Source organism: Streptopelia decaocto, assembly GCF_964273445.1.
Source record: "Streptopelia decaocto genome assembly, chromosome: 21".
NCBI lineage: Eukaryota > Metazoa > Chordata > Aves > Columbiformes > Columbidae > Streptopelia > Streptopelia decaocto.
The window spans coordinates 2,474,059-2,617,169 of NC_138676.1; the positions used below are offsets into that span (position 1 = coordinate 2,474,059).

The window sequence follows — 143,111 nt, forward strand, 5'->3', positions numbered from 1 at the left end:
ATTCACCACCAGCGTTTCTGTGACGGGCTTTGCTTTTCCCAGCGGAGATCTACTGGCTTCCTCACGGGCTGGTTTTCCAAGGGATGTTCCCAAAAATGCATCTGCTGGTGGCTGGGATTTCATCCGCAGGAGGACATCATGGGTCTCCTCATCGGGCCTGGAATCCTCCAAGCTCCATCAGCTCCTACTCATCGCACCATGCCCTAAATTTCGGGACCCCGCTTTGGGTGGCTTTAACCAGCCCTACTTTTCTCAGACAACACCGTCGGAGCTCTCTGAAAAGCTGCCCTCTTCGAAGCATCTGGAAACCGAGTGTGCAGAAGCTGGTCGGTCAAAAAAAAACCCACAAGTCATTATTTTATGCACCATCAGAAACTTCTGTGTTTATTTCTGGCCATTACGGCAACCCCCAAAACAAAGAACTCTTAAAAATAATGTCTGAGAGAACTATCATTGAGTCTGAAAGATCAGTTGGGTACAGGAGAGATGTGCTGAGCAAAGAGAAAAGGATGCTGGTCATGCAGGGCTGGGGGACCATCGCCACCTCTGGGCTTGTTTTGGTCATGGCCAAGGCAAGATTTGGGGCTAAATGCTTCAAATTCTTCTTTTATCCACTTTCCTAAATGAATCCAGCCCTTATCTGTGATGGGTCGTCTCCACACATGCACACGGGGAGCAAGGACCGGCTTGCAGATTCATGCAAACCCGGCCATTGAGCGCATACCAGCCCACAACTGATTTCTATCAGTTTTGCTTGTGTGGTTAAGCAAGTCTGAATCAGAAACCAAACTGTTTATTAAACTAATTTAGCTAAAATGTGCAACTTCTGGAAGCAGCCCACGCTCTGCTTTTTTCCCTCTTTCCCCCAAGCCCGATGCTCACGGTGGGGGAACCGAACACTCCAGCTGCCGAGATTTCTAGATCCACACGTAAAACTTTATTTACTCTGTTTCTTGTTTATCGTTTCCATAAGCCATCCCAGTAGGAATTGCACATTCCTCATTGCTAATTTTAACAGGGGAGGATTGCACAGAGCCCCAGGAATGCTCCTATGGAAACTGCAGCGCGCTGTGTGTGCATCGGGTCGCTCTGCCCGAGACTATTTGCAAATGGCTTTTTGTTGAGTTTTGGGGCTCATTTTGTTGTTTTTTTTCTCTTTTGGGTGAGCAAACAATTGGCATCTCAGGGTGCAGCTTCATTCTAGGGATGCAGCATCTTGAGGAACCTCCCTACCCAAGGATGCTGTATCTGGGGGAGCATCCTCCCCCTTGAGGGATGCAGCATTTTGGGGGGCATCCCTACCCCAAGGATGCAGCCTCTCAGGGAGCATCCCTGGCGCTGGGCTCCCCAGGAGGCAGCAGGGTGCTGGCAGACACACGGTTTCCCCCGGCAGTCGAGTTTTGGCCCGCGGTTGCTTCTTTCCCTCCAGAGCAGCCTGGCACAATAGCACATTGTCGTGCCGCCTTTGTAGCGAGGCCAGGGAACGGCACCGCGCTCCAGCGCAGGGGAAAAGCTGCCGTAGCGGCCGGGAAGTTGCTGTTGGATGGTGTTCAGAGGCCTCAGCGCAGCAGGAGAGCAGCCCGCCCACGGAAAGCAAACAGTGTGTGGGGCAGAAAGTGCTGAGTCCAAAAGGTGGCCCTGGCACCAGCAGCAACCTGGGTGTGGGGGCGTAAATAGGACACAAGTGGTTAAATACCTTCCAGCAGCCCCAAATCTCCAGTTATGCTGGTGTAAGGGACTTGATGGCACCAGCAAGGATGTGGCCACGCGTCTGCATGTGTGTCCATGTGTGTGCAATCGTGTGCGTGCATCTGCATGTGTGTGCAAGAGTGTGCATGTATGTGTAAGGGTGCACATGTATCAGCATGCATGTGCAAGGGCGTGCATGCATCTGCATGTGTGTGCAAGAGTGTGCATGTGTGTGTAAGGATGCACACGCATCAGCATGCATGTGCAAGGGTGTGCAAGGGCATGCATGCATCTGCGTATGTGTGCAATGGTGTACATGCATCTGCACGCCTGTGCAAGCCCGGTATCACCAAGGGAAGGGGCAAAGCTCATCACCTTGCCTCTACAGCACCCCAGTCCACCTCCTCACACCCCTCCCTCTCCATCCTTCTGCTGCCTTCCCTATAATCTCACTTTTCCTTCTTCACCGCCTCCTTGCACCTCTCTCGCCCTATCTCAAAGATTTCTAGAGTCCTTCCCTTAGTTTAGGCTTCAGAAATGTTGGTTCCTGTTTCAATCTCGCTTTATTTCCCTCAAGCACATGTTTAAGGCGTCTCACTTCAAGACACCAACCTGCAAAAAAGACCCCGTGGCCTGTATTGCCAACAGCAGCTCTCAGTGTGTGCAGCTGCTTTTGAGGGTGCAAAACCCCCTCGATCCCCCCGTCCCTGGGGAAACGCTGTGCTGCTGGGTGCATACATCCCTAGACACGTATATCTATAACCTGGAAAAACCCCGCTCGCCACCCTTTGTTTAAATCACACGCCTGAGCAGCCACACAACAGCACCTGGGCTCAAGAAGCCGTGCAAAATCCTCCTAAAAGTGCAATTCCCAGGTTTCTCCTTCCCCACCCCCCCCAACCCTTTCCTCTTAAGCTCGTTTGCGATGTGCTTTAATGAATATTTTGCTGGCAGGATGTGTCGCTGCAACATCCAGGGATAGCTTCATCCCAGAGCTTCCCTTGGGGATGCTCGGGGGCCGGTACCCGCCGGTCCTCGCATCCCTGGGGGCACCCCAGGTGCTTCCCCTGCTCCATATATTTAGTGCAAGTGTTAAAACCATCGTCTGCAATTGCTGCCAATGGGGACGGTGAAAGACACCGGGTGCCCGTGGCTCAGTTTTTAATTCTTCACCTTCTTTCTCAGTTTTCAAGGACCAGCAACATCTGGTTCGGTGCAGGTTTGCAGAGCGCTGGGTGCAAAATGGGCGCTAAACCCCCTCGAAATGCTGGGACACACCGCATTGTTTTTTAGCCCAGAGACCTATAAAATCCATACCATAAATGGAGTTATTCTGAATATTCCTTACGCTGGATTCATCTGCTGCATCATCTTTAGGCCAATGACTCTTCCACCCGCTTCAGGATTCAAAATCAAGCAAAGGAGCGTTCAAGGATTTGTCCGCTGGGAATTCCCCGTCGTGCAAACTCACCAGCGCCATGAACAAGCGTGAGCTCCTGGGCCGCGAACCTCACTGGGAAAAAAACATAATATATATAAAAATACATGTATTTTTCAAAGATCTGAAGCACAAGGGTCTGATTTGATGCATTAGGAGCTCAGTGGCGACTTCTCATCTTGCTGGAGCACAGCCCGAGATCTCAAGTAGCAAATCAGCATCTTCACGTTTTGTGAGTTGGATCCACCTACTTCACAAGAAAAGAAATACGATAAAATTCACTTTTTAAAGCCTGGAATTGCCTTTGCGACAGCAACAAGGAGTGCTGAGGATCCACAAGGAGCCGGAGAGGGTGAAGAAGTGATGCCAGCCAGAAATTAAAGGGGGAGTGTCAGGAGGATGGAGCCAGGCTCTTCTTGGTGACAACCAGTGATAGGACAAGGGGTAATGGGTTCAAACTGGAACACAAGAGGTTCCACTTAAATTTGAGAAGAAACTTCTCAGTGAGGGTGGCAGAGCCTGGCCCAGGCTGCCCAGGGGGGTTGTGGAGTCTCCTTCTCTGCAGACATTCCAACCCCCTGGACACCTTCCTGTGTAACCTCAGCTGGGTGTTCCTGCTCCATGGGGGGATTGCACTGGATGAGCTTTCCAGGGCCCTTCAACCCCTGACATCCTGGGATTCTGTGATAACCACAATTTTTTTTCATTTAATAATGACGAAATACATACAAGTCGCCGAGATTTCAAGTTTTCATTATTTTCCCACGTTGCTCCCCAATTGTTGAGTGGAAAGGCCACCAATGAGCACAGCGACACGCGGGGTTATGAATTATTCCTCTTTTAATTTCACAGGGTTTAAAATACGATATGAAATAAGGCTACAGTATATAAAAAACTCTCCAGCAAAATGATGTGCCAGCATCAGCAATTAAAACAAAACCCAATCCCCTCCTTCTTTCAGAATTCAATGCAGGAGGGACTTTGTTATTTTTGTATCTTTATAAAAACGAAACGAGACGACCCACAGCACACGGACACACACACACGTCGCTACATCTCTAAGCTACCTCAGCTCAGGTTTATTTGTAAAAAGCACCTGCTTTTTCCTTTGTTTTTCCTTTAATTAATCTCGCTTTTAAAATGTTTTTTTTTTCCCACTTTTAAAAAATATAAATTATACGAAAATACACGTTGGAAAATAGTCGAACAGCACAATATAACAATCTCTTTTTTTTGTTTTTCTTCTATGCTTATCAGCTTAAAAAAAAATCCCATGTGTAAAAACAGAACAAAACAAAACACCATTTGTTTTTAACTAAGGCAGTTAATTCCTGGAGATATTCCATTATAACATATATGTATACATAGATTTATCATTTCTTTAAACCTCTTTGGAATGTAGATGTTATATAGACCCTACCAGGGAGCAGAGCACGCCAAGGCACCCAAATTTTGCGACCTTAATGAGGAATTAAACAACCGAGCCCTAAAATCTCACAGAAAACCCCTCCAGAAAAGCAAAAAGCAGAAGATTGAGATATTTCCCACAAAATCTGAATTTATCGGTGCTTATAGGGACCTTTATTCTTGGAGGGGTTGGTTTGGGAAGACGTGAGGTTAGATTTTATAGTATCTTTGATTTCTTGCCCTGTTTGGTTGGTTTTCCACCAGAATGATCGCGGATGGTGGTAGATTGGAAATAAATGGGATTTATATTTGCACTTACATGAGTGTCCACGGGTTCTGGTCACCCTATACACCAAATTTCTGTGATTTTGAGAACAAGGAGGTGGGAGGGTTTGGGTTCCAGCACATCCCTCGCCATAGAAAACACGCCATTAAAAAGCAGAAAGAAAGAAAAGAAGAAGTCTAAACAAATCTGCACATTTCCAGTGTATAAACAGCACAGGATGGCCTCTAGATTGGGAATAAAATATAGAAAGGAAAATAGAATATCATGAACTTGATGTTCCCAGGACTGAACTGCCCTTTTCCTCGGATGGCAAATGGCCGGAGAAACGATGGAGAAGCTCCAGCTTCAGAACAAAATTATTCTCCATTATTTGCCCTTTTTAACCTTCAAACCATCTTCCCAAAATCCCAGGGGACGCACAGGTTCGGCTTGGAAACCTGGAAAAAACACGCGGGACGGAGCGGAGAAGGGATTTCGGCCAGCGATGGATGGGGTTGGTACCCAAACCTGAGGTTCCTGCTGTCCCGGGGGAATTTTATCCCTGTTTTTTGCTGGAAAAAAGGCACTTGAACTGCGGTGGAGCATCCCAGCAAAGCAGGACCCTTCGGATTAGAGCTCTGCCCCGTGCCTCATCTACAATATCTGTATTTTCCATTCTCCAGCTCGGCCAAGCTGCCTGAGACCAGCTGGAGTTTTATTCCCCAGCCGGCAGCATCTTTTTCCTCCTTCCTCTCACCCCCTTTTCCTCCATCCCACCTTTTTCCTCCCATCACTAATCACCTCCTTATTTAAACCACCACCCTCTTGGCCAGAGCTCCCTCTTCTCTCACCCATTTTCCTTCCACCATCACGTTTTTTTTAAGCACGCAGCAATTTTGAGGCTGATTTGCCCCAAAATGACCAAGAGATGCTGCATCGCCCCAGCTCCGGGGGATGCGGAGGAGAGTCCAGCATCACTTTGCCATGGGGGAGATCCCCCCATCCCTGCGCATTGGGGTTACACTCCCCAATATTTCAGCTTTTTGCACAAAAACCTTGTCCTGCCAACTCGATATATTGAATTTTACCAAGCAGGGATCGCATGGTGAGCATCTCCCCATCTCGCGCCCCAAAATCACCTTTGTGACGAACACAACTACCTAAAAGACACGACGAACGATACAAAAAAAAAAGGTATTTTTGGTTCGAACACGTAATACTGTTGTTAAAAACAAAACACCCGCAGCTCCTGGAGTGAAAAACCCCATTTTGGCCGTCGGGGTCGTGTCTGGATGGGGAAATACTCACATCTGATCCTCAACCTCAGCCCATCCGGCACCGTGGGCTTCATGTTCCTCACACCCTGGCAAGGTTTGCAGGACCAGGCTTAAAAAAGGGAGCACAAACCCATTTGCAAGGATGATTTCCTTTCCGCATGTGCCCGGGTCAGTGAAGACATAGAGCAATAAAGACGGAGCTGGTCAAAGCAGGAAGGAAACCACATTTCCATTTGGTTTTTCAATTTTTTCCTGATTTTTCTTCCCCTCCAATTGACTTGGAAATTTCCCATTCAACCCACTCAAAACACGGGATTTTCTCCTCTTTCCTCTCCAAATAAAACCCAACTCGAATGTTCTGAAAGCACCATTTCTTGGTGCAAAAAATAGCGATTGGGAAGATGCAAAAAAGGCGTTTTCCCAGCAAATCTTGATAGGTTTTGTGCACAAAACGCAGCTCTTTTGAAAACAACACCCAAAAAAGCAGACATTTCAAGCAGCTTTAGCAATGAAGTAGGTGGGACCGGCAGCAAGAGCGGCTCTATCAGGTAATTTGGAATTCAATCTTCCTTCACGTACAATTTGGAGTCTCGTGCTCCATTTCTCCAGTGGGGTCTACATAAAGTCATTTCATATTTTTTATCTTTTTCTCTCTTTTTTCCCCTCACTATGATAAAACTCTCTGCTGGCATAACAGAAACAAACACACACAATATTGCAATACTGAGACCATCTTAGAGCTTAAGACTATTTAAACAAAAAAATACTGGCACAAAATTTAATAAAATAAAACTTCAACTTTTTTTTTTTTTAAAAAAAAGAGTCTTGATCCCTCCTTAGCAAAAATTCTGTCATTGTAGAAAACAAGACAACTGACAGAAAGGCAACGTAACAAGAACAAGCGGTTCTTGTGTTGTTCTTTTCCTATATTGCCCCTCCCCGGAGCAGGAATGTTCCCCCACTTTGGTTTTCCCTCCTCATCCCAAAAAATAAGTTTAAAATCCTCTGGAATACAGTAATTTGCTAAATTGCCAAAATAACCCAAAACCGAAGGGATCTGTTTGATATTTCTTCTAGACACCAAGGGATGGGGAGGGTTGGGTTGTGGGTTCTTTTAAAGTGAGCTACATTTTTCTGGCTTTCTTAAAACTCAGAATTTCACCCCCCGAAAAAGCCCATCTTGGAGCTTTCAGGAAAGATAAAGGCTCATCCTTCCTCCGAACCAAACTCTTTAGGTTTCAACCAAAAGTTTGCCTCTTCCACCGCCCTCTCTCCCAACCTCCGCAAAGCAACAAATCCAAAGTCGCTCTTTGAAAATTCAAAACAAATCACGCACGATGAGAAACAACGGCAACAAATTTCAAAAAGACCAACGGGAAAAAGTCCAAATGACTCTGGGAAGTGATTTTTTGGTGGTTTACTCGTCGGCGTCGGGCTTGACGTCCAGCATGGCGTGGAGCTCCTCGGGCGCGTAGCCCAGCAGGCTCTGCAGGTCGCACACGAAGCGGTAGACGTAGCGTTTCCCCGCCGTCTTGTGGATGATGTTCTTGTCGTAATAGTAGCGCAAGCCGCGGCTCAGCTTCTCGTAGTTCATCTTGGGCTTGTTTTTCCGCTTGCCCCATCGCCGGGCGACCTGGGAGAGGGGTGAGGATGAGGAGAATGCGGGGGGATGAAGGTGGTGGGGATGCGAAGGGCAAAGGCGGGAGGCAAAATTGCAATAAGCTACCTGAATAATTTCGCTTTTCGTTTAAATATTTTATAGCCTGCTACGTTTTCAAAGCAGAATTTTGAAGGTTTATTTTTAATTTTTGTTTTTTCCATCCGCATTTTAGAATCTCAACCTTAAAACGAACCAACCCAAAAAAGTCCTTCCAGGCCTCCTCGAGTCTCGTAGCAAATATTAAAGGAGAAGAATAGCGCAAACTGACTTTCCCTAATTGCTTTGGGAAACTTCCCATTTTGGCAGTTGATGATTTTAAAGGTCTTTACCAACCTAAAGGATTCTAGGATTAAAATTTGGAAAAAGGAACCTCCATGCAATGGCAGAACATTGCAGAGGGCTCTATGAGGATAGAGAAGTCAAGGAAGGGAACAAACGTCCTATGTGTCCCCAAAAATCAGGGGCAAGTCCCCCCCTCTCACCTGTACACAGCCTATTTTAAGAGCTTTGGCCTCTTTCTGTGATTTTTCAGCTACTTTTCACCACCTTTGGCCACAAATTAACGCTTTCTAAGTATTAACGCAGCCCCATTTTCAATAAGCTTTTAGCTAGGCTCTAATTCCTTATTTTCCCCTACACATTCCCAAGAGCAGAACAACATGCCTGCCCAAACCTCAGCCCTGAAGGGCGGAGGGGAGGGTTTATCCCCATTTCAGAGGGATCTGGGCTGTGTGTTCAGCTCTTACCTCATCTGGGTCGGAAAGTTTGAACTCCCAGCCGTCGCCCGTCCAGCTGATGAAGGACTGGCAGGACTTGTCGGTGAGCAGTTCCAGCAGGAATTGCCACAGCTGGATGGGTCCACTGCCTACAATGACAAAAAGAAACATAAGATATTAATGTCAGGGAAAGCACAGCCCCTAGGGAGAAAAACAATCCACATACTGAAAGAAAATAAAACCTTCTACTGTAAAATAAAACCATCAGCAGCCACAGGGCAAGACGTGGGCCGAAGTGACAGCTTGCGAGTCAAATCCTGCAGGTAAAATATCTCCCCATTTGCAGCAAGAGCTGGGTATTCATGCACTGGAATGTTTCGCTTTGAGTTACATAAATAGGATTATTTTTCTGGCATCCGAACGACGAGGAGTCGTTGTCTTGGCGCACGAGCATCGGTGTGTCCGCCGTGCCAAAAAGCTCCTGGCCATGGCGTGAACCCCGGCAGCCTCCGCTTCCTGACCTCGGCTCTTCGCTCCGTCGCTGTTTATCGAGATAAGGCCGGGGGGGGACACCCAGGTATGAAAATTCTTTGGCCTCTTTCCAGGGCGTGTTGCTGCTGGATTCACCGTCTCCGTGGGGTGATTTCGAAATACTTCTCTCTTCTCGGCGCTTGTGTCCCAATCGAAGGTAGAGGAGAAGCCCTCAAGCCAAAACCTCTTCGATGAGCAACTTCCAAACGCGGCCGCACCCCAAATGTTGCCCTTGGCTCTGGGCGACGTGTTGCAGGAGAGGTTTTGCCGTGTTTTAAACACAGCTTAGGATATATCACTACTAATGAGGCTGACAATAATCATAATAAACGCAGCTAGAGGTGAGAGGAAATGATTTATCGCACATAAGAATTGCGCGGGGTAAACCCTCCTGCTGACAGCAATGAGCACAAGCGTCAAGAACTGAAAAAAATATTTATTTAGAGATGCTCACAGCATCTCTCTGCTTGTAAATGGGAAGACAATGCTCCATGGGGAAAGGCTCCAGCCCCTCATCCTTGCCAACTGTTGAGTCCATGACTGCGTTCTCCGGTAGAGATGGAGCCGAGTTATCCGCGCCAAAAAGAGGGAGGAAATTCAGATGATGAAAAGCCAAAACCATGGCCTGAAATGCCACCAAATCTCAAGGCTTAGCCCTATTTATAGCAGCAAGCAGTGATTTCGCTCCCGGCCAATCAAAGAACAAGGATATTGGTCTTAATTTTTTAACCCTTCCCCAAAATAAGATGGATGGAAACCCATCACCTGGGTTCTTGGGTAAGAAACTGCCCTCAAAATCCCCCGGGGCCACCCAGGCTCTGCGGGAGCCTTTCAAAGCTCAGGTTCAACCCTGAGCCAAGCTTAGTGCCAGCTGGCACGGGGAGGTGTCGGGAAACCCAGTAATTTCTCTCTCCAGCACGCGAGGTAGCGCTCCTGCCGCTGCCGATTTGCTGGGTATTTTGGGTTTTTGAAGAAAGCGCCGTCACCCTTGGAAAAGGGATTCCCAAGGTCTATTCCGAGCTGCTCGCAGGACGCACGTAAAAACCCTGAATTCCTCTGCCTTGGACAAGCAATTATGGCAAGAATGTGTTTACTGCCGTGTTGGCGGGCATGTCTGAGCTCCTATAAACACAGCCCAGCCGGAGGGGAAGGCACGGAGGCCTTGCAGATGCTCTGAAATGTCAGCGAAGGCGGGTGATGCGTGAGGTGGCAGGGACCAAACCCTGGCACATGCATCCCCGAAAAGAGTTTTGGAGAGGTCGCAGGGCAGGAAGGTGAGGCCCGTGCGTCAGCTGGTGGGTTAGTAAAGCTGTAATTAGTGTTATCTTCAGAAATGAGCTGCTTTCGCCTGTTCTGCAGACCAGCAGGGAGTTATTTTTCTTGATGCCTACAAGGATTTCAGGGTGATGCTCATGCTGAGGAGTCACCCTCCCCACGTCACGTCCCCAAAGCCACCAGGGCAAGCACGGAGCTGCTGGGCTCGTCTCTGCACCCCAAACCTCCACCCACGCAAGAGCTGGGACCAGCGCCCATTTTCCATCCTTTCGGCTTCAACCCTTTTACTGGTCCCCAGCCGGGGCTGGAAAATCCCCATCATGACATCTGGTCCCCATCACTTCATGGTACAAGCATGCACGGCCACACCAACTGCCCCAAGGCTGGGCACCCCAAAACCAACCGTCTCCATAAACAACCGTCTCCAAAACCAACCATCACTGGGGTGTTCTTGCAGCTCTTTCTTTTCAGATGCTGCCCCAAACGTGGGGTGGAAGGACACAAGCCACCCCTTGTGGTCCTGCCACACACATCTAGGGTCTTCTCAGAGAAAAGCCCATATTTTGAAACCAAAACCTGCCCAACAGCCGCTTTCACTGGGGCGGTGACGGTGGCACCACCCGGCTGGGGCAGACGAGCATTGTCCCGAAATGCATTATCTCTCAATAACAGTTTCGCACCCCCACCCTTCTCAACGGCCTCTGTTTTGTTTTCCTTCTTTCAAACAACAAGAGGAGGAAAAAAAAACCCTACTGAGAAAAAAAAAAAAGCAGCACACCTATGCTTTTCAGTCTGTGGTTTGTGGTTCCAACCCAACCAAACAACTGGGCACAGCAACATCTCCAAAACAGCCCTCGCCTCGCTCGTGTGCCCGCCCTCCCCGCAGCCCCTTTGATGGCACCATGGTGCTGGAGGTCCCCAATCCCCCCCTGCTGCCTTGGGGTTGGGGACGGCAAAGCTCGTGCCCATCACTTTCTTGTTAGACCAAGCCTTCCTTGTTAGACCAAGCCTTCCTCACTAGACCAAGCCCAACCACCTCCTCCTCAGCTCTTGCCCAGACTGACACAGGTTGTCACGCCACCGCAAAGTCCCGGCTTTGCGATGGTGGGAGGGCAGTGGTGCAGCTTGGATGGAAGCATCTCCAAGGCACAAAGAAAGTGAGGAAGGACCCAAAAAGCACCTTCCAAAAGTGCCATGGGCTTTTGGCCAGACTCACAGACCCTCTGGGGCAGTTTGGCTTTCCCGATACTTCTCCTTGAGGAAGAACGTGATGGGAGGGCTGGTCTCACTCCCCAGGCATCTGGCAAAGGATAAGGGGATTTGTGAGCTTCACATCTGCCCCTGAACATGGTCCTGCAGGCCAGGAGCTCCAGGGCTAAGCCACAGCTGCTTTGCCATTGTCCCCGGGCTGCTGAGAAGCTGCTGCAGCAGCTGAGCTGCCGTCACGGTTGGGCAGCGTTGCGTGGGGTCATTTGCACATGTCTGGCAGGTGGAACCGGAGCCACCAAACCAGCCCCAAGCTCCACGCTCGAGTTCCCCACCTTATGGAAGAGAAAAAAAGCTGCTGAGCCCATGCAGGCTCTGCACTGGGGGCAGAAAGGAAGGATGCTCGTGTTTCTAGAAAAGCCACTGCGCAGAGTCTGGATGTCGAGGGGTTGGAAACAGTGAATTTTTGGATGCCGAGGATCAGAGCACACCCAGGGAAATCACTGGTGGAAGCTTCAGGCCAGCAGCAGAGGCAGCGAGAAGCAGCAGCACACAAGCCCTGTTGACAGAGCCACACTTTCTTTGGTACCGACCTGGCTTTCTTGCAAAACAGCAGCTGCGTGCTTTCACTTCTGTCTTGCAGATAAGCATCGCTCAGAAACGGAGGCTTGTCAAAGGCTCTGGGCTCTGCATGGCAGGTGATTTGGACGGTGCAGATGGGTTTAGCAGGCAAATTTGGGCCCTGTCAACGTGGCACTGTGGATTCTGATAGTGAAGGTCAGGGCAAAACAAAGCGCTCCTGGGTGCTGGGGTGAGATAAGATCTGCGAGACTCAGCTACTCCTGCTCTACTTTCTGTCCTCTTGAAGGGCAGTGTGATAATGAAGGTAGCATCAATTTGTCCCTAAGAGAGATGCTCAGGGTGGGGAATTAACTCTATAGGTGCTGTTACTGTCTGGAAAGGCATCAGCAATCTCCTAAGCAGGTCAGCATTAAAAATGCAAATGCAGCCTTGCAGAGGAGCGATCGAGGTCTCTCAAACACTAGGGGAATCGCTCTGCTCTGTCTGTTCAGCTCTGTGGAGAACACCACGAGATGGAAAGCCCCGACGCCGATGTCCTGCGTGCCACGAAGCGAACAAGCATCGCATCTCGGTTATAAACCCACGCAAGGTGCTTTGGGGCGCTCAAGAAAAGCCAAAAACGCTTCTAGCCCTGAGCGGTTCTCACCAACCACAGGGACAGAGGGAGGGTCGGAAGCGCCGCTGGAACCTGCGTCCCCAAGAGGGCAGCAGCTCAAGTAGGTCAGAGTGGTGGAAAAACTAAATATAGGGCAAAAAGGCCAAAGAGCATTGCGGTTAGAGCCACACTTGCCCTCTGTGTGCTTCTCTGCTACAGAGCGGCCGCGTTTATCCATGTGATGCCAGGTCTCCTGAAGGATGCGGGTGGCTGTGGTACCCAGCAGAGTTGGGATGCAGCAATGGCACAGCCGCAGGCAAAGCTGAGCTTGGTTTAGCCCAGTTAGGCTGAGGTACGGAGCGTGCATCTAGCACAAGCTGCCCACCCGCTGCTGCGCGAATGAGGGAGCTTAAGCTGAGCTCAGCTAAGACAACATGAGGTTTAGCACATCTGCTTGCAGAGAAGATGCATCCTGATACGCCGCTTGCTTAATTTTAATAGATGCATTCTGCCTCCATTTCCTAGGTCATGTCAAAAAAATAAATTAAAAAAAAAAACCCTGGCTTAACATCAGACTCAAGCGGGCCAGGCTTTGCAAGATCTGGCCCCAAAAGCAGAGGTGTCCAGAGACGGCCCTCCCTGCAGCTATGGAAACCAAAGTTTGCCAACTCCTGAGCAGTTACGTTTCTCCTTCAAAAAAAAAAAAAAAAAGATAAGAAAATCGCATCAACTTCTATCTGAGCAACCATGGCAACTTGTTAAATTAGGTCAAGATGTGGGGGCAGATAAGGCGGCTTTGAAAAGCTGCTCGCGAGCTGGGTGAAGAAACACATCAAACGCAAGCAGAGCTTCCGCCAAAATGCACCTTCTCGCCAAAGCACGCGGCTCCCGAGGCAGATACCATCAGAGATAAAGCGCTGGGCCACCTCCAAAACGGGCCTTTTGCTGACAAAACCCGAACAATATTGTCAGGTTCTTCAAGAAAACTCAAAGAGCCTTTGAGATGGAGGATGTGATGTCTCAGGCTTCACCCTTCCAGCCCTAAAAGGTGGACATGATGCTGTTGGGTGCTCCATGGGCTGGTGGTGGGTGTTGGAGGCATCACCTGAGTGACAAAGGGGTCCCAGAGCTTTGGGACCCTGGGTTCGTCACCTGCTCTGCTCGTTTGGAGGCTCCACCTCCTCAATTGAGCTGCAAACACAGCCCAGACTTCATGTTCCTCTGCTCCAGCTGCCAGACAGCACTTCCTCCCCCGAGTAAAGTCAATGTAACATAAAGCAAAGGCAAAATAACTAAAAAAAAAGGACCTTGGAGTTGTGCCCAAGAGCCCCCACACTCCTTTCCAGCTGGTTCCAGCACTTCTTTCAGTGGCCAGCCTGGATTTCTAGTTTTTTGCAGAAATACACAAACACAAAGCAGATCAGTAGGCTTGAAAAAGTGACAGAGGACACCTCTGGAGTCACATCCCTGACAAGTTCATCTTTCTCAATGGTAAATGCAAGCTTGTGGGCGTTTGAGGACTGAATTATTTATCACTTTGCAGGCTCTACAGCAAGCAAGCAGCGCTGCAGCCCAAGGATTTCCAAGCAAATGCTGATTCTGGAAACCCTCTCCCCATTTAAGTGATGCAAAAAAAATATCAGGCGCTCCCAGTTATTGATCACAGTGAAAATCCCAGGCCAAGGGATTATCTTCCCGGCTCAAAACAGGGTTTGAAATGAGGCAAGGGAAAATGTTATGCATTTGGAAGCGTGCTCTGGCATTGCATTAACCGAAGTCTCCCCTTCTTGGTGGCACCAGTCCAGGGACACGCTTTGGGGTGCTAATACTCCTTGGCAAAACACGGGGTCCAGCCACCGGCTTGGGAGGGAGCTGGGAATGCTGCTCTTTTCCATCAGCTACAGCAAATGTGGCGGGAAACACCCAGCTTGGAAAAATAAAGCTCCTAGTTATGTCAGTGCCTCCGTGTCTCAGTTTCCCCAGCCGTTAAAACGCAACCAACGCTCTTGCCCGGGCACTGGGCACCCAAAACACTTCCACGAGCTGCAGTGAAAGGTGTGATCAGGAGAAAACAGATATAAAATTTGCAAGTTGCGCTCGCTGCTCTGTTTTAGGACCATCAACTTCCGTGGCACGGCGGAGGACGGTGCCCCTCCTACCGCTCACATCTCTCCTCGCCGCATCCCCTGGCCGAAAACCATTCAGGAATAGCAGAACACACTTTATTTTGCATAGACTTGGTCGAAAGAGGCTCATTCAGCAGGCAGGGCTGAGCTTTCTTTCTAACTAAAGCTATAGCAACAAACCACTTCCTTTTTTACACAGAGCTCCTAAAATTATCTCTCCACCTTCTCCTCCCCTCCGCACCTCTCCCCCTCTTGCAAAAAACACTCGATATCGGCCCTGAGACAAGCCGTGCGTGGGAGGAGATTTCAGGGACTGTCGCACCCCAGGATCTGCTCTGAAGCTTTTGATGATCTTTATCTGCACAAACTTTATTTCCACCGCTTGGCTCCTCCAGGTCCCAGCTGCTACCAGCTGGGACAGGAGAGATCAGTTTGTACAAGGGAAAAGGAGGCTACCCTGCAAATTCAGCTTGTCCTACAGGGAACAGACACGGCATAGAAGGACTGGGAAGGATTATCTCAGTTTTAGCTGGAAGGCCCATCCCACCAGGTTTCTCTCCAGGGAGATGCCAAATTGCTGGAGGGCTGTCACATAAAAAGCCGGAGTTTCCACGGCCTATCGCTTTCTCATCTCTCCCGAGCGCAGGGAACGGAAAATGTTTGGGTTTGCTTTGGCACCATCCCACCTCTGCCCCACACCGAGGTAAAGAGCAAAACCAAGACCAAAAAAGGGGAGAAGATCATTTCACATCACGCACGGCGATGCCAAAAATGTGGCCGCTGCTGCCCGAGGCAGGAAACTGCGAGCAAGTGTAAAAGCGTCAGAGGGGGTATCGAGGGCTCTCTACCACCTTGTGTTCTCAGCAATACAAACCAGACCCCAGTTCCTATCAAAGCCGAGCAGCAGATAGATGAAAACACAAGGCCTTGCACTCAGCCGGGTCCTACATCCTCCATGAGGTTTGGGGTGCACACACTTGAAGGATATATAACCTCAGATGTGCCCACATGCCCCCAAAACCTCTAATTCACAGACCACCGAGCCAGCAATGAAGATACTGAGCAACCCAGAGACCTCGGAGGCTCTACCCAAGGTTCTACACTCAGCAAAGAGGTGGTTTTTGAGGAGCGTGACCCTACCTGTGTAGCCAGCAAGGGCGGCAGCAGGAATGACGGGCTTGTCCTTGTTCATATCGGCCCGATCTCGAACATAGTCCTTGAAGGTGCCCTTGGGTTTGTGGTTGGGCAGGGCGGCGGGGTAGTCCTCCGAGTCGAAGCTGTCGTAGGAGGGGACGCGCTGCAGGCTCTGGAAGGAGGACTGGCTGCTCCAGGACTGCGTCAGCCGGTCGCAGCTGTCGTAGCTCTCGATGCTCTCAAACGAGTCCTGGCCGCCCAGTTTACCTGGCGAAAAAGGAAGAAAATATAAGATGTGAGTGGGCAGCACGAGGATGCTCTGGCTTGCCATGGCCAGGAGAAGGATGCTCCTCCTGCCCGCTGCGCAGACAGAAGGTAACAGGCAAATGATGCTGTCCCACTACACCTCACCTCCAAACCCCTCAAAAATACAGCCTGAAACTAGAATGCTTCTATTCATAATTGAGGGCAGAGCTATCCAAGCCCTGGAGATGCTCAAGCAGCAAAGCAGAGAGACTCAGGAAAAACAACCAAAATCCTGACTTTCTACCCAAGCCTGATGCCTGGGGCTCACTGGAAACTGTCCTATGTTTCAAAAAGCCAGTGGCAGAGAAATAATCGCATTTTTGACAGATATTCAAGGCTTAGTCCAGGTGCCAGGATCTCTTGCTGCTGAAAGATACGGGTCTCTAATAAGTCCCCTGTTATGTCTTCCAGCCCTATATAAATTGTGCTCAGGCGTTTTCCAGGGCACTGGACACCCAGCTTCTTTGCTTTTGATGTTTCCTGCAAAACTACCCAGCAGCCTCTTACTGCCGTATGTTACAAACCAGCTTCCACCCCCAAATCCCCGAACAGCAGCAGATTTGATGGAGGAGGAGAGCAAAAGGCTGAGAGCTCAAACAGCTATATATACATATATATATATATATATTTATTTATTTATTTTTTCTTTCCAGTTCTGGTAAGGTGAGCACAGCTGGGTTGTATCAAGGCTACTCTCTGGGGTAGTTTTAGTAAAAACCAGAACATGAGAGGTCGGATCCTCAGCAGCGTTAAGCTGATTTACACCCTCTAGAGACGGCAGAACTATACCCTCTGTACTTAAACCAGGGAGCTAAAAAAAGGATCCAAAGAACAAACTGAAATTGCTCCCTCTGATCTCCCGTACACCACCGATTGCTCAACATCTTTACTGACAAACTAAGAACGTAACAGGATCATTTAAGTTCACTAATTTCCCAAACCGGGCTAAAAACAGCTGCTGGGATTGTGCAAGAACTCCTGGAGAAATTTCCATTGGCAGAAATACCCGCAGCTTGGGCCCAGATAGTAAATCACAGGGGAAGCAGAACGTGGAAGGACGTTGGCACGTTCCCCCAACAATATTTGTTGTGTTGTAGTTTGAAGAGCACTTGCTGCAAAAAGATTCAACTACCATGATTGCTGGCCCAGAATCATGTGAAATTTGGATCCATTGGCTTGATTCTGCTGGTAATATCCATGCTTCAAACTCTTTGTTTCTTTTTTGAGAATTTCACAGAATACACTTCAAGCACTTCCTGAATCATGCAAGGGGAAAATTAACACCGCTTTGGGCATGGTCATTAATTGGCATAACCACTTCCCTGAGAAGTCCTGCAGCACAAGCTCGTTTAGAAATGGAATTAAAAATCCACCAGATGAACAGCCGTGGTGTCAGAGATGTGACTTTGGTCATTTCATTGAAAATTCCCCTAAATTTGACCTAAACCTGAGCCTTTGGGAAAATCACGCCTTGCGCTTCCTTAGGAGAAACTCATGAAGAGTTTGGCAGCTCCACTTTACAACCAGATGTCCTCACCGGTAAGACAGAGTGAAACAACGCCCATGGGACCTCAAAATTAACTCCTAAAGCCCAAAATTAACTCCTAAAGCCCAAAATTAACTCCTAAAGCCCACACCAAGAACGACGGAAGGCGACTGTCTGCAAAACCTTCATCCTGAATTTCCCACTGCCGAAGCGCTTGACTTTGCGACAGCCTAATACAGCGGAAGGTAAAGACGTATATAAATATAAATTAGCTGGACTCTGCTTTATGTTAAGGTTTCTTTATACCATTTTAAGAGGATTGATGCCACCCAAAGGACCTTCTATATGGATGAAATGTGGCGCTAGTGTAAGCACAGCCATAGCTTGTTGCATTTTTTTGGTTGCAATCGGTATTTTAAAGTGTTTGCTAACACCAGGGGCCCTTGGTCTGAGCTAAGGGCTCTTTCTTCCCTCCCCTGGAGCTTTTTGAGGCTTGCAGAGAGAACAGGCTGAAGGTACAATTGCAAAAGCATGCCTGGATCGTTGCATTTCAGTGAGAATTATGGTGAAATCATCCATGTTCAAGAAAAGGTCAAGAAAAGGGAAAGACACTGATAAAAGAGACAAAACAACCCCAGAAAGAGTAGCGTCCCTAAAATTCTAATGCTGCTGCTCTTTTGGTTCTCCGTATTGCCCAAGTCACCTCTCACATATTAATGTAATTACAAAGTAGTGGGGCATCTGGGCCCCATGTGTTCCAAATTTAATAATATTAATTGAAAAGGCATTTGGGATCAGATCCTCAGAAGTGTTTAGGTGTTTAAAGCCCATCATCTCAAATAGGAATCATGTCTCTTTAACTCTTTGGAGACGTGGGGTTGTAGCAGAAGGATTTGGGGGGTCATGACTTACGACACCTGCATCTCTTAACAAAGCGCAGGGCTTGGGTTCAGCAGAACAGATTATCAGTTCAAAATCAATGGAGAGAATGGAAAAAGACTTTGGATCGTCATGCATAAAATCCTTCACAGCCTTGAACAATAGTTCCTGATGAGAACTTGTGAAGAATTTGGGGGATTTTGCCCGATATTCTAGGAAAATGAGATTTATAGAAGCACACAGCAGTCTGTCCTCCAGAAGAACCTTAAAGCCTATTTCAACTTGACTCAGTTTGACATCAAAATGCTACGTTTTTGCAGATGTTGTAAAAACAGACAGTAGAGTGGAGAAAATAAACCTCTTCTTCATGTTTTCCCTGGAAAGAAAGACAGGGAGGGCTCAAAGCCATCAGGGAGTTCAACCTCATGAGATATATGGCATTACACGGTGCCCTGATGGCTTTGGTCCCCCCAAAATACACCTCCTACGGAAAGCAAGGAAAGGAGCACTTATTTTGATAGAGGAAGAGGTGGAAGAACCCAAACAAAACCTGGGAGATACCCAATTTTACCTCGACTGGCACGTCCCATGCACATGTTATCTGGCGTTACGACCTCTTGCTTGATGGTGAAGTAGTCTGTCTGCAGGGAATCCGTCTGGACCGGGTCACGCAGGAGGACCGAGGGATAGTCGGTCTCGTACTTGAGGGACAGGAGCTCTTCCGAGCTGATGGGATGGAGGGTCTGGTAGGACTCGGTGATGAAGCTGGGCTCGGAGAACTCAGAGGGGGGCACGCACTGCGCGTGCTCGATGCCATAACCTGCCGGCGGAATGCGAATGTCAGAAAGGAACCCAAAAATAACACAGCTCGAAGAAATCAGAGCGCTGAGCGTGAGATTGGGGGTCTGCAGAGCAAGAGGAGACTGTCTGTGGATATAAAAGGCTTGCCACGATTGCGCGCTGATTTCTAAAAACTACGGAGAGGTGGTGTCTTATAATTGCAGTGATTTAAAAAAATAAGGTATCTTCAACTGTCATCAATACACATTATGCCAAACTCCTTCGAGTAAGCTCTAGTGGGAAAAAGCTGGAAAACCATGAAGAGCAGAGTCTCAGCAAAGGAGAAACCTCATTGTAACAGATGAGTCGCTTCCACAGCCACCTGCGGCCAGAGCCTGGAGTCCCAATTCAGGTGAGTTGTTGGGTTTTTTTTCCAAAAAAAGGACAAAATTACACACTCTGCACACTCTGCCGTGGCAGAGAGGCAACTGCACAGTGCACGCACCAGAATGATACTGATAATTAAGACTTACTAATGAAGTAATCTGAAGTATAGCGGGATTCTGGATACGTGGTATTCGCTCCGTTTGCTGGGTACGGTTTTACCTCTTCTGCAAAGAGAAAAGGAAGGAAATGTCACATGTCCCTTGGCATATCGTGCTTCGCAAGACTTGGTGTAACACAAAGAGAGGTCTCAAGTTCCTAAAATGCTCCTCTCTGGGTTAAACTGGGACATTCAAAGGAACAGAAATGAGTGAGGAGCTGAAATCGCACCGAAACAAGCGCTTGATGTACTTGGGTTCCTTTGGGAATTCCTGCTGCAGGCATGGCCAGATTTCAACAAAACACAACAAAACAGCAACAACTTTCTCAATCAGAGGCTCCAGGTGGTTCTGAAATACTAATCGCATCATTTCCTTGCTTGCCTCAGTTTTTGTCGTCTTTCATTGTCTTGAGGATTGCTAATCACGCTTACATGTATGAGCTCGTGAAAAAAAAACACCATAAAAGGATAGTTGTTTTCCTGAAAAAAACGCGACTTTTAGACCAGTGTGCGAGTGGGTAATACACACCCAAACCAGCTCCTACGAACCTCAAACTAATGCTAATTCTCATTTTATGCAGCACCGTTTCCCTTACATCTGTTGCAAGCTTTGTCGCACTGTCCATCACCCACCTCCTGATACAGAATACATATAGGCAGCACACAAACTTTTACCCTTTCTATCGGCGTAATTCCCTGAGAAATAACGCATATCACATCACAGTGTTAATTCTCCGCTTTCCATTGCTTTTTCCGAGCGCTTTGCTACTCCTGGGCTTGGCGCTGAATTTGCTTTCCCGTGTAAAAGCCACATTGCTCCTCCCCTGACCAGTTTTTCCATTCACACCTCACTCATTCCAGCTCAGCGTGTGGGCAGAGATGCTGGCATGGCAGGCTTTATTTTCTTTGCAAGCCAAAATTTAAAAAAAAAGAATGAAACAAAAACACACAGACAGCTCTGGGTTTTATTTATTCCTGCCAAGACCCAAGAGAAGCGAACTGAAGATAAGGCACGTTTGCTTGCGAAGGAGCCTAATTTTGGCCCTCTCTCCTGGGGACTGCAGGGTGGAAAATATTCTCTAACAAAAGGAGGTTTTGTGCAAACAGAGACCTAATGAGAAACGCTCTTTTTCTCTCCCCTGCCAAGGGACAGGGTGGGTGACCACAGAGCAACTTTCAGCTACGCTTACAGTCAAGTGGAGGGCACTGCTGGCTGCTGGTAACCGGAGAGGTTATTTTAAGAAGAAATTTGGGAAAAATATGCTTGAAAATAGTCAAATCCACGCAGGGAAAAGTCGCCCATCTGCTGCCGTTTTTAAACCTCGTCACACTCAGAAAGTGCTCACAAGGGACACATGGTGAAGGGACAGCAAGGTCACCACCCGTCCCGGTGTGACCCGATGCTGACGGTCACACCGCAATAGGTAACGCCAAACATTTTGGGGTTAACCAGCATCAACAGCCCCAAGGGATGATGGTGGGTGGCTGGGGAAGATGGAAGAGACGGGGACTGGCTAGCTGGGGAAACCTTTGAATCACAGAATCATTCTGGTCGGAGGAGAACCTCAAGATCATCGAGTCCAACCATAAAGCTTGAGGTCCAACCTTGATCTCTTCAGGTTTCACATCGCCAGCTGCAAAGTAGATGAGTCCCACGACTTACAAGGTAAAGAAATTCGTCCTTGGGGTGAGGCTGGTTATTTCTTGGAAGCTCTTCTTAGTTACTCTCCAAACACTTCACAGACATTGCCCTTCTGGGAAATGTGCTAAGAACCTACCACAGAAGCTCAGGCTCAGCTTATGCAAGAAGCGACAAAGTCACCAGTAAAACTAAACACAGAACGGAGCTTCCTTGGTTCCCAGTGCTGGGACAAAGAAATTCAGCTTTATTCCTTTTCATCCTGCAAGATGCACCAAAATTTCCAGCTTCTTTGTAAAAAGTCTCTGTCTCAGACCTTTTTATCCTCCTGACTGCAGCATCTGAACCCCTGCGTGTGTCAATGCTATAAAACACAATCCTTACTTTACCATGAAACTACGGCACCGATTTCATCTCCACGCCTTGGAGAATCTGCAGGAAGGAGATGTAAACCCAGCTCTGATGCCTCTGACACCTGCAGCAAATCCCACCCCTCTCCAGTGGGTCACAGCCCAAAGAAATGGTGAAATATTGCGGGAAGGTAGAGCTGAGTTACAAGCAACAGTTCATGGCAAGGAGAAATCGGACTGACCGCAACGTTTTGCTTTGTTTGGTTAAACCGCTTGCTGTTGATATAAGCACTCAATAAAAATTATGCAAAACGAGAAGAACAGAACAGATATAGAGGCAAAGAGCAGAAAAACAGCCTGTCACGCACAGACCCTGGGAAGAGCCGTGTTTACCTTTTGTAAACCACAGGTAGCAGTAAAATTAGTAATCGGCAATTAGCATCCATTTGTCAAAGGTTTCCTGGAAGGCATAATTTTGCTCCCCTCCCCTTCCTGCCACCAGCACAAGCACGCAGGCTCCGTATGACAGTGCGAGGGATATTCCAGGAAAGCAAACAGCAAAAACGAGCTAAAGTCCTGATTTCTTGCTGCTCCTTGTGGTTTAATTAAAGGCGTTAAGCTCTTTAGAAACCATCCTGGTTGCTTGAGCATCCAGACGCTATAAAAATCAACACCCAAAATCAATATGTGTGTCCCAAATCAATAAAAATGAATGCCTTGAATGCTGGCATGCAGGGACTGGCAGAGACACTCTCAACAAAATATCATCACACCTTTCGGGATGTGAAACAAAGAAAAGCCGGTTCCAAGCACAACTGGGAAATCAGGGCGGGATTTTGGTGGAGTTGTTGTACCCGCTTCTACCGGAGGAAGCAGTAAAATTCACGACGGGATCTGAACAAGCCAAGGAAGAATGCTTTGGAAAATCCTATTGCCGTTTCCAGGCAGGCAGAGCAGCCCTGCCCGCTGCACATTCCTGCACAACCACCCTTCCTTTGCAAGAAGTGCCGGGATTCGCATTGCCTACAATTGTTTGGGATGCCTGTTTGAAATCCCACTGGAAAACTGGGCTTTGAAAGCTGCTTTTCTTGGGATTAAAGCCCAAGGTGAACAGCTCATTGCACAGTGAGGCTGACGGCCAAGGTTCTTTGGAAAACCACTCACCCTGGCGACTCCAGGACTCACCTTTCTGCAGAATCTCCAGGTGTTCCCACAGGATATCTCCCACAAAGTCAGGCGCTAGCTCTAGGAAGCATTCCTTGCCCAGGGCACAGAGGGCGGCTCCGTTCATGCAAAACTTCTGGAAATCCACTCCTTTCAGGCTGAATTCGTTCACCGCCCACATCACCCAGTCCCGCACGTGCGTCTCCGTCCACTGCTGGGGATCTGCACCAAAAGGGGTGGAGAAGAGATCCATGAATGCACAACCACGAGACGTTTCCCCAGGAAAACAGGACAAAAGCAGCGCTACAGCATGGCCCTTGCACGACTTCATCCCACAGAGACGGATCAGTCACCTTTGTAGACAAATTTCACCCAAGGAAAAAAGTTTTGATTTGTCTGGGACTTTTAACAATTCCACCAGCCCTCTGAGCCTTTCTTCCACCCTTTTCTTCATTTTGCTTGGTTTCTCCCCATCATCAGCATCCTGTAAAGCATCCCTGCTACTTCCCTATAGAGTGGAGTTGATTTGCAAACAGAAGTCGTGGAGACGGCTCCAAAAGGAGCAGCTCCCCAAAGCTCCAGGAGAGGAATTTAGCAGGACAGACAGGCACAATCTGTCAGACAATTTGCAAGGGGTACTGAAAGGCTTTGCCTGTAAATCCAGAGCTTTCCAGCTCAATTTGCCAAGAAACAAGGTAATACAACCCAAAGAGACCCAAAAGAGGTGGCAGATGTGGAGAAGGGCATCCTCACAGGTGGACACGGTATCTTCTCCTTGGGAAGCCACGTCTTACCTTTGGGGATTCCCAGCCGCTGCTGCTCTTTGGCGAAGCCGCTGAAGGTGGCTTTCAACGCCTGAGACATCATTTCTTTGCTGCTGGGCGTTAATAAAGGCACATCCGCACATTCCATATCTGAAAGAAGGAGGAGAGAAAAATGGCCATAAGGACGTGGGGCTAGGCAAGATGACAGACAAACAGAGCAAGCATTTTCACTTTTTTAAGGCTGAAATTTTCACACTCAGACCTACAAATCTCTGCCCTGCAAGTGTTCTTAATTACAAGAAAAATAAGTCTGCTTCTAGCAAGTCTGTGCTTAAAGAGCATAGACAAGCCATGTCTGGTAAGCGAGCTTACATGGCGCACGTGGTCTCCATCATTAAAAAATGTGAACGTGCGACTGGAAATTTGATGGTGATATCAAAAAGCATTCCAGACATTGGCTTTAAAGAGTCCTACAGCAAAGTGAACAAGAAAACGGGGAGAAAAGCACCTCTGAATTAGACTCCATCTCTGGGCATCCCAGCCCAAAGAAAAGCAAAAAGGAAAAAGCTCATTTTAAAGAATACTGGAAAGAATAAAAAAGAAGTTGACAGAAGCGGCACAAAAACCCATCAGAGGAGGGAGGGAGGGAAAACAAAGAGCTGGAAAATCCCACATTAGCGCAGAGTTACATCATGTGCAGGGAGCGACGCGATTTGGGGTGAGTCACCAAACAATGCACAGCCGCCCCCATGGGACAGCGCCAGGTCCAGCCTAAAGCCAGGCCTTGGACTAAGTCCTGAGGAGAAGCAAAGCTCTCCCTTTCTTTTTTTGTTTTTCTAATTTATTTGGAAGGAGACAGATATTTGTAGCCAATGAGTTTCATAAACAAAAGCAACCGTTTAAAAAAGGAAACTGGATATAGGTTTGGCTCTTTTTCATGTGTTTTCAGCATTCCTGAAAAACATCTTTCAGGGGGAAGGAAAGCATCACACAACCAGTCTCAAATGACTAAACTTCATCGGCCTCATATGCAAATCTTCAATCCGGGGGCTGGTTTTGCACTGCAGCCTATTGAAAATCTTTCAATGAAAACTCCTCTCAGTGGAAAAATGACAATGTGTTGTTGGGTGTTTTTGTGAATGTTTGGATGGAGACATCAAAATCAAAGAAATTCTCTGGTTTGTGGCAACCCTACCCACCTCGGCTTACCATCATTGAAGTTAATTTAAGCTCTGATTTAATAATTATACCCGAAAAACACTTTGCGTGACTCTTCGCTCAGGTAGGAATAGTAAAATCCCCAACACCAAGCCCCTCGGGAGCCAATTCCTCCCCAAATCCCCATCAAATAAATGAAGGATTCCCTGCCACAGTGCAAGTATTGGGACCTTGGAAAGCAAATAATCCATTCAAAGGCTCTTTGGCAAATTACACTTCATTATTTCCTGGATTTGGCAAAAGGAGCGGGCAGCCTCGTTATCTCCGCTCCCCATCTGCTGCTCTGAGATAACAGAGGGAGAAAGTGGTTCGGTGCCCCCTTTCCCTTCATCCTCATGTTACATTTTAATGCTTCGCTCTCTGTGGTTCCAGGGACCACCCAGGAACGCGCTCCCCTCGGCCGCCGGGTTAAACGGCGGGGGAGATGAGTCAGATCTCGGCGATCCCCTCTGTTTTCTCCCCCAGGATTCGCGGGGTTGGGTTTTGCACATACCCACAGAATCAATTTGCAGTAGCGGGGGGACAGGTTTTCGGTTCAGTAAGGTGAACGCCAAGCTCTGCGCAAACAACACGTCAAAACAGGGAAGACTTAAAAGCGAATCCCGGGGAGAGGTCATCAGAGAAGCAAACAGTGTATTCTCAAATTAAATTAAAAAACTAAAAGCAAAGTGCCAGGGAAGGGTTTCTATGTGAACACCAAAACAAAGCAAAATGTGCATTTCAAGGCTTCTCCTTCAGAATAATCGTACTCAGCAGATTTACCTTTGAAACAGCATCTACTTTTAATTCCTGTTAGACCGTAGCTACCAGCTAAAATTTCTTCAGAAGACAAAACATCCAGAAAGCCTCAAGCCTGCTAACGCTTGCAAAGGCCTTATTTTAGTCAGCAGTGTCCCACATCTACAGAAAAACTCACGCATGTCGAACTAAACGTGTTTGCAAAGCTCTGCATACGTGTTTGTGGACAAGCCTCGGCCGTGTGACCCGAAAGAGGCGTGGGGGACAGGCAGTTTTCAATCTAAATTCTGCTTCTGCTGGTTTTGAGATAGTGAATTTATGTAAATATAGTTTCTTTTGTTAATCCCTGAGCGTCTGGGGAATGTGATGGGCTTCACCCGATGCAACTTTTCTGGGTGCAAGTCTGGGATGAAGAATTTTGGTCATAAAAGCAACGGAGGCTCAGCTCCCCAGGTTTCAGCTTTCACCGCCATCTGAAACCTCTTTCTAAGATTTTAATCAAATCTTGTGAAAATAAAACGTCTCCTTTTGCGTACCTCCTGCTGTCCACAAAGGACACACGCATGCTACAAATAAACGTATAGGAAGGAGCATGAGGCAGCGCCAAACCCAGGTGTTACACCCAAGCTCGGTTTAAAACTTTCAGGGGTTTAATCCAAAAAGCAAGCACAGCAGCAAGGGCCAGGTGACCACAGCTTTGCATCCCAGCCTTACTTCTCTCTGTGGTTTTTATGACTTGATTTTTAAATACTAACAGGAGTCATGCTGGAAAATGATGTCACGGACATCACCAGCATCTGTAGAGCAGAGATAAGTTTAATTTGTGTTGCATAATGGGAAGGCAGAGAGGGACATCTATTCATCTGAGGGACCTGGGGGCTTCTCAAAACTTCAGAGAAACAAGAGGATAATCCCACCCTTGCCATTGCCAGGGGTTTTATGTCTAAAACCCGCCATCCCGTTAGGTGTTGCGCCAAAAGACACGGAGCCTGGGGGAAAAGCAGCCGGCAAAGGGACCAAGAGGCCAAGATCACCGAGTTCATCTCCCAGCCGCTTTGCTCTCACCAGGCTCCACATGTATAAACCATTTCTACGTGTCTGATCTTTTTAAAGGACAATGATTTACAAACTTTGGGGATTTTGACCTTAAAACGCGAGTCCGCTGCACGCCGAAGCATTAGCATCTGATTGCACAAGCAAAATAAATGGCAGTAAAGGCAAAAAAAACCCAAAGATACTCTGAGCAGGATGATAGGAGGAAAGTCATTTTTCAGCCGAGTTCCCACTTGGGGTCAATGCCTCTTTAAAGTTCCCTTGGCCATTCGCTTTTTCCCATGAAAAGCCCCAGTGTGTTCTTGGCTGGTCCCCGCTCTTCTCCCCAGTAGCTGTAGATATATGGATGGACTGACCCGGCTGCCTCCTCCTGCCCACCAAGGGCAGGAACCCAACACGCTGTTGCCTCAGCTAAAAAGCCCTGCCCAGCCTCCTCATCCTCCCCAGACTCCAGACTAACCCCGCAGCATCCTGATACCATGAGGATTTCAGGCCCTTAGGTCTGCAAGAGGCACGGGGACAAGTTTGGGAGAAGATGCACGTTGGTTTCAAAGTTTTTTTGCAGAGAGTCAAGAAGAATCATCTCTCTGGGACTGTGCATCCAGGAGCTGCAGGAATTTGTGCCTGTCTCCATCAAGAGACTTCAGTCCTGAGATCGTCCTCCGAGTCCCCACCAGTGCTGTCCCACCTCGAGGTGTCCATGGGACATCCCCTCACTGCTGCATGTGCAACAGAGCAGGAATTTCACAGAGGGTCTGCAAGGAAGGACATGGGTTTGCTCTCCTACCATCTTTCCCATGACCACCAAGCCCCAAGACTCCCCATCTTCATCCCACACCAAGCCCAACGCTTCCCGAGCTCATTCCTGCTCTATCCCAGCATTCACGAGGACCAAAACCAATAGTGATGGGGGAAGCTAAAACACAGCAGATTCCCTAATGTCCCCCAGCTGGCAGGGTTCAGCAGCTGAGAAACCTTTCTCAGGATCAGAGGAGGTGTGGGGAGAGGGGCGGTCGGGAGCTGAGACCCTTCCCACGCTCCCCAACGAAGCACCGTGGAGGAACCATCTCCCCATCTCAGGTTTCCACCATCAGGCACCTCCGCTCCTCGTCCCAGGGCAGTTTTGCCTTTCCCAGGTGCCCCTCGCTATGGAGCAGCGACACCCTGGGGGGCAAATAACCCCAGCAGAGCCCCCTGTTCTTTAGGCAGGATTAGGCAAAAAATTTGTCTGCACTTTTGAACTGTTTTCACAAGCGTTGCCTCTCACTCCCACGCAGGAAACAGGAGAGGAGCCGGCCTGTTCCAATTAGGGCTCCTTGGACAAAAAGGGCAGCGAAATTCGGGGCGGGGGGGAAAGGGAAAGTGGGACAGAAAGCTGGGAAAAAGGGAACAGAGAGAAAACTGGGAAGCCAGGATGGATGGGGAGAAGGGGTGAGCACAGCGAGAGGCATTTGCTGGGGATGCCGGGGAGTGTGGAGCGGAGATTTGATTCCCCTTCCAGCAGCACAAGGCATAAAAGGCACAGACATTTGCTATTTTAATTTTAAACAAATATATTTCCTTTTTTTAAAAAAGAAGAAGAAAAATAAGTCTATTTTTTTTTGTCCTTCAAGCAGTGAAAAATAAATACTCGGAGATGAAAGCTGGGCTTCAAGAGAAAAACAAGAGAGGAAACCGAAAGCCCACACTGCTTAGCGCTGCAGAAAGCACAACAAAGCCGGCTTTCTTCCGATGGTTAGCAGCTTTCTTATGGAGATGCGGTGTGTCATGGGGGCGAGCCTTTCCCCTAAAGAAAGGGCCCAAAAACTGTCTTCCCTAACTGCAGATTAAAGTGTTTCTTCCAAAGTTTGGACTCTGGGTACTTAGAGCATCACAGGGAGGGAGGAAGGGGGAAGGTGAGGGTGAGATGTCAAGATGCTCTGCTGGGTTTTGGGGGTAAGTTATTTCATCTGGCTGTAAAACAGAGACACCTTTGCATGAGTGCAAGCTTGCTAGAAGAGGATGCTCAGAGGGATCCATGAGGAAAATTGGGTTTATTTCGACCCTGGGTATCCTGAAGCTGGTGAGGAACCAGGCAGCAGTGCTGGCTGCTAAAAGGATGCTTCACTTACAATTGTGATGGTACAAAACTCACAAGATTTGTCCTCCACGCCTGCCTGCTGCTTTCCTTCAGGCTCCTTTCTGCTCCCTCTCCTGGCTCTATAACGTGGGTGTTGGATGGAGATCCTGGGAAAGCGGCATCCCCTGCAGTCCCAGGAGTGTGCAGGGAGGCAGCAGCCCGGCGGGCAGCTCGCTCCGGCCTCCCCGCCTTTGCGGGGGTGAGGAAGGGAAAAAACGCGCGAGAGAAACCCCTGGACCCAAGCTAAGCAAAACCACAGGGCTTGAGTCAACGCTGGCTGCGATTACGGGAAAGTTCCCCGGGCGTTAGCGGGGACGGGACGTACAGTTCGTCTTCGCGCAGCAATTCGAAGCGGGGCTGCCCTCGGTGGAGGGTTTTGCTCTGTCCCCCCATCTCAGCTGCTGAAAGAAGCACAGACGGATAAAAAGAAGCACCAGGGAGATGTGGCCACCTCTGAGGTTGGGGAACGTGGCCACGGTTTGACAACACTCATCAAAACTGCGCAAAGCAGCCAAGTCAGCAAAAAGATTTTTCCACCAAGACGAAGCAATGGGTCCAGAAGGGTTTAGCTCCAGCATCAATGTTACCTTGATACAAGTCCTCCCCATAAAAGCTGTTTCAAAAACAGCTTTAGAAGCAACACCATCACAATTATAAACTCACGCAGGCCCTTTCCGAACGCGCTGGCCTGACGACAGTCCGGGTTTAATTAAACCCATGTAAAACTCGCGCGGAAGCTGAACTCATAGGTCAGCACTCTGCACCAGGAGTTGCAGCGAGGAACAACCTCCACGTGCCCAAACTGCTCTTGGTTGGGAAGTCGAAGCCTCTTCTTGCAGCTGTTAGACCCTTATCACCCATCACCCTCCTGCTTTCCCAGTCAAGCATCACACAAGCTGGGTTGTCCCCTCTCAAGACAGGATTAGCATCTCACTTTCAGGCTTATTTTACCTTCCATCCTTCCTCAGGAGGGCTGGGAGGACACCAACAAACCTGTGAGACACGCTTCGCCCGCGATAATTCTCTTTAATCCCCGCTAACCGTGCTGCTAAAGAGCTCTAATCCCCGTGCACAGGCACACAGGCATGGGCTGGGCTCAGCAAAGCCTGTAATGGACACCCAGCCCCGACTAAAAGAAGGTCAAGTGTAAATAGCAAGTCCAGGTCATGCCCGGGAGATGCTCCTCTGCAAACAAGCAGCTAAAACCCAGCTCCTCACACCTCGAGACGCAGCAGCGAAGCTCAAATTGCTCAACAGCAATGAGAAAAAAGGAAAAAAAAAAAACCTACAAAAACCCCAGCGATCCCCACCGAACAAACAACTAGATATTCATTTGCTTCTTGGAAGGTTGCCCGAGGTATTGGAATGGCTCATGCCTGGGACCAGAAGCCTCTTGAAATTCCTCGCTGGGCGCCCTGCAAGGCCAGTCGTGCCAGCTTCACCGCGCCAGAGGTTTCCAGAGCCGCGAAAACACAAAACCGCGGGCCGAGCCCTCCCAAAGCAAAGCCACGCTGGGCTCCAGCAACCCGGAGCGGTCCACGTTCTCCACACCCACTCGCTTCCCACCGTCCTCGAGAGCATCCGTGGCTTTGCAGGCGAGTTAAAACCAGGATTTCTGCAGTTCTCACTCCAAATCTCGGGCTGATGATGCCATTTTTGGCATCTTCGATGAAGAAGTGATGTGACTGGAGGATCTGTCCCTAGAGAAGGATGCATCACAGTACCCTGACTTCGATTTATCCCCGGGTGCAAAAGTAAAACTGAAATCACACCTGAGCAGTTCACATTGAGCATCTTTCTACATAAACAAGCCCTCACTCTCTCTCTTCCAAATAATAATTTCCCTCTCCTTCATCATCTAGGGATAAGAAGAGACACTTAATGGGGATTCATCTCCAACACCTCCTTGCTCTGAGGAAGGACAAGGCTGCCAAACCACGCATGACAATCTCCCAGAAAAGGGAGAGATTTGGCAAGGCTGGGTCGAGGTTAGTTGGCAGAACACTGCACAAGGAAAACGCTGTCAGGATGGGAAGTGTGTGAAAAGGGAAGGCTGAGGTCTCCTGGCACAGGCTGTCCCCTCGCAGCCAAGGAACCTGGGACACGTTGGGCTCTGTCGTCACTCCACAAAGAGATCCCAACCCCTCCACTGGTCCAAACAAAGGGTTTTAATTTTCCTTGCCCCAGGAAGGAATTAGACACGCCAAACACCTCCGATCCAGCCATCCCAAGGAATTCCCCAGCCTCCACTTGATTTTTCAGCACCAGTTCTGCATAAACTGATATCTGTCTCTGAGCTTCAGCCCTCGCCCCGGGCTGACTCAATCAGACACGAGGGTACCACACGGCAGGACACAGCCTGAAGTGCCATCAAGCTCAGATGATGTTGGAGCTCCCTCCACATCAAAGCCACTCTCCTCCACTCACCAGCTCCCTCGTTCACAAACCAAAAACACTTGTCAAAGCTGGAAGGGCTGGCCCTGCTGGTGGTACCCACACAATTAAAGTGCCCACCAGTCGCAAGCAGACGGTCCCCATGGATATTCCTACGGCGCTCCCCAAGCCCAGAACACCTCCACGTGATGCAGAGAGCACCGAGCCAGCGATGCAGAAGGCGATGACGAAGAAGGGAGGCTCGGCAGCCACGGGTCACCTCCCCAAGCACGCACGCTGCCCTGGGGCAGCAGGTTATGGGGGCGAATCTTGCCACACCGCTCCGCAGCTGCAGATTCCTGCCGCCCATCCCACCCCAACCTCCGCAGCCTCCCCGGCCAACCCTTCCCCCTGGGGCGACGCCAGCCGAGCCGCGAGGAACCGCAGCCCATTGCTCAATGCCAGGGGGCAAGTTGCAGCGGATCGCGTCCCTGAGGATCACAGAGGGATTGCCGCTGCTGCCTTACCCAGAAAAAGCTTTTCTTCTAATGTTCAGCTTTTGAGAGCATCTTTTACTTTTTCTGTACGTCAAGGTGTGTCTCGGCTCTTCCCAGCGAGTACATGCGGAGGAGAAAAAGGAGCCCTAGAGCTTCACCCTGTCCTCACCTGGTGGCCACCAGGTCCCCATCTCACCACATCGTCCCTTTCTGCCACTAGGTCTGTCCTCCCTTATCAGGCCAAGCTGTCTCTGCAGTTAGCGAAGGAGAAGAGGAGAGATTAGGGTATTTAGCTTCGAAATCAAACAAATTATTGCCCAGGCTTTTTTGCAAACAGATCAGGGTTGGGAGGTCAGAGCGCGGCTGGTAAATCTCAGCACTGTTTGCTCTGACTAAATAATATCAGACCGAGGATAATCAATCATTTTAATCAAGAAAATTATTTATAACCCTTTAGAGCAAATAGTTGACTCTGCTAGCGGCTGCCAAGAGATGGCAGGTAGCGTAACGATCCACATACCTCTAATTCCCCTGCGCTAGATATGGATTTACTCCTTTGCATCACTGGATTTACTGCCACTTGCAACTACCATGAGCCCTCCTACCTGAAGGCATCTTTTCCTCCCTCTGTGACTCACTAATACACATACCAGTCCCTTGCACCTCAAATTAAAACCAGAGTAATCCTAGGAACAGTTCTCTGGGTATTATTTATTTCAGGCTTTGCCCTTTTTGGGCTATACCACGCAACTCCCTGATTACCAAGTGCCACCATGCACTAGAGCAATGGTTTTCCCAGCCACCCTGGGAAGGTCTTGTTTTCCAGCTCCTACTTCTAGGAAACTTCTCACCACAAAGAGATTAAGCCAAATTAAGCCCTGGGAAGATGAGGAAGGTGGGAGTGAGCTGGGAAAAGCAGCCAAAGCTGAGCTGGGCTGCCCCATCAGCTTCAGTCATCCCCATCCCAGAGCCAAGGGCCATCCAGGATGGGGATTATGTCACGGGAGAGCGAAGGGATAAATCAGGAGGTGCTTTGATTTGCCCAGAGGAGAAACTCGAGCTTGGAAATCACAAGCGAAGGTTGGATGGGGGGGAGAGAGAGGCTGAGACGCCCGCAGCCCTCACATCCACCCCGAGCGCAGCATCCGGAAGCTATTAAGGAATTACAGCCTCGCTGGCCCCGAGCCGGCCCCGGCAGAAGTGCCTGGGAGCAGATGGTGAAAGGGTTGATTGAATTCGGCTGCTCGGGCCAAGAGGCTATTAGGAGGAGACGTAAATGGAGGAGGGGGTGTCGTTTGGCAACTCGGGAGCTGGGAGCCCTTGCCAGGAGCTCCGGGAATCCTCCGGCAGCCGTAATAAGCTCGGGGAAGCTTCGGCAGAGCCCTGGATGGGTGGCTTGGAGGGGTACGAGCCTCCCCGTTGCCCACCCACAGAAAAAAGCAGGTTTGCAAAGATCCGTGTTTCCCAACCTGGTCTGATCCCACCCCACTCCCAGCACTGGGCATGGGACCAGACCTCCCAAAGCGCCTTCAGAAGAGGACGGGGCTCAAGTGACTCTGGGCTGGGAGGAGGTGGGGGAAAAAAAGAGAGAGACACGTAGGATGACAAAAAGCCAATGGGAAAAAAAAAAAGAGCATAAGTATGATTTGTAAGTCATCCCCGGTGCCAGCCCTGCTGAAGGTCTGAGCAAAAGCACTAACACAGGGACTGAAATTGCCTAGGGGTGAAGGGGAAGGTTTAAACCCCTCCCTGGGAAATGGGGGAAGAAAAAAGGAGGAACGACCCAAAAATCAACACAACCCCACACTCCGGGCTCCCTGCCCTGGCAAGGCAGCTCCAGCTCCACACACTCCTATGCCCGGGGCACGGGGAACACCAGCTCTGGGGTTCCCATCTCCAAATCCATCCTAGGTTTTCCAAGAGAGAAAAGTCCAAGTCCCCTGGTGGGGACATGGGGGGAGCCTGGTCTGGGCTCTGCCGAGTGCTCCGTGACCCCAAGGGGATCTTTTGGGAGCAATCTTTTCCGAGACAAGTCATGAGATTATTTCTTTGCCTGGAATTTGCTCCCGCAGCTCCCATCAGCCCGGGACTGCTGAGTCAAGAGACCGCCGGGGCTGTGCCCTCCAGATGAGTAAATAAATTGCCATGGGGAGCGGTGGAGGGAAGGGGGGGAACGGCGCCCGGGATGAAGGGAGGGAGGGGACACGATGACTCCTCGAGCCTTGGGCTGGGGACGCAGGCTGGTTTGGCAGCCGCGCTTTGCAACGCACCGAATTAGTCACCGGATTAGGCAGCGCAGTTACACACAGCTGTTTAAAGGCGCACTGTCCCTCCCCTTGGCTTTTTTTCTTGAGCTTTCTTCCCTCTTTCTTCCTTCTATTTTTTAAATTTATCTTCAATTTTTTTTAGGTCTAACTTCAGCTTTCAATGGGTGCTTGGGATCGGCAGCAGCAAACTGGGGGAGCCAAGGATGAGGCAGCTCTAAATGATGCTAAATGGCATGGGCTAGCAGCAAGGGCTAGGCTAGGCTAGGCTAGCCCAGGACTAAGCCCCATTCCCTCCCTAAACGGGACTGACGGGCAGCCAGGTCACTCTATAGAATCCATATGGCCTCAGCAGCTCAGGGCTCAGCAACATCATCCAGCTCGAAGGCAAAACAGGCACAACGACCGGAGCCTTTCAAGTTGCAAACTTTAGAGCCAGCTTCAAATCTGGAGCTGCTTAAAACCAGCCCCCAGTGACTAAACCAGCCCACCGGGGCCACGGCTACCGTGACAGCTCCAAAAAACCCGCTGCCAACGCTGCAAAATGAAACTTTCCCAGCCTCCAGAACCGGGGGCAGCCTGAAGCCCAGATTTCTATGCATCCCATCAAAAGGATGGGGCCAGGAATCGTTGCAGGGTCAGGGCGCGGGATGGGGAGCCCCGATGCTGGTACCAACCTGCCCGGCTCATCTGCTGCCTGCAGCCGATGCTGAGAATTCAATAAATCAGTTTTTCCCCATTTCTGACTGCAAACGGGGAGAAATTTCATTTACTGACCTCATGACGCGGGTCTGGAGACACGAAGCAAGTTGGGTAACACACCTTGAGCATTTTAAAAGAGAAAGCGCTTCACATTGCATTTTAAAACCGCCTCTAACAACAATGTGTAAAAAAAAAAGAAGAATAAAATGACCCAAATTTCACGTGTTCCACTATATCTTTTTTTAATTTTGCAGTGGAAAAAGCCAGGAGGACTCAGCTTTTGCAAGTTGCATCTTCTGATGGTTCAGGTTTTGGTAAACATTTTCTCAAAACTAAATAACAGAAACTTTTGCTGCTTCCAGAACACTGACCAAAATGAAGTGGTTTTGCACAAACACATGCAGACACCTACAAAACAAAACACTGTCATGTGGGTCAAAAAGCCACATTTTTATTATTGTGATGGATAGTGGGGGTTTTAAAAGCAACAGAAAACAAACCCCAAAGCGCTTCCCAGTGTCCGGCTCCAGTTTGGGGGCTCTACTGGTTACACCGGTGGCAGCTTTTCCTTAGTCAGCAGTTTTGTCTCATCCCAGTGGAAATTCCAGCCACCAAGAGGACACACAACCCTCAGCGGGCTGGGGATGCTGGGGATGCTCCCAGCTCCCTGCTGCAGCGTCACCGTGCCTCAGTTTCCCAAAAAAACTGCTCTCACCAAGCCTTTCTTCAACACCTTTTGGGGTCAGAGGCCCCAAAAGCATGTTGCATTTTTAAAAAAGTCCCACTGGCCTCAACGCTCCCCACCAGCCATCTGAAGAATGCCTTGGAATCATGTCAAATATTTGAAATGAGATGGGGGGGCACGGGGAGGGGAGCCGCTCCGTGTTTGACTCAGTGTCTGGCTTCTTTCATCAACCCCGCATTCCTCCTCATGCCATCACCCTCCAGGAAAGTGCGACAACGTACATAATCCATGTGGAGCCAATTTAAAATCCCCTCCGTGTGTTAAAACAAACAAAAAAAAAAGGCATTTTGTTCATTAACAAGCTCTGAACGTGTAGCTGGGGAAGAGGAAGAAGAGAGCAACGTGGAGAACTCGGGGTTTGCCCCCCATCCGAGGCTTAACAATCCTCCCATCACATCGGAGGAGGGAACAGAACTTAGAGCACTTTTAAACGCAAGCGCCAAGGGTTTTGCCTTCGCCTGGACACACGCGGCCCTGCAGAAGCTCAAGCTTTGCATGCAAACATTTGCAGCCTCTTAATGTTCCGTGCTCCCAGATTCCAGATACGCAGGCTGAGCCTTTTAACCAAATTACAAACCGAAACCACCTCTCTGAACCTGACACCAAACTGTGCATCCTCCTGGATCCAAGGAGATATTCCGGCACGTAAAGCGACTTGCGGATTTGCACATTCTCACATAATTACACCAAAACCTGCAGCAGTCACAGGCACAAATCCGCAAACCCGGGGCTAAGAGCAGCTTTATGGGCTGGACGTGCAGGACTAAACCCAGCTTCGCCAGGCTCACCTTTGCATCCACGACCACGTTATCTCTGGAGCCATCTCACAATCAAGTGCTCCCCCCAACCAAATTCCACTGCACCTGGGAAAAATGTAGGAGCTTGTAGGAGAATCAATAAATATTTATTGTTCGACCAGCAGTATTTTGACTGGAGATGTAAGCATGGCTCCGTGCCAGGGGAACCAGAGCCTTCTTGGCCAGCGCTGCAAACAATTTTGTTTTCTGTATCTAGTTGGAAGATTATAAACTACACAATGAAGGCAAAAAAAAAAAAGAAGCAGGCAGCGAGCAGCTTAGTCACGGAAGAGGAACAAAAAGGCTGAGATGTATAACTATGCCGTGCATTTAAAACAAAAAAAAAGGGGGATGCAGGCCCAATTGTTGGCTGTGAGACAGCTGTACAGTTTATATCAGCTACAGATTTGTCCCACTGGCTTCTGCAGTGATGAGGTTTTATGCTGGATCAGAGCATTTAGCCCCGGCTTTGGTGGAGTTGTGCTGACTTGGACAAGCTTCAAACCTGGGGAGTCAGGTCTCAACCTACGAGGCACAATCCTGCACCCATGGGAACGACCCTGATTTCCATGGGATCCCCAAACTCACAGTGCAAAGAGTCGTCTTGGTGCTTTACTGCTCAAGACATATCACCTCTTGCATTTTCACATCAATTCCTCGGTACCATCCTACCGAGCACAGGTCTTATTTGTAAGCCTGGAAGACGGCAGCAGCTCCATCTTTTGGATCCATTTGGGGACAGCAATGACATTTGCTCCCTTAAGTCACTTAATTTACTCACCTTGTGCCCGCGCAAGGACCAGCTGAGAGCGCAAAAAGGAAACCACTTTCTTTGCTTGTCTTTCTTCCTCAAAACCCCACCTGATGCTGGTACTACAACCCAAACGAGCCATTTGGGATGACAGATCTGCACATTTACACCCCCCTAAACCTTCTTCAGACACAAGTCTGGTCTTACTCACACCTGAGTGTCTGGTCTCACCAAAACAGCAGCTGGTGAAGAACACTGAGCCATCTTCTATTTTGCCTCCAGCATCAAACTATCATCCCAAAGTCCAACCACAGCACAAGCTTTGCACCCTAAACGCTGTCCCAGCTGTCCCCAAACCTCAGCCACCCCATAGGACCCATCCAGGAGGATACAAGCAATGCTTTCGAGAGCTCAGGCACAACATTCCAGCATGAGACTGTGTTATCCCTTATTTTATAAGGCCTATCCAAGCGTGGCACGTCGTGATTACACGGCAAATTAGCGGCCCCTTCGTGTCACAACGCTGTAATTACACACTTGTTACATGCTTTTGGGGGAGTTTGTGAGGAAAAAGTGGAAGGAATGGGGACTTTGCTTCTTTTTTTCTTGGAAATCTCATTCTGCTCCCTGGTGTAAGTCTGGGATGTGCTTCGGCTGGTGTATCCCTGAGGAAAGGTCTATGGAGTTGCCCTCTTTTCACCTTTTTTCACAGCTTTGTCCCCAAGGCAGACAGAAGTTGACACTAAAATGGAGAGGGGGGGGGAGGCCGCAGACCCCTCCCTCCTGGGGAACTCTCATTCCCCCATCCTTGCTGGATACCACACTAATGGGCATTTTGGGAGCGCATAGAAAGGTAATTGCTCTTTTTCAGTTCAAATTCTCACCTCCTCCACAGGCAATCAGCATCGAAAATGCCACAGGAGCCCAGAGCCCAAAGCCCTCAGATTTATTAAGTCTCGCCCTTGTTGGCTGGTGATTCATGCCCACACAGAGCAATCCACAGCCGAGCTCTCACCTCTTGCAAAAGCCGTCAGAAAGGTGCTGGATGTGGATTCTCTGCATCCCTAAAATCACTTTTCAGTGCTTGTCTCCTTGGCCCAGGCTTTGCTGGGCTTCCAGGCAAACACTGTGTGTGTGCACAGCCTGTCCCGCTGAGCACAAGTAAATGTTCTTCCAGTACAAGCGATGCAGAGGAAGGAACATCTGGAAGCAGAGAGGGAAATGCTGCTGTTGCGCTGCTGCTTTCATCCCACCTGCAAAATGTGACCATGCAAAGCACCAACAAAACTGGGGTGTTAACAGCATCAGGGAAACTGAGTCACGCAGCAGGTGACACAGCTGCAGGGACCAACCTGGAGTGTGAGGGAGGTGCAAGTATAACGGATTAAACTTTCCTTTTTGGAAGAGGAGATGTTCCAAGTCTTTGTGCACTTATCTCCAACCAGCTCAGCAAACTGGCTCCTTTGAGCGGGCTGATCTTGCCCTGACTCTATTCTGTGCACATATATAAAGACACAGAAGCAAAGGTATAGCTGGAAACAAGATGGGAAAGGATAAAGGATGAAGGATCCCATCCTAAAACTGTAATGAAGATGCTTTCAGACTCGTAAAGCACTTTGCCACCTCAGTGCAGCGAGCCTTCGCAGGAGGGTGTGCATTTGCAGAAGACTCGCTTTAAATGCAAACTCCCTTATTTGCCTGCATTGCAATTTTAAAGAACTCTTGCTTCAGCCCTGACCCAAGCCCTGCACGGGGGGAAAGGCTCTTGCCAGATCAAAATCCCCCCTGGGATGCCGCCCACGCGGAGGCCGATGGAAGCGACGTGCCTGTCTCACAGCTGGCCCCAGGGTCCGCATGGGAAGCACAGAACACGCGGGGTCCAGCTGTCCCCCGGGTGGCAGGATTTCTACACTGAACGTGCACAAAATAATCCTTTTTATGCCAGGCAGCAACAAATCAAGCACCAGAAAAAGGAAGCGGGAGGGGGGACAGCATCCCACCTCACCTGGGATGCCCAGCATCACCACCTTGCCCTTCAGCAAGTCACCAGCTTCATTAGAAATATCGTTATCACCCGAGTCCTAATTACACACTGCCAGCTCCCAGCAAGGGTTGCAGACCCACTTTTAACTCTGACCACAGAGAGTAAAAGAAGTTTTGCAGAACCGGAGGAAATAAATCGATTTGCAGAGGGCAGCGTTTACCAGTCGCAAAGTTACGTTCCCATTGGGGTTGATTTTTGCACAGTTTGGAGTTTTACTGTCTGAAAAAAAAAGGCTGATAAACCAAGTTCCACCAGCCCATTAGTGGATCAGTCACAATCGAAGTGATGTTACCGTCTACTCTATCAGATCCTTATAACGAAACCTGCACACATACAACTTGCCTATTAAATGAGAAACCCATCACCCTGGTGTTTTGGCTCCTGACCTACTCAACTCGCTCACACAGCAACAGCGGGGGGTGGAATTTGGCTTTGGACGCCTTGTGCGACTTCACATCCTTTTCAGGTTATTTTTAAACCCTTTGGACACACTACAAATCCCACCGAACTCCTCCCTGCAGGGGCCGCCTACACGTGTGGGTTGGAGTGGGGTTTGATTTCAGGGGGACTGCGGAACCAAAGCATCTCTGCAGTTTTTACGGGGCATCAGGCACCTGGCACATAAAAACATCTTGCACAATTGAAAACCTATGCCTGCAACCGCTCTCCTTGTGTTAAGGTTAACCCTGTGGATACCGTGCAAAGCGAATCTGCAACCAACGGCTGAATGAGCCACCGTGGAGCAGTTAAATCCTCAGACACAGCCCAAAATAGACAGGAATAGAGAAAAGTTACATCCCCTACGCATGGCATCCCAGAAACATGAGCTAGCAGCATCCATACTCCTCTCAACATCAATGCGAGGAGCAAGAATGCTTCAGCCTTCTCTAAAAAAGTTGGAGGGGAAATGAGGTTAAGCCAGCTAATTGACAACATTGACCTTTTTGGCTCGCAGCGTTAGCGCAGCCACCAAAACAGAAGCGACTGCAGCTGAAGTTGATAGGGAGTCAGCTCTTTTTTACCTTTTGGGGTTTGTTTTTTAATTTTTCAGCGCTCTTCCTGCCAAAGTTCAGACTTTGGGTCAGCTCTGCGAACAGAGCTTTAGCGGGGAGAAGAAAATGAACTTAAGGCAGTGCAAAACACCGAGTCCTCGCTTTAGGCACAAGGCAATCACATTGATCCAATGCTCAAACACCTGTAACATGCCAGAAGTGTAAATTTAAACAGAAACTTGGGCCTGAACTGAAAAACAAAGCCCACCAGCCCTGCCTCAATGGGCCAAGTGGTTCTTCCTACCCCATTTTCTTCCCCTGCAAGCAAAGTGTCACAAGCACAGGAATGAGTCTCTGGTAAATGTTCTTTTAACCAAAGCTTTAGGACATAGGAACAAACAGGCCCTCAGCTCCACTTCAGTCTCTGATTTAACAGTGGGTGCTTTGGAAAATCACCCTCAGCATCCTTACTGCGTTTTAAAACCTGGTCCTCCTGAGCCCACGCCTGAAAGCCAGGCTCAGCCCAGCTGTCAGAGACACAGCACTAAAATAGATATAACCAGACCGCGTCCTCTCTGCGTGCAGCTGAAGTGGGAAGATGGACCATGCAAAAGTCACTCTCCCCACGTCGGACACTGTGCAGCCCATCGGTGGCAGATGCCCCAGGCTTGTGCTGACTTACCGGAGCTCTCTGCAGACAAGCTGATCCTACACAAGCGTCTGGTTTAAACCCGAGTGCCAGCCTCCCTTGCACTCCAGCTGTCATCCTATTTCCCATGCCTGGCAGGAGTCAAGCCCCCTTTTCTGCATTTCCTAGGAACTTGCTAACTGGCAAAGCGACACATAACTCTAATTCGATTTTCTTCAGCACGCCAGTGCTACACAAAATCCAGCGAATTACAGCGGGAAGGGATGAAGCAACAGGACTCATTTCACCCTCCCTGGTTCCCAGAAAGAGAAATGTTGGGTTTTTTGTTTGGTTGGGGTTTTGTATTTAGTTTTGTGTGTCTGGGGTTGGTTTTTTTCCCCTGCAGGCTCTCCAAGCACCATCCTCTTCCTCGCCTGAGCAAGGCAGGAGTCAGTTGAGCGGCCAGGGTCAGCAGGCAGTCAGACGACATCAGTATGTGAATAACAGCCCTTATTATGGTAAAGGCTCAACTATTAGCGTTAACCACAGCCAGCAGCAGCCAAACTTATCGCTGCAACAACAAAAAAAACCCCACATGTCTCGATGCAGTAACGTGTTGCTATCTCCTGAGAGCTCCTGCACTCTTCCTACACCCATTTCTCCAGCGAGGAGGAAAAAGAAATCAGAGCAGCTGGTTTAAACGTGGTAAATCCAGAGGAGCCACCGCTGGAGTTTTGTTTCCCAAATACCAGGAGTGCTTGGACCACACGAGGCATTTCCAGCGAGGGATGGGGGGAACGTACAGCTTGTGGGTCACCCACTCGGGAAAAGGTTGGGGGTTCTCTCAAACACCCCTCCGAGTGCACCTCTCCTGCCACCCAGGAGGCGTTTGCCTACATCCCCGCAAGGATGCCTGAGCATGAGAAAAGGAGGCTGGAAGGGCGGCGGTTTTTTTGGTTGTGTTTTTGTTGGTTTTTTTTTAAGACAAAGTGGGATATGGGGGGGGAGGTGGAAAGTCTTCAAGCTGCTCGGGAAGCCAGTTCCCCGGCGGTGCTGCGGGGCAGAGCTCAGCTGCAACTCGGGGGTGCGCTGCGAAAAAGGGGGAGGCGGGATCCCCAGGGCTCCCTGGCGAGGGGGGTGGACGGGGAAGGGGAGGGCGAGGGGCTTACCGGGGGACGGGAAGAGCTCGATGTCCACCTTCTCCGTCTTGATGATGGTGAGGTCCACCGCCGCCTTCATGGCTGGGGCAGCGCCCGCGGGGGCGTCGCGCCGGGACCGGAGGGGGCGGCGGCGGCTGCTGAGCCCCGGCGAGCGCGGAGCGGGGCGGCCGGGGCAGCGGCGGCCGAGCGCCTGGTCCCTCCCTCCTCCTCTTCCTCCTTCTTGTCCTCTTCCTCCTGCTCTCCCCTTCCTTCCCTCGCCCTTCTCTCCCGCTCCGCTCCTCCGCCGCTTCCGCGCTCCCTCGCCACTCCGCTCCGCTTCGCCCGTCCCCCGCTGCCGCCGCCGCCCCGGCCCGGGCTGAGCCGCCGAGGGGAGGGGACACTGGGCCGGCCCCGAGCGGTGACAGCGCCGGGGGAGGGACCCGCCTGCCCCCGCCCCGGAGGCGGCCCCGGCACCCGGCGCCGCGGGGAGCGGAGCCGACGCTGCCCCGGGGTGTGGGAGAAGCGACAAATGCGGGGGGATGGAGGGTAATGAGGGGTACGGGGGGATGGAGTTAGCGGGGGGAGTCTCAGCGCATCCAGCACAAAGTTGGGTCCCGCTGTGCCAGCTCCACAACCTCCGCTTGCAGCCCAGCCCCAAAACAAGAAGGGGAAAAGGGATTTGCCGTTTTAGCACAAGAAAATGCTGCTGGCTGCGTGCAGCTGGAGCCTCAGCGATCCGCTGAAAATCTGTGTTTCTTCAAAGCAGGCCGGTTTCCTTCACCCTGCCTGTCTCAACATGAACCACCTTTCACACTCGCATCACCCCTTTCGCACTCGCATCCACACCTTCACACGCCCATCGCCAGTGCTGCTGCCCGCTCAGACTGTCCTGATCAGCTCCCACCCGCAAGCGCGTCCAGATATGCAGGTACAGTCACAGTCGTGTCACACAATGGGTGACAGCCAGGCATGGTTGTGCTTTGTACAGGCAGGAAGCCAAAAAATGTCTGGGAACCGACTGGATAAAAAGCATCTTGAAGGTGCAAGATGAGCCTCATGCCAGCATGGCATGAAGTTAACAGAAGAATATCAGTTCTCACATGAAATATGTTTTATTATATTTGGGTAGCGCAAACTGCAGACCACAAACGGCAGAGCAGAAGGGAGATTATGACTCACAGATGTCAATTTACCGGTACAAGTGTTTTAAAAAAAAAGTAATTAGCAACGAGCTCTTGTGGTTCTCTCACTCCGAAAGTCTTAACAGTCTCTGACACGCTGGCAGAGACTGGGCCGCTCTGATTAAAGATGGGCTCAAATTAACATGCCGGGGTGAGGCTTCTAGGCTGCCTGCTAAGCCATAGGGTGAACAGGGTCCTGCTCACAAACTCCACTGAAACCTTCAAACGCACTGAAAGATGAGTTGCAGATGCAAACATAACAGCTCGGGATTATTTCTAGCTTCTTCAGCGGTGCCTTTCTCAGTCGCCTAAGGCGTATTTATAGGAGAAAAGTTCATGTAACTCAAAGAAGCTGTGAGGTGCCAGGGCCAGAAATCGAGAGCCTGATTCTGACTCTCATGAGCAACCAGCTTTACCAAGGCAATAGCTCAAGATGCAGCCAGCAGGACGTCTGAGAACTAGCAAAGCCAGCAGGCAGCTACATCCAGCCAAAAGTTCATCTTTCAGGCATCTCACTCATTGACAAGTTGCTCGCATTTCCAATTTTACAGGCAATAGCCTTTCTGATTTGCTTGCAAGTTCAGTTAGGAGCAACCTATTCCTGCAGCAGAGGAGCAGGGGCAGTGATTCACTGTGTGACCAATATCTGAGCTCCTTCCAGTGGGCTTTGGAGAAACTGAGCTGTGCTCAGGCAAGGCACAAGGTTTGAAACCTCAGGCGGTGTGTCCTTGGTTTGAATTCTGCCATAGAAACGAACCTGGGAATCCGAAAGTGAAAAGAGAAGGGCTGTAGGGATATAACTTGGTCCCCGTTGCCTCTCTCTGTAAGGGATAATGTGCTTGCACCTGCCTTTCGTTTTGCATTTCTTTCCCCTCTTCCCCATACAGGATGGACAGCAGTGATTGAAGGAAGAAACTAGAGAGAAGAGATTTAGCAGAATGTTTCCAGTTGAAAATCAAAAGGGGATTCAGGAGAAACAGCTGCCTTTCTGTACGGTCCCTTCCAGAGCAAGCTTGGGAGGAGAAACTCGATGCGATTACCGCAGCCTGACAATCCTTTCCCTTCCTACACTTTGCTGTGGCTGCGATCCTGGGGCGAGTGTGGGAGAGTGTGTGCAGGGACCGGTTTGCACAGCTGGCTGTGAGCTCTTGGCCATGGCGATGAAGCTGTCAGAAAGCACCTGGGGTCCCAACCGGATTGAAATGACCTGAGTGTTCCCCTCCCCAATCTGCAGCGCTCAATAATCCACCCTGCTCCAAGCAAACCACAATCCCCAGCCCGAGTCAGGCACGAAGCTGACGGGGATGGGCTGTCGACACCACAGAGGAGAAAGCTCTCCTGGGCACAGGTGGTCCTGGATGGAGCTGCCGGTGGGATTAAAAAGTGGCACAAGAGGATGCAGAGGGGTCTGTGCTTTAGCCTTGCTCCCATGGGCGATGCATTTGGCTCGGCCTCTCCTGTGAGTGTTACGGTTTTAAGGACTGGCCGAACTCCAGAGCACCTGTAATGGGGCTCCTTCTCTTCTGGACCAGCCCAAAGGCTCTAATAAAAATCTTTCTCACAGCTTGTGTGGTTTTTATTAGGAAAGATACACATGCTCTTGGCATCCAGCTCAGCCCCGATCCTGCAAAGCTGGTGATGCTGAGCCGCAGCTTGGTGCGGCACAGCTGCGGCAAACCTTTGAGCTCCTCCACTCCGTGCCCTGCTTCGTTTTGCTCATGCAATGTACAGCGGTCCCGACGTGCAGGGAAACTAGAAGTGCTTTCAAAAGCAGCATTGGGGTGGGAAAACCCCAATGAGGGGGAAAAGAACAGGGAAGAAGTAGAGATTTCCTCCCCGGGCAGCTGCATCTCTCCTTCGAACTCAACTCCATCCTAGCGGCTGCCTTAATTTGTGTTCACTTCAGAGCCTGCAACATGAAAGCCCTGGCTCAGAGCTCCAGCTGAGCCGCTCAATGGCTCAGTGTTCGCAGACGACATGGAAGGAATCCATTGATTAGTTGCTTCAGCTGGGATGTGACCATTTGGAGTCCAAGACCTGCCAAACATGACTTCGCCTCAGCAACTGGTTCCTATTTGATGCTTATAGGCTTTAGAAAAATCTTTTCCACATCTAAGTCTCACTCTCCTTTTCCATTCTGTCGTTATTCAATGTTAATATCTATTCAGGCTCGCTCCTGTTTAGGGAGGGATGCTGAATTGCGGAGAACAGCCCTCCTGCCATTAATATAGCCAAAAGATTTTGCCGCTGATGGGCGATAGCCATCTGCCCTCTCTCCACAATGCAGCCCGACTGTTTTTCAACAGTTTGGAACAAAGAAAGGACAGGCAGTAATACCACATTGTTCCCAGTGACGCTGCCTAACCATGGTTTGAAAGAAGAATAACAATTATTCATTTAGCATCGGGGAAAGGTTATGACAAGACCAAAGCCTTTGCCATCATTTATGTTACGGAACTGGGACAGCTTCTGTCCCTCGGATTTACCCATTCTCAGGATTAGGTGTTACCAGTAGTCTGGAAAAGGAGCTTTTCCTTGCACCGCTGCTACCAAAGCGCAGCCACCTCTGGAGTGAAATGCAATGGCTACGTAGTAACACGGAGCAACACCACCCAACTGTTAGGGACAGGAAATGAAGAACACTATATCCAATTAAAACTGCAGGGGGATATTTATGGCAGAACATAATTAGCCAAATTGGAGCCTTCCCCAAAACTGCCATGGGATTTTTAATGACCGCGAGTGGTCAGGGCTTTGGTTTGATGTTTTGTCGAGTAAACAATACCCAGAGGGCATGAGACAAAAATCAGGAGTAAAGGGGAAGGGAAAAGAAAAAGGAGAAAAAAAAAAAGTGTTGTGCAAGTCCAAGGAGAAACGGAGACATGAAAGGATTTATCGTAAGGAGAACATTGTTGGAAAGAGCAGCAGCCACTGCTCTAAGAAAGGAAAGAGCAGGGAGGTGGCTCTGGGTGTGGAGGTGGCCGCTGCAATGAGAGGAAAGAGCAAGCGGCTGCCCTGACCCTTCCCCAGGGAGATACCTTTCCTGGAATTTAAAATGATACAAGAAATTCTTTCAAGTGCTGTAATAGCTGGGAAGGATTGGAGCAAGTTGTTTTACGCTGGTAAAAGGGGGCTGGATTAGTCCTGGTGGCTACAGCCTCCCCTTTTTGGCTAAGCGGCGGGTGTGGAAAAAGAGCTGGTTAGTCAGCACCAATGGCGTGTGCCCCCCGGGCTGTTCCTGGGGAATGCAGGACACCCTCAGATTTGTGGCCAGGAGGTGATGACCGTCATGAAAGTGTCAACTCCTCCATGACCCAGATGGCTGCGGGGTCCCCCCGCTGCTGGAGTCACGGAAAGTCCCCATCCTCCGTATTAAAAGCGAGTTTCTGTTCATGCTGTGGAGATCCAGAGTTCAGACCCATCTTAGCCCCGAGACATCGCTGCCACAATACCAGCCTCTGATTGCCCTCCAGGCACCAGCAGAGGAAGCCGCCTCCGAGCCTCCCTGACTCCTGCTCTCATTAACTTCCCAGCGGACATGGCTCACAAAAGCATCTTTGTGGCCAGCACCAGGACCCCGGCGCACACACGTCTCTGCAGAGCTGCGAGGGAGCGACGGCTCCGGCCGCACGCCGCGGGTACCTCCATCAACAGCCTCGCAAGCTGCTTCAGCATCTTCGAGTGCCTTCTGCTATTGGTTTCCCAGAGGTCCCATGCTGCTTCGTAACTTGATTAGCTAATCTGGGCTCAAGCGATGTAATTGTGCCTTGAATTTCGTTGGCAGGGGGTGCTGTCACTCACTCGTTACCCTGCTGGAAGAACTAGCTGGGTGGAAAATGCTCATAAGCTGTTCTGCAGCACTGTTTGCTCTGAGCACATTGTCCCTCTCCTCCTCAAGTTCTTGGTAAACATACCATGGGGAATTTTCTCTTAAATTCTTGATATTTGCAATTATTCCAAGCACACACAGGTGATACACATTGAACCTCACCTGTAGGACCTCTCATCTTTGGGCAGATCCCTCGGGCAGCCTCCTTCATAGCAGAAGCAAATACAGCCAGCTCGGATTTAAGCAACACATCTCTGCTCGCAACTTCACCCTTGGCATTCACTGATCTCTGGTGACAGAGTTTATTGAACCGATTTCTGACGCTCCTTGAGATCCCCTTAGCAAATAGGATTGTTACTAATAAAGCATATCTTCTGGACAGCTAAACTATTCACTAAAACTATCTGTTCTTTCAAAAACACCCACCATCAGCAAAAAAAAGAGACCCACAGCTTCAAGAAAGAGCAAGCACTGATTTCTAGTATACAAATCCACAACCCAACGATCACGAGATGATGATGCAACCAGCCAGTTGATGGAGATAATTCAGTAATGGGCACAACTACCCCACGTACACCATGCCCAGAGCAAGGGAATTGCAAGATGAGACCCCCACTAGTAGCAATTAAAACCCAAAAAGCTGCCTGGTCCAGATAGTGCTGATGAAGACACCCCGTATTGCTCTTGGGATGAAGGATTCACTCGCGTCTGTGTTTCAAAGAGGAAAATCCCTGGAAACCTCCTCGCTCGCAATTGTCTCGGCTTGGCAACCTGGCCCTGTAGTGAATAAGCGGCGGGGAAATATCCCGCTCTACACGTGTTTGGGTTTCTCGGGGTGGTTTTCTTGGACGGTGCTCCTGGCTCAGCAACAATACCCGTCTTGTTCGGCCCTTCGCTCCGAAGCGGGCTTGAATAGATCTGTCTAAAATTATAAACCCGGGCAGCCCCTGGGCTCTGAGAGATCACAGGCCACATGCTGGGGCTGAACAAAGCCTCTGCTATTTCCCAACAATTAGCCCAGCTAAAAGGACATCTATCTCCTTCCATTAGAGCCACCACGTGCCTCCCAGTCGGTCCATTGTAAAGCTAATTAAATAACACGCCTCTCTCCCCATGAGGGTCTCCTGATTAGGTCACCTCGGTCCTAAATCCTTGCTGGTGTCAATGGGGAAGAGACAGCTGGTTGTCTGGACTCCAGTGGAAGGGTGGTCACCCACGGACAGCTATCATCAGCGTCACCACTTATTTCGGCTTTTTTAATTACCTTCAGAAAGCTGTCGAATGGAGGTTTTGGGGGGTTCAGCACACAAACTGCTTTGTTTCGCTATGCACTGCCCTGCTGCCTGCAGCGAAAGCTGTGAAAACAGCAGATTTATTGACGATTTTTTTGGTGTGCTTTGCTGGTGGTTGGAGGAAAAAAGCAGACGTAAATATTTTTTTCTAAATGTGTTCTGTGTTGATACAACCGGTTTGGGTTTGTTTGTTTGCTTTTTTCACACACTTCTCATTGGGCTAAAACAGCGAAAAGAGAATAAACAAGAAAACTGGTGTGTCATTCAACCTGAGCTGAAACTTTCTATTTTCACACTCTGACAATGGGAATAAATTTCAAAATGGAAAACAAAACAAGTCAATTAGAAGCAATGTGTTAAGAAACTCCCTTTTTGTCCTGTTAGTTTATCTCTTTGAGGAGGCTTCTGTGCTTCAGGGGCCACCACAACCCATCATCTGGCCCTCGAGAGGGTCAACAGGGCTCTTCTGCAATGCCCAACCTGCATCTGCTTGAGCCAAACGCCACGAGCGGCTTTTCCCTCCATCGGCCCATCCCAGATCTTTGGGCTGAGCTACGTTTGCACCACCACGAAGCTGCTAAATCGCTCCAGATGTTCAACACCTTTTCTCACACTCTCCCAAGACCCGGAAGAAATACAGTTTCCTTCTGCCAAGCCTACAGTCAGCACTAGTTGCGAGTATCCCCTTTAAATCATTATTTTCCACCCTTGTCTATTTAAATCATGATTTTCACACCGAGAGAGTGTGGCTGGAAAGCTGAGAAGGTGGGTCAAGAGACTAATGAGCTGATTTCCTCTGGACCTTCAGCTTCGGGCTTGAAACAGCTGGACCTGCTGCTACAGATGGAGCTCCAGCCACCTCAGGAAAGCAGAATAGCCCCTGTTCCTTCAGCTCTTGTGGTGGGGAAACAGTGGAGAAAGGACATGGAGGAGGAGACAGAGCTGGGTTTCATTCTGGTCGGAAGATGGGGATGCTGACATGAAGCTTGCTTGTGTTTTCCAAACCCCCGAGCTGCTCACAACCATCCTGGGGAGCAGCTGCTCTTGGAGCCTGGCTGGGAAAAAGCTTTGGAAATGCAGCAGGGCTTGCCAGTAAATATATTAATTAGTATGTGTTTATGCATGGCCACAGGGTTTTACTGCAAAAGCACAAGGACCAACTCATTGCCTGCTGCCATCGAAATCATACGAAGCCCATGCTCAGGCAATGCAAATGTTTTACATCAAATAAACAAATTTTACAGCGACATATTAACAGTAAATCAGTATGAAAAGATGCTAGGTGACTCATTTGAAGGCCTACAAGGGGTTGGAACAAAATATAAGCCCAAATTGTAGTTTTAGTGTAACCTAGGAACATGCTGCTCAGCCCTCCATCTGCTTCCAAACCCCAACAGCCGTCTGACTGCTTCATTCATCGCTAACCTACAAAAAAAAGGGCAAAAGCCAAGAAAAAGATGTTTTGTAGCGACTGCCTGCCTGCCCTCGCCCAGCTAGTGCCCTGGGTCCCAAAGCTATGGGAATGGCTCCACAAGCCACTTGATTAATAAGAGCCCAGGGGGGAAAAAACCGTTTATATAACCTCGTCTTCTCTAAACTTCCTAAGTGCTTTAGAAAGTGGCTGCCCTGGAAACCCAAACTGGAAACGAAAAATATTATCTCTTCCATTTATAAACATCTCCGGCGCTAATGAAGTGAGGAGCGGCAGCGACGGGGAGGGGAGCGTCGAGATGCACTTGGCAGGCGTGGGAGAGCCCTGATAAAACCATCTCATTTCAGGTGGGTGCGGAGGAAAAAAGTCCTCCCACCGTGGTCCAGTGCCACCGTTGGCTTCTGCTGCAACACTGCGAGGTCCCTGGGGAGGGATTTTGGAAGATGGATGGTTATGGAAGTATCTGCTACGCCAAACATAGACTGACAACCTTGCCGAACGCAGAGGGAAGGAAGACAGGGTGACATGCAAAAGCAGATGGATGAAACCTTAAAAATAAGTTATCTTGGCTTGAAGATGTAGCTTGGATGAAGCATCACGTCCAAGTGAGTGTTGGTACTCACTGCGCACGCATATTTAGTGGCACAAACTACACAGAACGGGCTCCTTGTGCGTGTCAACAAAGCGCGTCTGTTTACACTAATCTGGTCTAAATAAACACACGCCTGGTCCAGATGAAACTTCTGGGTTCAAACATCCCCTGCCTTGCAGCCCCTCAGACATGTATCTCACACAGAGAGCCAGGAGAAGCATTCCGCAGAACTATCCAACCTAATTCTCCACTTTCTTTCTATGTTGGCATTTCCCACGGAGATTTGTTTTTGCGTCAACAGCAGAAAACGCTGAGTTTTGGCCGGAAGTGTTTGGATTTCGTTTTGACAAAATATTGATGATTTCTGCAGAGCAATCTGTCATTTTTGGCAGCGAGGAAAAGTCAAAAAGCTGTATTTCATCTAGATAGGGGACTGAGCTGACACCCAGCCTGGAAGTCAGCACAAGTGGAAGGCAAAACATGCTACTGGGTTGCCTCGTTATCCTGTCATTTTGATTACTGTAACGCAAGGGAAACCGCTATTACTTTCATGTAGTAGCTGTTTGCCTGGATAGAAACACAACCGAAGCTGCCAGACAAAGGAAGCATCTGGTCTCCTGGGTTTAGGCAGTAACTGGATGCAAAGCAAGGGAAGAAAGAGGTCTGATCATCTCTGGAGACAATTCGCAGATACCCCAAGGTGGTCCAGGGCGGGACTGAGACGCCAGCTTTATTTCCATCACTACCTTCCAGAATTATTCATGCCTCTTGAGCCTGAAAAACTGGGTTGAAGTCTCCCAAGCACAGGCTCTTCTGTGAGATGCCTGGAACTGCCCAAATTAGAAATTTTCCATGAACAGGCTCCCCTGGGGCATCTCCTCCTTTTTTTTTATTCCTATTCTACCTCAATGCTGACATCAGTCTGCCCCAAAACTTAGGATGTGGAGAGTGAATCACACAAACCGGGGAAGAAAGGCATTTCTGGCTCCTGAGAAGCAGTTTTTGATGAGTTAGGGAGAAGCAGTTTGGGCCAGCTCTTCCTAGAAATCAAATCCCTGCTTTGGTGGAGCAGCTTCTTTGGCTCCATCCTATTTGCGCCATGGGAAGCGCAAATATCTGAGCGTGTTTTTGCCGCCCCGTGCGGCATATGCCATGTCAGCAGCCTTGTTTCCCTTTCCAGGAAGGGAAGCCCTGTCATGAACTTTATTATATTGCTTTTTGGTGTGCGTGCCCACCCTCTCCGCCGCTAAAATCTATGGCAGCGTTCCCACTGAGCCGGTTGAAGCCAACCCTGTTTTCCTGTAGGCTAGATCCTGGTTTTCAGTCCTAACCTGCCCTTGCAGCATTGTGGGGGGAGGAAAAAAACACCAAAAGATCTGCAGAGAAGGAAAAGCCCAATTTCAGCTCTTGTGAAACAGCCAACAATTGACCTGCTGCAAAACTCTTTTCCAAAGCCTATTGATACAAAACCACACAGCGGAAGGGCCATCGGTGGGCTGTGTAAACTTCAGCACGTGTTCAGCAGCTTCAAGGGCTTGGTGTCATTTAAGATGTCTATTCTATTTATTTTGTACAATATCAAACACTTGTACAGTACCGTTTGTTCTCCAGGGACTTCCAGCCACTCGCCTGACCTCAATGAATTAAGCATTGCAATAAAATGTGCAAAGAATTAATAATCTGCATCTCCAACGTGAGAAACTGCTGCGCAGTGGCTCACAGGCAGCATTTTGAAAGGTTTAGGCAGTTCACTCCAATGGTAATCGGTGGGGTTTAGATGCCTAAGGACTTTCGGTCAAGTGATGTAGCCAAGGTCTTCCAAATCCCAGCTGTAAAACCCCATAATCCCAGCCAGATCTCCTAAATCTGCTGTTCCTATCCCTGAGAACCCTTTCTCCATAAAAAGACCACGGATGCTGAGGAAGAACAACCAGGGTCTAGAGCTCGGATGAATTAAACCACCCCATGGGCTGGGAAAAAGGATGTTGTGTTATATAGACCAAGCACTACAGGGTCCTTTCAGTCAAACAATTGATTTTTGCAAAGCAGGAACGGAGAGATGGTAAGGGAGCAGAGTGAGAGCACAGATCTGTATCTCCCGTCAGTGCAATCCTCCTGGAGGTGTCTGTGTTAGAAATAACAATTAAAAAAACCCAGAAGAAACAGACCATCCTAATACAACTTGCCCCCCTCCCCAAATGTCTGACAGCAGCGGTTTTGCAGACTGAAGTGATGCAAATAGCTCAGATAAGGTTCAGATAAAGTATCTGAGCTCTCAGGGGCTTATCTGAGCTGAACACCGACTCCAAAAATACTGAAATTTGCCCTGTGGGACTATCTCCAGAGAGCTCGATTTCCATCTGAAGCCTCGACCTCCAGCGGCTGCAGTAACAGCTCCTGTTCAAATGCATTCTTGAGATAGCGGCGTGGGACGGGCAGGTCTGCAGCCCCGCTGGCCTGCGCTATCTGGGGATGTTGCAAGAGCCAGGCTGATGGCTCAAGGAACCGGTGACGGCACCTTTCACCGCTGGCACTTACAAGGTAACAGACGAGGTAAAACTGTCAATGGGAAGATCACTTTCCCTTGGTGACAAAGTGCTTTTCGAAGGCTTTTCCTTTCAGCTCCGTTCCCTCTGACCTGGCTTGCAGGAGGGCATTGGCTTAGGGTGCCGTGAGCTCCATCACAGACTGTCCATCATGCTAAAATTTGGGGTTTCCAAGGCAGCTTGGATGCAGCAAGGACCCGGGTGCAAAACCCATTTGGGCTTCTCTGCAAATCTCAACCTGACAGGACGTAAAGGGAATCAGCAATCACGGCGAGGAGCTCTGGTCAAACAGACCCGGGCTTGCAGACAATCTTTAATATTAATTTAAGGTGAAAAACATTCATGCTTAGAGATCCAGCCTTTCTGAAACACGGCGGCCTCAAAATGTGTGAGACCTGGTGGTATGCGACTCAGACTGTGAAAGGAGCCAGGGGAATTCCTAGGCCAGGCTTAGAGAGGGTAAAGATGGTACAAGGGGCCCGTTAGGTCACTTACACCCAGACTAGAGTTATTCTTTGTACTGCAGGAGTATCACAGGTCCCCCATCTTACCCATATGGTGGGTACTCTACAAACAAAAGAGTAAAAACAGCAGGATTCTTCCCCAAAGGGTTTGCAACAAAATAATCAGTATTCTAATAATGTGTACACCTAATGAAAATCGAGCAAGGATTAAAAAAGAGCTTTCTGAAAACCATTCTCCCGATCTCACCGATTCAAGCAAAGTGAGATTTCCTCTGTGGAGGTTTGCAAGCATCAGGCAGTGTTCTAAGGCAAGAATAACTATTAAATTCTATAGGATGGCTCATAAACCAAAGGAAAAGAAAAAGAAAAAAAGAGAGATTTCATTTCCTAGTAAAACATTCCCAAGGGCTGGTTCCCAAAGGGCTGCGGCGGAGTGCTGGCTCCCCTCGGGCAGCGCCGCTTCGCCCTGGCTGAAAACCAGGGATGGGGAGAGCGCGTGGGCAGCTCCGGCTGCCTCAGCCGCGTTGGCAGCACCAGGGTTAATCGCGCCGGCGCCCTGTAATGCAATGATTTCTGTTTTATTTCAGCAGGGGAAGTGTGTCCCGGCCTGATTAGCCCAATGGTTTCCTCTTTTCCCATAACCTCCAGACCCCCATGGCCTAAGTGTTTACTTTCTGAAATAAAAAATCTGCTAGTGTTTTTCTTTTTTCAGGGCATGTGTATTTTGGGAGGATTCGGGGGGAGGAAAGCGGAGAGGGGGAGTTGAATGGGATGGGAGGTTTGCATACACCTCCCTTCTCTCTCCCACCCCTCACCCCCAGCTCCTTCCCAGCTGCAACCTCTGAGCTGAGACTTCTGGCTTCAATGTGAGAGAGAGAGAGAAAGGGAGAGAGAAACGTATTAATGAGAGAGTTGCTTCAGCAGCTATAAACACAGAGAACATCTGGAGGGAGAGAGAGGTGCTTCGTGCTGCCAGGAGCTGAAGGAAACAGGCTGTTTTGGGGGTCCCAGCCCCCCTGAGCTCCCCATGTCCCCGTCTGCCTGCCCTGCACGTGGCTCTGCTGGCATCACCCCGCCAGCCCTGTCCTTCCAGAGAGAAAATACGCCAAGACCATCCCAAAATATTTTCCTCAAGGCATTAGAGAAGCCCGAGAGAACTTGTTGCTTAGTCCCTTTCCTCCTTAACTCTACACCAAGTTATTCCCTGCCCACGGAACACCTAAGCTGCTCTTTTTTGCAATGGTTCTCATGCACTTTGCTAACTTGAGTTTTGCATCTTGCTGAGCTCCCATCGCCCTGTTACACTTGAGAACCTCAGCGAATCTGCGGGCATCACCCAAAAACCAAGCAACAACCTTCCAGCTTCCACCCAGGGCACCAACAGCCTGTTGAGAGCACAATTCCTCACTGAACGGCTGCTGGTCCCCAGCTGACACTGGCTTGCAGCTCAAGTGGGAAAAGAGCTCCACACTCCTTCTCTGGTGACGGCCCAACGTGCAGGGAGCTCCCTTGGGTTTTGCCTTTGAGAGGCGAGACGGGGATTTTTCCAGAGTTAGACAGGAAAAAAATGGAAAAGCCAAAGCCTGGATTTTTGTCATTCTCTTGCTTCAGTGCAAATAAACCTCACTGAGTGCTGACTTGCAGCAGGTCACAGCGGGGATGCAGAGGGAGCATCAGAAGCATCACCTCTGCCTTTTCCTTACCTGCAAAACAACCAGGACCCTCACAAACCAGAGAGTGAGTCCAGATAGAGCCAACAGAACACCCAAAGACTGCCACAAAGGAAAAAGGTCAAAGCAAAACCCATTCCAACCAGGCTACAAACACCACCTCGCCAGCCAGAGAATGACACTAGAGCCCAGCAGAAAGGGCTCATTCACCCCCCGAATGGCCGGGGAGAGCTGCAAATCTGGGGGGAACAGCAGCAGCAAATTGGGAAGAGGCAGGATTTTGTGCACAGCTTTTGCTGAGCATTGAAATAAATCCACAGCCATCGCTTTGGCTCTTGTTCATCCCACCCTGTGGTGGTTCACCCCTTTTTTTCTCCCCCTTCACCTTCCTCCATGTCCTCCCTTGCCCATCGCTCGTTTTTGGAGGAGGGAAAGGCCCGAGTGGCCGGGCAAGGAGAGCAGCCTGAGCAGTCCCGCGAGGTCTGGCAGCCACAAGCAGATGTGTGTGCCCTGCGCAAAGACACCCATTCATCTCGGCGGAGAGCAGAGCGTGCGGGGGAGGCAGCAGCAGCGCAGGGGAGGGGGGAAGTGTTGGAGGAGGCTGAGAAAAGGAAAGAGGCCGCGGTTAAAAATAGGATAAAAGGACATAAAAAAAAAAAAAAAAGCTTCGCTCAGAAAATGTGCTGCAGCTGGAGAAGCCATCGGGCTGAGCCTGGTCAGCGTTCACCTTCTCCCCTTTTCTACTCCTCCCCAAGCCCCTTTCCTCCGAGCATGAGGCTGGAAGACAGCCCAAGAACTGCTCACAGAAAACGCTTTCCTCCAGGAATCTCCACCGGCGATGGGGGGGACAGCGTGGGGAAAAAGGGAGAGTTGGCCAGGGGTGCAGGTGGTCCCCAGGGAATCGGTGCAGGCTGAGCTGAGAGCTGGGCTTGGAGGAGGATCACAGCCAGACGTAGCAAAGGCAGAGCATCCCTGTTTTGGCTGCACCCTGCAGTGTGTTGCTCCAGCTACAAGGGCTTTATTTTGTTGCCAAACCAAGAAAAACACTGCTATGGCACAGGCTGCAGGGACCCGAAGCACTGGGGGGTTGGATGCAGGTTTGCTGCATTAGGGATATTCCACCCTCAAAGTGAATGAACCCAAAATATTCTGGGCTGAGAGGTGGCACCAAGATAACGTAGTCAGACAGCATCAGGGAAAGGCTGGGCTCTGCCCCATGGGTGCTGCGGATGAGCCTAAGGTGACGCCTTTTATTTGTGACAGGGTCTGGGTGCAAGAAACCTGATCGAAATCAGCAGGACTGCTTTAGGAAAGCAGAGCCAGACCTGCAGCTCTCATTTCTCCTCTCATTTAATTTCCTGCCTTACAAATCCCAAACCCAATCCCAATTTCTCCGCGAAAGCAGGATCACTCCCCCAAAACACTCCTGAGAGCATCTTCAGTCCAAAAGTGCTAATTCAGTGGTAGAAACTTCTTCAGAAGAACTTCATCACCCCTCGCCTTACACTAACAACAGCGTTATCTCCCCTGTCGCGAAGGAAAACAAACCACTTTGGAGTGGAAGGGCTTGTCAAAGTGGCCTTGGCCCAAAAAGGCAGCGCGGTCGGGACTGAGTCCATGCTAAAATGATAATACCAGTACCAAATCTTTTCCTCCCCTCCAGTTTTGTGCCTAAGCTTGTCTCATCCAAAAAGTATTACAAGGAGGTAATATTAGGATATTATTACCTTAGGAATTAGATACACAGAGCTAAGTGTGGCTTTCAGCATCCAACATATGCACTGCAGATTGTGGGAGCAAGCTAACAAGTAAAACTGGCTCTACACCATGTCCAAATTTTTGCTTTTTAAACAGAAAAGCACCAGCCCTTCTTGTCTTTATCAACACCCTAAATCCACATCAGGCTTTGCTTTATCCATGTTGCTGAATAATCTTATCATACTTCAAGCACAGTGCAAATAAACTCGCCCACGCTTCAAAGGCAAAATATCTTCTCTAAACGCAAGCAGCTCTAAAACTTTTAGAAATGTTGTGGCTTTCTATTGCAAGAGGATATATTCACACTTGCATTTTCCTTGCTGACTTGTTTCTTTTGCCAACATCAAGACCATGAAAACCAAAATAGCCTCTAGTACACCAGAAGAATAGATGACAAATGGTTTTAGTGTGCAGCCGAAACACAAAGGAGAAATGAAAGACTGTTCCTAGGGGTATATACAAATGAGAGTTTCCTCTCGTTTAAAATTAGAAACTGCTCTAGACTGAAGAAACAACAGCATTAAAAAAAAAAAAAAAAACAATAAAAAATCAGCGAAAGAGTACCTTGCATTGCAACAGGAAGAACTGAAAAGTAACTCTGGGGTGTTGCAAGAGAATGAGAGGCCTGTCCTACCCGACCCAATGCACCAAAAGTTTGATCAAAACCTGTGGAAACCTGGCTTCACTGAGGTTTGAACCAGGCTCCGGCCTCTGCAGCAAGAAATTGCACAGAGCCGGCATGGGGTAATGGAGATCTGCACTGAAGATATGTTGGTCCCTGGAGAGAGCACTTTCACAGAAAAGGGGAGAGGGTAGGGGGGAAAAAACCCAAAAGCCGCACAAAGCAAACTTTCCAGGCACAGATTTGCAAAATGTTTGAGTAAATCCAAATGCTGCAAGGGCAGATTTCATCAGAGCAGAGTTGACATCACACTGAGAGAGGTCACCCGCAGGAGTTGAGCAAATAGCTGAAATAGGAACGGCTGGGAATCGGCAGCGGGGTTTTGCTCCCGCGCTCTGCATCCTCACAAGTGCTCACCAAAGGAGAAAAAGAGAAAAGAAATGCCTGAATATTTGCCAAGGAGAGATTTCAAACTGTACGTTTTACTGCAACAGTCTCTAGTTCTGCTGAACTCTTTAGCTGCAAAAAGTCTCTAAACATCAGGGCTTTTCCCCTCCCAAGGGGCCAATGTGCATAACTAACGAGCCGGGAACAAGTCACAGAAGACCAGCACATGCCATGCAAAAGCTTACATGGGATTTAAGTGCTTCACGATAGGCTTATATGGGACTTAACTGAAACATAAACTTCATATTGGCCCTTTGCAAAGGTCACATTCATGCAACTTGAGATCTTTCGCTTATACCTGAATCCTCCACGACAGCTTTTTGCAGAAGGACTGGCTGCCCGTCTGACATCTGCCAGTTGCTTCTACAAGGAGCAGCCCAAACTGTGAGCTCAGCTTGAAGATTTGCGGCTTGAACAACGCGCGGGGCAAGAATTAGTCACCGACGATTTTGTAAATGACTCTTCAAATTATGAATGTGTCAGAGGAGACAGTCGTTTAGTCCAAGCTGGCGGGTTGCTTTAGCTGTGCAGCTCATTGCAACCGTGGCCGCACATCTCCAGCTGTGGTTATCTGAAAAATGTGCGTCACCCTCCCAAGCAGCAAATATACAAGAGCAGGAGACCCAAAATTACTACCACAGAGGAGTTAAAACTCCGTGGCCTTTCCAAAGCCACCAGCAAGGGCATCAATCCTGCAAACACTATGAGAAATGCTGAAGATGCAACCAGCACTTTAGTAGATCCACCTCACCCATGGCATCTTCCATAGATCTCCCTGACTGTCCAGACCCCAGGGAGCAGTAACCAGGGCTGCAGACCCTAAATGAAAAGGGGGTACATGCAGGATGTCAAAATGACCCCCTGAAAGAGGAGAGGGGTTCTCTGAGCTGGGTAAGAAGGTATCTTGCATCCTTCAGCATCACACTAAGGATGAGAATAATTAAACAAAGCAGCTTTAAGGTTTTTTATCTGCTTTCTCACCCTGTGGCGGGGCTTTGTGGCTCATCTTTGCGCCTGAGTGGGAGGAGGCGGGAAAGGCACCATCCCAGTTCGCATCCCCCCGCCTCGACATGGCGCCCTACCCGTGCCGTAGTGCTCCAGCCCGGTGGGCACCTCTTGCGTGGCAGGTTCATCCCAGAGCGGGCAGCAGGTCCTCGGCGGGCAGCAGGTGGCCTGAAAGCCGCAGGTCACCCAGGGATCCTCGCAGGGGCCAGCAGCACCTTGTTTCTGGGAGAGGGAGAAGCGTCAGGGGAGTGGGACCCCAAAATGGCGGCCCCACACAAGGGGGCGGCACAGCTTTCCACACCCAAATTCAGACACAAGTTTCCAAAACGGCGGGATTTGCTCAGGAGAAATTATGCCGTCCAAACTCAGCCGGCTGAGGGGTGTCACAATCAGGCTTTAAAAGCCCTTTTTTAAACAAAAGGTGAGGGGAAAAAATGAAGGTTCGTGGGGCGCAAGATAGCGGTGAGGAAGGGGGTCTCCTCAGGGCTGGTGTGGGGGGGACACCCGCCATGAAATGGGACCCATTTCAGCCAAAATTGTTATTTTTTGGCAGCGTGAGGCAGGAGGCCCCACGTTCCATCCAAAAATGTGAGGAGCTGAGGGGCACCCCGGCACTATGGGGGCCCCCAGCCCCGTGCTGAGGCCAATCTGCATATTCATGTAAATATTCCTACTTAGATTGGTATTATTTGGAAATACTACGTTTATATTTATCTTTGTGTTATTTGTGTTTAGATTTGTCAGTTGCATTTATGTGTCCACAGACATATATGTGTGTGTACACATCCACATGTATACACATGTAGCATACACACACTAAGTATATGCACACATCTCTATATTTATATAAACTTAAGTATTATCACATATATATTATGTAATACACTGTATTATTACATGCTTGCACATAATACATGTATGCATGCATTGATTATATGTGCAATATAGGCATGTATATAGCCACATCTATGCAATACTAGTTTATCACTGTCATTATGTAATACAAATATTTGGGTTTATTGTGTATAAAGTTCTATTTATACTTCACATAGAAAATATATGTATTGTATATACAAGCTTATATAGATATATGGAACTAAATCTAGGATATAATTTTCATTTTCTTTTATACATATATCACAGTATCACAGTATCACAGTATGTTTGGGATTGGAAGGGACCTCAAAAGCTCATCCAGTCCAATCCCCCTGCTGGAGCAGGAACACCTAGGTGAGGTCGCACAGGAACATGTCCAGGCGGGTTTTGAACGTCTCCAGAGAAGGAGACTCCACAACCTCCCTGGGCAGCCTGTTCCAGTGCTCTGTCACCCTCACTGAGAAGAAGTTTCTTCTCAAATTTAAGTGGAACCTCTTGTGTTCCAGCTTGATCCCATTACCCCTTGTCCTATCATTGTTTGCCACTGAGAAGAGTCTGGCTCCATCCTCATGGCACTCACCCTTTATATATTTATAAACATTAATAAGGTCGTGTATATAGCTTATATACATATTTTCCTTATATTCATGTGTGTATATACATACATACCGTATAAGATATATAGCGCATATATATGTATATCTCTATATAAGAAGATTACAACATATACATACATACAAATAAATTACTATTATTATTTCCCTGCAGCAAAATAGTTTTGCTTCATTTCCAATCCGTATTTAGAGGACAAATGCACACGTGGAGCCATTTAAAAGAAAAATCTCGAGCTGTGTTAGAAATATTTCACGTGTCAGGGTGGTCTTTTCTTCCTAATTTGGTGCAAATTTTGCTTTCTAGCAGGTCTTCTGTGCAGTCTGGTGTCTCAGCTCGGAGTTACAGCTTTCACCTGCCCTCGCTTAGGATCTTTGACACTGGCCAGCATTTCTTTGGGCGAAGTTCTCCAAAAACTCCAGCCCAACTGAGTGAAGCTTTTCCAAAGCCTGGTCTAAGTTTGTGCTGGTCCCACCGCGTCCACCCCCAGCAGGTGAAGGTCGGGGAGTGGAGCCACTGGGACAATGGCGACTCCGACAATCCTCCTCCCAACACAAGGGCAGGAAATCCGATGCCACGATCTTATTTCCAGTCGCGGTTTGCGAGCTCAAGAGGTTCAGAAAAGCTTCGGGTAAACACACAGCGTTCGAATGTTGCTCTGAACTACATGAAGCTTTGGAATAATTTAGCGGTTGACACTCAGCTGTGTCAATGAATGGGCTGGAAAGTCACAGCAACCAAAGAGAGAGAAAAATAACCCAAACTCCTTTCTTACCATCACTCCGGGGCGAGCTAAAGGATAAGGGGCTGCGCTGCTGATGGTTGCGTCCACATAGTAACTCATCATCTCAGAGGTGCCTGTGGAAATGGAGATGGACATGAGATGCCCAGCTGCAGAAGGCATAAAAACTGACATTATCAGCTAAGCCTGTGTTTTCTCACTAGCATAGAAAGCTAGGACCAGGCTGTCATCTTAATGAGTTTAAGCTGGAAAAGTTAAGAGGAAAAATATCTGTATTAATAGCAGATATTGTGATTAGATGTGTTGTATCAACAACGCGGACATGCAGAGCCATTAGTGTAAACTGCTGAGAGCCTGACAATGGTGAATGAATTATCACCTGGAAGCTGATGGAGCTACTCTGGGGGAAGATGAGATCATATTTCCTTTGCTGTAGAACCAGTGGGAAATTGTTGCCAACTTTTTTCTTTTGGAAAAAAAAAAAAAAAAAAAAAAAAAAAAAAAAAAGAAGAAAATAAAGGAAGCCAGTTTGTTGAGATCAACACCTTTCCTGTAAAAGCTTAATCAAAAACAATCTGTTTCACAAAGAACTTCGTTCATTTCAAGAGACATCTTCTGTATTCCTGTGTTCATGCCCCTTTGCTAAAGCTCTCCCTTGCATTGCTGAGACTTATAGTTCTGACTATTTGGTTTTCAATCACAGATTAGCCCATTTGCATAGCCGAGGTGAAGGAGCTGCAATCCATTTTCAAATCTGGAGATGTTTCTCCCTCTCTCCTTAAATGCCCAGTGGAAAAATGCAGGGCCAACACGCTTTCTGTGTTTTGGGGAATGTGACTTCGAGGTGCTGGGAGGAAAGAGTAAAGAGGGAGTAGCCTGGGATGGGGCTGGTTACAACTCAGAGCCAAAGGGGAATGGCTATTTTCATCTCACTGATCCATGGCACAGCCTGAGAGGTGCACACGCTGCCGCTGCTTTAACCTCTCCGAGAACACAACAGCTCCAGTTCCTCTGCAAACCCCCACTTTTGATTTCTGCAGAGCTCCCGTGCCACCCGCTGCAGATGCAAACACTTGTCCAAGTCATCACGTTATCTTCAGCCTCCTCTTTCTGCTCTGCACCCAAGAATAGCTGCCAGAGGAACCAGGACCTAGTCCCAGCCTCCCCCCAGCTCCTTCCCTGCTCACAGAGCCAAGGTCCAGCCACAAACCATCCAAACAAAGGGCAGATCCCGCTTCAGCTGCACCTCACTCAGCACTTCAGCAAAAAAAAGGCCTCCAGATACCATCTCCCAGCGCTGTGACTAATGGCCAAACGTGAAACACCTGCGTGTGTATGTGTATATGTATTAAATTATCATCATCATTTCCTGCTTGTTATTACTAACTTTTGCTCTAACACCAGTACTATTTTTTTTTCTTTTAAACTTCTCTTTTTAATTCACAAAACTGAAAACGACCTATGTGGTGGAAGTACAATGAGCCAGATTCTCTTTGTGCTTAGAGCAACCCAAAAACACACATATTGCAAGTAGCTGCAGCTGAGAAGCCTTAACTAATCTCAGCATCTGTGCATACCCTCCCAGCCTGCTCTAACTGAGCGTTAAAAACCACTTTGGCTTAAATCTCTTTGCAGACAAAGAAGCTGCATGGAGCCCGTTTCTGCAACTCAGCTAATGAAGGGCAAAGCGTTCAGTCCCAGTTCCCTGATCCTGACTTAAAAAGTCTCTCCTAAACATGAACTGACTTCCCCCTTGCTCTAGAGTAAGGACTAAAGCTGCCAAACTGCACCAAAGGAAGACAGATGCTGCAAAACAGAGACAGAGAAACCTCCAGGCTGATTCACCTGTTTCAATGACACACACGTGTCCGAGAGTGAGGAGTTACAGCGTTAAAACAGCAGTTGAAACAGCAGCTCTTTTTTTTCCTGCTTTGCAGCTTTTGTGACAGGCAGTTGGGGTTTGGGTTTTGTTTGGTTTGGTTTTTCCCTTTGATCGAGACACCTAAGCCAACACCGGCTCTCGAGAGCAGCTTTCATGCCTCGCTCAATGTCGTTTGCATCTTTCTCAGGATGCTGCTGCCAACTGAACCTTCCAGCAAAGTACCACCCATTGATGCTCAAAGCGGCATGTGCTTCGGTCAGAGGAGAACGACTAAACCCATCCTGACACCCAGGACAAGGCTTCATGCAAATAAAGGAATATTAAGAAGATTGTCAGAGCTGGAAAGCAGCGCCACCCCCACCCCATCCTGAGCCCCAGACTGGAAACGAGGAATTATCATCTCTAGGCAGCAAGATTTATAGCAAGGACAGTTTGCTTTTTGGTTGCTTTTCCCCTGCAAGCTGTACTATTAAAAAGCATAAGTGGGTGTCAAAAATACAGTGCAACCTCAGCAACTGTTTGCACCCCCATCGCTGTCGGTTCAGGGCAAGTCCACATTCAATGCAAATTAAATCTGCCTGATGCAGATTTTGTGGGTGACAACGGTTAAACGACAGAGAGACGCAGGTTTTAGGCTGCGAAAGGGACCTGGGAGACAAGCTTTGCTAGAAAAGGGCAGATGTGCAGCTTCTGTGCATAAAATTATTGTGCTTTAGAAAAAAAAAAAATAATAAAAATTAAAAGTAAGCAAAGGCAAGATGACAGCAGAAAGGGAGCTCTGATGTGTTTCGTCCAGGCTAATTTTAACAGAACTTCCACCACTTCCCAGAGGAAACTACTTCACAGCCCAAAACATCTCTCACTGTCAGCAAGTTTCCCTGATGTCTGAGCGATATTTTTCTTCTCTTTAGCTTCCTCTAATAAGAGCCTAACGAGTTCCTCTCCTCCCCTCGGACGCCGGTAGACAGCTTTAATGACCGCTCAGGAGCTAAATTCAATGATCGCACTCTGCGTGGCAGGTAGCTTGGCTGATATTAAGGAAATCACTGTAGATTTACCCCAAGATAATCAAGATCCATGGCTTGCTGAGAGCTGTTAATAAATAGAGGGGAATCAGAGCCATTTGGTAAAATCCTTAATGACTTAACAGCTTGACTTCAGACTTATTGTTTGCTCTTATTATTTCTGTCTTATTGCAAAAACATGTGTGGGAGAAACAGCATTTATTTTGGGACTTGATCAAGTACCAGCCAAAGCTGTTGGACTCTTGGGCCATTGCTAAACTAAATTACAATTCTAATTTCACTTCAACATCCATCCCTCCTCTTTTACGAGAGATTTTTTTTTTTATGAATTACCAAGCTTAGTTTAAAAAGTGAAAAGCTATTTGTCCTCACCATTAACACACACACACACACCCGTGCTGAAGTTAGGAAAGAGTTAAAAATGTGTATTAAAATGAAGTAATTGTCTATTGATATATGAGGACCCTTGACAATATTTTTATATAGTGTTTTAGTATTATGTTGTTTAGAGGATGGGGAAATATCAAGATATTTCTGATTTAAAGAATGTGAATGAAGACTTTGAAGATGAGAAGCAGCACCTTCCGCATGACCATGTTCCATGGGCTGCTGCACTGGCAGCTCGCTGACCCAAAGCTGCTCAGCGATGGCCATTTTATTTTTGCATCAAGTAATAATTTATCATCTTTGAGGGGGCAGGGAAAATAGCTCATGGAAATGACATTCTTCCGCAAGGCTTTAACCCTCGAAATCCTGGCACTTTCCAGGCCGCCTGCCAATTCCGTTCTCAGGGGAAAGAGCGTTTGTTGATCTGTTGGCATGTTGAAAACCTCATGCGATTTGTCAAACCCTGGCACCAGCTTAAAATAAAAGGAGCATCCTAATGTAGGGATGCAAGCAATAAAAATTGGCATGTTTCCCTTGCTGCCTATTCGCAAGCCCTGGGTTTTAACAGATCGGCCACCTCCTGGTCTGTTTCATATCAGAGAATCCAACATTTGTTATGATTTTAAAATGCTCTCGAAGATAATACCTGATTTACCAAAGGAAAGCCAGGCAAGGCAGTAAATACTGATGCTACGGTAAATAGAACAATAGCACAATCGCCTTTCTGCACCTTTAATAAATACTCCAAGAGATTAAATGGTTTGGCTGAGGTTACAGGGAGAAAGTGAGGGTGAGAGGCCGAGGATGGGAGCCCCTGAGCCACTATCTTAACTCCCCGGTGGTGATTGCAGCCGGATTAGTGACGCTGTAATGAGGCTGTCCGCACCGGTTTTGGGAACAATGAGGATAACAGGATGGAGGGGGGAGATGCCTGTCAGCACATCACTTTCTGCTTTAATGCTGTGCTTTTTCTTTTCTCAGCGGGTGTCAGATCTGAAGGAGATCTGATGGTACCTCAAGAGCCATCCTATTTGGCTGGACAGACTCGAGCTGGGACGGACAACAGTGTCACCAGTGGTCACCAGATAGCGCTGGGACACTTCAGGTTTGGACCAGTCTCATATACACACGCACTTTGCTCTCTGTGCTTGGCAGTAAGCTGCTTTGTGCTTTAGATTTCTCCTTTGCCTCGCTCATTCCTCTCTTAGTCAGCTATTTAGTAATTAAACTAAAATAATGTCACCATCAACAGCAGCACCGAATCAACAGCCAGCTGACAGCACAAGGAGAGGGTTTAGGTAGGATGTTACCATTAAATCTCTTTTGGATCCTGCCACCTACTTGCAACTGCAGGAAGATGTGAATGTGTGGATGGAGGTTTAATTAGTTAATCTGTTATTTCACTCACAAATTTCCCTCCGTGAAAGAACAGACTTAGAGCACAACGTCATCGGCCAGATCCTCAGCTGCGGCAAAGCAAAAGGGGAAAAGAACCTGTTGAGTTCAGCGAGGGGTCCTGTGCACCAGGGAAGGATCTGGCCCTGCGAGGAGCATGTGTTCCCCGTCTCAGAGAACCTGATCTGCCACATGGCAAAGGGATTTTGGTCAGGGATTGACAACTCAGCTATAAATTTGTGTTTTGCTCCAGATTCCCTGTATGACCCCCAAAAATCCCAGCCACTGGGTGTGTGGTACCATTCCATGCTGCCTGGGGTGAAAATATCTGGGCAACCCAAAAAATCTGGCTTGCCAGAAAATTGTTTATGTGACAGGCAGGGGTGAGGTTAAAAAAACGGCTGAACTAGAGGCAGCAGGAACAGCCTGTGAGCAGGAAACAGCTCTGGATCCAGCCCACAGCCCCCAAAGGTGTCAGTTGACAGCCCAGGATGGGAAGTCGATGGTAACTGTAATACCAAATGAGTGGCCACATGCAAAGCGATGATTTCAAGACTAATGGGAAGGGGAAAGGCCTTGGCTCTGCTCCTCGGGGGCTCGTAAACCCCACTGGTGCTTTTTGGGCTGGCTGAGGGGTGCAGGATTGTGCCCTTCCCAAGGCAGCACATCCCTGCAGCTGTCACATTCAGGTTCCAGTTCCTCCTGAAAACAAATGCTGGCACCTCTGGCACTTTCTGCCCTTTGCGGGATGGCATTGCTCTTAAAAACCTGCGGAGGTGCAGCAGCAAACCCCTTACAAGCACCCCCAAAAAAGACAGGAATCAGCTCTGGTCAGCTTCTCCCCGAACAAACCAACCCCCATTCAAACAAAAATATAATTCAAAACGTAAAAGGAGCTGCGAATTTAATCCACTGTAACAATGCCAAGGCGCAGCCTTCTACCTAGATAAGGGTAGCAATAACATTTTCCTGAACATACATATAAACTTTATATACTCTATATTAAAAAAAAGAATAGGACTTTTAAAGGGAAGCATCAGCTAAGACATTTATAAGATCCTGCAGTATTGTTAGCAAACACACCAATCAGTTACTGACTGAAACTGGAAATGGAGAGAGCAAAAGTAAATCGCCAACAAAACAAATCGTAGATGTCCTGCAAATGAACACAGGTACCTACAACCCACCAAGAAGAGTTTAAAGCGACTCTCTCCCCACCACCACTTACTACTTAGCTGCAAGACCAGGGGCAAAGCTTATGTCCTCCACGGCTTCCCACACTTGTCTCCGATCTCTTTTCCAACTACCTGGTGTTATCCTCCGCGCCGGAGTCAGAGAGGATGGAAATACCATAGTGTTTGCTGCAGGGCTGCCTATTCAAAGGGAGGGGGAGTGGTCAGCCCCGCATCCAGGGCGGTGGGAAAGGCCAGTTCCACACTCGCCAGCCAGGAAAAAAACACCTCTGGCAGCTGTCACACCGTTGGGAAACAAAAATAATCGTAATATTGGCTGGAGGTGGGCATGGGGGCAGCCTCCCGCCAGCCTTTCCCCCCGCCGGTGCCTTTGGGTGCTGCTTTAGCATCCTGTAAAGCGATCTGAGTGCTCCAATGTGCTTTCTAAGTGTTACTCGGGCCCCCAAAATTGCCTGTGAAGTGGAGCTTTATTCTTGCACGGAGACTGAAAACCAGGCAGGCAGAGCAAAGCCAGGGTGAGGTTTTTTCCCAGCCCTGATCCCCCAACATCAGCTCAGCCGCTGCCTCTGCCTGGAGGTGCCTGGAGGCAGAAATTGCTGTTTCGTCCCTAAAAGGTCCCCTGGGCACCTCTGCCTTTCCTGCTCCCATGAATATCCCAGGGTGTGCTGGGCTTTCTGGTGCCTGGGCAGGATCCAGCCTGGTATCATACCCTAAAACCCCTTATCATGTGCCTCTGGTGCCAAAAAAACAGCCACGATAGCTGCAAGCCACTGAAGCAATCTCCCCTTACGTACCAGAGATGCTCTCTCCAGGCAGCAAAGCTGCCTTTTCCTCCAGGAGAGGGCTCCAGGCTGAAAATCCTCTCCAGTTCCAGCACAGATCCCCATCGCATCGCCTTCATGAGCAACCGAGCCCCTGCCAGCAGCCCCAGGAGCGAGAAAAGGCCCAAACACCAAAGTTTGCATGTGTGATGTCCTGGGATATTTTGTTTATGGGCAAAATAGGAGGCTGGAAACAGCTGCTGTGATTTTTCCCTACAAATCCTAACAGCCAACTGTGATCCAACAGCACAAAGGAGGACACAGCCCTCGTTGCCTCATTGCGCTGATGCTGTCATATTCTGTTTGACAGAATATTTACAAAGTGGCTGTTTTTCAGGGAAGTTTGCAGCAAGAAAAAACCAAAATGCACCGTGTACATCTCATTATTATCGCTGGAAATCCAGGCTGAAGCACTCGTCAGTCTGGGGAGAGAAATAACTCCTGGGGATGCCCTTTCCCAGTCCAAAAATGGGCATTTTGGCTACTCCCAGCTAAGTGGACGTTTACAAAGTGCAGACCAAAATTGGATTTGCTCTCAGGTGGGTAATTTCTGCCTCTACAGGGCTTCTGTGGCATCTACTGCTGCCAAAAGCTTTCCAGAGACATCAAATGTGCAAAGCTCCAGTGTTCACAGCCATAAAGGACTCCCAAGTTCTTCACCCCCCAGCCCAGGAGATGCTCAAATGCACATAAAGACAAATAAGAAAAAAAAACCCCACAATATTTATGCACATTAAATTATGAACAGGTCCTTCGAAGATTTTCTTGAGCTCCTAAATGAGGAATTGATCTCTCCTTTAGCCTTTGCCTTAACTTAGAAACACACAGCTACAGGTGGCCCGAATCTACGTTACCTGTTGAACTTGCAGCCGTAAGGCACAGATCCCTCTTGTAGCTATTTGAACGCAGGAAATTATTTACAGGGTTCCCATCTTCTCAGGAAAATTTCCAGCCTCCTGGGCTTTGCTACAAAGGCTCGGTCACGTCTGAACGCCGAAGGAGTGGAAAACATCCAGCAACCAATTTTTTTTATCCGGGCAACTCTTCCCAAAGCTGCAGGATAACCCCGCTGGCAGCTGCAAACAAGATGTCTTTCCTCAGGCTGGGTGCTTTGCTCTGCAGCAGACGGTTCTTCCAATACAGTCATCTATATATTAATATATTATGGCTGTCCAATCGGCTGTGTGTCTGCAAAATGGAAAGGCTTCTGGTTTCGGCTGTTTCTCCCAAGGCAGCACGACGGCCGCTGCCTGCGGGTCACCTCGCTCAGCTTGCACGTGGTCACTGCTGTCACATCGGTCACTTAAGGCAGTTGCTCCAGCTCTGGGTTAAATTTGGGGTGGTTTATGGAAGCCATTGTGCATAGAGAAGTACTTTCCATTCCAGCTGGTTCGGATTTTCCTCGTGCTCATAAAAAAAATAAAATGATTCCTTAATGTTTAGCTGAAGTAGTTATTAATGTTTTTTATGGAATCTGAGATATCTCGTGGATATTTCACGGGTTGTGCACTGGTAAGCTGCTTAAATTTAGGGACACATGGGCACACAGGCTCATTCTGGATGTGTCAGCAGAAACAGCCCCTTTCCCAATAACCTAAGAAATCCTTCTGACCATTTTGCAGTTAGACATATGGATGGAAAATGAGAGCAGCATCATGCTGAAGGTGCAGACTTGGTTCTGCTGGAGGATCAGAAGCCACTAAGGGTGAGAAGCTTCATGTAATAAATTTCCACATCCCTTTATGGATCTCTAAGTATTATAATTTCCATATTAAACTGGAAAAACAGAGCAGAAACTGCTAAAATGACCCTGAGCACCTGAGTCTGGCTCTTTTCAGTTGATGTTCAGTGGTGACCCTGATACAAGGGAGCAGAAAAAGGGGATTTTGGAGGGTTACCTTCTGTTTGCCCTGGGAGAAGGTGATCCGGGAGATGAAGGAGCTGCCCGTGGCAGGTTTGCCCAGGCTGCAGCAGCCTTCCCTCCCGCCTCTCCTCGAAATCAAGGCCATAACACACAGCCTGTGCCCCAGATGCCGCAGCCGCGATCCACCAAGAGCTGTGCAACATCTGCTTTCCAGCTGTTGAAGCTTCCCATCGTTTGCTGGCCTCAAAAGCAACCTAGATGCAGCACTCAGCCCTTCTGGGGACAAACACCCCATGAATTGCCTTCTTGTATAGAGCCCGAGAATGCTCCAAATCCAAATCAAGGGGAAATATCCGTCCCCAAAAGTAGAAGAATTGGGTTTTCCCATTCTTGGGTCGGGCAGAAGCTCAGATCCATCACCTCGGATACAATGTGATGGATCCGGCTTATACACTAAAAGAGAAGCAGTTCAGGGTGTACGGCAGCATCCTGAATGCTTAAAACAGGTCCAGACGTGACTTTTGCCTGGCTATATTAGGTTAGAAGCTGCTGCAGCTAAATCTCCTTCATATGGGTTGAGTTAATTGCCATAAACGTGCTCAGACGTGGTTTATCTGTTCTATAGGGGTACGAGAACTGCGCAGAAATGAGCTTTAAATAATGTTGGCGTCTGAAGATGTTAGAGTGGATTGGGTGTGAGACAACATGCAGAAAAATCCCTTCCTTCAACTGAGTTCTCCTTTTTAGTCTATAAATGTGCCTATAAATACACATACCTGCATATATATGATAAAACCCAAAATAACACCCAGACCCATCCGTATTTTCATGCTGGAAGAGGAAGCGAGAAATTTCCACTCCGCTCTGACTCTGGTGTTAAGCAACATCTCTAGGGAAGTTGTAGCCATAACATTGCCCATCTGAGCCCTTCAGATGCAAATTCGTCAATTTTGCTTTGTAAGCACAAAGAATAATCACTTTTCTAAAAGTCAATGTACATATTATCATTATAATCTCCTTTCTGCAGGTGCCTGCTCTGCTTACACCATTAACAACGCAGGGGAAAGATGTGTGGCAGCTCCTGTAATAAAAAGGTAAGTTAATTATCATTTATGAAAATGTTAACTGGAAAATCAGCCATCATGTACCAGTTCTCTCATTTCGAGAAGAATTAAGCCTGTTGACTGGGAGAGGGATCTTTCATTAGACTATCCGATACACTCAAAAAAGCAAAAGAAAGGATTTCATCACACATACCCTCTTCAAGTCTGTAAATTAAAATCCTTACACAAAGTCATTTAATCTAGGACCATAAAGGCAGATTTCAGAAGTGCTTTTTTCCCAGGCAAGCGTATAAATAAAGATCAGATTTACAAAAATGCTCTCAACTAACAATTCCTGCTCGAACACATCTGGCCAGATTTCAAAATGAATTCAGCAGCCAGTTAATCACTTGCTCTTTATTACTTAACTTACTATTAGCATGGGGGTAAAAAAAGAGAGATATTTTTATTTCCTTTTATCTGTTAAAATATTCTCCGCATCTTGCTGTGGGGAAATTCAAAACGCTGATAAAAATGTTGACATTCTTAAAGAGTCAACTGCTTCTCAAGCCAGTATAAAAATACAGAAAATGAATTGAGATCATTTAACTGCTTCCTTTTGCATCTTTAAAAAAAAAAAGGATTAGCACTGGGGGGAAAATGTCATATAAAACCATTCACAAAATAATAAGCTCTGTCCCTATGGATAGTCAGCGGGGCTGAAGCACCTGAGAATCATAGAATCCTTTTGGTTGGAACAGACTCTCAAGATCGTGAAATCCAACCATCCAACCTCATCTGGAGAAGGTGCTGCAAAGGGAGAGCCCACGTTTTCCAGTTATCTCCACTCCAGGTGGTCCTGCAGTGCTCCGGAGGGCTGTTTTCCCCCAAAAAGAGGGTCACCTCGGCAGCACTGCCCAGTAGAGCAGCTCGGCTGCATCCATACATCAGGTTGTGATCCCAGCCTGGAGAAAGGAGCAGTTGGCTTTCCATGGATCATCACTCCAACCCAACACAACACGTCCTTTGAAGTCGCTGGGATTCTCCTTTCATGGCTCACAGCTTTTCAGTGACAGAAATGCCACTGCGCTGGGGGGGAGGAGGAGGAGAAAAAACTCGGATGACGTAAGAACGAAGAGATTTTATTGCGTTTGAGTTATACGACTAACTGATAAACCTGGGAAAGTCGGTTTTTCTTCAGGACTTTTCCCAATATCAAATGGACCTTTTTGCTCTCCATCAGCTGACAGACGCAGCAGAGGACAACAAGGGTTCAGTGGTTTTTGTAATAATCTCAGGAGGTCTGAGGTGAAATCTGTGCCCTCCTGGGTACCACTGTCCAGCCAGATACATGAGTTACGTGCTCAGCAAAGAAAATACTGTTATTCTCCTGTGTTTCTGTATGAGGAACCATAGAGCAGGGAAATTGTGTAACGTGCCCGGTGGCTGAACGTAGACTGGAGATATTTCAGCATGAAGCTCACCTAAACCAATGCAAGAATACGTGTCTCTTACAAAATACTTTTTGTTGTAGGAGTAAACAGGAGGTGGAAAAAAAATACAGTAGCAGAAATGTGAGGCTTGATTTTGTGGAAATGAGTTATGAACATGTCCTTTACCTCTCTGTTTATTTTCTACATGGTGCCAGGTCAAGGGAAGTTTGTCTGTGACAAAGATTAGGCTTTCAGAACAGCTGTGTCTTTTCGTATTTAATTCCTGAGCTCCACCGAGCACATTTGGACAGATTCTCTTTTGTCCCCTCCATTAATTATCAGGGGAGCTCAGGCGGGATTACAGCACACAGGTGACATCCCCCAAGAGGTGTGAGGTTCCCCTCCGTGTAAGAGGGGAAAAAGAGGAGAAAAATAATGTTTGTAGTGGCAGGTTGAACACAGGCTGTCATCAGGCCTGCCCAGTGATGGAGATTTATTTCTGGCCAGGCTGGGGCTCACAGCGCTGGGTCCCACATGTGAAGTGAAAGTGGAAGTGTGTGGGTGGGAGGGGAAGCAGCAGCATCTCATTTATCAGGATTCCACCCGGCCCCAGCCTGCGCTAAAGGAACGTTTCACATCTCCCGTGCAGCAAAACACGTCCCCAAGGGCATCACCACCTCCTCCGCCCATGGCTGAGGCATTGACACCTACCCAGGAGAGGAGAGACCCTCACTGATGTCCTACAACCTTCTCGAGGTCCTTCATGGACCTGACCGTCCTTATCGCAGCTCCCCAAAAACAATGTCCCGTCCTGCCTTTCCCCCTCCCAGCCCTCGCAAAAGTCTGCAGGAGCCCGCATGGGTTTTAAGCAGAGCAAAGAGGGTCTGGAGGGGAAGGGGGTCATGGTGGGGTTAGCTGATGAATGGCAAACAATCCTAATTTATGCAAAAAAAGCAGTCTGGAAAAAATGACATTCCTGCTTGTCTGCATATATAATCTAGAAAAATCCTAAATAAAGGAGCCAAAGATGCTTCTATGAATTAGACCTTTATCCTTCCAGCATCCCAGAGCTCAGCCCATGAATTTGGGTGAGTTTGCCTTTTTAATTGCTCTGTCTTTCTAATGCAGGCTATTTCGAAACCGCGCGAACAATGCCCTATTGGAAATCAAACAGATCACTTGGGCTATGGCTTTTATCTGGTTTTCCACCATCTTAGACAACAAACAGCCATTAATGTCTGGAAACGAAACACAGCTTTGATTTTGAGTTCGAAACCACTGCTCAGCTCACTGCCAGTGATGTCCAGTGCCACATTTAAGGCCAGCCCATGTCCCAGCACTGATTAATTCCTCCCTACCCTTATACCTGGGTGCCCACATGCAAGTCCTGTCTCCGTGGAGATCCTCTGGGTTTGCAATCCTGGAAATAAAACCACAGCACAGCTTTTCTTTCAATAAAACCTTGCAATAGTAAGCAAGTATGGGCTTTATTTTGGGTCCTAAATTCAGCTCTCCATTAGGATTAGGAGGTTTGCAAAGGATTTCTGGTCTTGTTGCTGGAGCAGCTATATCTTCACTAACATCTTCTATGCACTTGAATAACTCCTGGCTTCTTCTGCTGATAATTCTCCAGCTTTTATTATCTGCGGGGTCTCTGCACAGTCTCGTCCTGCTGCAGATGCTCCTTAGGAGACCCAGCACGAAGTCCTGGTATCTCCACCCTTCATAAGCTGCAAACACATGGGTTTCCAGCACAAACTCCAGAAGAAACTGCATCTCAAAGGTATCTCTGAGCCTATTGCTTCTGCTCCCATCACTGGGTACCCAAATGCCATCCTTGCCCAGCCTTTCCCAGACCCGCAAATAGCAGATGGCTTTTTAATTTTGATTTCCCACCCACAATATAATCTCTTGGTGCAAAGATGAGGTTTTCTGCTGTTGCTTGTGGTGGAGGGAGGAACACACTCGGCCGGCGATGTTAACCCTCGTCCTTCTCCGGAAGGTCTCGCTCAGCTGGTACCAAGTCCTCTGGTTTTTGAAGTCAGCAGGAGTCCGGCCTGGGGAAGGTTTACGGGATGAGTTTTGGCTGTTCTGATTGAAGCTGTTTCCAAAAACCTGCGAATGCCATTTTCAGCGCATCGCAAGGAGCTGAGGCTCACAGCATCGGATCATTCAGTGCCTCTAAATCTCCCTCTGAGACTTTATAAATCTCAGCCAGGAGTTTCATTTTATTTTGGCCACCCTGGGCACAATCCATGAGCATGGACACAGCCCTACTTCTCCTAACACAAATAGGATGAGAAATCATTATTTTTTCAATTCGTCCCTGAGCATCTGTGGGCTGAAGGGGACCTTGCTGAAACAGAGCAAGCTGAATTTACCTCCTCCCTGAATGAGCTTCATTAGCTTGTGCAGTCAGCTCCAGATTTTAATGCATGCAGCAAATGGGAGAAATAATATAAATACTACAATCAAAATGCTTAAACCTATGCCTTGTCTATGCCAACACAAACCCTGAATCGGAGGAAGCATTAAGCTAAATATAGATCCTCAAGCAAAATCGGAGAGCTTTTATTTTTTTTTCTTCTTTTTTTTCTAGGTCCATACTGTAAAACATCTGCTGAACAGTTTCCTATAACTGTTTTTGGCTTTTAAATCAAAGAAAGAAGAAACAATGTCCCATTTTTGTAGAGAGAAAAGGAGGGGGGGAAGAATAGACCTTCCTCTCAAAGCAAGATGACAATGAGGATAGAAATAGAAAGGGGAGAGCTTTGAAACATCTTGAGGCCAGACAAGAAGTGGGTGGATGGCAGGTTCAGGTATCTCAACTCCCATTTTGAGAGAAAACTGGCAAAACTGCTGCCACCCCAAAGGGAAAACCCCCGGGCAGAGCTGGACTGTGCCCGGCAGCTGCAGAAAAAGGGGGTGCAATGGCGCTGGTAGTTTGCTGGGAGGAAATAAAAGAGTGATTTCAGCGGGAGAAAGGGGAGGAGCTGTGCTGCGGTTGTAAATGGCTTTTTCCCTAGTGCGGAAGAAAATCCTCTGCTCCTTTCAGCATCTCACAGCCATGCCCGAGCTCCCCTTGGCACAGCCATCACATTGCAGGCAATCCACTGCCCGAAGCCACCCGCCTTTCCCCGTCCCCGAGGCCACCGAGCCCTTTCCCCAGAAGGGACACACAGGGGGGGACGTGCAGCCCCCGCTGTCACACCTCTTGGGCTTCTTGGCAGCGCAAAAGCTTTTCCTGCCAAGTCACAGGATGCAGTGACGGTGCGGCTGGGAAAAACTTCAAAACGGCCCAAACAATCTGGGATTGTCTGTGGAGAGCGAGCTCTAAAATTGGCTCCTCGGATTAGCAGCAGGCTCACCCCTGGGGCTTTGTCAGGAGAGCTGGGCTCAGCAGTGATGACGGAGAAGGACTTAATCTCGCTTCCTATCTGTGGTACGGGTTGGATTTAGCCTGGCTTTGCCGGCTCTTCTCGTCCCTCTGGCATCCAGGCACCCAGACAGCAACCGGCCATGGTGATGGGACCGACTTCCTGCTGTCAGAAACCCTGTAGCACCTATAGCATCTATATGACTCAGGAGTCTGCAACCCTTTATACTTATTTCCCTTCTTTATTTATTCCTGTATTGCTTAGCAACCCACATCACCTCCATAGCCCAATTCTTGTGCAGCTCTGGAGGGTGGGTGGCGGTACAAGAATTATTATTTTTTACATCTGTAGCTTGCGTTGGGCTGGTTTTATTCTTTTTAGGTAAATTCTAGTTACGCAGAGGTAGAGACCTTCCTGTTTGTAGGGGTATCTTAGCACTTTTGGTCCTTCCCAAGGGCCGTGGACACTCTTTTCTCCCTGCCCCGCACTGCAGCATCCCTCCAGCATCCCTCTCGCAGCACAATCCCTCGGAGGAAACCTCAGACAAAAGGAATTGGGAACAAAATCCAGGAGTGGGGAAGTGGCAGGCGAGGGCCTGTGTCAGATCAGCCAGATCCCCGGGAGGAAATAATTGAAACAAGGCACCGGCACGTGCCGGGAGACGGGACGTGTTGGGGAGATGTGTCCCTGCCGGCCCGCTCTGGGTGCTCCGGGCAGGGACCAGCTGCTCGCCAGCCCAGCCCTGCGTGTTTGGTGCTGCCGGCTGAGATGGCGATGGAGGCGAGACATCAAAAAATGGCATTGGGTAGGAAAAAACCTCTCTGAAATTGAATTCGTGCAGTTTGCAGGAGAGGGGCTTTGCTTTCCACAGGAGGTTCCCCTCGGTACTGCCAAAGCCAGAGAGAAAATAATGTTGCAAGCACTTCTCAAGCACCCAGACCCACTTCTTATAATCCTGCTCTGGAATGTACCTTCTACCCAGGGCAGAGAGGGTCTCCTGACCTTAAAAACCAACTTTAAGGCAAATTTATCCACCCTGGCTTTGCAGGAGAGATGCTGTAGAGGATAGGGGACCGGGAGCATCCTTTCCTCTGCTCCATGCCAAGGGGGCTGCGGGTGAAACCTCAGCGCTGTGATAAATGTATAGAACATATTTCAGCTCCCAGGGGCTGTTTAGGATACAAGAGGGCTACGCTGGGGGCAAAATAATTTGTCTTTTTGGGAGAATGAGCTCTCATGTGCATGCAGGTGCTGGGGGCTCGGAGAAGGGGAAGACAGCAACTCACAGCAACAGGCTCATTAAAAAATACCCTGGAAAATGCTGGAGAAACAGGGTCCGGGGGCAAGGTCAGCAGGAATCCACCTTTGTGGATGATGCTGTGGCACGGGTGACATGGGAAGAGCCACCACAATGTCCCGCAAGGGACACAGGCCCCTTTGGAGCGGGGTGTCCTGCCCCCCCGCTCCCAGGAGGTGATGCCAGGAGGGCGACTGGCAAAGCCAGATTCACAGGTCGGGTTTATATTCTCGCAAGCCTGCCTTTGCCAGAGCGTTGATTGCAAGCAAAGGTTTGCAGCTTGGAAACTTGGAAGGACTGGGCTGTTTTCACTCTCTCTCCCAGGCTCTTTCATTCATGCTTCCTCTCTCTTTTCCCCTGTGCATTTCTCACTCACGCTCTCATTCATGCTCGCTCGCTCATTCTCATTTTTCCTGGCTGTATTTTTAGCTCCCTCGCCGTTCGGAGGATGTGAACATTATCCCTGAGTCATGACTTTGTGAGGAAACAGGCAGCCAGAGCTCCCATTACAACCCGTGAGGGCTCTTATCAGCTGCAGCCCAGGCTGGCTGGGGAGGGGGTTTTATCTCCCCCATCCTCTCCTCTTCCTTTCGCTCCAGCCGCTGCAGCCCCAGCTTCTCCGCTGAGGCCAGGAGGCTCATCCCCGCCGGCCGTGTCGTGATGCAGAGCCTAACGAGTTAAATGAAGATTGGCAGTCAGGAAATAGGAGCAAAGCGTCAGGGCCAAAGAGCATCCTCGGTGCTGGGGTGGCTGCCGCAAGAATGACATCAAGCCCAGAGGTGTCTGGCAGGGCTTTGACACCAAATGCTGCCGGGGTTATTCCCAGCCCGTGCAAACAAACATGAGGTAATGGCACCTGGGGGCTTAGTCGTAAGCTTGTTCTGAATTTGGAAAATGCAAAGTGTGGTGTCCTTCCCCCCGCCCTGCAGTATTTCAATCTGGCTCAGGACGAGGTTGAAGCAGCAGAAAAGTGTTACACCGGCTCTGTTCCCACACGTGGATGAGCCATTGAAATAAAAACCATCCCGAGTAGAAATTATTTGGGCTTCGTTCCCAAATGCCAATGCCATATCGCATGCTACAAAACAGCCGACTGTCTGCTGTGAGAGAAGACAAAAAATACCGGCAGAAGGGAGGAGGCAGCGCCGCTGCCCCGCACGCTGCCCACGCGTGACCAGACGTGACAGGCGGCTTCCAAGTGACCCCCTGGCTCGGTGCCGGGGGGAGGAGGATGCAGGGGGTCACTTTTTAGTGTATCTCGACTCAGCCTTGTGCATCACGACACATCTTTGCTAATCTGGGTGTTGCGTGGCGGGTCGTGAGGCTTGGCTTCACCTTTTGGTGACATTTGGGCTGTTTTCGGCTTGCTTCCTCCAGACTTTCCTCTCTTAACCTTTCTGTTATCTCCTTAATTGTCTCTCCTCCCTTTTCCACCCATCTGCTTATTTTAGCTGCCTCTTCCTGCCTGCACGTGTGGCTCCCTGGCAGAAAAGGGGTCACTCCCCTGCCCTCAGCTTATTTTTGCCCCATTTTTATGCTTTCCAAACAATGGAGACCCTACAGCCTTGTGCTCTGGCAGGGACTGGTTTGTGGTTATTCCCCATCATTTTTAAAAAAACTAAAAATCTGCAATGAGCTGCTTCTGCATCCCAGACATCTGTGTTGGTGCTCAGCATCAGGGGGAGCTTTCCGTGTGATTAAAATTGATACTTGGGGTCTTTTGTCCTTGCAAGTCCCCTCAGGGAGGTGGTCCCGGTTCTGCATCTCCTGCATCTGCAGAGATGCTGTGCCAGGAGCCATCTCACGTTTGTCCATCACAGCAGGACACTGAAAGGGCTGCTGTCTCACCCAGCACCCTTGGGTGGATGTGGTGGGCAGGAGGGGACCAGCAGGATCTTGAGGACAGACGTGTTGTCCAAGAAACAAGGCCATTTGTGGTCCCAGACTCAAAACACTCCAAGTGTGGAAGCCGGGACTTCCTGGGCTGAGCCCCATTGCTAAAGAAAAGACAAAAGAAAGAGTCATTAGATGCCATTAGTTGTTGTGAAAAGGATTTTTGCTGGCGGCCAGCACTTCTCTTGGGAGGACACAGCCCTGGCTGCAATAACACTCATGTGTGGATCGGGTTTATTTTAAGCACCCCCGTTTCCCCTATATTCCCAGCCCCAGTGACTGCAAACCCAAGGGATTAGTGCACTAAAAGCATCCTCTGCCCCTGCCATTTACCTGCGCTCTGGCTTCTGTGCTTTCCCATTAGAGCTTATTAATTATGATGGCTATTATTTTGCTGCATGATGAACACAGCCCTTTCGGCAAGCCTTGGGACATTGCCTAGAATTACAAGCAATTCAATAACAAGGAGCCGAACATCGAGGCGCTGCTTTCACTCCTGGAGAAAAACCCCACCGGCTTTTCATCAAGAGGAGAATCTCAACTAGCAACTGCATCCTCCCCGGCTTCATCTGGGTGTCTTTATGGTGATCCCGCTCAGAAACATTGCAGTTTTGCAAGGCTTGAGCAGGGACCAAGTGCTGCCGGAGCCAGTTCCCAAGTGGATGCAAAGATTTCTTCTCCCTGGGGGAGGAAATAAAGGATTTGGGGCTAAGACTTTACTTTTCTCTGAATTATTTTTATTTTTGCTGCTCAGGAACTCCCGATTCCACCTCTGTTGTCTCAGAACAGTCTTTCTTCACCTCTGGAGGTCACGGTGCAGGTTAGGACAGGGCAGCAACTTCTGAGGCACACATGAAATGACTCAGAGCTTTGGGAAACCATCCCACATGGGAAGAGGAGATGACCACAGCCTCAACCCCAATGAGAAAGGAACGCTCTTTTAGGGACACCTTCCCACATAATTGGGGTTTGGAGTATCTCCACATCTTACAGGCAACGAGCTCCGCTCTTCTTCAATGCAATTATTTGTATAATAACACTGAAGCCCATAGTTTGCACCCATTCCCATCCTAGAAGTTGTTTCTTCTTCTTCAAAACCCCAAACCTTTGTAGTTCACCATTAAAAGCACTATTTATTAATCTTTTTTTTTAATGCACAGCAGTAGCGGGCAGCACCTTCCCAGAAAGCCGCATCTCCTGCAGCAAAGACGCTGTGTTTTTGAGACTCGGTTTGCTACAAACAGGAGGGATCACATCTCTGCTTCGCCTCTCCCTTCTAAGCCTAAGAAAGCACAAGAACGCCTCCTGAAGGCAATTCTCACCCTGGGGTCCCCCCCGCACCCCACGAGCTCCCCGAGGGGTAAAACAAGGGAATCCACAGTCCTCTGAGAAAAGAGGGTTATTGTGCACAAGCAAATCCTTGCTTTGGCACGAATCTCTGTGCTGAGATGAGGCAGGCGTAAAGAAAAAAGTGAGGCTTGTGCTCACGAGGAGCACTCAGGGGTTTATTCTGCTTTTCAGGGTTATTCCTGCTGCTGGTTGCCCGCAGCGCAGCATCTGGAGAAGCTCAAAGTCGTGAGGCTGTTTATCTTTGCTGCACATCTGTAGGGCAGGGAAGTGCTGTCCCCCCCGCACCCGGAGGAAAGGAGTGGATTTACTTTCCAAACGCTCGGGAGCTGAACTACAGCAAGAGGTCAAGTGACTTGGCGGAGCAACGTCGGAGCATCGCGGGACATCAGGGGATTTACTCACTTGGTAAAGTCCACGCACAGCACCCGTAGAACGTATGTCCATGGGGGCTGTGTGGCCTTATTTGTTGCTGCAATGCTTGTCCTCAGCACATTTCAGTGCTCCTTACAGAGGAGGAAAAATTAATTATCATCATTATACAACTGGAGGGTGAAGCACAAGGAAAAGGAGGATTTGCTGAGTCCCCCAGGCTCAACAAGCCTCCCCCAAGCTCAGTGCAACGGGCTTCTGGTGCCTCCACTTCAGCACACACGTACCCATTGCTGATACTGCTTATAGTTGCAATAAAAGCACATTTTCCAACTCAAAGCAGGAGCAAATAGAATCCTCACTGGTGTTACAGTGAATCTTTCCATTCCTACAACTAAAAAATTATAATGCATAAGCTGATAAGTTGCCTGTCTTTCTTTCTGACCTTCTTTCTCTCTTTCCTTCTGCTTGGGTAATGAAAAAAGAGTTATCGCCAGTTTCACTTCCCTTTACTCTCAGCAGCAAGACAATGGCACTTGTTAGTTCTGTTCTATTAGCACAAGTGTTTGGGTTGCAACATTATAATGGTTTGGTTCATATGAAAAAGAGGAGGAAACGGGCATTTCTTCAGTAATGAAGAAACTTGTTTTGAAGGTTAAGGTGGAGCTGGACTCTTTAAGGCAGTTTCTAAACTGTCAACTTCACTTAAAAGATTTATGACTACATGAAAAAAGCCTCTGAGCTGCAGCAAAGGCTGAGGGTGCATCTCACCTCTGAAGACTTGCACACATTTCCTGGCACCTCACGTATATTTTTTTCTAGTATTTTGGTCTGTTTATTTTTTGTTTGTTTGCTTGCTTGCTTTTTGTTTGGGTGTTGGGTTTGTGGCTTTGGTTTGGTTTGGTTTTTCTTCAGAACTGCATAAACTTTACACTTTGCATTTCTCTGCAGTGATGCTCAGCTTCCCTGTGTTTCTGGAATTATTTGAACCTTGCAGCGAGCTGTGGCCTGAAAAGCATCATCTGGAGCCGCCTGCCGCCATCCGGCCAGCACTGCAAGCTCTGGGCTAGAGCCAAAAACACCCCGAGAAGGGTCAGAGCTCAGCGAGCCCCGGCCAAGTGTTGCACAAACTCACCTTCCCCTGCACCCAGGTCACCAAATCTGGCAGGTGCAGACAGGCTCTGAGCTGAAGACAGACTTGTTCTGTCCCCTTTCCTCCTTTGGGGAGGCAAAAGTCAGAGGTAACACGCTCTTTTCTTATTAGATCAGTTGGAAAACGTGCACGAGGGTTATAAACTCATAAACTCGTCTTTGGCCTCTGTATTTTTCAGTTCACCTTTGCGAGATCTGAAGCGCGACGTTGCTGTTAACAGTTCCGGACTGTGCTTTTCTTCTGAATTTTGCGCCCAGCAGATTCATTCACTGCTGGCTTTTCTGGCTTGCTTTCCACATTCATCTCCCAAGCACTGAAAAGAGGAGATGGAGCCAAAAAACTGTTCTCGGAGCCGCTGAGCTCATGGAGCCAGGGAGTTTACACCAGCTGAAAAAATGGTGAGATGAGTTTACTTGGGATGAGAGGGCAAAAAAGGCCCCCCCCCAAATGCTGAAAAATTGGGATAGGGATGGATGGTGGACAAGATGCATTTGTAATCATGATTTGAGCACCAGCTGCTAAAAGCCACGAGTGTTTGGAGGGTTTTTTGGCGGGTAGCATGAAAGGAACCACCACAACCACCACCTGGGCTGAAGTGGCAGGTGTGGGGCAACGAAAGCCGCAGGGAGGGGGCTCCCAAGGGGTGAAATGACACCCCACACGCATAGTGACTTACCCAACTGCACAGACAGGACCTGAGTATGACAGAAGTCAATACTTGGGGTGATGCTCAAATTTTACTCTCCATGGGGTTATCTCATGGCTGGGTACCCAAACTCAGCAGCCTGGACCAGCATTTCTTCATGCTGGCATCTCTGTGTGGTACATGATAACATGGTCCAGAGATGATATGGTCCCTCTAGCAGCACTTTTACCCCCAGTAAGGGGTGCACCCCAAGTCCCACAGTGTCCTGCCAGCCCCCAGGTCCCCATCTGGCCCTTTGAGGTCTTTTCCCCATCTAAAGCCTCAGGGAGAGATAATTTACTGGGAAATACCATTGCTTCAGGTACCAGTGGAAATAAATCTGTAGGTACTGGTAGCTTTTCAAGTGGTTTAGATGCTTTCCCATACCCCGGGGTTCTTTTATTTTAAAGGTACGTGAAGAGTCCCACACTTTGGCTGCAGATCTGAACGTTCATAGATCTTAAAGCCAGAAAGGACCATAGATTATCCAGGCTGACTTCCTGTCTAACACAGGCCAGATGAGTCCATCCCCTGATTCCTACACCGAGCCCAATAATTTCTCTTTGGCAATACATCTCTTCCAAAAAGGCATCCGGTCTTGATTTAAAGACTTCAAGAGATGGAGAATCCATCACTTCCCGTGGCAGCTTGTGCCAGTGGTTATTTCTAATAAAGGAGGAAGCTATTTAGAGCTGGGCTTACATGTAAGAAGCCTCTTTGGGTAAAGAAACACTCACAAGCTGTCTCACCAGCAAAAGAAAAACACAAAGCAGACACTGAAGAAGGATCTTGCCCCCAAAAGTGTGTCTGTTCTTTCCCACTGCAGCAGCTGATCTGGATCTAGACCTAAAGTTCGGTTTTTCTCTACAAGCACCACCTTCTGTAGCCCTTGGCCATGGACCAGCTGGCTGAACCTCAACCCAGCCAGGACGGTCACCACGGGGAAGCAGGAGGAAGGATTTGGGAGAGTGGATGACAAGTAGGACTGTGCCTTGGAGGTAGGACAGATGTTACTGACTTGGACTCATCCTTAATCCTGGATTCCCATCATAACTGACAGGGGTCTTCCTCTTGGGCAGATTGGGATGACCAAAGCACGACACTGCTGACAGCCAAAAGTGGTTTTTTTGTGGTTAACAATGGTGATCGCGCTCTGTTTCTCTCCCAAGGCCATCAGACTCGCTGGGAGTGTGCAAAACCAGATGTTCTTGCAACCCGCTGTTACTGAGTTATTTATATCCATGTAATATTTGATGTTTCCTGTTCTATTAAAGGGCTCCAGGTCTCCAAGACAGTTGCAAAGCAGCAAAGTAGGAGCTCCTGGTGCATCTCGGACGGTGTCTCCACAGCAGGAGTGACATGCATGGAAAAGCAGCGTAGGAGCAGGAGAGAGGGCTGTGAGTTTCTTTGCAGTATCTTGGCAATTTAATGCACCGAGATAAACATTTGTGCTTCTGTGAGAGGGCTGTCCAGACTCTTCGTGAAGAGATGTGGCACCTGCTGAGCACCTAGATGAATCAATCTTCAGCTGCATCTGCAGGAACTCACTTGTTCATATGGTTTAAATAACTCTGCCAGATAAGGGTTGCAGATGAGCTCGGCTGACAGTCCATCTGGCAAAAAAAAGAGTTGGACCAGATCTAAGCCAAACCCACAGATATTTTTTACCCCCACAATACATCTAGAGCTGCAGGTCAGTGGGGATAGAACTGCCATCAACTCCCATTCTCTTAGATCTTCCAAAATCAGATGAGAGAGATCTCCAGGATGAGGGAAAATGTCTCATGTGGTCTCAGTTCCTCAGCTGATTGACACAGACTCTCAGCCCAGATCCCACAGGGAGGGCAAAATGTGTCATGGAGGAAGAATCCGGATCAAAATGCAGCTGGGAAGTTTGTTGTTTGAAAGACCACATCCTACGAAAGGCTCGTACAGCCGGGACAGGGCTGGGATAAACAGGAATTCCCCATTCTTTTTCGGCAGCCTCATCCCTTCTTCCCCCCCAAAATGTGCCCAATTTCTCTCTCTGCTAATCAGAATTTCCTCTCCATCCCATCGGATCTGAAATAGATTTGGCAGAGCAGGTTTGGCCTCGGTCTAAGGTGTTATTTTTCCAAGCTGCCACAAGGTGCCAGCATTTCAGAGCCTTACTGCCCTTTGAGCCAGGAGATGAGGGGCAGCTCAGCTGGGGGAAGACCTGCAGCACGGATTGAACCCCACCAGCTCCCCTTGAACCCCACCAGCTCCCCTCCAGCCCCACCATCTCCTCTTGAACCCCACCAGCTCTCCTCCAACTCCACCATCTCCTCTTGAACCCCACCAGCTCCCCTCCAGCCCCACCATCTCCTCTTGAACCCCACCAGCTCTCCTCCAGCTCCATTCCAGCCCCACCATCTCCTCTTGAATCCCACCAGCTCCCCCCTTTCCTCCCCATGGGTTACATTTGGTAGAGGGCAAAGATGGGGAGGGTGGAAGAAAGCATCTTCATGGGGAGATGACTTTTGATTCACCAGCTTTGGGGCTGTGTGGCGTGATGGACCCATGGCTACCCTGTTATGAGGCACATCGTGATGTTCACTGATGCAAAAAAGAGCTCCCTGTGCCTGTGAGGACACTTTGCCAGCTGGGCTGCTGTCTCTTTCCACCCTGGAAGGAAATATCATCCTTCTCCAGGACTGTGCAAATGCTGCTGCTGGACGTTCAGCAGCCTCTGCAGGCAGATTTCCCTCTCACTTCCCCAAACTGAGAGAGAGGAAGATGAAGCAGTTCCCCATTTTCTCGTCTCAGTTATCGCTGCTGCCGGGGGGCGTTCCCCAGGCCAGCCCTGGGGAGCTCACACCCGTCTTTCAGTTCTGTTCGTGCCACATCTGACCGACCACCCTCCACCCTGTGCCCTCCACCAGGTCCCAGCACGAGAAGAACATCTTTGTGGACTCCGTCCTCCTTCAGGAGTCCTGTCCCTGGGGCACAGGGAGCCTCTTTCATGTCCCCTAAATCTTACATACTCATCTAAGATGTGATGCAGGAACCTGCGATGGCAGCTGAAATCCTTGCTGGGTCCACGTGTCTTCTATAACTCCTTAAAAGCATCATCCACGGTGGCTGATGACCCACAAAGCATCCCCTTGGTGTCCCTCAAAAGCTCTCTCTAAAATTAGATACAGCAGTTCCGATTCACAGCCCCCCATCTCAAATCACTCCCCTGGAAAAAGGGAGACGGGAGAATTAACATATTTGTTTCTATAAAAATGCATTTTTTTTCCCTTCTGGCTCATTTCATGGATCTTCTTTCCCACACAGAGGGGAAGAGATAATTGCAGTTGATAGGTAATATGGTAAAAACACAAATCCCCTTTTGGTTTCAGGTGAGACAGAGCAGGCAGCTGGTTTGGAGCTTTATTATTAAGACCACAACACGGGAGGACAATTTTGCTCGGGAATATGCCTTTGCAATCATGAAATTCCTCACCTTGCTGCAGCAAATCTGCATTGATGTCAGCAGAGCAGCCTCAATTTTCACAACCCAAAGCCCAGGCCAAGCTCTTTTGTACCTCAAAATAATTTTTATGCTTTCCAGTCTTCCACGCGTTCTGCTTTCCCCAGAGGTGTTGGATAAATTTCCTGTTTCACTTCTGGAGCAGCGAGCCACAGCTTTATCAGTGAATATTTAGCAAGACAGATTCTGCTTCCAGACAATACTGTCTCCATAAAAGAGAGCTGTGAAAATGGCATTAGAGAGTAATTACTTTCCTGCTCACCGCAAGCTGACAGTTCAAAACCACAGCTGGAGAGCTGACAGCGTGTGCTCTCTTGCAATGGGCAAGAGATGCTCAGAAATGGAGCTTGTCCAGAACGCCTGCATGGCTTTTTTTTTCCCCACACACATATAAAATGGACTTCTCAGCTCAAAAGTGGAAAAACAAATGTTTTACCTTATGCCCCCAATTTATTTTTGTTAAAGAACAGATTCTCTCTTTAAATAGTGAAAAAATATTGATTTGTAGTTTCCTAATAATATTTCCGTTCTGCAGGTGAGACAAGTCTGTGAAATCTTTTCACTTAGAAAATAAAACAGTATTTTATCATTACCTTTCTGCAGGGAAAACTTCCAGCCAGAACTTTGTGTGTGACTTACTACCTGGCACTTAAACTTGGATCACAAAGCAGAGCCTTACCAAAGCCAAACCTCAGACTTAGCCCCATTGATTATGCTGTACTATAACACAAAACCAGGCTTTCTGGCACTGGAAGTACTGGAGGTTGCCCAGTTTAACTGGGGCCATGGTAGGAGAGCCAGGGGACAGCGTGTTGCCGTTCACCCCCCAGCCACAGGGCAGCAGCAGCAAAGATGCTGAAACCAAATCGATGTGCCAGAGCCATTCCTGCTCCTTCCTCTGCTGCTATGTCACTAACGTAAGGCAGAAGAGCCTAAGAAATAAACATGCTGTCACCAGATGTTTAGAACATCTGGTCAGACCAATAAAGCACAAAACAATGACAAAAAATAACTGTGAAAAAAGGAAAAACAAAAAGGAAAGAAGATGTATTCATGAAGCCTGCAGGTTGCAGGGATGGGGTTTTCCATGAAAGCCTCAAGGCATGTCAACAGCGCAGATGTGAGCAACATCCCTGCTCCCGCAGAAAACCTCTCACGTCCCTGGTCACTGCACCATGAAAGCCAGGAGGGTCTGGACACCCACCTCCCAAAGACAACCCCATGGAGATCTGCAGCCATCGAGGTGCCTCTGATGGACATTTATGGCCTGTTTCATCTGCACATGACATAAACTTTAGTGTATTTATAGCGTCTCTGGGTGAGAAGGAAGTGTTCTCATTCTGCAAACTCATCCCAAAGTGCAAACAGGCAGCGCGACAGGCTGTGGTCAGGTCTCCAGTCCTTGCTCGCATGATCTTCACTTGATGGTCTGAGTATAATCCAATGTTGTTGGGTTTCCTTACATCTGCTGCTTTAGGTACCAAAAAAGGACAAACGCCCATTTCAGTGGGTGGGAGGACACATCCTAGCAGAAAGGGAAGCTCGTTGGGTTACACCGGTGCCCCTGGGCTGGTGCAATTCTGCGTGGGGACATCCTGAGCTGCTTTTCTGCTCATTAACCTCAGCTGTACCGAAGCAGGACCCACTTTCAGCTTACCCCCTTTCTGCATTGCTTTAATATCATTGATTTAAGCTCAAACACTGAGCCCTTCAGGTATAAATCCATGCAAAACCACCCATCTTTTCCCTAGCCTGACTTTGCAAGGCAATGACAAGCCCAAGGATATTAGACCCCCACCTGGCCCATGCCTCCAAGTGCTCACAGCAGCCTTGGCTACCCAACAAGCCTGATTCTGCACCCAATTTTCACATCAGGGTATGTGGTTTCTTAAAGAAAGCCCAGTAATCAGAGCTGGAAGGTTGGGACTGGGTCTGGATCACCTCACGTGACATTCGTACCTTGGTTGAGCTTTCGAATCTGCGCCACAGTTTGTCTTGCTTGGGCTGAGCTTTGCTGCAGCTGGGGTATAAACTCAGTCCTGCAACCCTGCTCAATCAGCTGCCCCCTGTTGTGTTCCACCAGAAGTGTGACCGCATTGCACTCCTCCTGGTTGGGGACAGGGGACATCGTGCCACAAGAGGGCACTTGCACCTCCCAGACACCGCTGCGGTAGGTTCTACATATGTAAATACATATATATATAGTATGAAGGCAGCAGGAATGAATCATTTGGCAGAGGTGGAGCTCTGGTTTGGTGACAGGCGCTGGCTTGCGAGCAGGTCTCCCGGTGAGACCGGGAACCGGTGTTGCAAAGAAAAACACCTCGAGGGTGGCCGGCTGGCAGGTGGAGAAGCCGGCGGGTTTGGGTGGCACGTCGGGAGCCAGCGAGCACGACGGGCTGTGGCGGTGACCTCAGTGGGCAAGAGAAATGCAAGAGCGGAGCTGCTTCCAAGTTAAATAAAGACAGATATTGCACTCAGTGCCTTTCAAGCAGCCTTTTTGGAGCCTGCTTCGGTTCATTCCTCCGCAGTCATTTAAAAAAAGCCCAGGCAGAAATGCAGAAAGATTTCTCTACAGCAGCAAACCTGATTTACTTGCCACTCTGCCCAGGTTGGAGCTCTGCTCTCTGCATCATTTAATTCCCCTGGAGCAAGAGGTTAAGTCAAATAAATAAGGAAAATAGGAGCTCTAAAGCTCAGGGAGCAGGAACTGTCTTTTTGGACATATTTATTTTTCCATCTCCAGCCTCCAGACAGCATAGGAAGCTTCAGCATCCTTCTCTTTGTCTGCCAAGGTTCTTCACCTCCAGTGGGTCCATCTCATGGTCCCCAGCCCAGAAGAAGCAGGCAGAGCTCTGATGTGACACCCTCTAATCAGCACCAGCCCAGCCCTGGCCCTGTCTTTGCCTATCAGAGAGGACACAGCGGGAGGAATGTGATGGCTTCAGGGACGAGGAACACCAGCCCACAGGAAACCAGGCTTTATTAGTTTTTCTGTCCACAGAACATCTTGTAAAAGAGAAAGGAAAAAAAAAATAGCCCTTGCCATGCAATGCTGTTTTATCCCTTCTCCAGGACACTTCTCGCACCCTCCACTGAAGAATTTGCTGGGTGCTGGGGTGGATGAGGGCCAGGATAAGGATGCAGCCACACTCTGGACTCCTTGGGTGCCTCTTTGATCCTCTCTCCCCCATCCCGGTGCTCTGCCCTCACTTATGTTATGTTCTGCTCTTCTGTTTCTGTTTATTTGTCCTCAATGGTGTCATTGTCTCAACCAGCAAGTTGGAAAGCTTGCTAGCTTGTGTTGCTTTGCCATCTGGTGGCTAGCTAACGATTACAGTAGCAAACAAAACCCAAACGGCTGAAAATAGGCCTGATGAAAGTTCATTTTTATGAAGAGGATAACGGGAAAGAGAAATGGGAAAGAAACGTGTCTGAGTCCCTGTCTCCTCCCAAGATGATGAGGAACTGTCACCAGGGCTTCTTAAACAGGGAGCTGTCACCAGAGCTTTCAAACATGTACAGATGCCCAAAACTGATTCACCAGGACTGGGGAAACTGAGGCACAGGGTCATTTAGCATGTCTGTGGCAGAGCTACATGTCCTGATTCCCAAAAAACATCTGCATTGTGCAGAGAGAGAACCAGCCAAAGAAATGTGGCTCTGAGGACAAAGAATCTTCTTCCCGATCATTTAGATCTTGACTCCACTGAAGCCAGCGCCATCCCACCTGGAGGGATCACACTTGCGAGAATTGGCTGGTGAAAAATGGATTCTGGCTTAAATGAAGCGATCTTATCTTTGGCTTCTTTTCCTCCCCCTGCGGGGGAAATGAATGACCGTGGCTGCCTGGCTTAGCTTCCATTTCCCTGGGTGGTTACGGGTGGTTGGGTCCTATGAATCAAAGTGTCGCAGCAGGAGCCAGGAAATGGGTAAGGATGGAGAACAGGAGCTGAAACCACTCTAGCACGAAGGGTCTGGGCAAGGGAAATCCCAAAAAGATCACACCTGACTTCAGGAATGGACTCGGAGGTGGTATTTTAGCAGTTCCTCGGGCTTTCAGGTTTTTCACCCCATAATTTCGAGGCCATTTTTCGAGGGCACGGCCATAAAAACTGGGGGTTTGCCACTGCCATCTGCTTTCATCACCCTTCTACTTCGGTGGCAACGCGTAAACATGAGCAAGAGGAATCTGCATGGATTGAGACTGTTCTTCGTTCCTAAAATAAATTGATCTGATACTTCAGCCGCTCCCTGAGACCGGCTCACAGTTTCTCTGGGAAAGGGCCGCTGAAGGGAGGCTCTGCTGCTTTGCTCCATCTTTTCCCAGGAAAAGTTCCACGCTTGACACAAGCCAGCTCCCCAGCCTTAGCATCCCTTGCTATCTTCAGTATTACACAGCCCTTGTTGCCATAGCGTCTGAGCATCGTTATCTCCGCCATGACTTTGTGTAATGGAGCCGCACTATTATCTCTATTTTGCAGATGGGGAACCAAATCACAGAAAAAAATAATGAAGGACAGGTCTGCAAAGTAGATTCTTAAAACTGAATGAGACAAAGCACATTAGTACTTAATTCCCACTGCCATTTCCTGGGGCCAGAGAGCTGTTGAGTCCCACTAGGACCCGTTTACATCTACAGGTACAGATACTATTTGCAGTTAACTTGTCAAGGAGCTGCACTTGGTCACCAGCCAAATCAGCGGCTCATCCTCCTCTTTCAGCTCCTGGAGCTTCATCAGAACCTCTCTAAGCCTGGGAAATGAGTTTTCCAAATGAGACACGCCTGGTCCATGATGACAAAGGCACCAATGACCAGTCCAATTATCTCTTTTCTTTCTTATGCCTCATAATTTCTCCGTGTTTCCAATATGTTTGCTCCCAAAATAATTCTGAAGACGTAGCTGATCCAAAAGCTGTTGTAAAAATGCCGGTGTTTCCTGCAGATGCACCTTAAAGCTGCCTGGATCTTAAGTGTGCACAGAGCGGGGGACGAGCCCCCCAAATTTCCCTGGTTGGTTGTATCCCTGCTGCATCCCAGCTTCTCAAGGAATCCATACCAAGGACTCCAAATTTAACACAAAACAAGGTCTGAATCCTGCTGCAAGCAGAGTCAGCAGCGGATTTTATTGACTTCAGCACCACCAGGAGATCAATTCATACATTTACATAGCACTTTCCATGCAGAGATCACAAACTTTATCATTCCCTTCAGACCTGGGCTGCCCCAGGCCCTTTAGTCATTATCTGATCTGTGGATATCTCAGTACCTCGAAGATCAAAAGGAAATTTCGCATGGTTCAGAAACAACCGTTCTGGGGCTACGGGACATGCTGACTTTAAGCTGATTCTTGTAGGAACCAGTGAGAGCTTTGTCACCGTGATAAAAATCTGTGTTTTGCTGCATTAACCAGTGATACAGCAAAACAGAGCATCCCTGTCTTGTACAGAAACAGTCATATAAAAGCGTTTATAGCCATGGAGCTCCAGAGTTTTCCTTCACCCTGAGCATTCTACCAGCACAGGAGTATTCATGTACCCCACGACCAAAGCAGCTCCTGCTACGCACTGTAGCTGTGCAATAAAAATACCACGTGAGCCAAGTCAGCTGCACCTGTAAAAGTACATTTTTTTGTCACCATAACCAGCCCAGCACTGCAATGCTGTTGGCCCAGCACCGGCAGGCAGGAATCATGCTGTTCCACGGACATCAACAGAGCTGCGCTTAGCAAAGCTTGAAGTTGGGCCTGGCCTCCTCTTGATCTGGGAAGAGAAATAGGTTCATTCTGCTACTGTGAGCAGTAGCTGAGCTGGACAAGTGACAATATGTCATCTGGCACTGCTGAGACATGAAATATATAACATTTTTCATGCATGCAGGGGAGACGAGATAGAGATTTCCTACCATTCTGTCCTTCCGCTTTGAGCACTGGCTATAAGTGGAATTTTTTACCAGTTTAGTGATTAAGCCACATCATTAGCATGATAGAACTTCTCTGGTGCGGACACAGCCTGGAATCCTTCCCTATGGCTTGAGCAAGTTGGGTGTCACACCAGCAAACTTTGGCTTATGTTTAGTAACAGGACAGGATAACAGGAGCCGAGGGTTTACAAGTGCCTGTTGCACCGGGACCTTCGCTGAACTTCCTCCATCAATCTCCATCAATCCTCCCTTTCGTACGACACAATTTGGTCTCTAAACCAGGTCCCTTCCTCTTTTTCCCTCCCCTCTCCCGCTGTCCCCCCGCACACACATGCACGTTTCCTTTTCCTTCAGCAAACAATTTTCAGATTTGAAAGCGAATTCTCGGCACAGGCTGGGAAAAAAAAAGACAATGTGGCCTCACTCCTTATCTCCTGCTATCTGCTGCTGCTTGTACTTGCAACAAGCTGCGAGCCCAGATTGGGTTTACAGTAGATTTTGAGTGTTTATGAGCCGCAGGAGGGAGAGAGAGGAGGGGAAATCTGGTCGGTGAGATAAGTCCAGGAAATAGGGCCGGTGGCTGGAGCAGAGTCAACAAGTTGAGGGAGCAACCGGACACCTCTAAAGACCCAGTGACTCAGTGTCACAACTTCGGTCCCCACAGCAAACAGGAGTGTTTAGAGGGGATTTGTGTGTAATTCTTCAACGGGGGTGTTGTGCCTGGGGTGGAAGAAGGAAACATCTTGATCTCTTTACAGACTTGGAATATTTTCCAATTAGGAGCCCGAATTTAAGCTCCTCAATCCATAGGCAGGCTCCTAAAATAAACGGCTCAATTTGCAGTGCACACGCAGCAGCTCACGGGTCAGTCGATCACACGACGGGGTTTTATAGCGTGTTGTGTAAATCTAGAAGCTCTTTGTGGCTCGGAGCATCATCTGGTCTTGTTCATGTGCCACCTAGAGCAATGTGGCTTCGTACCAACAGGACGACGTGGTAGCTGTTCACATGGTCACTAGGATATTTTTATAATCACCTTTTATCCCCATGTGGACGGGGTTTGTGATAGTAACTGGAAAAGTGTGTAGGCTTCATCTGTAATGTGTTTCAAAGACAAAAATATCTGGGCTAGTTATATCAGAGAACAGCAATTCACATCGTCCTAGACAGTTAAAGAAAACCCATCTCTAAGCATGGCTGTGGAATGAAAAAGTGAAGCTGTGTACTTTTCTCTCTGAAAATCCAACCAGAAGAAGTCTCCACACTCTGAAGGTTGTTTCTAAACTGGAAAAAATTTGCAAAGCGTGTCACTCAGGAGACATGGTCTGGCTTTACCTCAAAATCTGTGATTTATGACATACCTTTCATATCTTAGCTACTGAATGGAAAGAGACCCATATGGAGACCATAGTGACATTGATTGCCAACAGCCATCAGCTGCAGAAGGCTGGACCACCAGAGGTTTTGTACTGGTTTAGCTGAGTTAACAGTAGGCTAATTTATTTATTTGGGGTTTTTTTTTCTCGTGTACTGATACGGCTTTTCATTTGGAAGCAGCTATTCTGTAGTTAACTCGCTACAGCATCTTCAGCTGAGCCCTGACATTGAGCCATTTCATGATACAGAAAACGCTCCCAGTGAGCAATTCATAATATTAACCAGAGAGATTTCCCAAATCATCGCTCCTTTCCAGATGGGAATAGTTATTCTCACATAAAGCACCTTTATACCGAAAAGGCTGGGGAGGAGTGGGCACTGAAATGCTTTAATTTGACTGGTATAGTCCAAGCTGTCTGATGATAGTGCGTAGACAAGACCCAAGGTATAAGAGCTCTTCGAGGAAAAGCCTTTTGTGGAAAAGGCTGTAAAACACCATTTTACAGTGTTGTTCTAAATTTCCTTTTTATTTTACGGTTCATCTAATTCGAAGAGAAACCTTCTCTGCAGAGACATGGAATGGGAAACATGCTTCCACGTCAAAATACTTGGAATCACATCAGGCTCCTGTTTTAGCCATTTATTTTTCTTTAATTCACCTCAGGATTGTCTTTTTCTCTTTTGTCCTTTTCATGCCTTCGCTGTTTATGTCACCTTTTGGTGGAGCCAACTTCCCTCTTGCTCTCTTCCCTCCTGCTCACCTTCACCATCCCCACCTTCTCAAACACAAGGTGAGATGCTTTCAAGAAATTAACCTCTGGAAAGCAAGAATTTGATGTGTTTACTTGCTTGTTTATTTTCCTACACACACCAGAGCAGCTGGAGCTCCTTTAGAGCCCCAGATGTGTCTTCACAGCTGTCTGGTCTCTCCCAAAAAGCAGCTACTCCAGGAGCTCAAGATAAAAATGTCTGAGGAGGGTCTAAGGGAGCTGCGGATTCCCATCAGAACAGTGTAAGAATTTAGCTTTTCGCTTAAAGAAAGCAAAGAAAAAAACCCCAGAGCAAGCAGGTGCAAAGCCATGGAGCTGGGCTGTACAAGGACGGGGAGCTGCGCACCCTGGGGTTTTATATTTCCAAAAAAAGATGTTGATCTTCTCTTCTCCTAGAAGAGTTGCTTCGTGTAAAATCGATGATGAAAAAGCCAAGTAACAGTGAATCTTGCAGCAAACTTGGGGTCACCGCTACTTCTCTTTTCTTCACAGGCAAAACTCTGCAGGAGGAAGAGGTTTGCTTTTAATTTCTTTTACTTTTTGCTTCTATTTTTTTCTAGTTAGCGTCAGCTGGGCAGGTGTTTATGCTGATGTGTGAAAGTGGAATGGAGTGGTAGGGGCTCATTTGGGCTGACAAATGTTGGGATTATTTAATTAAAGGGGGTGCAGTAGACATATAGGGCAAAAAAAGGGTGTGGAAGAGGGACTCTATTCTGAAAAAAGGGGAACAAGACAGAAGTGGGAGCACGGGTTTTTGGGGAGGAACATGCTGAGTGCCAAAGCCACCATGGCAGCCAAGTGGGGCAACATGGCGGCCATTTCACCACCTCTGTGCAGAGGTGTGAGGTTCTTCTCGTTTCCCATTGGCTGCCCGCGGCTCTGGACCCACCCTCTGGGAGAGAACAGCCAATCGCTGGGTTGATGCTGACAGGGCGGGGCGCTCCTCACGACACAACCTGCCATTTTGTCTGTGTCCCCACCCCCATGTTCCTTCTCCCTTCTCCCCACCAAGGGCTGTGGGGTCCCCCAGAGCACAGACCCTTGTCCACCCAAGGGCTGTGGCCACCCCAGCAGGTCCCCTGTCCCCTCAGCAACCTCAAAGACCCCCCAAGGACATGAAGAAAAGAAGGTGCAGGCACCACTCAAGGGTGAGGGATTCACTTTGCGGTGATTTCTGTCCCACTTGTGCCACCAAGAAGCTCTCATGGGATCTAAGGTGTCCTTAAACTTGTCCTTTTGCTCCTAAAACTGTTGTTGTCATTATTTTCCCATAGCATGTGGAAATGATGATGGCCAGTTAAAAATCATCACATTTTCCTCTTAGGAAAGAGAAACCGAAGCACCGAACTGTGTGTGTGGGGAACTCCTTTTCACTTCCCATACTTTCCCCTTATTTCTAATTAACGTGTTGAGGAATTTTAAAATGTAATAAACATTATTTCTAAACAACCAGAAAGCAAAGCTTGCTTCTTTCTGGTTTGATGTAAACATTTATAGCGCAGCTCCATCCTTAAACAGTTAATCTTATAGTGACCTATTAAAATAAAATGAATTGTGTTATAATTCATCCTAAAGCAACCTCGGGGTTAGTGTATCAGGTAACTCCTGCTTTTGCAGCCCTCATGACGTTTTTAATCAAATTCAGCTGTAATTGCTGGAGCACACACATGCCTCTTTTAATACTCTGCCTACATTTGGGACTCATATGAGTCTGTTTTCTCTTAACGTATCTAATAAATAGAAAACATGAAAAGCGCACATTTTGCAGGACTTGGAGCTTTTCCACCGGTTTCATTTGTTGTAGCAATTGTCCGACAGGCTTATGAGAACCGAGCACTTGTCAGGTTTCCCCCCAAACTTAGATAAAATTCTTCGGGGGGTTTTGAGCCCCTGTTTGTGTTGCTGGCACCCTGTTAAAGGGGGACACAAGCAGGAGCGACCTGTGTGCGAGGGGGAGACATTTCAGAGGCACCTTTCAAAAGCCACCGCCGCTGATGGATGGTGAAATGTTGCTTACACACAAGTCACCTCCGGTTTGTTGGGGAAAACTTGAAATGTCCTGTCTCCTCGGGAGCTATTTGTGTAAACACAACTTCTGTAACTTTCTCTGGAGTGTGTGTAGAAGGGGGGCATTTTGTATTTATTTTCTTATATTTTCTTCTCCTACAGCTGTTTCCAATTTGCCAGCAATTTTCTTTTGGGCTAGTAAAGCTCCCAAGATGAGTGCAACTGGCCACATGGGTTTCTCGACTGGACTCTGTGGGGTTTGATTACAAGGGGTAGCAAACCCAGCTCAGGATCCAGGGTAAGCATTTCCTCTGCATTTTTAAGTGCTTTACGTCCTAAGGTGTTTTTTTTTTTTTTTGTTAACGCCAACCTTTAAAGTTTATTTCATTAGGTGCGTGTGCTCAGTGGTCCCTGTCAGAGCCAGGCTGAGATTTTGGGGCAGGTTTGCTTAAAAAATAGAGGAAAAACGCACAGGGGGGAGAGATGCAAATGTCTGCTAGGTGCACCTCAAGGAAAATAAGAGGAAGAGGTTTTTGTTAACACAATGGTAAACCCTCGGGGTTCCTCTTCAGCTACGTGTTTTGTGTAATTCACACGTGGAAACGTGAGAAAAGAATGAAAAATGACTTTGAAATGTGATCTGATTGGGTCACTAGCTAGTGAGTGTGTAGAAAGAATAGTTCACATCCCCACAGAATAATGAGATTAAGGCATTTTTAACCCCGATGCACGTGATTTTTTTTTTCCAAAGCCATTTACAAATGACAACGCTGATTATTTTTTTCTCGATCCCTTTTTTCTCCTACACACTTCGCAAGTCCCTCCTATCGCTTTGATTGTTTTCCTCCCATCGCATCCGAGATCTTCCTCCTAAAATCCCTGTCGCTTTACCTTAGGAAACTCTTAACACAAACAACAACAATAATAACGAAGAATCCCAAGAATTTCTATATTAAAAAGCGGCTCTGGCGAGGTCCCTGGTCGCTGCGTGCAGGTCTGAGTCTGTTTTCCTTGGAAATTGGGAGGAATGCTAAACGCCTCGTCTACCAGCGAGTAAATTGTGTGCGGAGCTCTAGGCACGGCTCCCAAGTTGCCCTTTCACCCCTTCACTTTATATGTTCCTCTTGTTAAGGAGAAAAATGTTTCAATATGTTGGAATTTGGGGCAAAGCCGGGAAAGAGAGAAAGAGAATGGAGAATGGAAGGGCATTTTCCAAATAGTTTTGGTAACCCATCTGGGGGTTACGTTTAAAATTGATGTTGTACTAAAATCCCTGGAAGTTTCTTCCCCAGGTTAGTTCAAAATATCATCTGCCAACACTTCGGAGATGACAAAATGCACCAGAAACGTGACGCCGTTGGCGGGGGGGGAACATTCCTGAATTGAAGATGTCGATTTTCCCTCCCTCAATGCGTTACGATTTGATGGGGTATCATTCAATAGCTAAAAGGATCTGGAGGTTTCGACTTGCAGAGAGAAAACTGAATTCTTGATCCAATCCAGAGAATAGTTTCGAGACGATTTAATCTCGGTTTTTCCAGCCGTGTGCATCTGCAGCTTCGTCTGTAATATTTTCAGTTCTGCTTCAGGGGAAAACGGGTTAACTGTTTGCAAGGTAAGAAAAAAGCTCAAAGTAAGGAACGATGATTTAAAAACGGATATTTGAAACTTCCTTATTTAAAAGGGGGATTGAAAGTAGCACTTGAGCTCCACTCAGCGTCTCTTTTCGGCTTGACTCCTCAGCAATATTTTTTTAAGAGAGTTGTGATTTTTTTTCCCCTAGGTTCTTTAAAGTTGCGAGGAGCGCCAGGCGGACTCATTGGGGGAAGATTGCCACACAGCCGCTATCAATCTGAAGGAGCAGCCGAAATATTGATAAGGGGGGGAGGTGTGAAACGGAAATCAAATGAAAAGTAGAGGGCACAGAAGAGAGGGAAAGGAAAGCGAAGCACGTCCCGGAGCTGCGAGCATTACAGAAGCCCCCTGAGGAAATGCCTGGTTGATGCAGCCTGTCTGGATGGGCTGGGAATTTTAACTTTGGATCTAGCAAGTTTAATCTCTTTGCAAAAGCAAAACCTGCGGCGGCAGGGTAGTGATCCAGAAACTGCTGGGGGAGTTTCACTTTTTTGGGGGTCTCAACCTGGATCTTTACAAACTGCTCTGCCACTGGTTGAGGGGAAAGGGTATACAAGGTGAGTCAGTTAAATAATAGTAATAAGAATAAGGCGAATCGAGAAGTTTTTAAGAGGCCCTTTTATGTTGCAGCTGATGCTGGCAGGGCAATACGATTGATAAATAATCCACAGCAGACTTCTTAAGACTTGCTCCAAATATGCAGATGTATTTGTTTATATGAACGTGCGTAATTATAAGAGTGGGGTAATCGCGGAGTGGGGGGAAGCGCTAATGAGGCGTAAAGAGGGGAGCGGGGGGAACTGAGAGGGGAATCCTTGACCCTAGAAAATTTACTAGCAAAGCAAAATCACCTTGTCCCTCAACTCTGGCTGCCCCCCACCCCCTCGGTACAAGTTCAGAAGCAAAAGAAACTGGAATGTGTCAGGAGGGAGGACGACAGGGAAAAAATATCAGAAACACATTGTCGATTTTATAATCGGTTGCCCTTGTGTGCCAGCTGGCCGCCTAATAAAAGCTTTAAAATCAATAAAAGGGGGGCGGGGGATGTTACGTGCAGAGAGCGAACTTTTATTTTCCAGAGTTGTTGGGCTGGGGTCTTTTTTTTTTTTGCTTGCTTTCTCTCTCTCTCTCTCTCTCTCTCTATATATATATATATATATTTTTAGGATCAGCAGATGTTTCAAAGCAAGCCAGGTTTGGGGGGTACGGAGGGGGTTCCCCGGCAGATTTAGGGAGCAGAGACCTCCGGCGCGGAGCGGGCTTCTCCATTAATCAAACGAGGGAGATTTCGTGATTAACCAGCGCTGGCTGGCTTGTGTTAGACCTGAACTAACTGCAGACTTAGGCGCCCACAGCTTTTCCTGAAGAGGGTTGTGAAAAATAAAAATATTGAGCGCTTGTGCATAGCTCTTTGTGCATATTTCGGATTCTGTAATATAATTTTTCTGTAGTAAAATTCTGGGTAAATTTCTGCCTTTTCCCTTCCCACCCCGGGAAAATGGGGCCGTCAGAATAGCAGCACTCGGGAGCTGCATGTTAAGGGATGAAGGGTAATGCTTCTTAACGATGCACTAATTACAGCCAGTTAATTGCTTTCTGGCGCTTTCCGAGGGGACTAAAGATCCTGAGAGAAGCGGGTAGAAAAAATAGTTGTCGGATACTTTAATGACTGTGATATTATTTTCCGATCGTTGTTAATCTCTGCATCTCCGTCGTGATGACTTGAAGGGGGGAAAAGGCAAAAAAAACACCCAAAATTGTTCATCAAGAGATCATAAAGTCTTAGAAGTCCAGAAAAAACAGATGCAAGCCTGAGATAAAGCACCGCTAAATCGGGCTTAGTAACAGCACTATCCAAAACAGAAGGGCTGGGATTGACAACCCCGGGGGGTTTTATTGCTATTTGGAATGATACTTCCGTTCGCTATTTTTTTTTAATTTATTGTTTAATTATTAGTAGTGAGAAAGGTTCTTTAAATCAATAGAGGCCAGCAGGCTAATGGCTCGGGATGGTTTTAATGAATCAGGAAAGGCAACTGCCCTTCATTTAGCCAAGTGAAACCCTTGGATACAAGTCAATAGGGTTAACTAGTCTCGACATGAAAACATGAGTATTTCAGCTGGCTTTTAATTGTTGGCTAAGAAATTCAGTTAATCAAATGTCAAACATTCCCCCTCTGCTCTGGTCAAAAGTGAAGAAGTTTCTTTTCCTAAGGGGTGAGGGAGGAATCCAAAACCAAAACCCAACTGTTGTTAAAGCATAGAAATAAAACCCAGTTTTACAAAGTCTTGTCTATTATTTGACTTTTAGTTGCCGTGGTGGACGTTTTTCTGTGTCATTTAAAGGGTACAATTAATTGCTTGATCACTTCTTTTTAAATATTATTACTGATCTTACATTTTTAAACGATGCTTTGGTTTTTTACTTTTCTATATAAGTACTTTTTATTATTTTAGGTCGATTTCGGGACCTTTAAATATATCTATTAAACAAGTAAGGATGTTTCAGACTGTACCAGACACTTCGTCTTACGTCAAGGTAAGACATGACAGCATCTTTAAACAGGTAATGTCAAAAAATTACAATACTCCAAAATTCACAATCACTTGTATTAGTTGAAAATCTCATTCCTATTGTCATTGAGTTTAGCAGGAAATTTCCCTCTAGCTTTGTTTTAGAGTCTCAACTATCACAGTTATCATTCTGGAAATAAGAAGGGTTGAATCAAAAGTTGTATCATCAGGGACCAGCAATATGTTCAAGTGGTCTTGTCTTTTCTAGTGAGTGTGCTGAATTACATTATAGTAGTGGTGGTTTGCTCTGAAACCAACATGGTTGTGATGATGTGCTCCTGATGTTGTATCATAGTGGTTTCTTAAATTGGCTTCCAATTTTCTGATTTCCTAGATACCGTTTAGTCTTGAACCAGAGCTAAATTTCATTTAATATCCTTCTACTTCTCTGCTGTGTCAGCTGCTGAATTCAGTATGCAAGATGATATGTGAAGTTATGTTTTCTGAAAGGTACATTTCAGAAGGGATTTAGAGGGGAAAAATATTTAATGAGTTAAACCAAAACATCTCTTTCGGTTACTGAAGAAATGGATTGTCACACCAGGCAACGCTATGTAACACTAGGATTTATTTCACAATGTTACTTATGGTTTTCCTTGGGCAATGCTTCCGTACAGTTCAGTAAGCAAACTGACTTTGTTTGGTTTTATTGACAGTGGCTAATGCCAAATACTACAAGATATTGCACTCTAAATAGTTGTTTGTATATTTTTTTTCCTTTTTAAGAAAAAGTTTGGATCTTAGAATGTAGTTTGATAGGCCACTTCTGGCTCTTTAACAAGATTAAAACAAATACCAAAGAAAGGTTGGCACAGCCTTGTCCCTTTATAACTCAGTTGAGTACTATATTATATTTGACATCATATAGTTTTTTTTCCACAACAGTTCCCAAGAATGTAAATAAACCAAGCCTGGGACATCTGGGTTACACGTTTAAGGCAAACCCTGCATGCAACAGCACTTAGTGAAAATCTAAAACACAAGCCTCTTCTCTCCCAGGCTGAAGAAACACAGGGGGTGTTAACTAGAGCTGGGTGAATAATTTGTAATGAATAATTTATCACAGGAATTTTCTTTTTTTTTTTTTTTCCCCCGTAGTAAATGATCCGTGTGCCAATCATGATTTCCAATAATATGTATGTACATGAAAACGATTCATTGAATGATTTCTGTATATAATCCCCAGGCTATGGCTCATTTTGTCAGGAGTGTTAGTATTTGAAATGCAAGGTTGGTGGGGTGAAGCCCAGGTCACGTAACATCACTTGTATTCCCTGATTGGGTGAACCTGTGCCACTCTCTAGACCAGGTTTCTAGGGCAAATCTGTCTGGAGATGGTCAAAACTCCACATTCAGTTGATATACCCAAAATCAAGTTTGTAGCTTAGTGTTTCATGGAATGCCAGTGATTTAATTTGCTTATTACATTCATATAGCTTTGGACTAGAGTCTGGAAGAATAGAAACTCTGTGGAAAAGAAATTAAGTTCAAGTCTCTCTCATGACAGAAAATTCACTGAAAGATCAAGCAAAGCAGCATTAAGTGGTCTGTGCCCAGTTTTAGCATTAATTTCTCTTTGGAGTTCCTGGATGTGGGAAATGATCTTAGACGTGTTCTGTTTACAATGAAGAGATGAAGGCCCTTTGACATCCTATATTACAGTATCATTGCCTTTTGTTGTGAGGCAGGACCCAACTGCTGCTCAAGTTAGTGGCAAAATTCCTTTTGAATTAAGTGGAACCAAGATCCAGGCCTAAATAATTTAACATTCCAGCAGGATTGAGTGAGCCTGTCCATACAACAAGTAGGATCCTGCCGGCAAAATGGTTGAGCAAAGTTCTCTTCACATAAGTACGTGTTTTATCCAGCAGGAAGAACTCCTTAGGCTGGACTATGTCCAGTGTTTCAGCAGTGGAGGGATAACTGAGCTGTGTGATGCTGATCTTGCCACCTTTTATTACAACCCTTCATCCTTAGCTGCTGTTATTTTGGGCAAGGAACCTTGAGTTTGGTATTTTGTCTGTAAAGCTTCACTCATGACAGTGTCATTGGGGAAATGTCTTGTTCCTGTACTTAAAAAACCCAACATAATTTTGACAGAAGTCTCCAAGGGCTGATCTGAAGACAAAGGAAGTACCTCCCATTGACTTTAAGTTGGGCAGCTCAGTACCAAGGGTGCAGAAGTACTTGGGCAGCTCATTCAGATCAGTGAGGCTGTTCTTAAAAGTAAGAATGTGCTTAAAATCATGAGAATTTGAGCCTTAAACACAGGGGTTGGATCAGTCTGTGGCCTCTCTGAGTGTGGTGATGATTTCCACTGACTCAAATGCATCCTGGGCCAACAGGGAGGTTCTGACAGCAACTGGTTTATTTGTAGAAGAGGTGGGAGATGTGGATATGAATCTAAGTCCTGTTGTGGTGGGGTTTGTGCTCCTGAGCAAGACATTTCAACTCTCTGTTCCTCCATTTCTCCATCCCTTAAACATCGATGAAAGTGCCGTGTAGAACAACATGATGTTCACCTGCCTTCTCTTTCCTGCTTCCCCACACTGATCTTCGAAAACTTATGAGGTTGTGGCAAGTAAGAAGTTTGCAAAGCAAAAGATTGAGCTTTCATTCCTCTTTCTCTTCCCAGGTCTTTTTCATAATTATAAATCCCAAATATATATAAAAAAAATCACTTTGATCCTTCTACATCACCGATAAAATATTTCTATTCCTTATACCATCATGGGACTTACTGATCTGCAAGTACTTAATAATTTACAGTATATCAGAGGGTGCTAATCTCATCTAAACAGGAGTATTTGACTTTAGAGAATGAAACGTAATATAATTGGGAAATTAAATTTTAAAAGACAGGACTGGAATCCTTACTGTAGGGATATGGAAAGAATTAAGGCTATAAGCAAAGCAACATGACCCCTGAGTACTGAATTTTTAATTACTACCATTGCCACAAGCTACTCCAGGCCACAGAAGTGTTCACTCCCCTTCTGCACTGCTGGTTTGTGGTTTAATATGTGTGTAAAGAAGGTGCAAGGATAATTTGGGGGGTATGTTATTCACCAGCACTTTTCTTATGCCTGTGTTTTGGGGAACAACCACAAAGCAACTTAGCGAGCTGGTGTAGAAAATGTTCTCCAGCCCAGCCCACTGAAGGGCCACAAAGATGGACTTTTCTCCAGGGAGGAGCCACCGTGCAAGAGCAGGACCTCTGGCTTTAAAAATGGATTTCATGCAGTCATAACGTTTGTGGTGCTGCACAAAGAAGCATATTCATGGAGGCAAAATAGCCTGGGTGGCTGGAAACAATATTTGGTTTGTTCTTGCTTGCGCTCTGCCTGGAAAGTTTACAGGAGCTCTAAAGAGAGAAGGGTTTTAATTTTTCATTTTTTTTAAGACAAAACAGTGAGATTTTTCTTTGGAGTGGGCAATACGAAGGTAAACCCTGGCACGGATGGGTTATCTTTCCCGCTGAACACTAGCAGCTTGGGGACAGTTTACAAGGCAAGACTATCCCGGTTTAGGCTTTTTGTTTGTTTGGGTGTTTTCCCAACAAAAAATTATCACAGCAGAGATGGTGCGTGATGAATGAACTGAGAAAAGGTGCTGCAGAGGGACCTGTGCATGGCTCCTCCCGCAGGTGCTCAGGGATGCGTGGAGGCTGCAGAAACCTGCACCACTTTCTTAGGAACAGCTAGAGAGTGTTAGCCTGGCAGAAAAGGGAAAATCAAAGCCTACATGGAGTGCTTTTTCCCCAGTTCAGAAGCTGCCGTCAGCTCTGACGTCATTCTCACGCTTGGTGATGATTAATTACGTACATACCGCACCGTTCCCTTCCTCTGACGCCCATTTCTCGAGGCAGGAACGCTGCGAAGTTGTCGGATTTTAGCAAGTCGCTGATTAACACCTTATGACAACTTGGTGCTTAAGGATTTAGTTCTTGTTTGCACCTACCTCTCTGTTTTAAATAGAAAACAATCCCTTTCCATTGCCCAGCAAATCCCGCCTGACTTTTTGTTGTATTTTACTTTTTTCCCGTGCTCAATCCCAGCGCTGCGTGGGGTTTTTCCCTCTTTACCTTCAAGACACGGGGTTCGAATTTAGGTCGAGAAGGCGGGAGAATCGTTGCTTCTCTCCTGGAAATGCAGCATGTGGGAGCTTTCTAAAATAAGCCAGGCTCTGGGGCATAAGGGACAAACTTTATAGTGACTCCCGCCTTCAGACAGGAGCGTTCAAGCCACCAACCCCCCTCCCCAACTCTGCGAACTTCTAGTGGCTTCAATTCTTTCACGTCTTACAGAAAATCGCCCCCCACCGATATGATGCATCCAGGGAGTTTAGTATTCCAGCTTTTCCTATGCTCTCCCAGCCCTATGTTTAGGAAGAGAGGAAGTGTGGAGGGGAGAGGGGAGCAAAAAGGGAAGAAAAAGAAAGTGAGCGCTGAGGGGGAAAAATGCTTTAAATCTTTCCTGTAAATCTCCAAATATATGAAGTCTGAGGAACAAATTCAAAGCAGGCACGGACGCCTGAAGAGAAGTTAGAGAGAAATATTCCGTTCCATTCAAGCGCATCAAGGGCTAGCTGAAGTCTTGTTTGGCTAAGGTCAGACGAGACTGGGTTCTCCAATAAAAATAAATCTCAAATTAATTATGGCCTCAAGCGAGGGGCCAGACGTTTGGAGCTAGTGCACTGCAGTCTGCTTTTTTGGCCTTCAGTATTTTTGTGTGTTTTTTGTGCCTTAGCTTTTCAATAATTGCAGGATGGAGGAGGAAGGGCGGGCGGGGGCTGTTTTATTGGGACATGGAGCTCGGATAAAACTACCCAGGACACTGCACACCCCGCTCCTCGCCTAATTGCGATGCAGCTTCAAAGCTACTGCATCTTCTCCCCACCACTTTTAAGACATTACGTTTTACTTAGTACCGATTAGCAGTGAATAACTTTCCGGCTTCGAGTTCCCAAATCCCGTGGGCTGTTCCTGGAGAGGTAGGAGGGACCCGATCCTTCAGTTGTGCGGCTGGAAAACCACTGGGTTTTTTTGTTTTATAAATTGCTGTAGCTGAGAAGCAGAAGTTTGGCCAATTAGTTTAGTTTAGAATTGGGATTCATTCCTGGGGATCAAATCCCAGGGCTGTAGTTTTGGCTTTTTTGCTTGTAAGAATGTGGGTTTAGAAAATAAACAAAACACGTTGCGTCTTTCATTCTGCAACCGAGTCGGTGCCAGAAGGAGCTCAGACCCGGAAATTTTAAACATTCATTGAGGCTGGTGGAGATTTTCCCTCTAGGAAAGACTGGAGGAGAATAGAGCCCGGCCTTTTGAAAGTACAACTCCAGGTAAAGAACGATGGTAAATATTGTAAGTACTTTTACAGAGGGCAGAATGTATAGGAAGTTATATGTATATAATGTATACACACAATAACACAAGGTATGTAAATACATGTCTAGAGAAAGCTAGGGAAAAAGAGAAAAGAAGACATTTAGTCACAGTTAGTGGGGTTTTAGCCAGGCGTGGTTTCTGGGGCTCCTCTCCCCTATTTACGGCTTTAGTGCAAAGTGACAGTCTTAGGCTGGGCTTAACGAGAGCGCAGCTGATGCTGTTCGGGTAAGAGAGGGTGAAATAAGTCAAAGCCCTTTCCCACCGTCGGAAAAGAATATTTCTAACCTGCAACCGAGGCCCGGGAAGGTTTTAATTATGTTATTCGTATAGAATAACTAGACGGTTTTAATTATGAAGTGATGACCACTAATCCCACGTGAATTACAAACAGAAAATCCAGATCTCAGAAGTTATGTAGTCCCGCAAAGGGCTGGCATTGAACTAGACCGAGGGGTTAACTCCTTTGATACTGGACGTGAAATAGTCTGGGGCCAAATTCCCCCCCCAGCGTGCCCTTATTAATTTCAGTCGGATCCCACCAAACCCGGCGTTTTCACCTTCTCTGTGTGAGGCTGTAGCCGCTGTAACCCAATTATAAGAACGAAGAGAGGAGGTGCGGACATGTCAAGCGCTTGAGAGTGATTTTGAACTAATTAAAAACCTGGCTCGAGAATTTCGTTTCATTCATAAGTGGAGTGAAAAATAAAATAATAATTGAGGAGTAATCTATTTCTACCAGCCTGTCCCAATGGAAGCATTTGAAACCTTCCGTGGTTGCCAAGATGAAATGATTTTCCAGATGTCTGGTGGTAACCACATTAAACAGATCACGATTCCTTTACTGGATATACATCCAAAAGTCGAGCATCAGATTGAAAACTGAGCACATGGACCAGCACCGTGCCCGGCGATGGCTTTGCCTTCCGTTCCCTTCCAAGACTTAAATACCCAAAGTCACCGAACAACCACCTGGGATGATTCAGAGCTTGGCGCACGGACTGTTTGCATATTCCAGCCTTTCCCAGAAAGTTGGAGATAACTTCAGGGTGGCTTGCGGGTCTTTAGGAGGCGAGAAAGAAAAAGATGAAGCAAAGATTCTATTGTTACATGATTTGACAGGTAAACAGATTGTTCTGTTTCTCTGTTACGATGTTTAACACCTTCGCTCGTTACCTTATCTCTTTTCGCAAACCTTATTTTAGAGCAAGCACAAGAGGTAAAGCAGGGAACGTCCCTGATGGACCTGATCTAACAAGCGACCCGAACATGCTTCATTTCGAGTCATCCTCAGACATGCAAAATAAGCCCCCGGGGGTCATGGTGCCCGTCTGGCAGTAAAATGCAGAGCTGGGTTCCTAAAATATCTCAAGGTGGGATGGAGGGGGGTCTGTTTGACATCTTCCAGCCTTCGGGAGCACCCGGGATGCTCTGCGGGTGCCGCGCTTATGTGTCGCTCCAGCCGGGAGATGGGGAAAAGGTGTTTTGCAAATATTGGGCTCCTCTCACAGAAACCAGGCGGGTTTTCAGGTGTTTTCTCCCTGTCGGTCACGCAGCCTAAAACCAAAATGCTCTGTGAGGTCCGTGGATGACGGAGGCTCCCTCTAGGGTTTCCCCCCGCGCCTCCCTTTCGCGGTTAAGATCCTCAGCCTGTCCTCTCCCTCACCCCCCACCCCCGTTGTTTTTCGGAGTGTTGTCTAGAGAGGAAACCATTTGGGTTTTGAAAGGATGCGTTTCACTCTTCCCTTTAACCTCTTGCTTTTTCTGGTTGCTGCAGCAGCCTGCCATGTGGTAACGCTGAAGGGGAACGGAGAAAAGAATATTTGCGGCACGGGGCGGGGGGGGAGATGGCAAGGAAAAAGAAAGAGTAATGAGGAAAGCAAAGGGTTAACCGTGATTTCTTTTAATTGAACTCCAGTTCTTGTGGCCCTAGGCAAGGGGGGACCTGACCCCGCTAGCAGCATCCAGATGTGCTGCTCTCCGGGGACCCCAGCGCAGACCCCGGGATTGTAAAGCAGACAAGGGGGAGGACGGGGGTGGGGGGAGAGGGGGGGTGGTCGGGCTGTCCCCTCTGTCCGTCCCCCCCCTTTCTCCCTTCACCTCCTGGCTGCAGACGGCCTCAATCGCTGGCAAGCAGCAAAGCAAAACCTCCAGGTCTGGTCACGTTCAGTCCCGTGTCTGCATCTTAAAAAATTGTAGCTGAATTGATGAGGCTAATTTCGGAGGAGGGAGGGGAGGGAGGGGCGAGGGGGATCTACGGCTCTCCCCTGCCAGCTTCGCTCTTGGAGAAATAAAGTATTAATAAGGCATCTCTACCGCAGCCGAGTAGAAACACTAGTGGCATTATTGCACTTTTCTTTTGGAAGGGGCGGGTGCAGAATAACTTTGGATATAACTTTGATTTCTGCCCCCCCCCCCCCACTCCCCTCCCCGTGGTTGGACTAAAGACGGGGGGAAACAAAAAGCCTGGACACAACTGGCACAGGACAAGGTAATCCTCTCCACCGAGAGATCTGACGTGCAGGGGTGTCCTCCTGCCTTGACACTTTTCTTTCTTGGCTTCACGCTCCTTTATTCCACCCTCTGCCTTTTTCCTCGGGCTGCAGCCGTTTGCAGAAGTGGGGAATGAAGGGCGCCCGAAGTGCTGCATGATGTGTTCCGCTCTTCGCTGCTTGTTATTTTTGCAAAAAAAGGGGGGGCGGGGCTGAAGTTGTGCGGGTTTGCTGGACAGGCGGGTATTGTCTCCGCTCCTCGGGTCCTATGGAGGGTTTCAGCTTTTCCCGGAAAAAAAAGGAAAGCGCTTTTCTGGTGATCGCTCCCGTTTGAATGAAAGGGAGAACTGCACGTCAGGGGCTCGCCCAGGTCTAAAATGAGATTTAAAGGCTGGTGGTTGGGTTTTTGCATCCTGACACGGCATCCGGGAATAGAAAATTCAGCTGATCTGACAATTATTGTAATTTTTCTCGCTTTTAGCTTATAAAGTGGAGGTTTTCTCCCTGTCTGAGTGGGGTTTGACTATGAGAGGAGGCTGGGGAAGTTACTCCCAGCCCCTGAAGTGACATGGATGGACTTCCATCCATCTCAGTATCCTTGATTCAGAGCCCGATATCCCAACTGTCGGGATGAAGGGAAGGGGTGAAAGTGGAAAAAGAGCCTCCGCTTTCCTGCAGCCCCATTTCCAGCCTGCCTTTAATTACTGGATTCATTTGTCGTGCATTATTGCACTTACCGCTCACTTCTGGCAGGGACTGGACCCTCCTCTTACCCTCCTTGCTGGGAGACGTGGAGAGGGGCCGAAATATTTTAAAGACGTTTTAATCGCCAGACTTTTTATTTTCTTTCTCTCCGAATCGTATTTACGGTTTTCTTCCCTCAATTTTTTGCCTGTGACTGGAAAACGCATTAATAAAAAAATCTGGGGGAAGAGACGGAAATTCAGTGAGTCAGGCTAAAGCTGCTCCAGCCAAAAGAGAAAAAAATTGCAAAGAAAAATCTTAAACTAAACTGTGGGATGACACACGGCGCTCCCTAATACGGTCTGGGGTGCGAGGCAAAGTCTGCGTTGGACTGGCTGTCCCAGCGACAAACAGAGCTGCCAGAGGTACCTATTGTTCTGCCCCTTCTTATCTAAATGGAGCAAATATCCTGTATGTAAAATATATATATATATTTTCATCAAGAAGGCAGGACCAGCAGAGAGACGAAAGTTTCCTCCTCGAGTGACTTCACTTCCCAAAATTAGCAGAAAAAAACGTTTCATCCGGTTAACTGTATCTTTTTCGCTCTGCTGCAACAACCGAAGTTAAAAAAAGAGAGAGACGGAGAGAGAGGGAGGGAGAGGCAGAGAGGAGGAGAGGGGGTACAGAGAGACAAGCAAAACTGCTGGAAGGACAGGAAGAAAAGCTGAAAGAGAGAGAAGGATAAGGAAAAGGGGAAAAAAAAAAACCAAAACCAACACAACAAAAAAAACCCCAACAAACTTCAGGAGGCTTCGGTCGCAGGCTAAACCGGGTCAATGTGTGGAATATTGCTGGTACCGGCTGGAAGTTGTTCTAGATGGACGGCACTATTAAGGTAAGGGCGGCTGGGGAGAACCAGGAAGGGGCTCGGGGGGAACCGGGAAGGGGCTCGGGGGCTCTGTCCGGCTCTGCCCCTCCGCCCCGGCGCGGCCGCTCTCTCGTCCTCCGCCCCAGCGTTTCGGGGCTCTCCCCTTCTCCCCCCGGTACTCATGGGGTCCGCAGCCGTTCGGACCCCTCTCGGCGGGGCGGTGCGGGACCCGCCACCCGCCTGCTCCCGCGGAGAGGCTGCGGGGACAGGCGGAAAAGCAGTGACAGCTCCTGCCCTTGGGGCTGTGCCCTGCGGAGAGCGGGACGAGGCGGGGGGGAAAGGCTGGGGCTGCCCCCAGATGTGCGTGTGTGCCCCCAGATGTGCGTGTATGTCCCCAGCTGTGTGCCCCCGGCATTGCGACGTTAGCCGGCTCCGGTTTCCTCACCCGGCCCTGCTTGAAATGCATTGCTGGTTCTGGTGGTCGCCCGTGCTTTTCCTCCAATAGTTTTGATTTTGGGGTTTTTTGGGGGGGCAGGGGAGAAGAGAGCAATTTGGAGGAGAAACAACACCCCAGCTTGGGGCGAGGCAGGGGGAAGGGGAAGCAAAGAGTGTGGCAAAAAAACCACCAACATAACCAACCTCTGGTGGCCTTGAGCAACCAAGGACACTGCTGGGACTCAGAGAGTGGTTCCCCCTCCACTCCCCATCCAACCGGCCTCTGCAAAGATAAACCAAGCTTTTTCCAAGCTCCTCAAGGTGGCTCACGCCGTTTCCCAGAGCCTAAGCAGCAGAGGGTTGGCTTCCTTGCTTTTGGGGACCCTTGTGCAATTCTTGCAGACTCTTCTTGAGGGAGCGCTATAGCACAGAAGCAGCTTGAACAGAAGAGCCTTGAAGCGAGAGACACTGTGGGTGTGTTTGGGCTGGAGGATTTCGAAAGATGCCTATCGCCTGGGTGGGGTGTTGATCTCTTCTTAAAAGTCTTTTTTTTTTTCTTTTCTGCTGACCTGGTGAGAAAGAAGCTGCAAACTGGCAGGAACTGAAACTTTCTCCCTTAGATTGAAGCTTGTGACAAGTGCGCTGTTTGGAAGGGTCTCAAAAGAAGGGGGAGAGAAAGAGATGAGCGGGAAGAGAAAATGGAAAGAGCAAAGAAAGAGGGAATGAAAGGGTGAATGTGAGAAAGCAGGAGCATTGAAAGCACAAAATTTGGGAGGTATGGCAGGAATAAGACGCATCTCCACCCCGCGCCTTCTCAGATCTATAGCAAAAGTAACCTGGGCCTCATTCAACACACATTTAGTGCACCACAACCTTCTTTGCTTTGTGGAGCCCTTAAATATTGTGCAGTGGAAGTGCAGAAATGTCCCATCTGCCCGTTTGCTGCAGTGCGCACATGGACTTGCTTTTCTATACAGGCCACGAGCTCCTTGCACCACCCTCTGCAAGGTGCTGGAGTATTCCCATGACCCATGGGAGCTCACCCCGTGTTGAGACAGATTATTGCTACCCCCCCATAAAACCCTTGGTTTGGAGATGAGGAACTGCGACACTTCACTTAGAGTCACGCTGGGGAGGCTGCGGCCAAAGGAGGAACTCGGCCGCATCCCAGGTCACTGCCCTGGCTCCTGGATCTGCTCACTGACTCCTCCGCAGCCTCCTCTTGTATTGTCCTGCTCCACTTCTAGTCCAGAAATAACTTGGCTGTTCCAGCTAAGAGAGACGGGATCCAGATTCACCAGTCGACTCTTGGGTTCATTTACTGAACAGTTCCACGATCATCAGCAACTTGCTGCAGGTCCCCATGTCCTGTTTGCCGCCTCCTATAATTTATCCATTTTCTGCACCATGCATTAGTGCGCTCGGGATTATCTGAGACTGCTTGCATGTTTTCTTGCTGGGGAGAAAGAGAGTGAGTTCCCAAGGAATATCAGGTTGATGGATTTGCTGCAGTTCAACACTAAAAGGAAGGGTTAGCCCACCTTGCTGAGCCTGATTCAGGTGAAGGGCAACAGGAAAGGATGTGGCTTGAGATGCTTAAACGTTTTAAATGCACTGGGCTTTGTAAAGTGCTTCAGGGTGGATTTTCTAAATTCGAGGAAATAGTAAAGAAAACCCGTATTGTATCCAGAGGAAAGCGATTTAAAAGCAATCGCATCCTCAGGTCTGCTCTCCTGTAGGTTGTATGTGTTGATTTCTCTCAAAGCTGTGCATTTAGGTTGGGAAATAATAAGGCAGAAAGATGCATGTAAGTGACAAGAGAGTAAGAAAAACCGAGAAGAAGCCTCTTTCCTTATCTAGAGCAAGAACACAGTGACTGACCAGATGAAATCTGTGTTCCAGCCTGGTTAAGAAGCGCTTCCCTCCATAAACTCAGAAATACATGTCTCTGTGTGGAAGATAAGTGCTGTGCAACACAGAATAGATACGGGGCCGGGGGGAGGCTGCTCATTCTGGGTGATTGTCTTCAGTTTAAACAATACAAGTGACTTTCTTCAAGTCCATATAAAACCACCCCACAGACTAATTGTTCTAATTGAGCCAAAGACTTTCAACTGCACACCTGGCAGATGCAAAAGGAGTTTGCGTCCAATCTACTACAAAAACCCCTCCCTTCACCCTGTGGTCCCCACTGTTGTGCCTATCCTCTTTAACCTTTTCATGCCATTCAGAAAGAGTTTTGCCACCAGGCTCTCTGACAGCTGGTTTTGCTCACAGAGCACAATCGGATGTGGTCAGAATGATTGGGTGACCTCTGCATCCTTTGGGGACATGATGTGCATGTGTGAAGTTATCAGAGTTTTTTAACCCAAAGCTCAGGGAATTTCATGGATATAAGCATGTATTATGGGATCAGCTCAGGGCTGTAAGTCACCTTTCCCCATCATGTGCTGACTTAGGCCACAAGTAATATTGCTCAGCCAATGCACCGGCTCTAGAATGCGCCTTTATTTCTTCATAAATAGCTATTTGAGGGGAATTAGATCACTTACTGAGGTGTCAGGGGGTAATTTTTACTGCATTCTTCAAATTATGTGTGTAATACCTGACATGGGAGGCGGACTGGCTGGTTTTGAAAGTGACTTGTAGAGCAAAGCTCTAAGGTGTTTGTGGAGAAAGAAGAGCAGCAAATCTTTATCTTCATTAGTTCATTTCCATATTCAGTTCACACTCCGTGAGCAGTTGCAGATGATGATTTGGAGCCAGCGAAACTCATCACAGTTTGTGTTTGCACTAATTTTAAATAGTCTGTAACGCTTTTACTATATGCCTCCAAATCACATCTTCTTTGGGTTAACATCCCACTTTGGCTTAGTTTACATTGCATCTGAGGGGCTTTGGTTTTTATTGCCTCAAATTAAAGCAAAAAAGGGTGCATCTAATCTCAACAAGATGCCCGTGCATGGGCTTGCCCACAACAACAAATGGTGTGGTTTTAAGCTGGTTTAATTGTTTCAGTTCCACTTTACATGTGGATTATCATTAAAGTAAATACACTTGCCAAAGCCTGACTGTTAATTAAAAAAAAGCACATTTTGTGTAACTGTTTCTTTCATTCCATGAAAATATATTTATCCTTATGTTCTGGATATAAGAGAGAAATGATCTGAAGGACATTCAATGGTAATTTGGCATTATTCAGGTAGAGGACAAAACCATCTGATATCTCCAGGGCATAAATGATGATATTTATTGATAGTCCCTATTCAGGTGACATTGATACTGCATAATGGCTTTCTAACAGCAAAAACCTATTAGAAATGTTTTGTAATAGGGATATTTTTATGATGCTACTTCGTTTTCCCTCCAAGACCTGTATGCAAACACGTGCTGTTTGCCATGGTGTGTATTTACAGTCGCTGCAGTGCTGGGTGCTGCCGACTCGAGGGGTTCAGAACTAACAGGAATTTGCTATGCAAGCGAATAAAAGGTGAATTATTTCAGAGCTGGTAAAGCAAGCAGCTCTGCCGCTCTGTACTAGAATCGTTCCTGCTATGGGAAGGAAGATTAGTCCAGAGCAAACCTAACACACAACAAACCAGCACCAAGTGCTTCGATTTTAGGCACTTGGGGTTTCACTCAGAGGCTTTAAAGAGGTGCTGAGAGGCTTGTGTAGTTTCTCTCTACCCCTGTGGATTTTACCCTAACAGGATGTGGTCACTTTAAGTAGTAGCATGCATGTCTTGAGGATTTCATGCTTTTATTGTAGCTATTTATTTAAATTCCGTGATACTCCTGCTGTAAGATGGGGTGGAGGCTCAGCTGCTATCACTCCTTGCAGCATTTCTTCTGAAGAGAGTCTTGATGTGTAAGAGTGGAGCAATTCTTAGGAAGAAGTCTTATGAAAAAGGGACAGAAATGAAGAGAAGCAAAGAGGAAGGTTACACCTCCAAGTGAGGTCTGAGATGGCATGCTGATAAGGTGAGATATGCTGGGGGAAGGGCATTTATAGCCATTTTTGCAGGAAGTAGAGTTGATTTTCTTCAGGTCTCTCCTTCCTGGCCTTTCTCAGAAGGATCAGGCTTGTGAACTTCTGAACGTACAACCTCATGGCACAGAGCATCTTCCGTTTATTTTCTCCCAGTGAAGCATCAGCATGTGAAGTTGTTGTGCAGCACCCCTTTGGAAAAGGAAAACTTCTCATTCTGCATGAGTTTACTTGACCACTTAAAGAAAGACCCTGTGTCCCATCCAAGTGCAAACATGCACAAGCAGGAAAATTAAAGGAGCCAAGGGAGCCTTAACTGCAGATTTTCAGATATTTGTGGGTTTGCTAAACACCTCACGTTGCATGGTGTTTGTGCATGAATGTGTGCATGGCTTGCCTAGAAAAAACGGGTCAAATATGTTAAGTTCAGCTCTACGACTTGGTCAAACAAAGCCCTGTTGCACTTCCATGGGTGATGCCTCAGAACGCTTTCTGAGTGAACAAATGTTTTCTTACAAGGCCATGAGTGCGTATTTATAGCTGTTTTCGAAAATACACACTAAAATATCACCACGTAAATGTGGGTTTTCTGCCTCCTTCTGGAAACAATCCGCCCGATGGCAGACCTGAGTCTCTGTTAACGTGGGTGCTGCATCATCGCAGCCACCTGGTTAATAACTTATCACCATATGTATAAACAGCAACGTGTTGTACAGGACAACGTATCATCTACTCTACTGAGTTCCAAATATCAAAGCCTTCAAAATGTTCATGCACCTACTGCTTATTTTCTTTCTTCCTCTCATTGCCCAGGCCACATAATTACCGATGCATATCTACACAGCTACTAACCCTGATCTAGAAACCCGTCTCTTGTAGTAAAGCCGCAAACGTTAACTCCCTCCTCCCCCACCTCCGCCACCAAAAGCTTTTCCTTTAGCTGTAAGACAGAGACCTAAACAAAAGGGATGTATGTTACCGTATGTTACTGTTGAAGACACACAAGTGTGTCCTGATGAACCTTCTGTTTACCAAATAACACCCAAAGCAAAATTTTGAAATAATGACCTGGCAGGGACCATCAGTATTTGATACCAGAGACACTTTGATGCATCTAATTCTGTTTTGTTTCCATGTTTTGAAGCCAGGCCCTAAAACCAGGTATGTAAGTGCATTTTATCTAAGCAAGCAGTTGATTTGTAAAGGTTCTGGCAGCCTGTAACTCCCATTAGATTTGCAGGTAACTGTTCCCTCTGAAACCCAGGCTGTTTTCTTGGTGCTTTACACGGATTCTATATGCAAACACGGTGATTCGTGTTTGCAAAACTGCCTAAGGGGCATTGAACATTCACCTCTTAGTGGAAATAGATGGGAGAAATAGGTCTAAATCCCACAGATGACTTGCAAAACCTCTGTCTTTGCCTGTCTTCAGCACTGTATGATGATAGAAATTCTTCTTTTCCTGATTTTTTTTTCTGAAATACAGTCAGAAACACCGTGCATTAGAGGCTCCTGTAGTAAATGTTACGGATATAGCTAAGCTTACTGTATATTTGCAGTTATCCTGATCTTCCAGCACAGACCAACCCAGAGCAAAACTGACCACAGGGCTGTAAAGGAGTAAGAATCACCTAAACCCAATATAATCCTCCTCCACCCAGCCTGACCAAGCTGCACACCAGGAGTGGAACGTTATTGTACTGCCAGTCACGCAGAGGGAGTGAAAATAACACAACAGGCCGGAGAGCCTTTAATTAGTCATTTACCGATTTTTCACTCAGCAAAGCCCTGCCCTTCTTAACTAACGCTGGTTTTGATCTGAGGGGAGGCGATAAATCAGCAATACAGGGTTTCTTAAGGCTGGTTAATGAGTGAATCAAAGAAACCGGTGTCAGGTATGGTGGGGTCAGTGGAAGGTGTGGTGAGCTTGGGAAACCGATTCTTGTATGATGAGAAAATTCTTGTTTGAATGTTTTTTTAATAGCAGCTTTCTTTTCAAAAAAGAAAATAAGGAAAATATTAGGAGAGGTTAAAATACCTTTATTTTTACAGTTAAAAGTAGAATTTGGCGCTCTGTTTTTTTTCTGAATAGCTCTTCTTGTTGTTCCAAGCTTGATTGACTTATAACTGCATCTGAACGAACCTCCCATCAGTTCCTTTTTATCAGCCAAAGTGAGACTTCCTGTGCTCCACAGTCTGGTTTCCTGATGTGTTTCCTTTTTCCTTTTAACAGAACAAAGGAAACTGTAACTCCTCCACTGCTCCTGTTCCAAATCTCCTTGGGACTTCATTTAATGTTAGCATTGAATATTTGCCTTCATTTTTTTTTTCCCTGCCTAGAGTGATAGTGCCCTCTTCATATCTAACTGAGCTTTGCAGTGGGGGGGCAACAACTACCATAGGTCGCTGTTGCAATGAAGCCACCGTGCTCTCGTCTACCAAAATAAAGCAGAAAAGGGAAAATCTTGGCCAAAGACTCTGCATGTTACTAGAGATGTGGGTTTTTTAATATTCTGCTAAAAGCGCTTCTGAACACAACTGTTAAAAAGAAGCAACTACACAAGTACCGAGTTATATGTTAACACAGAGATAAGCGCAAACATAGGCCTGATTCTGAGTAATATACACTGGGTATTTTCAAATTCCCACTGAAATCAGTGCAATTTGTTCATACTGAAAGTGCCTTTTTCCATTTATCCAAGGAGAGGGGAAACCACAAGTTCAGCCCCTCCAGAATAGGTGCCTTCTACCCAAAGTTAATTGAAGGATGATTGCAGCACATCCGCTAACAAGAAGAGTTTCCAGGGATCCAAGCCTAAAGGAGGAGCAGGAACTATGTTATTTTAAGCAAGGAAAAGAATCAGCATCATTGCCCTCCTACAGAAACCTTTCTGCAGGTTTCGCTGTACTGATTTGACGTTTTCTCAAGAATCCTATGCCTTTACATTGAAAAATGTAATTTTTTAATCAAATAATTTCACATTACCTAGGGAAAGGCATTAGAATATGATATCCCTTCTGTAAAATCTGGTAAAAATCAAGGAAGTTTCACCTTTTCTGCTGTGTTCTGTTTATGGAACAATTTCTATACAGTATAATTCAATTTCCATAAAAACTCCATTGATTTAATCCCTATTAAATTCTGAGGATTTGTCCATGAGGGTCATGTTGCAGTTTAGGACAGACTCCTGATTAGAACCAGAAGTCGTGACTCGTATGATTAATTCCCTGTATTATGATAGTCGTCCCCAGAGGCTCCCACCAAGATGAACCATGGCACGTAGCTGGAATACAAGACAATAATCCGAGCAGACAAAGGAAAAGAAAAAACTAGGAGGTGAAATACAGGAAGCAACTGATCACTCCACAAGTCACCATCAGAGGTGCAGAGAGTCCTGGTGGGAGTTTGGACCTTAAACATCCTTACGTGAGCTTTACAGAAAAATTACTAGAGCCAGAAGTTACTGATCCACGTACAAGCTGAAGCTGATCAGATCACCACTTATAAATTGATCCCGAAAGACTGAAAGTTGTTTTGGGTCGTTATCACAGTTGCTGTGGGTGTCTTTGAGGCAAACTGAGATTCTAGGCTGAAGTCTGGGTAAGTCCTGGTCCTTCAGAGATGATTTGCTGCAGCAAGAATAATTTACCTGATTATAACACTCCCGACACAAACTTGCTTGCAAAATTTATGCGACATGCGTGGTAACATCCTTCTTTAATTAGGTCTAATATGCACATGTATATCTTTCTACAGCACAAATATTTATGTTTTAGTGATATTTCGAGGAAACATAAACTAGTACATCTGGCTTCATTAGAACCAAGGAGGATTTAAAAGGAGCATGCACTGAAGTGATTTGTTGGGCAAGAACTCTCCGTGTCATCCTGCACATGTTACCAAAATTGTCTGTAACAGCTCCACTGTGACTAGAGAACGAATGACCATATGTTAAGTGAGGAACAGATGCACGGAGAAAACCAGTTTGTCTTACCAGGATCTGGGGGGGGGATTTAATGACATACATTTCTTCTGAATCCCATTTTCTACCAGACAAGTGCGTGTGCAAATTTTGTGCGTCCTACATTTTACCCGAGTGTCTGAGAGCAGAGGTTTTCTCCTTCTCACAGAATGCGGGGTGGTTATAAATGGACGGAATAAGCTTGCCCTTAGTTGCCTGCTCTTCATTTTTGGTATTCTCATATGTCATCTCTGCTTCAGGAAGGATGTAATTATGGTTGATCGTTAGTGTCATGAATTATTTGTGCTACAGTAGTGCCTAGAGACCGGAGCGGTCCCTGTTGTGCTAAGCATTGTGTGTAACAAGAGATTCTCCTAAATTCCTGAGGAGTGAAGAAAAGTTAAGGCACTTGATTCGAACTCCAGAGTGGACGCAATTGTTGAGCTGTCAGACATGACCATGCTTTATCGTTCCTTTGCCAAACTCTTCCAGGTGTCTGTAAAGGATGGATGGATGGATCCCCTTTCCACCACCCCTGCTCCCCACTCAAAAGGACTTCCACAAGTCTCCCAGCTTAAACAGCGCTTTCCCTCCCCTAATTTTATGCCCCGGTGTGTTTACAGACCACTGCCATACCTCTCTATATATTTGTTTTGCCAGGTTAAACAAAGATTCTCTCATCTCTTTCATATCCCCCCTCTCCCGGTTGTTCCTGAGCTGCACCTGTTCCCATCTGAGTTTGTCTTTCCCAGCGTGAGTCACCGAGTGCCACACGCTGTCCCAGTGCTCGGGGTGAACACACACCGGGAGAAGCCTCCCTGGTGCAATTCTGGGATTGCAATGAGTTTGCAACAGTTTTGTTGGTTTGTTTGGGTTTTTTTTCTACACTTCTGGTGAGTCAGAAAAATCTGCGAGCAGTTAATTCACCCCAGTCTGCGTCCTCAGCAATGCGAAACATGGTTCAGTTGGTTGTTCTGCCACAGGTTTCCTGTCTGAGTTCAGGGATTTCACTTCATCTCCTTTTCTCATCTGCAGAAACAAGCAAATCCTTCCTTTCCTTCCTGCCTTGTCTGTTCGATTTGGGGTAGATGCTCCTACATGGTGAGACTGACTTAGATTTGACCTGTGAGCCGCAACTACAATGATCTCAGTGCATGTCCTGCAATGCAATATAATGAAAAGAAACAGACCCAGTGGTTCTTGCCATTATGTTCTTTATAAATAAATGTTCAGCAGCCTTCTGTTCCTGAGACACTGGCATAGCCAGCAATGTTTTATTTGTATCCAGGGTTTGTAGCTCTGATGGGCAGGCTTGTTTTCCTTTAGCACAAAGACCATTACAAACAGTCCAGAAGGAGTAAGAAAGGTGTGAAGTCCAACAGGTTTTCCAGATTTTTGCAACAAGGAGGAGTCCAGCAGAGTTCATTCACACACACAGCACACAAGTTTCAGCTGGGCCGAAATACTGGATGGTTTCTTACACAAGCCAGACTTCTACATGTTTTAAGAACCAGCAGCCAGCACACGGTCAGGACCCTGCTCTGATTGTCTGTTTCTGCCATTGACTTCTTACCCTTTTGCAGCTCTAGGATTGGTCGTTTCAAAACTAGCAGCTGCAGACTAACAAAAATAATTTTAAAAAGACTTAAATAATTAGCATAACCCTAAACCACAGAAACCCTGTTTGTGAGCAGCGCTTTTCTCACCACGCACAGCTCTGTGCCAGCCTGAAGGAGCTTTAGCTGACACGCCACACAAAGGCGTTTGGAAAGGTGCGATGTGGAAGGTGCGTGTGCACCCGCGGAGAGGTGAATTGTGTTTGTAACAGGTTCGTGTAGCGAAGAAGCAGAAAGTGAAAAGAAATCCCTCTGAATCTTGACAGACCGTTCTCCCAAATAAGATGTGTCTTTCCAAGCCCTCCTTGCACCCACAAATACACAAGTCTTGTAGATACTTTAGCTCTGTGATCTTAAATCTTTAATAGCAAGTACAAATGTGTATATGTGATTTTTTTTAACAGAGATGAGCAGGCCTGCCACATTTTTAATTCAGACAGCAAGACAAAAAGCTATAAGGAATGTAACGGTGTGCAATGGGCTGTACCTGAGCATCAGGTGTATCTGCAAATGAGCTTGGAAGCAGAATTTGATATGGACAGTGGCAGCACATGTAGTGTTTATTGACACAAAGCTCAATGAATGGGCAATATAATCAGTAAATGAAGTGTTTTCTGAGTATCATCAGCTACAGTGGGTAGAGAGGTTTGTTTTAAGAACAATATGTTAGGGAACTACATTTTAAAAAGACATTCTGTGCTTAAAACATGAGGTTACTATCCAGGACACTTGACTTCCACTCCTGGCTCTGGCTGTGACTTTCTGTACAAGCACAGGAAGCCACTGAACTTCCAGGCAGGACTGGATATTCCCTGTTTTCCTCTTGCCTACCCAGATCCGGCGCTGTTTGGACTGGGAACCATCCTCCCGAGTGGATTGGATTTGCCCAGCGCTTGCACAGAGGCAACTCGAGGTTTACTCATCCTGAGTCAGGCGCTGGAGCGTTTCTCCAGGAATCACGTCCAAGACGTGCACTCAGTTATTCCCTCTTCGTTATGACTGACTTAATGGTTTGTATAGATAAGGGTATTTCTAGAAGAGAAATACGTTCAGAAACCTGAAGTTATCTGTAGCAAAGTTTTCTTAGCATCTAAGCTCAGAATCAGTCATCTATTATTTAGCACAAAGATAAAGAGAAAAGATCTGTCATCTGGTATCCGCTCAGCAGATAACAATCCTGCTCACATGCCCTTTCTTTTGAAAAAGCTCGACTTTTTAAACAACTATGTTCAGTAATTACAGCAGAAACCCGCAAGTGGAGACTTCTCTTTCTTACCCAGAGACCCTGAGCAAACCATTAGACCTTTCTGTGCCTTGAGTTTCATAATTGTAAAATAATAATGGGTAATGTTCTTCTGAGGTAAGGCTAAAAAACTGACAAATCCTCACAGAGAGCCTTGTCAGCACTAGATAGAGAATGCTGGAGGTGCCTGAAACATCACTAGAAAATTCTCTCTGAAATGAAGTTCAAAGCAGCTGGATGCAAGAGGGAGGGGTTTTTGCAACTAGGAAAGCAGCGACACTATTTATAGGACCTAAAAAATGTTCTAGTCGCTTATGAAACACAGAAAAAACAGTCTGTTCTCTAAAGCCCAAGTAACCTAAACCAATTGCATTAACAGAAACGTGTTGCATTGAGCTCGTACAGTCCCAGCGGCTCAGCATGCGCAGGAGGGGTGGCGGCTGCACCCCGTGTCATCCGCTCAGCACCGCGCACTCTCATGGGCAGTTTGTTCTTTCCAGCCCTGATAATCAAAGATGCAAAGGTCACGCTAACTGTGGGTCACTTTTCTCGAGCAGAAAGGTATATAACGTGCACGTAAAGCACAAACAAATCTTTGATGAAAAGAGTCTGATGAGCAGCAGGAGAGCAGAGGCCAACCTGCTCGCTTTGCCCTTGCTGCTTGTTCACTCACCAACTTGCTCTCGCAGCGCTGCTATTGTTTGATTCTGACCTGCCGAGACAGGTGCAAATCTGCCTCCAGATCACACTTGGATGCATGGTGGGCAAATTTTCATGAGAGGCTGCAATAACAAGACGCAGCTTTAATCTCTCAGTGCTCTATAGAACTGGGAACCTCTTCTGCACGCACCTGACAGTGGCTGCGAGCAGGGACGCAGCACCCAGCTCGCTAAAAACAAGCGCTTTCCAATAAGGGGAGGGCACGCTGGGAGGTTCGCGCCGTTTTGTCTTGTCAGACAGTCATTTAGCAAGTGCCATTTGTTGCAAGCTGGTTATTAAAAAAACAAAAGGGAGAGAAAAACGCAGTTAAAATGAGTTTTGCCTTTTGAGCAAGCTCGGAGCCTTCCCCGCCCATGGAGCTCCGGAGCGTGGTCGGGTATGGGGGCGTTGCAGGAGTGGAAACCCTGATCACAGGTGCCAACATTTCACTCGGAGAGGCTGGTTCCTTACTCATCCTGATGAAAAAGATGCACAGGGTCAATAAGGAGATGCTCAAGATGAGCCAGACAGGCAACATGAGTCTTGGTCTCTTGATACTTGCTCTTCTGGGCAGAAGCATTAGTGTGTTTTAGAGGAGTGCTCCTTATTTTAACTGGCTCAAGGCACACAGGACCTTACTTAGTGTAGGAGCTGAGAAATGCACCGTCAAGAGCAAGTTTTCTCTCTCTAGTTGTACCTTAGGCAAGGTGGAAGTAATTTTTAGAAACACTAGGAAATTCACATACCTGAAGCATCATTATAAATTCATTCTACTGAAGGTAATGAAGATAGCCTGTTTTTTTGCCTCCCATATTTTTAGATGGACAACTGTATTGCAGATTAGATGAGCAGAGGTCTGATCCAACTAAATGCGGAGAAAGTGGTGTGTGGCTTGAGGGACATGAAGAAACAACCTAAGAAATCTGAGGAGTGATTCAGCTGACAAGAGTTATCAGGCAGGTGAAAACAGCAATCGAGGGTGGTGCGGTTGTGAGCTGCCTGTGTATTAATACTCTCGTGTCACCAAGCTGGGCTCATAATAAACACTCCATATGATACAAGCGCACGTGTCAGGAGGCATCTGGTTCTGGAGACCACATGGCCGGGGAGGCTTTGAGAAAGAAGAGAAAGAAGGAACAGGACGGTATGGGGCTGAGCTCTGTAGCTGGATGACACGGCAAGGCTGTTGCCAGCTCTTGTGGTATTTTCATCTGGAAAGCCTGAATTGCATTCTAATTACATAAGAATATCATTTATTTAATAAAAATGAGCTTATTAGCATCACAGAGAAGAGCTAGACAGTATGTCCTAAAAGGATTAGAAGCCCAGTTATAAATACAATTAGATTTCTAATCAAGATTGTGCTCAATTAAAAGGCTCTTGGTGCATGTCTACATGGGCACTTCCAGCTGATCTGACCCAGAAAAGCGTGAAGCCTGACACAGAGACACTTGTGCTTGTACAAAGAAGAAAAATAAAAGAAAAAAAAAGCTTTAAAAAGATGGCTTTAGGGGTCTAATTTTTGGCTGCGAGTGATGAATTGACGCACAAGGGGACAGGCAGAATCTGTAGGTGCCGACAGGGTCTAAATGCTGAGGATGCCCAACGGTGACTTTAAGGGCTGCAAGAAGATTCGAGTGGGTTTATACCTTAGACCAGGGCTGTCCAAATCAGAACTAAGCCTGGCAAAACCCCAGGAAAGGCCTTTTTGGGAGATGAAGTCAGATAAGTTGTTTTCTGCCCCCGCCAGCGCATTCCAGTTCTATTATTCCCTCTATCACACAGATGATAAAAGAAGGAGTGGGTTGAATCACGTTTATTAATTCAGAATGACAATAGGACACCTGGACTAGCACCTGTCAGAATATGATGCAAATTAGCCCGGGAAATCTGGTCTTGATCAGCGCAACCATAATGAAGCACTAATAGAACTGATAATGATTTGAAAAGTGTTCATAGGAACAAGCTTTGCTCAGATATTGGCTCAATTGCATTAATTAATGTGGTACATACAGAAATGTGGCATTGCTCCCATTCATTGGTGCTTTTCTGTTGCTGTTTGTTTTTTAAACAGACAAGCCCAAGACTTATTATATTTGCAAACAATGGCATCGTGGAGATGCTCTGTTTTACTACAAAGATAGAGGGGGACGATGTTTGAAAGCTAGAATTAAGCAGGATTTCCTTCTGTTTTCTCAAAGGAAAGGTTAACATTTGTTAATAACTGTCACAGGCTGTAAATGGCCTAAGTGTCATATGATGGATTTTTCTGATTGCTTTTAGTCGAGGTTTTTCGAGATCATGGGGTGTCAACAAAGAACCGAGCTGAACATTCATGAGCCGTTCCTGAGCTGAGCAAACCTCAGGAGATGGCACTGAGATAAGAGAAAACTGTTCTGACAATGAAGTAATAACAGGTTCTTGCTTCCTGAGTTACACTATTTTTTAATCATTTTAATGTGCCTTACTCTGTATCTCTCACTGAGATAAACCGATCTGCATAGCTGGATATATACTTGCATAGGTTTTGTGAGTGGGTGGAGTGTTTTTTACTCTACAGAGATATTGAGTTGTTATATTATCTATTTCATCTCCTGTATGTGCTTTTTTTCCCCCCTCTATCAAACTTTAGGCCGAATTTAGATGATCGGAATGAATTAGAAACAAGTCTCTTTACAATGTTCAAATCAGCAGAAAGATGGCAAGGCTGAGAATATGTAAATGATCTTTCCATTAAAATTATTAATTGTTCTGAATGCCTGCCCAGGAGAAAGGGATAAATGGGGAGGTATTTCATCATCCCACCTGAAAATAAAGGACATGGAAATGGTTCTCCAAAGAAAGAGAATTGCAGGAGTGGATTAATGTGTCCTGAAGATTGAGCCCTAGGTTCCGATAAAAGCATTTTTGTGTCATCAGTGTATTTGTTAATAGGATGCAAAATGCACAGAATTTCTGTCTCGGTGTAGGGTAAACTGCATTTTCAGAAATTCAGGACCACTGACATATGTGGGGTTTGTTTCTTTCTCATGACATATTATTGTGTGTTTGTAAATCTGGTGGAGCAAACAGATTTTGGGCAAACACACTGGTTACCAGGGCTCCTGTTTGTGCTGCAGAGAAATCCCCCAATCCAGCAAACCCCCAACAAGCAAAGAAAGGCAGAGAGGGAGCTCAGCAAGTTGAGCAGGGAGCACATGGGCTGAAACGCATGCAAATGTCCAGCTGACATGAGCTGCATCCTCTCCCATGAAAAACTTCATCATAATCTGTGCAGAAGCTCACTTAAGGATAAACACAATAATTCTATAAATACCCTGGGCCGTTTCCTGTTGTTCTTACTGCAGCTTGCACAGGGTTTGTGTCTGGGTGAGGGTGTGACTATAATCCACATAGTCACACATACATTAACCTCCTTCTCTGCTTCTCTGGCTGGTCATATCATGGGCTTGAGTAAAAATGGGGTTTTCTTTCTAAATAAATGCATTATTTGTCAGTTAACCTGTGGTTCATTCTGCTGAACATAACATTAAGCAGTAATGAATTGAGCAATATTCTTTATGTCAAGAATTAAGGCAGCAAAATGTGAAGCTCTTGTGCTTGTGAATAGAGTTGACCTGAATATGAGTCACAGTCACACACACTTTTCATCCCCAATTATTTCAATTTATGCACATTCTTATTTTTGGCCATCATACTTAAATGAAACACACCTTAAAACACAAATTGAGACAAGCAAGCTCCTGCTGGCATGTTTTCTGCTTCATATTCACTGCATTGTGCGTTTTGTTTAAGTGGATTTGTTATTTTAGTGAAAACAGAAGCAAAAGTTACACTTACATGGCTTGTTCATTCCATAAATAAAATGGGCAGAATGCAAACAAATTGCAGAGGGAGGCCCCTGACTTCTAATGTATGAATTAAGATTTTAGAGGACTAGACTGAAAGTTCCTGTAATTGTTAACTCAGCAATTTCATTCAAACCAATGTTTTTTTTAAATAGCATTGGCAACGTGCTCTTTACTCCAACGGAGACACTCTACAGCTTAAGTCTTAAAAAACCCCCTCCTAAAGTGAAATACAAACCCAGATTTATGTTACCCACACTTGCTAAGCTTGGATCTGCCTTTTAAATATGTGTTCAGTTTTAATCAGATGGTCAATCCCATCTTCATCCAACAAAAGCAATTTTAAATGGTTCCTTCAGTTAATATGAAAAAATGGTTGAAGAAGAGAATTTGGCCGAGATAGCGGGAGATGAACAAACTGAGGAGAAGCCGCCTCCTTTGTGAAAGGGACCAGGACCCAGTAGCTCATCCGTTTGCTGCTGTCCATAAGAAAAACGTGTTGATTTTTGCAAAGGATAATTGTAAAACAATTTGTCTGTGAATGCAAACAAAGGCGGCAGAGGGGGTGTGTGCAATGGATATGTTTGGTGTGGAAGGCGAGGAAGGAAATGGGGATAGCAGGCAAGTATGGGGAGAAAAAGGCCTGATGGTTGAAACAGAATCCTCTGTTCCTCCTCGTGTTTATTGAGGCTTTTTTTCTGTTAACTGAGTTAAGACAGAGAGTGGGTTTTTCATAAGCTTTAAATGAGGGATAAAATGTATTCTCCTTGATTGATTCATATTTATTCCTTTGAAGAGATCCCTAAAGAAAATACCTCATGTATCACTCTGTAGCTGAGCATCTAAAGCAGTGTCACTAGAATCCAAACCGCCATTGCCATTGCATTTTTTCCGCTGCTTCCCCTACACTTCATTGTTTTTCTGGAGCCAGAGACATGGTCTGATGGTCTGGTCTGATCTGTAGCCACTGGAAGCTGATTGAGACTCTTCTGCGAAGACAAAACCAGAGGGTGCTCTGTGGTCTCTGCTTCCCCACACCCACATTTATCTGCAGCATTAACACGTTACCACATATAAGCTTTTGCCCCACCAGCTCTTGTTGGGAGATGACTCATATTTCCAGGTAGGCTGATCTATTCTCACACCTGCAGGTGGAGGTTTAGCAACATTAATATTTATTTTTGACCCTTTGTTAGCTGTATTGCTTGGTACATGCCAGACCTCCAATCCTCCAGCCGTTTGTAGTTTGGCAAGTGAAATCAGCCAGAGCTAAGAACTACATAGATTTTCTTAAAAGATGTCTGAGCACCTAAATATATCTTTAGGTGTCTGTATAAACTCTTGAAAATATCATTAAAAGTCTACAGGCCATTGTAATTTTGCTGAGACAGATAGTGCATATTGTGTGTGTTTGAGTTGGAGTCGTTCATGCGTTCATATTTCAATGCATCAACATGCAAACACGGAAGACTTGACCAAGGATGAAGACAGAACTTTTGCTGTCTCGGTAGCAAACCTATAAAGGCTTAACTGGCCCTTTCTCCAAAAGCTGTAACAGAATTTACTCTGTGTTTATACATAAGAAGCTCCATGCTAGATACAGTCCGACTTTTTCCAACTTGGTGTCTTTCTGTCAGAAAGATGCAAGTTTATCCAAGTCCTACCTCTTCACTGGAAAGGTTGATTTTTGGTCAGTTTTCTCACTTGCTGAAAGCCCTACTTTGTGCTTCCTCAACTTTTCCAAGTTTTGTTTTGAAACTACTCTTTATTTAGAAACATAAGCCAACTGCAATATTTTAAGAAAAATGAAAAGGTTAAAACTGCAGTGAAACAGAATATCTGAAACAAAACGCTTCGCTTAACTTAAGGTGGACTTCTCTGGATAATCATTTTGACTTTTTGTCCGACATCAGGAGTGGAAAATTTCTCACAGACTCCATAATTTTCTCAGGATTTGAAAACAGCATCTCACCACATTGTGGGTTGTCCGTCTTTTACCCTGTGGCCTGGACGCCCCCTCATTTTGCACAGAGAACTTCCACTCGAGTCGAACAAACAATTTTGCTGCCTGAATGGTAAATGAGCCCACATCTCCCAAATATATTATCATTTTAGTATTGAAGCAACAGGAACATCTTCCTGTGCGCTTCCTTCTCACTTGAAAGCCGAGGAGATTTGGTATATCGAGGTGTGAACATTATTTGTTTTCATTGTGAAAGCACTAAGAGGGCAGAGATACAGAGCAAGACCACGTATGGACCAGTGTGCCAAGGTGCTGGGCTCAGAAAAGAGGAAAAAACCCCTAACAGCCCATTCCCTCAAGATATTTACAAGCCAAATGTTAAGTGAACAGTAATATATCCCTTGCACTGCCCTAGCCGCCTGGATATACGTGCAGATACTGCCTGAAACTCAATGTTGATATTGGTTTGGGACTATGCCAAGGCACGCCTTGGTTCGCTTTCTTTCTTTTTAAGCCCTCGATTTCACTAACAAATCAGGAATGGGTCTTTGAAGGCTGGTTGGTTGTTGGTTTGGTGTTTTTTTTGTCTGCAATGGTCTTATTTTCTTCAGAAAGAACGGAGCAAAGACAAGAGCAGAACCGTGCTCGGCTTTGAGCCAGGTAAAGACAGCGCTAAAAGGCTGCCAGAGATGACACCCACATTCCTTAGGCTGGGTTTAACTCCTCCTCTTCAGTGGCCTGAAAAATCCCAGCCAAGTTGATACCTATTTTTTTAATCCCTGTAAGAGTTTTAATAGCAAGCGAGCGTAGGTTCTTGCTTTTGCACAGAAGCCATCGCTGCCTCTCTGTAGGGTGGCTGTCTGGTTAGCACAGCCAGAATTAGGAGGGGAGCTATTTTATTAGCCGGTAAAGCTGATTGATTTATTAGAGCAGAAATCTCTCGCTAGCTCCGACACAGGTTATTCTCCAAATGCAAACTCTATTTCATTTCACACGCACAAAATAGCCAAAGCGCCTGTGTTATGAATAGACCCCTTTGTTACCCTGCGAATCGACAAGACAGACTGTTTAGTTCATGTCTGTACATTAGCAAAGGAGGACGGGGTCTGTGAGACAGATGTGGCCTTTAATTGCATGGAAATATTAGAAGATCGTTAAGCCATTTTTGACAGGGTTTTCCTCTGCCAGAGGGAGTAGAACCGTGTTTCGGGGAAGGCGCAAGGAGCAGCCCTGTCTTGCCAGCCCCACAAATAGGACCTTGTCCTACTCCCTCATCCCAGCGCTAAATAAAACCAGAGGAGATTTAGTCAGAAGCCCCATTTCCCTGCCAGAGCTACATCTCAGAAAGAACTCTCTTTAAATTGCATCTGATAAAAGGCTTTTCAACACAGCTCAGGGGACTTGCCCTGTTAGAGATAAGGCCAGCCCTATCTGCTCCGCTAAGAACATGGAGATGTGCCGAGACGCCTGCTTCTTATTTACGTTCGCATGATTTGGGTGTAAGAAACGCTTCGGCAAAAGGCAAAACATAGTGCAGTCATCTCAGAAAACATCACAGTGTTGCATGTTGAAGCTGTTCTCTATAGGAAAATGAGCTTTTGGGGTGAGCCTGGGGTTTAGTTTTAGTTTAGGTGCACATGTTGAAAAGCGTTTGGTTGCTTTGCATTGGTTTTCATGCTGTAAAATGAATATGACAGCCTCATGTCTGTCTGCACGGCACCTCTGAGATGCTGGCTTTGTCTATTAGAGATGTTGCTACAACAGCAGGAGCCTCACAGCTCCGTATTCACAGTTATCAAGTCAGAGCTGATGGTTTTCACTAAAAAAAATATCCTACCCAAACTAAAAATATCACATTGATTGCTACAGGTGGGGATTTGCTGGAGATCACTGGGATGCAGAGCTGAGTGACCTACACAAAGCCATAGCACTGAATGGGTCTCCATGCTGGGATTTAACTCCCAATCACACCGTGCTCCGTGTCTTGCCTGCTTTCCCTGCAGCAAAACCTCTGCAACTCCCTGTCATCAACTTGTTCCCGGCTCCTGCTTCACCAGGACCGAGGAGAACCGGGAGAAGAAGCCTTTAGATCTCACAGGTGTGGAAAACCATCCCTGAGCAGAATGCTCTGGAGGTGGCAGCAGCAAGGGACCTCATTTATCTGAGCAAGGCCCAGAGCCCTTCTCAGTGCTACTCTGATAAAACCAACAGACTCTGTTAATGGCTACTGATAAGAGATTTCAGTGAGTTTTCGCTTGGTCCCACAGGAGAACAGCTTTTGCTTTTGTCTGGCAGTTCTAGCCCTAGGATAACACTTGCTGCTTCTATGACCCCCTTCTTCCAAGGACATTGGATCACACTACAAATTCTGAGCTCTTTGGGGAGTAGGTACCATACAGAGAGGGAAACTGAGGCACGGGGACGTTAACAGGGACGTTAACACAGCTGTAAAAAAGCCATTTTAAAATTTTTATTCTCACATTATCTGTTCTTGAGTTAACCAGAAGGCAACATTCACTGGCTGATTCTAGTAGACAGGACACAAGAGATGGAGTTAGCAGTATATATTTAATCTGTATATTTGTTTTCAGCAATAGCTTTGCTCTAACATCAGCCATCAGAAGCTATTTTACTATTGCAGTTTCCTGAAACATGAGTGTTTGTAGTGTAGTCTTTCCTCTGTGATGTTTGATATCACTGGGAGCAGCACCTTGTCAACTCCTTTTTATATTGCAATGTTAACTGTGGGTTCCAACCCAGGTGCCAATATGGGATTTGGACATTTCATCCAAGAGGTGGGAGCGGTGAATTGAAGATTAAACCACCAGAGTTCCTTTGTAAAGAAATGAAAAGCCCCTGAGACCTTCCAGTGGTGTAACCCGGGTTTTCCTGTTCAAATATCTCGATGGAGATTGACGAAGAAAATATCTTGGTGTAATCCTGCTGAGCTGTTTTCCTTGGAATGCCGCGGGCAGGCTCGTTCGCAAAATCTCTGCTTTTCCTATAGGCGTGTGCAAGAAACGATCTTGTCGCTGGAGCCGCAGGGGCCGGGCTCGGCGCACAAGGAAAACACGGCGCTGTGCCATCCCAGCGGGGTGGCAGCCGCCAGCTCTGCTGCCAAGCGCCGGAGACCAGTTTGGAACCGGAGCAGGAGCCAGCGCAGGCTGGGCGTTCTGCACAAGGCAGCGGTGCTTGGCTGGGCCGTGGTGGCACCTACATTTGCAGCCAGGATCAGTGGGCAAAGGAACAGGAAAACCTGGTCTGGGTGTTGTTGCCAACTCTTTTGGCTGGTCGGTCTCATGAGTTTTAAATCTCCAATTATAGAGGGATTCAAGGGACTGGGGCTCGCAGCTCCCACAAAATGTCTGTGTGGTTTGTGTAACTTCAGACTCTTGTGAAAATCTCAACCTCGGGACTTGTTAATCCCAGTTTTTCTGGTTAAGAGGCAGATAACAGCTTCACAGGGCTCTATCAAGCGCCTGCAGATGCTTCTTGGGGCCGAAGTAGGTTCCTATGAGTCCTGAACCACCTCCCCCATTTCCTCTTATCTCCGTGCTCCACGTGACGCACACTTGACAGCGAGCCGAAGCAACCAGCGCTGGGCCCAAAACTGAGTTTCTGCCCTGAACACCATGAGCACTGAGGCCCTGACTGCACATTTAATCCCAGCATAGCTCAGGGACTGGGACCAAACCCAGAATGCAAACAGACTTGAGCCCAAACGCTTGAAATCTCAAGCCAGATCTGGTTTAGGATTCAGTGTTTGCCCCCTTTGCTGTAGCGTCCAGACCTTGCGATGTGCACTGTGGATGTGGGTGATGGATTGTGCCTTTTATTTCCCTTCGACTGAACCTTTCCATCACTAAGCACTCCCTCGGTGAGAGGCGTCGAGCTTTGCTCAGGACTCCTACCCCGTTCCACACACCGCGCTCTCTCCTGGAGGCTCTGCTTTGATTCTTTCACGCTGTTGTTTTTCCTTAGTCTGGAATAAGTCATCTTGGGCTGAAAGTGCATGTTTTGTTCTCTGCGGATGGAAACATAACAGCACCCGATGAAATGTTTCCTGATGGGCTTCCTGCGATTGTGAAGGGAATGGTGTCAGAGAACAAAACAGGATACGATTGCGGTGTTTGTGAATGTAACTGGGACAATGGTATCAAAGTGAAATAAAAAATAATGAATGGGCAGCGGCGTAGCGGTGAGTCAGAGCTCACAGGAACCTGAAATATTTGTGTCTCTCCAAACTGCCACCTCCCAGGTCTTGAATTCCTGGGAGAACACTCTTTTTCCAGTTTCCAGTGCTTTGGCGGTAGGAACCTCAACTGCAAAGATAAGTTTTTTTGGTTTGCACCTGTTCCTTTGTGCTTTTAAGGCTCCGTTTTATGTCCTTTCCCAAGGCACACATAGGTGTGACATAGCCCCTCTCACGACAAACCCCCCATACTTTTGGGTTTCTCATTTTACCATTTTCCTTTCTAGGGCGAATAATTTATTTTGCAAATATTAGATTGCTCTTTGCATGTGGAAAACAAAAAGAGCAGGATCGTTAGATAGTCTCGGTTTCTGGTCTGAGTAAAAATACCACCAAAAAGCTCTCCCTTCAGAGAAACGGTGGCACTATCGCAACAGGCAAATGCAGCTTAAAGTCAGCTCAGGTTTTCTGACACAAAGTGCTCGCTCAGTCTGCAAACACCTGATGAAATATTTGCCACCCAAAAGCAGCCCCTGGCACCACATCAAGGAGAGGAGCCGGGACAAAGCCGAGGTCAGCCCAGGATTCCTGAGCAAACTGCATTTATTCTTCAGCATCGCTTGGGTTTGTCAGGCAGCCAGACTCTGAAACCATCTCACAGCTTCTCCTCCCTGTGTCTTCGGCAGAAAAGACCATAAAAATGCTGCAATAATATTTACCAAAGCGTGTATGTTCACAGTTATATCCACGTGTCTCTGTTTACCAACACATCTGCTCAGTATAAGTCAATTATTTTACAAGGATGAGTGGGGGAAGGAAAATGAAAAGGAAGGTGAACTAAAACGAGGTGGATTTGACTGCCCTGCTCTGGAAAGGAATCAGCCACGTAGTGTCAAGTTATTCTTAGTGAGAAAAGCTGTGGGCAGAGATCAGCGGTGATATAAGCACATTAAACTGGCCAAAGAGAGTGTTAATTTATGGCAAAGGCTGATTGATTTTCTGGAAACATTACATAGCTTGGAAAAGATCTCGAGAGATCATCTGGTCCTCCCGCCGCAGCAGAGTGATGCTGATTAATTCATGGAGGCGAATCTTTTGTAGTTAAATTAGCTGCCAAAAAATGGAACCTGGCTCAAGCCAGGCCAGTGGCAAAGCTCCCAGCGCTTTCAGGAGGTTTAAGGTTTTACCCTCAAGGTTCAGGACTCATCCTAAATCATCTCCCGGGTGTGGAGCACTTGAAGTGGGATCTATGGACCCAGGGGTGCGGGGAAACCAGAACAGCGGTCGCTCCAAGATTTCAGAACCTGTATGATTGCGATGTGATCCATTGGACACGTCCCGCCTCAGATCGCACCGTATTACTTTTTAGAGGTCAAGATCAGTTGCATTCAGCTCTGTGTAAATATGAATTTGCAGACCTCATGTTAATATCGTAGTATTCTGTGAGTGTCCTGTCATGTTGGCATGGGTGTTTTGTGTGCTTGAGACCGCACAGAATCAGCTCCTGGAGATTCCCCGTGTTCAGGGCTGGGGCCTCCTTATCACCAGCCCTAACACAGCAACTTGCCATGTGTGTCCTGGTTATTCCCATTTGCTATTTAGCCTGTTGGAAACAAACCAACACAGGCTCTGAGCTGATTTATGTGAAGTCTAGACTGAGGGAAAAAGAGTCGTCGGTCCAGAGCCTATAAATGTGTGTATGAAGTCAAGTGCCTTCCTGAAAACCGAAGTACAGAAGCATGATTTTCTTTTCTCCTTTTTGAATCAGGTTTTGGGGATCTCGAGATAAAAATAATAAAGCAGTCATTTTCTCAACCTTCTTTTACCCACTTGGCATGAAATTTCATGCAAACAGTGAATATAAAAATGTAGAAGAGCAATATATTTCCTTATTAGACATTTTGCAAAATCATTTTGCCCCATTTTTTAGCTGCCTAATTTCAATGTGGTTTTGCTCATTGTGCCTATCTTATTCCTGCTTTGTTTCCCCACTGGAGTGAGTTACTAAGCTGTGGTTTCCCATTTATTTGAATTGTGAAGATCAGAGCAACACGGGACTGAAGGGGGCGGAAAGGCACAGACTGGGGAACGCATCCCTCTACAGGTTACGCCAAGGTCAAGGGCATGGATGGAACAATCCTCTGCCTTCAGTTCAGCGCCCAGTCCATCCTAATCTGCTGCCCCAAGACCGACATGGACTCTACTCCTTTTAAACTTTTACGTTTGACTCGTTTTCTTGTAAGTCTGATGCTATCTCGTCTCTGCTTGTCTGAGGTGTTGGCAGCAGAAGTGCTGACTTGTAAAACTGCCGTGCCAAAGTGATTTCTACTCGAGGAACGGATTCTCTGCGCTAACCTCGGGCCTTGTGTGAGGCCGGTTGCTGCTGGTACCTAATACTTGAGCGCTTTGCATTGTACATCTGGGCTCTTTAGACACTGAACTGTGCTGGTACCATTCTCTCTAGAAAAACATTTCAAGAGCTATTTTCCTGCAGGACAAAGAGTGGCAGAGAGATATTATTGGGAAAAAATAAAGTCACCCTCCTAGAGGCAGAAGAAATCTTTCCATGCATGGCATGGTGATTCAAGTACTCAGCATTTTCTTCTAAGTCAGACTTTGTGGAGGAGGATGAACCTTTGATCTTTAGCGATGCCTTTTAAATGTGGTTATGGCCAGAAAAGTGAACGCAAAGAGCTCAAAGTCAGTATTCAGTGTAAAAGAATTGCATGCACCTGGAAAGAGCCGTTATTGTAGATGTTGGGTTATACCTGGGATGAAGCTTCCCTTGCCAGTGAACTTGGATAAGATTAAAAACCTGAACTTTGAGGTGCCTTGTCCAAAGCAAACCTAGCGAGGACCTGAGGGTATCCTGGAGCAAGCTCTATTATTAGCGCGGTCATCAACGCAGCAAAGACTGTGGATGGAAGAACATCGGGGTAAATTATATACATTTGCATTGCACAGTTGCCCCTGGTTTTTACCTCGACGTTATTTCTCAGACCCATTCTATTAATGAATTGGCTCAAATGCCCTGCTCAATTCATTAACTAAGTGAAAACTTTTACTAAAGCCTGCATGGCAGCTCCGCTTCGCAGTAAGTAATCAGAATAACTAACTTGAAACATTAGTGTGCTGTTATTAATAATAGCCATATCACGTATTCATGTCTAAGGTGTGCTCCAGCTCGAAGGGAAGTTGTTTCAGCACCCGTAGCAATGGGTGTCTTTAATACAAGCCCTGCAAAGGGCTCTGCAGAGAGCTGAACCCGCCTGTTGCTCCGCCGTGAGCTGCCCTAGACGGGACTTGCCACATTTATGCCAGGAATGTGATTAAAAACTGGAAAAACTGAAGCCAGCCTATTCCCAGAGGCAATATAATGTAACATATACGCCAGAATAACACACACACAAGACCCCTGTCTCAGACTCAGCCCGGCCAGCTCAAAGACACAACAGCATGGGGGGAACCCTGGTGAGCTGTGGCTGCCTGGTGAGGTGATTTTAGCACCTTTCATGCCTCCATGTGTTTTCCCTGTTGCCCGTCACCAAACACAAAGTAACTCTGGATTCCAGTGGGACAGAAACTTGCCCGCCAGTATTCAATTTAACTGTGGATCTCTTCCTCAGCCAGAACTGCAGCCAAATGTTTCCTGAACAGATTAGTCCTTCAAAACTGAATCTAGCCAAGCAGAGCCTCTGATGGCCAGTATGAGGAAGGTTGTACATGTGGTTCATGGCCTGACGCTCTGGCAGAACCTCTTCCAAGAGAGTTAAACTCAGTCTCAGCTAGTCCTCACTGCTTGGGGTGGTATCTGAGTGGTCCCCGTACCCTGACCCTGCCAGCTGAAGGTGACCTGCTGCTTGCCACCCCTTTGTTTTTCTGCGGAGCTGCCGATATGATTCTATGATGTACCCACCACGGTGAACGGTGACAGGAGGCGTCGCTGACGTGCCACCCGCCTTCCCCTGCATACCACCAGCGATGCTTGGTTGCTATTTGCATGCACAACCCGCGTCCTAAGCAGGTGTTACAAGCCGCTATCTCTGCCTGATCTGCTCTGATCTTCGGTTCCCCCAGAGCCTTGAGTTTGTAGCTTTTGTGGCTGTAAGTAACTCAGGTTTTAGCTCAAATGATTCCTGGTTCAGCAGCCGCTTGTTCCTGCCATGGCACTTGAATTTCTTTTCCTGCACGCGATATTCTTAAAGATGGTGGAGTTTGCAGTCTGTATCTGTTCAAGCAGCAAAATGCAGCATTTCTTGTGCAACTGCCTGTGAGATGATGATTTATTAGTTAATGCCAGTTGGTGCTGCAGGCAGGGCCTGGCAGCTGCTTTGTCTTTCAAGGCAGATCCTTATCTGAGGAGGAAGGTTCCTCCATCAAATATTCCATATTTCAGAGGAAAATGTATGTAAAGGTAGCTGTACTTAGATGCAGCATTAATAATTGATCCCAGTCCAGGGGTGTTCTTCGGGCTGGGTTTTTGGAGGGGTGGGATGGTAGCCGGAAACATCCCTGCTTTCCAATTTTTTATCCCATCAGAACCTTTCTTGAGAAGAAAAATGGCTTTAGGCAGAGCAGTCATTTTCCTAGATATTTTTTCCCTAAAAACCCCCAACTTTGTGTATGTTTTTAGACTGGACATCTCCAAAACCACACATTTTAACATTTTCTTTGGTGATTCTGCAATGGTACTCACGGTTTCCCTGCCTCTGACCAGTAAGATTGATGCACAGACTAGTCTAGACTGGGTCTAAACAGTTGTAATTCAGCCCAGCACCCCAGGTATTTGGGGTTCACCTCATGCCATAAGGTAAGGAACCCCACATTTTAAACTCTGAGCTACTCAGGCTTATTTGGGTTTGTTATGTGATCTGAGATAGAAAAGTGCTGATATTTGTAAACGTAGAGCACTGACCTGACTCTTTCTAAGTGTGTTAATGTCAAGCTGAGAGGGATTTTCATGGTTACCCAGTGTATTCTAACTATTGACATTTTTTGTGATGATATCACGAGCCTGGTAATATCTGATTTGCACTTAGATTCTCGTGTAATCGGAGCATTCCAGCTGCTGCACTTTTCTAAGCTCTCAGAATTTCTGTTTCCCTGCCTGACTGTGGAAGAACTTTGCAAAACTAACCTTAGAAATGCAGGAAATTGACAGTCAAAACGTTTTGTCAACATTTGGAGTTTCAGCAGGAAAAACAAACAAAGGTTGACAATATCCTGGTTTTAAGCATTTCTAGAAATGCTCAGTTTGGTAACTCACCAGTCCTACATTTCCCACAAAATAAACAAAAAGTGTCAAGTAATGCATTTCTCATCCCGCCACCAGCACCCATAACTCTGACCTGTACTGACTGCTCCTCCTCCGCTCACAACCTCAAAATATAAACGCCACACAAGACCCTTTCAAAGAAGAAGTATAGACCTTCAAATGCCACTCCAGAAATGTTACATGGTGCGTGTCTCTTGGGTTGATTTTGGACTAGCAAGTGCAGGCAGGTGGGTAGGTAACTGGGTGAAACTGCAGATGAAGCTGCTCATAGCAAGTGATGAGAATGATGAAGCACCCAGCAGCCACTTCACTGTTTGCAGAAGTTAAGCTGAGCTTAACTCTTGCCCCACCCAGAGCAACACAGCAGCAGGACAAAGCAACCCACTGGTTTTGCATACAGGTTGATGGACCCCAAAGGATCTGATTCAATCCACAGTCCTGGCAGATGGCAATTTCAGACAGTGCTGGGCAGCTGGGGGGCCCTCGCAGGTGCTCACCAGCTCAAAGAGAGACTAAGAGTGGAGTTACTGGTTTAGTCATGACTCTGAGCACTTGTTTCTTCTTCTTTTTTTTCTCCTCAGGAGGCTCTGTCGGTGGTGAGCGACGACCAGTCCCTCTTTGACTCCACGTACGGCGCTGCCACTCACCTCCCCAAGGCAGATATGACAGCATCAGGGAACCCTGACTACGGCCAGCCGCACAAAATCAACCCTTTGCCTCCCCAGCAGGAGTGGATCAATCAGCCCGTCCGGGTCAATGTTAAAAGGGAATATGACCACATGAACGGATCAAGGTAAGGAAAGGCCCTCTCCGCATCTACAGAATCTTAAATAAAAGCAAAGCACATGTCATCCCCCTGGACTTCACTCAGTTTTTAATGGCCAGAGGATCTTGCTCGTGCAGTTCCCCCAGTCCCCGCGAATGCTGGACAGACTGGGGCACCAGGCTGCCGGGACAGAGTTCGCGCCATAAACACTGCTGTGAATCACACGTTGCATCACTGCGTTCAGCATCCCACAAACATGCCATGGTTCGAGTGGCTCCTGAAGATGAAGTCGGTCACAGAGGAACACTTGGTGTCTATACCAGCTGCAGAATGAAGCTGCACTAATTGACTTCATGAGCTTCACTGAAGGGCACTTATTTTTGCATTTCTAACTAGATTGGTGCTCTGGCAAGGCAGAAGCAACCATATGAAACTGAGAGGTATGTGATAGAGAAGAGAAAAATAGGAGACTGAGATCCTTTCAAGCAGTCTGTGGGGTGTAACAAAACAAAAGTCATATATGCCCACAAATTCTGCGTGAGTATATGAGAGTTCAGGAGTAGATTTGGGCAGTGACGTTAACCATGAAAGGCCAACTGCTTATGTATCTTCAACAGCTTTTAGCCAAAGAGGTAGGAAACCCGTCCCCCACCATTCATAGCCAGAGCTGGGGGAGCTGGATCGTTTTCCTGTTCAATAAGAAATTCAAAATCTTGAAAATGTTTTATTATCACAGCTCAGATTGCCTCTCTTCAAAAATATTTCTGTAAGTCAAAAGCCTAGGCAAAAATTGCACCCTCTTATACACAATAAAGAAAAGTTTTTAGAGTGCATATTAATGTTTAATTTTAATTTCAAAGTCACAAACACCTCTAACATTTGTACAATGTCAATGCAGGACAGTTAAACTATCGAGGGGTTTTCTTCTTTAGCGTTAGCTTAGGGCTCCTCTAACAGCCTGTTTTCCTGGTTTCTGAGAACTGAGCAAAGTGCAGAGTTTGAAACAGAAAGCAGCCTTGCACTTTCAGGCTTCTATAGTGAGATGATGGTGTTAAAAACTTCAAACGGCATCGTGTTTTTTCCTTGTAAGTATACAATAGATGCTGATTTTACTACCAGATAAAGGTCTTTGCGTCAATTGGTCTCTGACAGTGATCATATGTACACTGAATTTGATCTTGCCCCAGCTGAACCTTAATATAATTTCTGGACTTCAGGAGAACTACATGGATTTTTGCACTAGTGTTTCCAATCTCAGAATTGAGGTTGAAACATGGGAAAATGAGTTATTTCCTGAAAAATACCATCCCTAGGTAACACGGCTAAAGGGATGGATCTCGAAAGTACCAGCAGAATGGGGTTTTTCCTAATCATGAGGACTACATGCTCTGTATAAATTCTGTATGTGTGGGTGCTCATATGTTCAAAAGTCTGTGTAACATTCTCACTGTGTGTGCAGTGCATGTCTTGCAAATCCAGTGTTTTGGGCTGCCCTTCCGTTGTGATCTTTGTGCTACGATTTCTTCATCTGTTCAGAAAAAAAGGGGAAATAATACTACTTTGACCAACTGATTCATTAACAACACTAAGTGCTGTGATACCCATAGAGAAAGGGCTTGGAGAAGTGTGTTTATTCTGGGCAAAAAGGAAATCCTTCTGTATGGCTTTGCTCAAGCCTGCAAGTTTCTTAGGCAGAAAGCGTCCTCAGTCTCTCTGAAAATGGGTAACAACTTCCCAAACCCTTAGAAAAAAGAGACGAGACTGTTTTGAATGTCAGAACCAAGCGCTGAAGTTGCTTGCAGCCTTGCCTTTTATAACTTGTCAGCACAAGACCTCAAATCCACCCAAGAAATGAGAACATTCATCTGATTTATCCATCTTCTCTTCCTAAAAATGTGCTTTTCCCCTCCATGTTCCTTATTCCAGGCTGGGCCAGTCCAGTTGCTGGTTCCTCTGCCCATCAGCTGCCCAGCAAAACCAACACACCATGCGAGCGACAAACGCCAGGCTCAATATAAATTAACTTGGACTGCGGGCTGAATAACAAAACCCGTTCCCCCTCCCTCTCTGTCCTTTTCTCTCTTGTTTTTCAAGCATGCTCTCTTACCGGGTTCCAGCTGCCTCATTAGAGGGAGCAGCTTTTATTCCTTGTCCCACCTGTACTTGAAGTGCGAGCGTTTTCTGCTCATCGAGAGAATGGTTTGTGTACTCTAGGGAGTGATAAAGCTGTAGGAAAGCTGGCAATGGAGGGAGCTGGGGGACAGTAAGGGACAGTGTCCAGTGTCCGTTATAGGCAGGTCTGACTGTGCGATGAGTTGGTTTGGTCCCCCAGGGTAGGAAAATGGGTCTTTGAGGAACCTCTCCAAGCCTGGTTTGCAGAGACATCCCCCCAAGTGCTGAACAACATGGAAACCTGACCAGCTTTCCACCTCGTGTCAGGTTTCCCTGGTTTACTCCCAAGTTGGAAAGAATTCCCCAGATAACTGTGTATAGGGGATTTTCCATCAGTGTCAGGGATCTGTGTTTTAGGGGAGAAAATAGGACTTCTGTATTATTGCAAGATTCAGAAGGAGGAATTCCATGAAAGTTTTGAATTCAGGGACTGGGAGTGTAACTTGAAATATTTGTTCTTTGCTGGGTTTATTCATGGAAATATCTGTCTCCCACAATGTGCTTGTACAGTTCCCAACATACTAAGCCTGGATTTCTGTTGGGAACTTTCATGATGAAAATACAATCGTTTATATTAAAAAAAATCTTTTGCATTTTAAATTCCAATGAATGAGGAGGATTATTTAGAAATACACTGGGTACGGTTTAACCCAATTTACTGTCCAATAGATTTTTTCCTTACCTTTTACTTGAATTCCAAATGCAAAGGGTGAGCTGATCAACAGCCGTTCCAACTTTCGACTGTACGTACTGCAGATCTGCATTTGTAGCTACACTTAGAGAGTGGGTTTTAAACAGGCATGACAAAATTGGCATGATCTCCAAATGTGAATGAACAACTTACTGGATGCGCACACGGATGAGGTTCGGGCATCTCAGACCATTTTTATGCCACAATAATTGTCTCAAAAGAAAACAAAGGGCCCACGTAGGATATCTGGAAGAATTTAAATCCCCTGTAAGCAGCATGTGAGCCCTCTAGTGGGATTCCCTGTGTTGCTCTAGTCCCAGCCAGAGCAGCAGCCTCTGCAATTACCTCCTGTCCGCATTTACCTGTATGTGATAAGAGAGATTCTGTTAGAGGATCATTCCCGAGAGCAGGATGAGGGCCAGGGTCAAACTGCAGTTAGATCCCAGTTTCAAGGAGCTGTAACTCTGTCCTAGTAGCTCTGTTTCTTGCCTGTAAGAGGGATCACAGGCAGAGTCACAGTGTGTCTGTTCTTCCTTCACCGAGCAACAACAACATAATCTAATTTCAAACGTAAAGATTAAAGCTGAGATGACCAAATGGGAACTGACTTACACCAAAAAGTGGCAAATTTAAAAACAAACAAACAAACAAAGATGGGAAGAGAGGAGGAATGGAAGGATAGGAAGGAAGGAATAGAAAGAAGGAGGAAATAGCCCACTGGCCACAGCTGAGTCAGGTTCAAAAAACACTGAAATCCCTTATTTTGCTCTTTCGAATGAAAGGCAGAGGTGATTCCTAGACAGAGGCCCTGGGACAGTAATTGCTTTGTTTCCAGGTATCTGGAGCACAGGCTGAGGCTGTACAGAGCCTTTCTCAGTCAACGCCAGGCTCGCTGCTTGTCCGTTTTGGCCAGTCTAGCGTAAACTTTCCCCAAACACCAGGCTCTTGGCATCCCCAGGCGCTGCTATGGGAGCCGCTGGAGTCTTTGGGCGGACAGTGGGAACGAGTTCGGCTTCATATTCCTTGGCCTCTGTCACCGCCACGGTGAATATACTGAAGGGATTTTGTGAAAGAAGCCTATATCCATTTACCTCTGCAGATCTACAGCGTTTTCTGCCCAGAACCTGAGCATGTGTAGCCACTTGAAAGCCCGAATTCTCTGCAAAAAGTCAAGGATTAACCTGGCATCCGAAATCCCCTTGCACAAGCCATTTCAAATAATGAGGAAATCTTTCTATAAATCTACGGCTGCCTGTGGGTAATGCATGAGCTAAGAAAGGAGCTGTATCCAATGAATACGCCATTCACGGCTCGCAGCTCCCTGTTCTCATTTGATACAGTAGTTGTTCCCCACACTGAATTCTTCTTTGTGTTGCCCACAGCTACACCTACATTCTGCTGGGGTAGTCAAATCCCTCATCTCAGGCTGGGACAGTGTGGTAACAGGCACCCAGGAGCTGTAAAGATGATTTAGTTTCATTTCTCAGTAAAAAACAGGCTCCATTTGGATTTTTTAGGAAATGTTGGGTTACAGAGGTAGGGATCTTCCCATTGCTATCACTAAAGATTTCATGGTATTTTTCTTAATGGCAGTTCGGTTTCTTGCCCAGTTAAGTTTTTAAGAGCAAGGCTAAAGATAGGCAGGGTCCCAACTGCCAAGTCCAGAGCCTGCAAAATCATCACAAAACTGCCGAGGAGATAACTTAGAGTGTTGGTGTTATTTTTATTACTTTGCGGTGTCGGTCATGTGAATGTGCTTGATGCTTAGAGACAGCCATGGGCTTTTCATATGTGTCATTTCATGCCAGTAGAAAGCATGTACAGGTACACTTTTTAGAAGATGTTATTATGTGAGAGTTTGGATATGTCCTATGGTTCTGCATGAGTATTATATATGAAATTATTTCATCACAAACAGTGCGTATCTCAGCTGCAGGGGTATTTTCCAAGGAAATTTAACTACACAGCAGGAGGTGAGAGCGAACCCTTAGAACAGTCCGACACCTCGGAGCACGGACGCTCTCACCGTTCCACTGAGTCTTCCCAGGACGGCCCGTTCCTCGGGAAAGAATAAGACCCTTTGTGCTGCTCCAGGGCTTTTTCTCCGCCAGCACAAGCAGCATTTAACACCTGACACAGAGTGTTTCGACAGAACGTTAGAAATGATCACACTCCCTGTGCAAACCCTGGTGTCCCTGCAGTTGTTCAGACTCTCCTCCGGCTGCCACGGGGACATTAAACCTTCAGCAGTTTGCCTCTCTGAAGGCGGATTTTGGTTCCCTGCCTGGAAAAACAGTAGGCGAAATAGTAAAACCTTAAATTCGAACATGTGTAAGTTATACATCTTATTTCCATTTTCAAGCAACATTCCCTCAGTAAGACATGAGGAAAAAATTACCATCTGCCTTGGAGTATCTCGGTGGAGCATTTATCTCCCAGCCATGATAACTGAATTTCGGTAATTTTTCCTCTCCCCCCGCCCCGATTTAGATTAAGAAACAAATTTGTTGAGTGTCCAAACTTGGAAGTCCTGCCAGCTGAACTCAGAGGGTGGGATCGTGTGCACTGTCACAGTTCTTACCCTTCGGCAAGTGGTTTCCTCCCAAGACACTTTGCTTTTGGCAGACAAGAAGGACGGTCGTGTGATTCAAGGAGTGGAGCAAACTGTGCTGGATATGGGCTCTGTGCTCGCTTTGCACCGAGGTTACACATTAATTAACCCTTGTAAAGGTGAGGGTAATAGTGCTGCTATTCCCTGGTACCTTCTTCAGAGCTGCGTGCGTGTGGGCAGGCTGCGAACCGGTATTTTAAGTGACCTCTAGAGCTAAAAGCTTGAGCTGCTACTGCAGCTGGAGGCAAACAAGATCTGTGCTCCCTATCTGCGCTTTGTAGGCTCATAATTCTCCCGGAGCAGGACAGAGAAAGGCTGTTGCTTGCCAAG

The 143,111-nt window shown here is 47.2% G+C and overlaps 2 protein-coding genes and 2 long non-coding RNA genes across 7 annotated transcripts in view; 3 read left to right on the top strand and 1 right to left on the bottom strand.

Moving 5' to 3' along the window:
- Positions 1-3,949: 3,949 nt before the first annotated feature.
- Positions 3,950-66,983, bottom strand: ETS1 (ETS proto-oncogene 1, transcription factor; the record flags this gene model as incomplete). Of its 3 annotated transcripts, none has more annotated exons than XM_082070573.1 (10): positions 3,950-7,709; positions 8,483-8,601; positions 15,908-16,168; positions 19,144-19,392; positions 19,886-19,963; positions 23,071-23,271; positions 23,844-23,963; positions 58,789-58,933; positions 60,975-61,057; positions 66,938-66,983. In XM_082070573.1, the coding sequence occupies 10 exons, from the start codon at positions 66,981-66,983 to the stop codon at positions 7,494-7,496; spliced, it is 1,518 nt and encodes a 505-aa protein (XP_081926699.1). In that variant the 3' UTR covers positions 3,950-7,493. The 3 variants fall into 3 exon arrangements, with proteins under 3 accessions (XP_081926699.1, XP_081926700.1, XP_081926701.1); XM_082070574.1 differs by having other exon boundaries at positions 66,859-66,968; XM_082070575.1 differs by lacking the exons at positions 58,789-58,933; positions 60,975-61,057; positions 66,938-66,983 and adding an exon at positions 41,904-42,212.
- A 3,500-nt stretch (positions 66,984-70,483) lies between these two features.
- On the top strand, positions 70,484-73,366 carry LOC309448653. The gene is made up of 3 exons (XR_014185839.1): positions 70,484-70,602; positions 71,405-71,676; positions 73,113-73,366. It is a non-coding gene; the product is annotated as an uncharacterized lncRNA (long non-coding RNA).
- A 6,085-nt stretch (positions 73,367-79,451) lies between these two features.
- LOC309448777 lies at positions 79,452-88,894 on the top strand. 2 transcript variants are annotated; one of them, XR_014185847.1, is made up of 4 exons: positions 79,452-80,306; positions 81,222-81,511; positions 81,602-81,821; positions 88,400-88,894. It is a non-coding gene; the product is annotated as an uncharacterized lncRNA (long non-coding RNA). The 2 variants fall into 2 exon arrangements; XR_014185848.1 differs by lacking the exon at positions 88,400-88,894 and adding an exon at positions 83,383-84,376.
- Positions 88,895-108,570: 19,676 nt separating this feature from the next.
- The window catches only part of FLI1 (Fli-1 proto-oncogene, ETS transcription factor), a 58,771-nt gene continuing 24,230 nt past the window's right edge, over positions 108,571-143,111 (top strand). Inside the window, exons 1-2 of the mRNA XM_082070346.1 lie at positions 108,571-109,347; positions 137,123-137,334. Of these exons, the coding sequence (XP_081926472.1) occupies positions 109,330-109,347; positions 137,123-137,334 (230 nt within the window). The 5' untranslated portion in view covers positions 108,571-109,329. The remainder of the gene's footprint in view (positions 109,348-137,122; positions 137,335-143,111) is intronic.